Source organism: Macrotis lagotis, chromosome 2 (genome assembly GCF_037893015.1).
Source record: "Macrotis lagotis isolate mMagLag1 chromosome 2, bilby.v1.9.chrom.fasta, whole genome shotgun sequence".
Classification (NCBI taxonomy): Eukaryota; Metazoa; Chordata; class Mammalia; order Peramelemorphia; family Peramelidae; genus Macrotis; species Macrotis lagotis.
In genome coordinates, this window is record NC_133659.1 from 249,063,884 (window position 1) to 249,195,728 (window position 131,845).

At 41.7% G+C, this 131,845-nt stretch overlaps 2 protein-coding genes across 10 annotated transcripts; one reads left to right on the plus strand and one right to left on the minus strand.

Moving 5' to 3' along the window:
• The first annotated feature begins 30,481 nt into the window (after nt 1–30,481).
• On the plus strand, nt 30,482–81,815 carry HDAC7 (histone deacetylase 7). 9 transcript variants are annotated; one of them, XM_074225665.1, is made up of 26 exons: nt 30,482–30,718; nt 35,267–35,319; nt 53,105–58,218; nt 58,368–58,458; nt 59,004–59,106; nt 60,799–60,914; nt 61,182–61,307; nt 61,619–61,710; nt 61,897–62,007; nt 62,226–62,406; nt 62,709–62,905; nt 63,154–63,312; nt 64,464–64,686; nt 67,572–67,705; nt 67,844–67,964; nt 68,311–68,360; nt 69,927–70,034; nt 70,803–70,858; nt 71,120–71,207; nt 72,207–72,350; nt 75,714–75,811; nt 76,551–76,669; nt 77,169–77,302; nt 77,482–77,566; nt 78,376–78,514; nt 78,733–81,815. In XM_074225665.1, the coding sequence occupies exons 3-26, from the start codon at nt 57,925–57,927 to the stop codon at nt 78,779–78,781; spliced, it is 3,018 nt and encodes a 1,005-aa protein (XP_074081766.1). In that variant the 5' UTR covers nt 30,482–30,718; nt 35,267–35,319; nt 53,105–57,924; the 3' UTR covers nt 78,782–81,815. The 9 variants fall into 9 exon arrangements, with proteins under 9 accessions (XP_074081766.1, XP_074081769.1, XP_074081770.1 ...); XM_074225668.1 differs by lacking the exon at nt 35,267–35,319 and having other exon boundaries at nt 53,105–53,155; nt 58,034–58,218; XM_074225669.1 differs by lacking the exon at nt 35,267–35,319 and having other exon boundaries at nt 30,483–30,718; nt 53,105–53,155; nt 58,034–58,218; nt 72,231–72,350.
• On the minus strand, nt 79,847–89,242 carry SLC48A1 (solute carrier family 48 member 1). Its single transcript, XM_074225672.1, has 3 exons — nt 88,903–89,242; nt 83,744–83,911; nt 79,847–82,895 (listed from the first exon to the last, which is right to left on the minus strand). Exons 1-3 carry the CDS (start codon nt 89,225–89,227, stop codon nt 82,759–82,761), a joined length of 630 nt encoding a protein of 209 aa, XP_074081773.1. The 5' UTR covers nt 89,228–89,242; the 3' UTR covers nt 79,847–82,758.
• Nucleotides 89,243–131,845: the final 42,603 nt, after the last annotated feature.

Sequence of the window (131,845 nt, forward strand, 5' to 3'; positions counted from 1 at the left end):
ACACTCAGAGCTAGCTCAGTATTTGAAAGGCTCTGAAGGAAAGTATGGGAAAGAAGAGGTATTAGACTAGCAAACTGAATGTCTACAGAGCCATTGTATTGACCTCATTGCTATATGCCTGTGAAACCTGGACATTCTACCAGTCTACCAGATTTTCCATGTCAGGAAACTGAATCACTTCCATTTAAATTATCTTAGGAAGATTTTGAAGATCATCTGGCAGGAAAAGATACCAGATACTAAGGCCCTTTCTTGAACTAAACTGCCTAGCATTCCAATATTACTACAGAGAATGCAGCTACAATGGGCTGGTCACATTGATGAAATGCCAGATGTATACTTGCCAAAAATACTATTTTATGGATAACTCACACAAGGCAAGCACTCACAAGGGGGTCAGAAAAAGTGATACCAAGACACCTTGAAGATCTCATTGAGGAACTTTAGAATTGATTGTACAACTTGGGAGACCTTGGCACAGGACTGCCCTGTATGGCATGCCCTCATCAGTGAGGGTTCTACATTCTATGAGGAAAGTAGAATTGAAGCAGTTCAAGGGAAACGTGACATATGCAAGTTTAGAGTATCCACCCCAGGTGTTCACATGGATTATTTGTACCCAACCTATGGTAGAGCATTCCAATCTGATATTGGTCTGATCAGCCATAGTCAGACACACTGAAATTTGTTTCAAAAACAGTGATATCATTTTGGACTTCTTTGAACAATTAAGGACCAGAACCAACCAACCAACCAATATTCTCAACTTCATATCCAAGGTCTACTCCAAACACTAGTAGTCCTTTATGTATCTTAGTGCAGCTCTCATGTTTTCAAAATATTGATCCATAATACAATATTTGATCAATGACAGAATGAAAATGAATAGCCATGCAATATTATGCCCTGATAATGTAATAAAATAATGTTCCAAGTAGTTAACACAGAAAATAATAGTATAATAGATCAGGGCTATCCAACCTTACTTATAAAAATTTTTATTGAAACAATAGAAAATATATTTTGATTTGCCATTTTATTGAGAGCTCTGTGGTAGCTCCACTTCATTTACCAAAGTAAATGAAGGCTGGTTGCATAAAATTGCCCTGCAGTCTGCATTTTGGACAATCCTTTAATAGAGATGCAAAGTATTATCATTTATAAGCACCTACTATGTGCCAACCAATGATAATCTTTCATTTGCATATCAATAAGCAACTAAATAATATTTGGTATCAGAATTAGCTCCATTAAAAAGAGACTTTCATAATTCAACATAGAAATTCAATGAAAGGTTTAGATTTGAATTCCACAGGAGGTGAGGCAACCCAATGCAATAAAAAATTGCAAAACAAAAGAAAACAAAAATAGGGACTGCTCAAAACAAAATCAAACTGGAAAAATCTCAGCAATAAAGAAAAGAAAATAGCATAAAAAGAGGCACACTTCAAAAACAAAATAAAATTATATCAAATTATAAAATTTGATGAATTCTTCCAATAGCAGCAAACCATTAAATTAACTCAATCTTAAACTCAAAACAGCAAAGGAAAAATGAAATAACCTAAAGAATATAAAAAAGGAAAAACAAAAACAGTTAAAAATCTTTTTGTAATAAAGTTAGCTCCAATATTTGTAGCAATAATTCTGAGAACACTCTTCTAAAAGAAAGCAGGAAGAATCAAAATAATATCCAAGTTCCCAAAGCAGAGAAAAAATAAAATGTTAGAAAAAGAGAAACAAAGAAAAACATATTTCAACATAAGCTCCCACATCTAATACTTTGTAATGGTCAATTTATGTGTTTCTTGTTGTTTGTGTATGGTAAAGGAAAGTAAGGGTTCTAACCCAGTAAAGATTGATGAACAGAACCATTTACTCCTTCTTGATTGGTTCTTATCCTTGAGTGAGAATTGCCACTCATTTCCAACTCCTCTCTTCAGATTTGGTTTTCTCTTTAGTCAAAACTCTCATTCCCATCTCTCTGGAGAATGACTTTCTTTAACTTCCAAGAAAACAAAGGGACCAAAGATGACTGAAGTTTTCAACTAACTTAACTCCAGCTCTTTCTCCACCAGGTACTTCTAGAAGATTTAGTTGTGCTTGGGTTTCTTTGATCCAGAGTCTTTTTGTCTTAGTGTTTAGGAAGTTAAAAAATGAATCAATAAATATCTTTTTCAGTTTTACTCCAAACACCCTCATATTCCAACAGTTAAAAACAACTGTAGATTCATTTCTCCCAGAGAGAATAAGAAGGAAGAGACAAGAGGCAGAGAATATAAAATGCAAGAGTAAAATTCATCAGACTCTTTCTGGGGACTGATAGGTTCAGTAATTATTCTGGCTGATTTAATTTTAGCTCAATTCATTCATATAATCCCAGCCTCCCCTTCTCATTCTCCATTAAACACTAGAGTGAATTGAATGAAGAAGCTAAGGCAGAGGTGAGTGAACCACATAGCCCCTTTCTCCTAATACCTTTGTAACAGAGCTACTCCTTTCTTTCCAAGGTGATGGCTCTGCAGCTTCTTGATGAAGGCATGGTTGAAGCCACTTAGGTGAAGAGGATGTGGCTGGAGAGGCATTGGGCCTGCCTCCCCACCTTGTTTTGGTTGCTAACAAGACCTGACTTGCTGCTGTTGCTGAAAGCTACTGGCATCCTCTCCTAAACACAACTGCTTGGTTCTCCTCCCCTGAAGTGTCAGCTGTCCCCCTCATTTATAATGCCATGGACCAACAGTTTGGGGGATTTTTAGATATTTTTTGAGGCATTCTATCCTAGATACGGGGAACATTTATAGATGATTCCTGGAACAGCTAACAGCTGGTAAGCCAGATCTTGTCAGCAGGTCCCCAGGCACTACCTACATTCCACTCTTGCAGAGGGAACATGCCTGTGCTCTTACTGAGCTCCCGCCTCAACCAATCCTTCCAGTCTTCGGATACTGGAGAATCACCAATATCAGATTTCTCAAGATCTGCTTCTGAGTTTGAAAATCCAATGACCTCAACATTTGCATCTAACTTCCTGTAGGCTTCTGTACAGGTTGCAGGGGGTGGTCAAAGTATGCAGGTACTAGTCCAAACTTATTGCTTACAGTATCCTGATAGTATTTTGGATAGGTTTAGAATTGATTCCATTTAGCACTGACCTTCCAGTGATACAAAATTGCATAGTAGGGGGCAGCTAGGTGGTGCAGGGGATAGAACACTGACCCTGGAGTCAGGAAGACCTAAGTTCAAATTTAGTTTTAGATACTTAATACTTACTTAGCTGTGTGACCTTGGGCAAGTCACTTGATCCCGTTGCCTTGATAAAAAAGAAAGAAAAAAGAAAATAGCATAGTGTAATAAAGAAGAAGGATGGGAGTCAGGAAGAATTGGGTTCAAATATTGTCTCTGATAACTTATGATTTGAGTTTACCCTGGAAGATTCATGTCCTCTCTAAGCCTCAGTTTTCTTATCGGAAAAATGAGGATAATATTAGCAACGATCTCACAAGGCAGTAGTAAGAATCAAATGAGATAAAATTCATGAACCTCAAAAAGTTATATAAAAGATTATGATTATGATTATTAGGAAAAGATTAGGCCTATGATTTATTAATATTGGGAATTTCCAGGTACAGAAACTCCATTTATCAATTCAGGTCAGTATCTTATCCTAAACTTAAAGTCTTAGAGAATTGCCTAGACTACTGAGAAGTTATAATCATCATCATCATCACCATCATCAATTGGCAGATATGTTCATATTCGGCCATAACCTTATAAATTATGGTGTCCACTTTCTTAGAAGACTTCTAGTTTACTCTGATACATTCCAGATATCAGTAGTCTTTATCATTCAGAGTCAAAAGCTTTTTCTGCATCTATTGATGTAATCATGATTTTTTGCTGATTTTATTACTGATAAAATTGCATTCCTGTATAAATCCTACTTGACCACAATGTATAAGCTATGTGATATATTGCTATAATCTCATGGTTAGTACTTTATTTATGATTCTTGCATCAATACTCATTAGGGAAATTACTCAATAACTTTTTTCTATTTTTTACTTTTCTTGATTTAGGTATTAACATCAGATTTGTTTCATAAAAGTAGGATTCCTTCTTTGCCTTTTATTTCAAATAATTTATTTAATATTAGAATTAATTGATCTTTAAATTTTTATTGTATTCACTGTAAATCCAACTGGTCGTGATGTTTTTTCCCTAAGGAAGCTCATTTATGACCTATTCAATCTCCTTTTTCAAAAATAGTTTAGTTTTTAGTTATTCTATATCCTCTTCTAGTAATGTTTGGGTGGGGGGATGGGGATAAGTGATTTACCCAAGGTCACATAGCTAAGCAAGTATTAAGTGTCTGAGGCTAAATTTAAACTCAGGTCCTCCTTATCTCAGGGCTGGTGCTCTATCCACTGCACTACCCAGATGCCCCTCTTCTATTAATCTTAGCAGTATTATTTATAAACATTTTTCCATTTCACTTAGATTGTTAAATTTATTGGTATATAATTGGGTGAAATAACTCCTAACAATTGCTTAATTTCATCTTCATTAGTGGTGTATTCACTGTTTTAATTTTTGATACTAAGTGAATTGTTTTGCTCTCTATTAATTAGCTTTTAAAAATAAACATTTAGAGGGCAGTTAGATGACACAGTGGATAGAGCACCAGCCATGGAATCAGGAGGACCTGAGTTCATTTGAACTCAGACACTTAATAATTACCTAGCTGTGTGATCTTGGGCAAATCATTTAACCCCCATTGCCTTGCAAAGAACCCTCCAAAATAAAATAAACATTTATTAAGAGAGTATAGTAAGAACAATTGCTATAAAAAATACTCTAAACTGGAGTCATACTCCCCAAAATTCCAAATAAGGTGGTCTCTAGCTTAGCATACATGTGGCAAAGTGAAGTAACTCACATTTCCACATATCCGTGTATGGCTAGTGAAGAACCTCTGTTTACTTGGTATTACAAAAAAATAGCACAAGCAGCTGAGAACTGATCCATATTCTGTTGCATCTCAGCCTCAGAGTTGCATTAAGTGCACAGTCAGCTTATTTTTTTCATGTTTCTGTTTTCTTTTATTTTTTTAATTTATTTTTTATTCTCATTTTGTACAAATGTTTTTTACATTAATAAAATATTCTTGTTTACAAGTAAACAAAATACCCCTCCCCCCATGAATATAGATAGACTTGCTTGGGCGAAAAAAGTAAAGGGGAGAGAGAAAAAATTAACATTAAAAAAAATAATAGTAATAATTGTAGGTATGGCCAGGTGGCGCAATGGATGAAGCACGAGCCCTGGTGCCACAAGCACCTGAGCCCATATCCAGCCTCGTAGACCCAACAATCACCCAGCTGTGTGACATGCAAGCCACCCGAACTCCACTGCCCTGCAAAAACCAAAAAGAAGAAAAAAAAAAGAAAAAAGAAAAGAAAAAAAAAGACCCAAAATAAAATAAAATAGTATTAATAATAGGGGTGGCTGGGTGGCAGACAGAGCATTGGCCCTTGAGCCAGGAGCAGCTGGGTCCAAAACCGGCCCCAGACACCCAGAGATCACCCTGCTATGTGGCCCCAGGCAGGCCACCCAGCCCCACTTGCCCTGCACCCTCCCCCAAATAATAATAACAAAAAATGTGCCTCAGTCTTTGTTCCAACACCAACAACTCTGTCCTGGGTGGATCACATTCTTTATGATAAGTCCCTCACAAAAGTTATTTCCATATTTTTCCAACATTGCCATTGCTGATTGCAACTCCCTCCTTTCTTATTTCTCCACTACCATGTACTATATTTTCTCTCTCCTTTCACTCTGACTCTGCTGTAGGGTTGCTGAGTGGCACAGCAGACAGATCCCTGGTCCTGGGGCCAAGAAGCCCTGAGCCCCCATACCACCCCTTAGGCCCAGAATCCACCTGGCCCCATGGTCCTGGGCAGGCCTTCCAATCCTAGCCCCTTGCAAGAAGTAAAAAGGGAAATGTGTTATATCTGACTACTCTCCCCCCATGGTCCATCCTCTCCTCCTTTATTCACATCCCCACCCCTTCCCCCTGCTCCCCCTTCCTTCTTACTCCAGATGCCTATTCCCTATTGAGTATATATGCTGTTTCCTCTCCTAGCCATCTCTGATGAGAGCAAAGGTTCCCTCATTCCCCCTTGCCTCCCCACTTCCATATCATTGAAATATCTCATTGTAATAAAAATAATTTTATTGTGTGAAATATCTTGGACTAATCCCCCTCTCCTTTTTCTTTCTCCCATTCCATTTCCCTTTTTTTCTATTGACTCCATTTTTACACCATATTTTATCTTCAAATTCAGCTTTCTCCTGTGCTTCAATTATAAAAGCTCCCTCTACCTGCTCTATTAACTGAGAAGGTTCATATGGGTATTATCAGTGTCATTTTTCTATGCAGGAATACATGCAGTTCATCATCATTAAGTCCCTCATATTTTCTCCTTCTCCTCCAATCTCTATGCTTCACCTGGGTCCTGCATCTGAAGATCAAACCTTCTGTTCAGCTCTGGCCATTCTAAAAGGAACATTTGAAATTCCCCTGGTTCATTGAAAGTCCATCTTTTTCCCTGGAAGAGGGCATTCAGCCTTGCTGGGTAGTTCATTCTTGGCTGCATTCTAAGCTCTTTTGCCTTCTGGTATATTGTATTCCAAGCCCTACGAGCTTCCAGTGTAGTTGATGCTAAGTCCTGTGTGATCCTGACTGCAGCTCCACGATATTTGAACTGTGTCCTTCTGGCTGCTTGTAATATTTTCTCTTTGACTTGGGAGTTCTGCAACTTGGCTATAATATTCCTAGGGGTTGGTTTTTTGGGATCTCTTTCTCGGGGGGATCAGTGGATTCTCTCACTTTCTATTTTGCCCTCTGCTTCTAGAATATCAGGGCAATTTTCCTGTAGTAATTCTTTGAAAATGATGTTAAGGCTCTTTTCCTGATCATGACTTTCAGGTATTCCAATAATTTTTAAATTATCTTTCCTAAGTCCGTTTTCCATATCAGTTGTTTTTTCAATGAGATATTTCACATTTTCTTCTAATTTTTCATTTTTTTGGGGGGGTTTTGAAGTATTGATTCCTGATTTCTGGTAAATTCATCAGTCTCCCTGAATTCTATTCTTTGTCTGAAGGATTTGTTCTCCTCAGAGAATTTTCTTATCTCTTTTTCCATCTGGCCAATTTTGCTTTTTAAAGCATTATTCTCCTCAATAACTTTTTGAACTGTTTTATCCATTTGACCTAAGCTAGTTTTTAGCATGCTATTTTCTTCAGCATTTTTTTGAATTTCCTTGACTAAGCTGCTGACTTCATTTTCATGTTTTTCCTGCATCTCTCTTCTTTCTTTTCCCAGTTTTTCTTCCAACGCCCTCATTTGATTTTCAAAGTCTTTTTTGAGCTCTGTCATAGCCTGAGCCCAATTTCTGTTTTTCTTGGAGTCTTTAGATGCAGGAGCTTGTTGCTTCCTCATCTTCAGACTGAATATTTTGATCCTTCTTGGGAGCATTTGCAAAATATTTCTCAATAGTCTTCCTTTTGTTTCTCTGCTTGCTCATTTTCCCAGCCGGGGCCTGGTTTTAGGGGTGCTCCTGAGCTTTTGGGACACTCCCACAAGGGTCTCAGTGTGTGAGGCTCTGTCTTCCCTCCTGGTCTGTGAATGACCATAAACGCCCCCCTCTGCCACGGGGCTGAGGTGGGGGGGGGTCCTACTGTTCTATGGGGGGGCCTAGACTGTGATCAGGATCTGAATGTGGTCAGAGCCCCAGAGTCCCGCTCCAGAGGCAGAGGACAGAGCTCAGCAGTCTCTCTTCACTCCCCTCCCTCAGCTCAATGGGCTCATGCCCTGGGGCTCCTGCTTCTCTTTCCTGATCTGGGCTGGGGTGGACTTGCTGCTCTTTGTGTGCCCTGAGGGCTGGGCTCCACATGCTCACTCTGGCAGAGGCCCCCTGCTGTTCCCCCACTTTGTGCCCCGTGCTCCTCGGGGTGCCACTCAGGAGACTCCCCCGCTGCTGTGAGCCATGGCTCCCAGCGCCCTGGGGCTGCCTTTGGGAGGCTGAAGTTCTTTGGCTCTGTTGCACCACCCCTCTGGCAGGCTGCCCCTCCGACCCCGGGGAGCAGAGCCTTCCTGCTCTTTTCCAGGTTACCTTGAGTAGGAGAACTGCCTCACTGGGTCCCTTTGTGGGTTCTGTCTCTGGAAAGTTTAGTTAGAGTCCTTAGCTTATGAATTTTATCAGAGAGCTCCTAAGACTAGATCCCTTCTTGTCGCCATCTTGGCTCCGTCCCCCCACAGTCAGCTTTGAACAAGAAGTTGTATACCAACTCTCCCTCCACTTTAATTTTGGCTTGTAACCTTTTCAAGTTAAAAAAAAGTTATAAAGTGCTGGAAGAGTTATAAAACTGTATATCTTTTGACCTACTATTATCACTCACTATTAGATCTGTTTCAAACTGAGGGGATGTCAATCAACTGGGAAATGACTGAATAAATGGTGATATATGATTGTGATGGAATATTACTATACTGCAAGAAATGAAGGGGTTGATTTCAGAAAAACATGGGAAAACTTGCAATATCGACCAACCTATTCTGAATAATATGACCATTCAAATCAACTATGAAGGACTTATGGAAGGAAAATGATAAATGTCTCTAGAGAAAGAACTGATATGTGGAATTTTATATGTATGATTCTATACACATACATATATAGGTATATACATGTGTGTATACATATATAAACATATATATGTATGTATGTATACACACATATACGTATATAAATTTTGGCCTTCTCCAATGTGAGATTGGAAAGGAAAGAGACAACTCAAAATTCAAAATGCAACAAATAAAAAATAAAAGTGTTTTTTAAAAAATGAATTAAATCTTGCTGATTAATTGGCAATAATTAATAATTGATAATAACCTAATAAGCAATAAGAGAAGCAAATTGGTACGGTCTCATAAGTGAAAGTATAAGAAATTCAATCTCCCTTCAATACTCTGTATTATACTTACATCCCTAAAGGGATTAGTATCAGCCACCTCACTTGCTGATGTGAGTAATGTTCAAGAGAGTGGACCCAGGCATGTACCTCCCTGTGAAAAATACATATTAGAATGGACTAAGTACATAGGAAAGATCAGGGAAGCACTAGGGATTTGGAATGGAGAGAAGAGAGGAGAATGCTTCTAGCTAGAGTGAATTAGTCATGGATTCAGAAACTACCCCAAATTATCACAAAATTAGAAAGGACCTCTGGAGAAACTTACTTTAACCAACTGTAGTGGTAACTTTATTGCAGTAAGTTCCAAATGAACTGTGCTTAGGTGCTTTGCCCTTTAGAACTCATAAGACTGCAATCACCTAGGCTCAGGGAAGGAAACACCAAGAAGAAAAGGTAGCACAGCATCCAAAGACCAGGCTCTTATGCTTGCTGATAAATGCAAGTTTTTTGTCATTTCTATTGGTGTCAGCCCATCTCTCACACCTTCAAGGAGAAATTCAAAGGGAAATCAAACAAGAGAGTGAAGTTACTTTCTTTAACATCCACTGAATCAGCCACTCTTTTCATGCAGATATGTCTTTTCACAGGACCAAAGGAGTAAAAAAGGGAATTGCTTCACCATCCCTAAATCCATTAGTACTGAGCCAGCACATGTGGCCCAAGAGAGTCAGCCAGGGCAGATCAGCACATGTTCTGTGGGAACTATGCCAATCCAAACCCTGCTACACTCAAATCAAGTTGAAAATTGCTTCTCTGTAACTGGCACTTTGAAAAAGGGGAATGATTACTTTTGGAGGCACAAAGGGTATGTGTAAATACAGACAGGAAATGGCAGGATAAATTATTTTATATCATCAAGTCAGTCAATAAACATTTATTATTAAACACTTTACTATGTGCCAAGAAAGTGTTGTTATGGAAAGAAAAAGACAAAACACAGTCCCTATCTTCAAGTAACTCCTGTTCTAATAAAGAAGGCATAAAGATATTCATAGAGAAGATAAAGATTGTTGTTGTTTTGTTGATCCTTCATTTTTTAGGAGGATCAATGACATTTTAGGGTGATGTCTTGACTTTTGTGTAAACTGGATTTAAGAGTTGCACAAAGTCATCAGCTTCATTCTTCTTTCCAAAGTTTTTGAAGTCCAATGGCAAAGCAAAAATCAAGATGAATGGAGATAGTTAGGGATGTCCTTGGTGTCTTCTACATCTGACCAGAATCTAAATACTCTACAGAGTCTGCTTCAGCCACTTTCATGGTTGTTGGAACAAATTGTTCTCATTTGCCTTAATCCACCAATAGGTTTGAGGTGGTAAGTTATCCTCATCCTGATTTATGAGGCAGTTTTACCAAGGTGTGGCTGATGTATATGCTAGAGCTTCCTGGAATCACAGGTGAGAGTTGGGTGACAGGTGGACACCAAAGGTTTGGCAAGCCCTCACACCAGAGGTGTTAGTCCTCCCTGAATGGCAATCTCTGAGGGGAAAGTACTTTGCAATGGGGTGACCTGGAAAAGTCTCTAAAGTAGGTAGGACATGAACTGAGACTAGAAGAAAGTCAAGTAAGCCAGTAAAGAAAGGTAATGAGGGAAAGCATGAGAAAATTTCAGGCATGCGTGACAGCTAATGAAAATGTAGTTTAGAGATGGAAAATCTAGCTCATGGAACAACAAGAAGGCCAATGTCACTGAATCTTAGGGTACAAGGTCGGCGTGGGAATGGGAAGTAAAGTATAAGAAGACTGGAAAGATGAAATGAGACCAGATAGTAAAGGACTTTGATCCCAGAAAAGCCATGGAGTGAAGAAGTAGGAACTAAATAGGGAATCATTATTAGATGGGGGAGAGAGGTTGAAAATCATTTTGGTCAACTGAATGAACAATGAATTGGAGTGGGAAGAGACCTGAGACCAGGAAACTAACCAGAAGTTAAATAGAGAGAAGGAGGCATATATGAGAGATGATATGAATTTGATGTGGGGTGAGTGTAGAGGAAACTGGATGGAACTTAGTTTGAGTCTGAACATCTAGGAGGATGGCAATACCCTTAATAATAGTAATAGGAAAGTTTGAAAGAACAGAGAATGGGGAGTTGAAGAAGATAAAGATTTCAATTTTGGATTTGTTAATTTTATGATGTCTACAATATAACTAGTTCAAAAGGCAGGTGTGAGTGATGTAAAACTGGAAAATGAAGTGAGGAGAACCCAGAGAATAATTTATACAGTAATAACAAGGTAAAAACAAACAACTTTAAAAGCTGTAAGAGCTATGAATAATATAATGGCCATCTATGAATCCAGATACCAGTGATGAAATATGCTATTTATAAAAGAACTGTGACAGACACATATATTTTTGTATACAATCATTGAAAAATTTGTTTTGTTTGGCTATGTAAAAATATTGAAAAGGAATTTTATTCTTTTTTCCCCTAATGGAGTAAATGGTGGGAGGGAGAGAAAATAAGATTTCAGCTAAAATTTTTTTTAAAAATAGAGAGGTAAAGGTGCTATTGAAATAGGATGTTGCTCACTCTTGCTCTATTACAAGAGACCATAATAAATCTATATAATCCAAAATGAAGAATATTAAGAAGAAAAAGCACTTTTTTTTTTCAAAAGAGAGTTAGGTTGGCGTGGCTAGGTGGCATAGTGGATAAAGCACCAGCCTTGGAGTCAGGAGTACCTCGGTTCAAATCCGGTCTCAGACACTTAATAATTACTTAGCTGCGTGGCCTTGGGCAAGCCACTTAACCCCATTTGCCTTGCAAAAACCTAAAAAATAAAAAAAAAATAAAAATTAAAAAAAGAGTTAGGTTTAGGGAGAAGCGTAATACGTTTTAAATACCTATGTGAGGCAACCTAGACCTCCAGAAGCTCAGCCTGGATGAACAGATCTGGGAGTCATTTGTATGGAGATGATCACTAAACCTATGATAACTAAAAATAATGTAGAAGGTCCAAGGCAGAGCCTTGGGTGAGACTCACAGTTCTTGGGCATGTTCTGGATGAAAATCAAAGAAAATTCAGAAACAGAAGAACCAAGAGAAAACAAGGTCACAGAAAGGAAAGAGTATCCAGGAAAAGAGGGTATTCAAGAGTATCAAAGGCTACAGAGTTCAAAAAGAATAAGAATTAAGAAAAAACATTAGATTTGTGATTAGAATCCATAGATGACTCTGGAGAAATCAGTTTCAGGTGAACAATGAGATCAAAAGACAGAGTTCAAAATAGTGGAAAGAAAGAGGAAGAAGTGAATTTTTTTTCAAGGAGTTTAGCTAAGAGATGAGTATAATAATTAACTGAGAGCAATAATTTTTTAAGGATCCAGAGGAAACATATTTATAGGCAAAAGGGAGGGATCTAGTAGATAGGGAGAGACTAAAAATTAGAGAGTCAGGATGATTAGAGAAATCTACTCAATAATTGTTGTAATAAGATAAAGAGTGCATGAAGAGATGTTGTCCTTGGCAAGGAGAAGAGTCACCTCTTCAAGTGAGATGGGATGAAGGAAGCAATGGTAGAAGGCATCTGAGTGATATGAGATAAGAAGGAAGAAAGGGAATTTTTTAAGCAACAATAGATTGAGGAATTGGAAAGCTAAGGCATTTGAGGGAGTAGCGAAAAGTATGGTGAAGTCTCTTAAAATAAGGGCTAGAATTAGAGTGGAGTGAAAGTACTGAACTCATGAAGGAAGAAAGAAGAAGGTCCTAGAAGTCAATAGAAAACAGCCACCAGGATCTAGATTGCTAAGTTTATAATGGTGGGAACTTCAAGGGAAGAGATGCAGGTAAAGTTAGAATCTAGAAGTGGTAAAGAACAGCAAGAAGTATGTCAACTCCTCCATGATTGTGGAGAGATAATATTATGGATTAAAATGTGAAAAGGATGACCAGGGATGCAATGTTATTGAGGGGATCCAGGTCTCATTAAATGATAGAATATATAAGGAGTGAGAAAGAAAATGATTTAAGATGAAAGTGAATTTGTTAACTATTGTGCAGATATTCCAGAGAGCATAGTAGAAAAGGTGGGTAGACCAGCAATACCACTACTGGGTCTATACCCTGAAGAGATGAGGAAAAAGGGTAAAAACATTGCTTGTACAAAAATATTTATAGCAGCCCTGTTTGTGATGGCAAGAATTGGAAATCCAGTAAATGTCCTTCAATTGGGGAATGGCTTAGCAAACTGTGGTATATGTATGTCATGGAACACTATTGTTCTATTAGAAACCAGGAGGGATTGGATTTCAGGGAAACCTGGAGGGATTTACATGAACTGATGCTGAGTGAGATGAGCAGAACCAGAAAAACACTGTACACCCTAACAGCAACACGGGAGTGATGTTCAACCTTGAAGGACTTGCTCATTCCATCAGCACAACAATTGGGAACAATTTTGGGCTGTCTGCAAAGGAGAGTACCATCTGTATCCAGATAAGGAGCTGTGGAGTTTGAACAAAGTACAAGGACTATTCCCTTTAATTCGGAAAAAAAAAAAAAACCCAGTTGTCTTATGGTTTGATCTGGTTACCTCTGAGAATTCTTTTGTCTTTAAGGATATGATTTCTCTCTCATCACACCCAATTTGGATCAAGGTACAACATGGAAACAAAGTAAAGACTGACGGAGTACTATCTGTGGGGTGGGGGTGGGGGGGAGGGAAGCAAGATTGGGGGAAAACTGTAAAACTCAAATAATATCTTTAATAAAAATTTAAAAAAAAAGAAAGAAAGAAAAGGTGGGTAGATCTGGAGTGAGATATATCAAATGGGAGTAAGGTTTATGGAGGAAGGGAATGAGGGAGTGGGCAACCTGGGATAAAGAATATGGTTTATACTTTAGCAACCAGAGATTCAGAATTACAGGGATAGAGAGAGTACAAGAGGATGTAGAATGCTTGCTAATCCTCATATTACAGGTGATTCAACTGAAGCTCAAAGGATTAAATGGCATGTACAAAGCCACACAGCTAATAAGTATGAGAGCCTGGATCTGAACCCAGATAACCTGACTCCTTTATACCATGCTATTACCCAATAGAGTTAGGAGGAACCTTAGATAACATCAAATACAGCTCCTCATTTTACAGATGAGAAAACTGAAGCTCAGAAAGGTTACACTTAACCTGTCTGCCCACTTGCCCAAAGGTAGTAGATATCAGAATCAGAACTTTATGCCTAGACCCCCTAATTCCAAATAAAATTCTCTTACCAAATTGAGGATTAGAAAATTGAAGAATCAAAGAACTTTAGAGTTGAAAGCTTCCTTAGTTCTATCTAATCCATCTAATAAATGAAAGAATTTCTCCACCATAACATACTTAATTGGTCATCCATTATCAGACTCTTTTGGATAACTTTGTTAAAAAAATTTCCCCTCCCTCACTTTAAGCCTAAATTTGTTTCTTTTTATCTTCTATCATTAATCTTTGTTCTGCCCTGTGTTACCAAAAAAAAGAATCCAATCTATATGCATCCCCTAAAATACTTAAAAATTGTTATGAAATCCTACACATTTCATTTAAAATTATTTTGTTCTCAAAAGGCAACAAAAATGTGCATACTCTTTCACCCAGAAATACCACTACTGGGTCTATACCCTGAAGATATGAGGGAAAAGGGTAAAAACATCACTTGTACAAAAATATTCATAGCAGCCCGGTTTGTGGTGGCAAAGAATTAGAACTCAAATAAATGTCCTTCAATTAGGGAATGGCTTAGCAAATTGTGGTATACGTATGTCATGGAACACTATTATTCTATTAGAAACCAGGAGGGATGGGAATTCAGGGAAGCCTGGAGGGATTTGCATGAACTGATGCTGAGTGAGAAGAGCAGAACAAGAAAAACACTGTACACCCTAATAGCAACATGGGGAGGTGATGTTCAACCTTGATGTACTCGCTCATTCCATCAGTGCAACATTCAGGGACAATTTTGGGCTGTCTGCAATGGAGAGTGCCATCTGTATCTAGATAAAGAGCCATGGAGTTTGAACAAAGTTCAAGGACTATTCCCTTTAATTTAGAAAAAAACAGATATCTTATTGTCTGATCTTCTTATCTCTAAGACTTTTTGTTTCTTCCTTAAGGATATGATTTCTCTCTCATCACACTCAATTTGGATCAATGTACAACATGGAAACAAAGTAAAGACTGATTGCTTTCTATGGGGGGGGTGGAGGGAGGGAAGTAAGATTGAAGGAAAAATTGTAAAACTCAAAGACTCAAATAAAATCTTTAATAAAACATTGTTTTAAATTTAAAAAAATAAAATTATTTTGTTGTCTGTGCTGCCTTCTTGAATTTCCTTTTGTTCTCTTTTGGTAATTTTTTAAAAAATATTTCATTGCCCTCCCTTTCTGGCATTACTGTTGTTAAATTCTCTTCTGCCCCAAACCCTTGGCCTATTAAAAATTCAGAGAGAAATAAACTTGTCACAAATAAGCATAATCAAAGAAAAATAATCTGCACAGTGGTCACATCCAAAGGTGTACATCTCTTTCTTCATCTTGAGTTCATTACCTCGCTTTCAAGAGATAAATCATCATAGGTTCTCTGGAGATGGATTAATTTTATCATTGCTTGGCTGATAGTTCTCAAGTATTTCAATGTTGTTTTCTTTTGGGGGGGGTAAAGGGTTAAGTGACTTGCCCAAAGTCACACAGCTAGACAATTATTAAGTGTCTGAGGTCGGATTTGAACTCAGGTCCTCCTGACTCCAGGGCCAATATTCTATTCATTGTGCCACCTAGCTGCCCTTCAATATTGTTTTCTTTAAAATGTTTCTGTCACTGTTGCTTTCCTGGATCTGCTTACTTCATTCTTCATCAGTTCCTGCTTCTGGCATTCTCTGAAATAATTTCTATCAGAATTTTATATGGAACAATATTATTCCATCATATTCATATACCACAATTTAATCAACCATTTATCAATCAATAAGTTAGCCTTAATTTCCAATTCAAGGTGCTTGTTTTTTCCCTCAGTCCTCATTTCAGGATTTGGAATTTGTTTTACTTTTAATTATTTCCTCCTTCCTTCTCTATCCCTGAAGGTTTCCCTGTTGAGTTTATTCCTACATCAAACTCTTCATGTTTTTGTGTTGTCTTCAATTCTCCTTTGTCTGATACAGATGAGAATCACTTGACCATTGTTTTTAGTATTCTTTTCACCCAATCCAATTGTGAGAAGTAATGTTACGCCTCTTCTTCCTCTCTACACTAGTATATTCATACTTTTACCCACTCTTCTCTTTCCCCCATTAAGACCCTCAGAACAGAATCAAACCTCATCCACCTATAACCTCTGTTTTGACTTTTTTTGTTTTGTTTTCACTCGATCAATAACCTTTTTTGAACACTAAATTTCTGAAAGGACACTGAGTTCTTTGCCCCTAATAAGAGGATAACATTAGTTCAATATCATCCCACAGCCCTGTCTTTTTGATGTTTCTCTGGACTCCTGTTTTTGTATTTCAAAATTTCCATTCAGCACTGGTATTTTCATCAGGAATATATGAAAACCTTCTCTTTCATTTTTTTCTCTGTAAAATTATACTGAGGCTTGTAGGGTAAGTTATTCTTGATTATAAGTCTAAATATATATATATATATATATATATATAATGTAAACATTTATGTATACATGTATATATACATAACATATACAAACATTAATACATGCACATATTTGTGTACATTTGGATATATATGTCTTTATAGGTTTTATGGAACCCTAAAAAATCTCTGGATGATTTCTGGCTTCATTGTATTTTGTTTGCTTGCACTGGTACTGGCTTTACTGGTCTCCCCTTTTCCTATTTTTCATGGACTCCTATAGTTTATCAGAAGGTTTCTTGATCATTACTTTGCTTGAAACAAAATTTATGTTTCGGGTGAAGTACTTGTGAGAGTGTTGCTTTTTTTCCTTGACAAGAAATCAGCAATTTGACAGAAATTACTTTTAGACTAACATCTTACATTATATAGCACAGACAGATCAAAGAGTACATATGATCTAAATATCACAGCTACTATCATTTAAAAAATTAGAAGAGAATCAATTCTTGCACAGCTATATTTAAGGAGAGACTTTTTAAATAGTCAAAAGATAGAGGTGTTGGCAAATGACAAATCAAGTACTTTCATTTATTTGAGATTTAAATCCCTTGTAACAAAAGGGGGGAAAAGACAATAAAAAGCTATTCAGCAAATAGTCTGAATGTTCCATATTCAAAGTTCCCTAACTCTTCAAAGATGAAAAGGAGGTATTTTATTTCATTTTTTTCTCTAAGAATGAAGTTGGCTGTTACAATTATATGGTGTTCAGTTTCAATTTTTTGTTCTTTCCATTTACTTTGAAGTATATTTACATATTGTTTTCTTGGTTCTGCTATTAGTTCACTTAATTCTTCAGATGTTGTTCTGAATTCCTTATATTTATACTTTATTAAAGCAAGATAATATTCCAACAAATTTATATGCCTCAATTTTTATAGCTATTCAACAACTAATGGGGATCTACTTTGTGTAGTACTTGTACTAATGAAACCTCTGGGACAATGGGTATGGACATTTTCTTAGTATAATTCCAAATTTCTTGAATTAATTTATAGTATCATCATAGGGTTAGAGCTGGAAAGGACCTGATATGTCATATAGTCCAGTCTCCTCATTTTACAGATGAATTTAAGTGTCTTATCTAAAATCACACTGACAGTAAATGGTTAAGACAGGACTTGAACCCAAGTCCTATGACTGCGAACCTGGTGCTCTTTCCACTGAATCATGTCTCCTCCTGTAGCTCATAAGTTTATTTATGTGTTTATCTTTCCACAACCCTTCTAATATTGTTTCCTATCTTTTGTCATCTTTGTCAATCTTCTGTGTGAAAGGTCAAAGTTTGGAGATGTTTTGATTTGTATTTCTCTTATTAATGATTTAAAGCAGTCTTTTATAAAGTTGTTGATAGAATACAATTTGTCTCCTTATTTAGCCATTGGGGAATAACTCTTGGTTTTAAATAATAATGTTAATTACCTATCCATGATATATCATGGATATCAGTCTCCTTACAGAGAGATTTAATATAGTTTCTCCCATTAGCTAATCTTTTCTCTTAATTTTCTTATTTTGTTAGTGCAAAATGTTTTAAGTCCCAAATAACTGAAATTATTTTTGGCATTTACCAGCACTTCTATCTTTTGTTTGTTTAAAAAATCTCTCCTTAACCACAGCTGTGAAATAGTTGTTTCTCTTAATATTCAGGTCATATATCCACTTTCATCTTACTGTTATGTTAAATGATTTAAGATCTTAGCATAAAACTAATTTTTGTCAAAACTGCTGTCCAGCATTTTTTGTCAAATTACTTCTTTCACAAGTAATTTACGTTTTGGAGTTTATCAGGCTCTCAATCATTGAATTTAATTATCCTGATTTTTTTACCCTCTGTTCTACTGAACTACTTTTCTGGTTTTTCATCAGTCCCAAATAGCTTTCATGATGATGGTTTTATAGTAGAATTTGACATATGGAAGTGTTATTGACCCTTTGGTCCCCTTTGTTTCCTTATTTCCCCTGGAGATTCTAAGCTTTTTGTTTCTCTAAATGAATGCTAATATTATTTTTGTCTAACTCTATAAAGCATTCCCTTGGTAGTTAGACTGGTATAGTATTAAATCTGTAAATTAATATGTGTTATCAACATTTTAACCTGTAGTAGCCCCTCTGGAATAATTCCGCAATTTGTACTTGTGCCAGTGGTTGAGACCTTAGAGAATAATCACTGATTCCAGATTCTAAGACAGAAATCTATAGGTTGGGGTTTCTAATACTATGGTTCATGGGTTTGTCATTAACAGTCAGATGCTAGATATAATTAGATCATAACAAAAGTATTTCCTAAGATCTAGTTCTTATTTTCAAACTATATAAGGAACTAACAAAAATTTATAAGACTAAGAGCCATTCCTCAATAAATAAATAGTCAAAGGATATGATTAGGTAGTTTTCAAAAGAAAAAATTCAACCTATCAATAACCATATGAAAAAATTCTCGGGGGCAGCTAGGTGGCACAGTGGATAGAGCACTGGCCTTGGAGTCAGGAGTACCTGAGTTCAAATCTGGTCTCAGGCACTTAATGATTACCTAGCTGTGTGGCCTTGGGCAAGCCACTTAACCCCATTTGCTTTGCAAAAACCTAAAAAAAATTTTTTAAATTCTCTAAATAACTAATAATTAAAGAAATACAAATTAAAATAACCTTAAAGTTTTACCTAATGTTTGGTAAACTGAATAATCTTACTTAGTTAATAAGAAATTAACTTAATAAGTTAATTTACTTACTTAATAAGAAATTAACCAATGTTGGAGGAGGTGTGATTCACTAATGCACTGTTGATTGAGCTATATAGCAATTTGGTTCCCAAATGTAATAAACTGTATACTTAACTAACCTATTTCTAGGATTATACTCCCAAAGAAATCAAAGAAAAATGAAAGGAAACTATTTATACAAAAATATTTTATAGCAATTCTTTTCATGATAGTCAAAAATTAAAACTAAAAGAGTTATCCTATTGGAAAATGGCTAAATAAATTATGATACAAATATGTAATGTATTATTGCTGTGCTACAAGAAATTATGAAGTAGACAATTTCAGAGGAAATTGGAAAAATGTTTATGATACAGTGAGTAGAAGTAGGGGAATGATTCATACAATAATGACTATTTAGAGAAAAACAACTTTAAAAGACTTTAAAATTGATCAATGCAATGATAAAGCACAAGTTCAAAATAATGAAGAGGAAACATGCCATTCATCTTCTGAGAGTGAACTTAAAAATAAAGAAAGTAAAATACATTTTCAGACATAGCTTATGTGGATATGTGTGTGTGTCCAGATTGTGTTGATATATATGTGTGTGTGTACATATATATATGTATACACACACATATGTATATCTGAATTTGTTTTCAAAGTTGTTTTTTAAAATAATCTCTGAGGGGTGGGGTGGGTGAAGGGAGGTTGTAGAAGTAGTAGGGACCGATTAATTTTAAAAGTACTTGTTATTTGAAAAATAAAAATAAAAAAATTATTCTTCTGGATAATTAACAATTTTATTAAGTATGCTAATGGATAATTAATAAAAGGAGTCCTTCGGGTCAGTGGCACTCTCAAATGCCAAAGACCTAAACAATTATTTTTATTTTTTTAGGGGGTTTTTCTTGCAAGGCAAATGGGATTAAGTGGCTTGCCCAAGGCCACACAGCCAGGTAATCATTAAGTGTCTGAGTCCACATTTGAACTCAAGTCCTCCTGACTCCAGTGCCAGTGCTCTATCCACTGCACCACCTAGCTGCCCCTTAAACTATTATTTTTAAAAGGAAGAAAATTTAGTACCCATCTATTATAGTTTTGCTATCTATTTCCCCTTATAATTAAATTAACTTTTCTTTAAGGACTTAGATGATATGTTATTTTATGTTTATTTATATGTATACATACACATGCATATATTTACATGTATATATAGATAGATAGATTCATAGAGTATTGATATTATTTTATTATCTATGGTGCTGTTAAGTACAATATAGTCTCCCTGTTTTATCTCTTTTGATGATGTTGACTTTTATTGTTGCTTTGTCATCAATTGTGTTTGATATCCCATCTTCTTAAAAAATCCACCTTAATTATAATATATTCTGCTCCAGTCTCTCAAGTTATTTTCAAATCTTTACATTTCAATTGTCTTTTATAAACTACATAATGGAGGGATTATTTTAAAATCTATTCTACTACCTCTATTTTATGGTTGAGTTCTTCCCATTTGAGTTCACTGTTATGATTTTCATTGTGAATTGCCTTTCATCAAATCCTCTTGTACTTTTTCTTCTTTTCTTCCCATCTCCCCCTTTTACTAGGAAGAGCATTAAAAAAAAAAAGAAATCTAATCAACACTAGTAATCAATAATTGAAGTGGTAAATTCCTATATCTATCTCCCTCCTCTTTTCTGATCTCTGGTTCTTTTTCTTACTTTCTCTGTCCTCAGTGTGACCAATCCCTGAAATTTGTTTTGCTTATGATTATTCACTTTCCTAAGCTGACTTTTCCTCTCTTTTCCTTGTTTCCCTGTTGAGTTAAATACATTACTAAACCAGATAGTGTGTATGAAAAATATTCTTTTATATAGTTACAAAAAGATAGTTAGAAACCTGCTCTCTCTACATTTTCCTCTATATGTATATTCTTTTCTCACATACTCCATTCATGTGAAATAGTAAATTTCTACCCTTTTGTTATTTATTTCTTTCCCGGGGTATTCATTTTTCTCTCCCTTTTCTGTCTTCATTTAAAACCAACGAACTGGAACAAAAACACATCAAGATCTTGTTTTTATCATATTCAATACCTTCTTTTATGCTTAAAGCATTAGAATTCTGAGGAACATTTTCCTCTGATTGTTAAAACTGATTGAAACACATTGATATCATTTAGGCTCTTCCAACTGCTTTTCTAGGTTTCTCTTGACTCCTGTGGTTGCAATTCAAATTTTCCACACATCTCTGGTCTTCTCATCAGCAATATTTGAAATACTATTCTATTAGAATCTCATTTTCATTTTTACCAAAAGGATTAAGTTCTGTTTTACAGGATAGATTATTCTTTGTAATAAGTCTTTTTCTCTCATCTTTTGGAAAATAATATTATAAAAATTTTCTTTCCTCTATCATAGTTGCAATATGAGAGTTCTTTCTACTTAAACTCTTTATAACTATTTAAAGTACTTTTACTTTGTTTTAGAAGCTCTGGATTTTAGCTAAGATTTTCCTTAATATTTTTCATTTGGGATTTATTTCAAGAATTCTGGGTAATAATACATCTGGGTAATATTCTTTTATAATTTGCTTTAACAATGTTTAAGTTTTTTCTTTAGTTGTGGTTTTTAGGCCATCTGGTGATTTTTGTTATCTCTTCTTGACTTATAAAATACAATTAATTTTTTAAAAAGAATGTATCTATTGAATTTTTTTTAACATTTTGATTTTGTTCTTATGTTTCTTCTTGTTTTCTGAGTTTTCTTTGTTCTGTTCAGTTTTTGTTGTTTTTTTTTTTTTTAGGTTTTTGCAAGGCAAATGGGTTAAGTGGCTTGCCCAAGGCCACACGGCTAGGTAATTATTAAGTGTCTAAGATCGGATTTGAACCCAGGTACTCCTGACTCCAGGGCTGGTGCTTTATCCACTGTGCCACCTAGCCCCCCTGTTCTGTTCAGTTTTTCAGGGAGTCCACTAATTGCATAAAGTTTTTTTCTTCTCTCCTAAACATTTTTTCCTTAAGAACTGTAATACTACTTTTTAATCTCTTTCATCCATATTTAAAGTCCCCGTGGCCAAATCAGTTTGTTTTTCTTTGAGTATGAACCTATATTTGTTTTGGGATTATTTGTTTTGTCTGAGTTTACTTCTTAGGCTTCTCTTAACCCATAGTATTTCTTCATTGGTACTTCTGTTTACCCACATTTTCAGTCTCAGTTCCTGGATTGGGATTTTGTATTTGGGTCATTTCTGTTCAGGAAGGTTTGTTTGGTCTTATCTTTTATGTATTCTGAAAGATGCTGCCACTGCTAATCTGGATAGGGGATTGACTATAGGCCCCAACTTCTGCCTCAATCTCTGGCTTCTGTTCCAACCTCCTATTGAATGGAGTTCTGGAAGAGAACTATGGGTTCTGCCCTTAGGTGATACCTATTTTCTTTGTGTTTTTTTTTTAACCTATATTACTTTCCTTGCAGGATTTCCAAATCAGAATTGGTTCTTTCCCTGCTGTAGTTCTTAGAGGTCACAGAGATATACCATAGATCATTCTGGTTTCAGACTTCCTTTATAACAACCCCTTCCACTTCCAACACCACCCTTTTATGTGTTCAGATAATTAATTTCTGTTTCCTAGTTTTCTGAGGAGTATACCTTTAGGCCCTGTCTCCTTACTCAGTGACCTGTAGAGGGTGGTTATATCCCATGATTCTCTTCCAATAGTTTGGGACTGGTATTTGGCATCAGGTTCCTGATTACTGAAATTTATGCTGGTTTGAGATGCTCTAATTCAGAGCCCTGGCTAACTTCAAATTTGTTTGCAAGAGCTTACACAGGCCTCACTGGTACATGTCTTCTACTCGACTTCTCATCTTCCTTTTATGAAGATTTGTCCTGCTTTATCATTAATATTTATTATTAATGTGTCCTTTTAAAATATTTACTGAGGTTGGTGTGGGAGATCTGGACTTCTCATCATCTTAATTAGAAGACTGAAATTGGAAGACTGAAAACTGGTGACTGCCAGTCCTTCTGTGCTTTAATACTTTCACAGGCTATTACCCCTGCACTGGTCATACTCTTCTTCTTAATCTCAACCCCTTAGTAAACCAGTTCACCTCTATACTATACTCTACCCTTAAACCCTTGACCCCTTGTCCTATCACCTTATGTCTTGCCAAGCTCCATCCCTGTATTACTTCCACTGTCTGCCTCTACTTACAATATGAACATGAAGGAAGTTCTAAGAACCATGCTGTCTGGGACCGCTACAAATTTGTTATCTAATCTCAACTGGGCCACTCTACTATAAAGCAATCTTTTTACTCCCTCTCTAATCAATCCATTATCTCCTTCTATAAAGCAACTGCTACAAATCTTCTCTTTTTTTTCCTTAAAATTTTTTAAAAATGTATTTTGACTTTCCATCAGTTTCATTTCTGTATATATATACCTATCTCTTCTCTTGCCTTTGTAACAAAGAAAAAAACAAGAGAAGATGAGGAGAAGCAGTTCAGCAAAACCCAATGCATCAACAAAGTATGACAGACACAGTAGATCATATACATTTTACCACACTTCAGAATTTTCTTAACTGTTCTCAGGTGTCAAACTTGGTCATTATAATATGTAATATCATGAAACATTTAATTTTTGGTGGACTTTTTGTTATTTATGTTATTGTAGTCATAAATTTTTCTTTGCTGTATTTACTTCATTCAGTGTCAGTTCATATGTCTCTATCAAGCTTCTCTGAATTTCATTTTATTCATCATTTCTTATATCACAATAATATTCCTTTATATTCCTTTATCATTTATTTCATTGAAAATGAAATGAGGAGCTTGAAGGTTCTTGGCTACTGCAAATATTTTCAGATTTTTTTTTCAAGTATTTGTTCTCATTGATTGTTTTTCTCTTCTATCACTTTTTTCTTAGGAAAATATTGTTTTATACATATATATATTTAATTAAATGAAAATTAAAGCAGAATCTCTTCCTTCTCTGATTCTCCCCCCCCCAATATTGGAATATAGTCATTACTAGTCTGGTGCTGATACTTTCTTTTTCTTCACTCTGAGTATCATGACCTGGTCTTTCTTCTGACATCACTATTTTCCCACTAGTAGCACCAGTATTCAATCTGTCTTATTCCAGTCTCTCATGATAAGATGTATTCTACTAATCTAATCCTGTGGATAGGAGGGATAACAGAGAGAGAGTCTGGGGGCAGATGCAGGATCTCCTAAACCAGGACCTTTACCTAAGCCAGTGAACAAGCTGAGGAATTACTTGACCTCTAAGACCTTGGACTGAGTCAAATGAGACTGCTAAGGGAAGCCAGAGGAAATAGAGAACACCAGGGCCAAGAAGGGTTATTATTTTCAGTTACACCTAAAAACTCTAAACATACAATTTTAAATTTAATCTGCATTATTCATCTTTCTCCTCAAGTCTAGAAAAAATCAAATCAAGCCCCAATTTGTAGTTTGCCAATTTCCAAAGTGTAAATGCTCACACTGAAAATATAACAATCAGTTCTCAATAGCCAACAGACTCTAACACATACCCAAATTTCACTCATATTGTAAGAACTTCTTTATTGCTGAAAGACTGGAGTCTGAATTTCATTTTTTATTTTTTTTGTTTTGGTAACATAAATGTTTTTGTTCAAAATGCTAACCTTAACCCTAACCCAGATATCAGGAAAGCTGAACTAAATATCTTAGAAGTGACCTAACTTTGTTTTTTTTATGAGTAGGGAGTCACTAATTTCTAAAGTTCCCAGATTTATCTTAGAAGGGACAAATCACTTATAAAGGATTGTTAATGAGTCTCCAAAATGGAATCCATTCAAGTTGTGTTCAGTTAATGCTGTTTACACAACATTTACCAAATGTCAGGTTTTTTTTTTTGAAGGAACTGCCATTAAGGCTATTATCCTTGAGTCTTTTTACTGGAACTGTGCATCTGGGCTCTCCAAGCTTTGAGCTTTTTGCTTTATCTTACCTAGGTCTATACCTCTATGCCACATCCTGGCTGGAGGGAGCCAAGCCCCTCCCAACCCCACTTCTGTGATGAAAAAAAAACCCAGCATCATGAAAACCTGCTTTTATGCACAGATGAAAAAAAATTATAGAAGGGGACCCAAATGAAGATATTTTTGCTACTAGAGTAAATGCTCTGAGGTGCTTATTCTAAATCCAACTCATCCTGATGAATCAGATCTCCTGAGAACATTTACCATGTCTCCTCAGGGTTCTAAGGGTAGTTTTAGGGTTTTGGGGTGCTATGGGGTACATCTTTGAAAGCTATGAAAAACTCATGAGTTCTCATTGGTATGATTCTTCTCAAGATTGTCAGCTGAGAATCATTTTAGTCAGCCAGCCTTAGGTAGCTTTTAGGAAGGAATATTTATTAAAATGGTACAATAAAGACATGTGATGCAAAGAATTACATTCAAAAGTCTGTGACACACTTCCACCAAGGCATATAGAGTCCAAGGGAAAATGGTCTTGAGCTAAGAGAGAACATGTGGAAAGGAGTATTGTAGTCCTTTCCAGGTGGCTGGAAGACCTTTTCTCCTCATTTCAGAACGTTCAAAAAGTTTTCCTTTGCTATGGTGTAGTTTCCTTGCTGGACCTGCTGTAAACTGTAAATCTATATCCAGTCTGTCCCAAGAAGGCCCCTGGGAAATGGAAAGGAAATCCCAAATCCTCCAGATACTGAAGCTCACAAGGTCCTCCAGGTTCACACATCTAGCAAGTGTCTGAGGCAGGATCTGAACTTAAGTCTTCCTGAACTCCAAGTTCATTGTATCACCTGATTGTCTCTCTTCCTGGAAGTGAGAAGTCCCTATGCATTTCCTTTCTTTGCCCTTGGTTTTCCAAATGCATCAATCAGTTTGGGCTAGTCTCTCACATATCCACCCACCCACCCACCCACACACATGTATGATCCCTAGGGATCAGTCCAGGTAGGGAAGGGAAGTGAGTGAAGGGAGGACAAGGCAATTGAAGTGGGGGGGGGGGGTTGGATGAAAAATAGACAGACCTTGAGCTGCCTCTTGCCTCCTTTCTTGACTCAGGGGAATGGGGAAGTCCTAAACCTTTTCTAAACCCAAACCTCCAATAGTATTCCCTCCTCCCGACCTCTTAGCTGAGGACCTTATCTCATATTCATCCAATTAAAACAAAGCTATTCACCTTCAGTACTCTCTTCTCTTCTACTTACATCATAAACCCTTACCCTGATACCCAACTATCTCTCCTTTTACTTGATTGTCTCCCACTATCATCCCCACTCTCTTTTATTGTTGGTCTTGTTAATCTTTTCTTGTTGATCAGTGGTTTCAGTAATGTCTGACTCCTTGTTGAGCCCCTTTGGGGTTTTCTTGGCAAAGTTAGTAGAGTGGTTTGCCATTTCCTTTTCCAGTTGATTTTACAGATGAGGAACTGAGGCAAACAGGGTTAAGTGGTTTACCCAGGGTCACAGATTTAGTTAGTAAATATCTGAAGTGGGATTTGAATTTGTCTTCCTGCTTCCAGGACCAGAGTTCTATCCACTTCACCATCTAGCATTCCTGATATCCCATACTCATCTCAAAACAAAACTTTTTATTTTTCTCCACCAATCCCAGCCACATTCTGAACTCTCATATAACTGTAAAGGGTGCCACTCTCCTTTCAGCAACCCATAACTCAACTCTATTCTCACTCACTAATCTCTCCAGTTTCTTAACAAAGCTCTCAAATATGCCCCCTTTAATCACATAATTTAGTTCAAGTTTTCATCACTTCTTACCTTCAAATTGACCTCCTTATACTTTACATAATTGACCAAAGTGATTTTCCTAAAATTTAGATCTGATCTTGCTACCCCCATGTACAATGAGCTCTAGTGGCTCCTCATTACTTCTAGAATCAAATATAAAATGCTCTTTAAGCCTGGCCGTATCTTACCTTTGCAATCTTCTTAGACATTTTCCGGAGACACTCCACAGTTCCACAATATCAGCCTGTTTGCCATTCCCCACACACACAACTCTCTCTCTCTCTCTCTCTCTCTCTCTCTCTCTCTCTCTCTCTCTCATATGTCTGGAATGCACTCACTCCTCTTGGGTTTTTTTTTTCCCCCAAGTCTCTGCTCAAGTACTTTCTTCTTTATGAGACCTTTCCAACTTCCCCCAGGGTCTAGGAGCTAGGCAAGCTAGTAACTTCCAAAGTTACTTTGTATCTGATCTGCTCTATATGTATAGACATAAACCCATATGTATGTTTTGCAGATGGTGAAATGGGTACACGTTTCCTCTGTTAAATTGTAAACTGCTTTGAGCTCTTTTACTTTAGTCTTTCTATTTTCAGTGCCTTACAGAATGTCTAGCTTATATTAGGCACTCAATAAATGTTTACTTGATTGATTGATCCTCCAACTATTAGCTTAGAGTTCCTTCAACATTCTGGTCACTCTTCTTTAGAGATGATCCAGTTTTGTCTAGCTCATTGTAGGGCTTAATAAATGCTTGATATGTACCTAGAAGTGTATATAGTATTCCAGATACTGTCTAAACAGGATAATGATAACAATTGATACACCTTCCTGACAACAACCAGTATGTTATTGTTCATCTAAATTCTTTCATAGGGAACATAGGGGGTTAGGGTACTGCATCCAATCCCTTCAATACTTAAAGCTTACATTTGGCTCAGGTATATGGAATCATTCAACCTCGGATATGTTCATCTCAGGATTAACATTCAGAAGAAAAAATACTAAGTGGAAAAAGTATTCAAGGGCCCAGACTCAATTCTATCTCATTAAGACCCCTGCTCTAATTGATACATGGAAGCAGTCACCATGAGGCTAGGGTAGGAGAAGAGCACAAGCCCTTCCCCCTATCTCTCTAGCAAGAGGTTCCTCATATACTCATCAGGAGGAAGAGAAGTGAGGCTAAGGGCAGTCATTCCCTTTTTAAAGGTCTACTGAATCATCAGCTCTTCCTACTCAGTAACCAATGAAGGGATTGCTTCTCTGCCTCAAATGGGGAACCCTTCACCACTAAGCCCGGCAGAGTTGGAAGCAGCCTTTATCATTCCCAAAGCAACCAAAAGCTGAGCTTGCATACACAATCAGTTAGGAACAGTTTTATCCAAACCCCATTCAGTCCTAGTTACATTCCCATTTGGCTGTTGAAGAAACTGAGATTCTGAAAGGTTGTAATTTGTTCACAACTAGAGCTAATGACTTTCTACTGAATTTGAATTCAGGTTTCCTGATTTCAAGTCCATAGGTCTTTCAACTAAACCACACTACCTATTAACATTGTCCTCTGGGCACTTTTCATGTAGACTAAACATGAATTAGTTCTTTTGGCCACCTCATCCATCACACTGCTGACTCATTTATGCATACAGTACCCAGGTCCTTAGGAGGCTAAGAGGAAGGATTCTGTTGCAGTCATCCAATGTGTAAAATGATGAGGCCTTGGCCTTAGGCTAATAGCTATGGAAACAAGAGGAAGAATTCACACACACAATTCTTCCTGTGTGTGGGGGAGGAGGGTACCCTCTCTGCAGTGTGAAGATTTCTGGTATTACGATCCTATTCTAGGCCCAGATTTCTTCTCTCTCTTGGAGTTAATGAGATTTCTGGCTCTAATGAGAGTATTCTGAAGAATTATAACCCCATCATAGATCTTTCTTTTGGGCCTCAGTTTCCCTTTAGGAATTGCAGATTCATGAGGGTGGTTAAGCTTCTTAATCTTGATAAGAATTGGGGGGACACTCCCTATTTTCATGTTTAAGGCCCCCAACAGGAGGGGCCAATGTTGCTTCAGAGAGTGACTGACACACCCTATCCCAGAAGTGGTTGACTTTCTGGCTGGGGCAGGCAGTGGCCAACAGAGAATAGCAGGGAGGTCCTTAACTCCTGATCCCTGACCCCTGACACTGACCTCCACTTCTAGTTTGGAGAGGGGTTTAGAGTTTCTGTGAACAGGCTATCCCTGCCCTAGATTTATTAGGGGAGGGAGGACTAGAGGCAGCTGCATTCCGACTCACAGATGGGAACATTTCTGCAATCCGCTGTAATGCACTGGGAGACACTGGGCACATTGCTGAAGTTTGACTCATAGGGACAGGGAGGGTGGAGGGGGGAACTGGAATTGGAGGGGGAGGAATGAGAAGAGAGGAAGGAGAGAAGAGGGAAGGAAATCCCTTGGGAAATTCCTTTTTTAAAAAAATTAACCCAAAACTTTCAAAATAAATATAGTTGTGACCCCTTTTTTTTTCTTTTCCTAGGATCAGGCAATTCCCTTCTATTCCCCTAGTAAAGACAGAAAGATTGGAAGGGGGGTGGGGTTAGTGAGTTGGGTGATTCAAATCAGATCTTGAAACTTTTCTTCTGTAAAGTTATGTGTGTTGCTGGAATTCCAAGAGTGTAGTTCTGCCTGTAAAATACCGGGTGTCTGGGCTTGGGTGCATATGATTAGATGTGTCTCTACGTATCTATTTTTCCTTCTTTCTCTGCAGGTGTATATCTATTTCTGCCTATTGAAGTACGTATGTGCATATGTGAATATGCGGTTGGTGTTTGTGTATGCATCTGACTGCCTCTGTCTTCAGGGACTGCTTTCTTTGTGTGTTTGTGTGTGTGTGTGTGTGTGTGTGTGTGTCCTTGTGTCCCGCGTGCATCTCTGTGGGTTTGGGCATTCGCCTTTTGGCATATTTATGAAGCTTGGGCCTCTGAATCTTGCGCCGTCTCTTTAGTCAGCTGCCTTTGGGTGTCATGCCTCCCGGGCTTTGTAGGGCTTGTCAGCTTCTGCTGTGTGGCTCTGCGCTGCCAGTCTCTGTGCGGTGCACGTCTGTTTCGTGCCTCGGTGTGGCGCCTCTGCCTGGACTCGCGAAGCGCTGGGCTGTGCTGGGCTGTGCTGTGCAAGGCTGGGCTGGGTTGGGCTGGGCTGGGCTGCGCTGGGCTGGGCTGCTCTGGGCTTCTCGGGGGCTGGGCTGGCTCTGTGCACCCTCCCCTCTCCTCCTCTCGCCTCTCCTCCTCTCGCCTCTCCTCCCTTCGCTTCTCCTCCCTCCCCTCCCCTCCCCTCCCCTCCCCCTTGGCCCGCTCTCAGACTCAGATAAAGCATTTCCTTCCATTGTCATCCTACCCGGACGGCCCCGCTGCCAGGGCCCTCCCCCTCGCGGCCCCCTCCCTTCCTCTCCCGGTCTCGCTGACTTCTCTGCAGCCTTTGGTGCCTCGAGGGATGTGAGGCCGGCGCCCCCGACCCCCCGCGCTCGTCCTGATTCCCACCATGAGCCCCCCGCTCTGAGGGCCCCGGCCCCTGGATGCACAGACCCGGTGCTGGTGAGTACATCGCCCGCCCCGGCCCAGCCCCGGCTCCGGGTCTCCGCCTCCTCCTCCTCTCTGCCCTGCGTTGGCACGATCCAGGCCCCCCCCCCACCGCACCCCGAGGCCGCGGGCCCCCAAGTGCAGCTGGGCGCAAAGCTGAAGCTGCGCTTTCCTCCCTCTTACTCCTCCACGGTTGGGGCCCTTGAATCGCCTGGGCCCCACAGAGGGCTAGCTCTAGGTAGTGGAGGGTTCCAAGGCCCGGGGGCTCCCACACTGGCCCGCCCCTGGGGTAGCAATAGATCAGAGGAGGGAGGCCGGCGCCTGCTGCCCCGAGTCCCACACCCCCACTCCTGAGTCTGGGGAAGGAGTGCCAGGCCCGTCCAGGGAACTGTGTGTAGCATTTGTCTTGTGGTGCCTTTCTGAAGAGGACATCACCTCCCCTCAGGCCATGGCCCTGGGATCAGGGCACCCCCCCCCCGCAGTGTGGGGTACGACCACAGTCATTTAGAGGGACTTCTGAGAACATCTAGTTGAATGAACCCTCCTCCTTTTACAGAGGAGGAAACTGAAAGTCAGAGGAATTTGGGCTTGAAAGAGGTTTCTTGAGACCCTTACCTAATCTCCCCCACCCCACTACTACCATATTCATTAGTGTTTATAGACCGGTGTCTACAAGTGAGAGGAGGAGGCACCTTCGGATAGGTTCTGGGCCAAAGCAGGTGGAAAAATAACAAGTTGTATTTGGGGGAGTGGGGTGGGCAGGGGCTGGGGTGAGTCTGCACCAAGACTAGAGTCTCCCGTGCTGGGGCTATAGACAGCTAGCTGAGTTTCCTTCCAGAACACAGTGTTTTCAGACAGGGAAGGTTTCTGCAAAGGAAAAGGGAGAGTTTCCTCAGGTCTAACTCAGCTGAATTTCTCATATTTTTTTTTCCTTGGGTCCCATTCAGCTATTATGATCCCCTGCACAAACATTCCTCAATAAAATTCATGTCCTCCACCCTTCTGTGTTGTCCATCCTTCTTGTCTCATGGGCTCCCTCTCCTTTTCCCATCTCCATTGAGAAACTACCTATTCCAATCTCCCTGCCCTATGTCTGTCTGAGACTTTTTGATGTTGTACCTTTCTTTTTAATTTATATGATAAATAGTGAAGTATCCAGTCCAGGACATTCAGCTTCTTTAGGGATTCATCTTCAAACCCTAAATCTACATCCAATATAAACTTAGGAGTCTTCTTAGGATTTCCACAGGTTGGGGAGCCAAAGGTCAAGAGGCCTCTCTTCTTGCAACCTCCCAATATCTGGAGCTCCATTATGGTCCAGGATTCCCTTGAGATATTCTCATTCTTCACCTTTTACTTAGTATCTTCTCTCCTCAACCCTGAAAGCTTTACTGTCTTTGACTCTTTGAGTTCTGCTTCCCATGTCCTTCACCTCCATAGTTGTCCTGTCTGCCATTCTTCTGTCAGGTAAAACAATTTACCCTCCCTCCAATCTCCAAGTGCTTAGAGGTCCAGGGACACTCTACTTTCGACCAAGGAAGGCACAGAACAGAACTAGACTAATAGGATGTCACCCAATGAGACCACAGGAGTAATTCAGGGATTCTGGACTAAAAGGTATTCTCTCACTGCTCTTGAGCCCCAGATGGAGGCTATGCCCCCATCAGAGTTATCTCCTCAGCATGGTATTTTACTGACTATATATCCAGGATTATCTGTGAATATGAACAAGCCCATCATCTTCAGTGTTGAACCTGTGTCATATTTTTGTCAATTTGTGTTTATTAAACACAGTGCTTAGCATACAAAAAAAAAGGCAAAAGACAGTCCTTGACCTTGAGGAGCTTATAATTTGTATGTATGTGTTTGTGTACGTGTGTGTGTGTGTGTGTGTGTGTGTGTGTGTGAGAGATGTGGGTAGGGGGAAAAGCCAATGGCAGATAGTAGGCATTTGCAAAATTTTGTTGTTTTTTTTTATAGTAACTAAGTTTTGAAAAAGATGGTCAGAAAGACTTTTTTTCCCTATTGTGCCATCTTAATACTTCTGGCTTTATCTTAACCCTGAGCCTTAATTTCCCTATCAATAAAACTGGGAGAAAAACTTTGCAGATGAGGCTAGAATAAGCCAAACTAATCTCAACTCCAAGATCCAGTTCAGCACCATTTTGGGCATTTTCTAACTCTATTTTGTTTTTGACTTGGATCTTCAAGGAGGCCAGGACTGGGAATTCAACCTCTTTCTCACTATCAGCCCAGGAAATGGGAAATTCGTGTGCTGGGGGAGCAAGAGTTGGGAGAAGATGAGAAGTGAAGATGCAACCACAGCAAAGGCCCTGGAGCATTCCTAGAGATATTCCTTGCAAGAGGCATGTGCACTTCTAAACTAAAAGAATAGAAGGGAAGCTAGCCCTTCTCACAATAACAGAATAATGGAATTTGGGGGTTAGAAAAGGCGCCTTAGTACTTAAATCTCTCTCATTTGACAGATGAGGAAATTGAGACCCAAGGAATGAAGTGATACTATTAGTCAGATGGTAGCAGAGCTAAGATTAAACTTCTATACCATGTTGCTTAGGGCCTTCTCATCCCCAGCCTACTCCTTCTCTTCCTTAGTATCCCCAAGGCCCAGATCCTGAACTGCCTGTCCTGTGCCCTTTCAGCTTACACTCCCCATATCCCCAACTTGGCCTCTGTCATATTTTGAACTGAGGGGTGTGTGTGTATGTGTGTATACTGGGATAGTACTGGAGCAGGAGAGAAAAACTAGACCATTTGGGGGAGATCTGCCTAGTCTTCAAGGCCCCTATGACAGGGTGTGTGTTTGTGTGTGTGTGTGTGTGTTGAATCTGTTCACTAGATGGGGTACTTCCTCTGGGACAGGAAGTTTAGATTTCCTGTGAGAGGGGGGATAAGGGGTGGGGGGCTTGATATTGGGGACACTGCTACTGTTGTTATGTGGGTCTAAAGAGGTACAAAGGGTGGGGATGTTGACTTGGTACTGTGCCCATCCTCCATCCCCCCAGGAAGCAGGCAGAGTGAGGGCATCAGTGGGAGGCCCGGGCTGATACTAGAGGGAGGAGGGAGGAGGGGGGGGGGGGGGCCCAAGGCAGTAGGCCTGGAAGGGCAAACACAGCAGGAAGCTGGGTCAGCAGGTGACTTAGCCGGGTATTGTGCTTCCTTGTAATGTTTTCCCTTGTTTCTGTGGAAACTTTCCCAAAGGGATGCAGGGGTCCAAGCCATTGGGAAATGCCCCTAGACAGCTCATTCCTTAGAGTAAAAAATATTGGAGCAGAAAACTTTACATCTCATCAATTCCTAATCTCTTTGATCTCTCAGGTCATACATATAATATTGGGAACGATAGAAAAAAAGACGAGAACATGCATAAGAGTTTACTGGGAATAGAGGAAGGACAGGAGTTTTGGGGGGGGGGGGAATAGGAAACAATGGTTAGGTGGGCACTTCTGTCCTCAGGTATCTCTTTTTCCTTGGGTTGCAAGAGTAAAGCTAAAGAAAGCTAGGTTATATATAAAATGGGGGCTTAGATCACTAATGAATGGGGCCAACTCTTTCCAGAAAAGAGGTGGGTAGGAGAGACTTCAGGTGGCCTGAGTCCTTACTTCCTCCCATTTCTTCTGCTTCTCCTTGCCTTCTACCCATCTTGACTGCTAAGTTGAGATCAGAATAATTTTGGCAAAAGCACTGAATGTACAACCAGAGTCTCCAGCTCTAAGTTCAGTTTTCTTGCTGAGTTCCTCTGTCAACTAACTCCAAAGTACAATGAAGTAGGAGATGGTTAAATAGATTTCTCTGAGTAGAGCAGATCAGGTGGAGGAAGTTTGAGTAGAATGAAAAGACTCAGGTCTTGGACCAGTGTCAAAGGGCAGAATAAAGTCAGACCAGTGTCTGTGTGTGTGTGTGTGTGTGTGTGTGTGTGTGTATGTGGATATGGGTGGGTATGCAAGCAATATATTATTTGTTAATATGTTCCTCATAAACATATATAGTGCAAGTATATATGTTAGGTGGAATATGGGGGAGTACTGAGATGATAAATGTAGAACCTACATGTTCTTTTATGTTTATGAATGTATCATATGAATGAGTATTGTGCACATGAATGTAATATATGTTGGTATATCAAGTGTGATCTCTGAGAGATTTGTTCACATGTAGAATGCATGAAGGATCAGGTACTTATTTGTAGAATGTGTACATTAAGTGTAAGAATATGTTATGCAGACTCAGAATTTAAAGTTGGAAAGGACCATAAAGATCACATAATCCATGCTTTTCCTTCCACAAATGAGAAAACCTAGGCCTAAAGAGATTAAGTGATTTGCCCCAGCTTATGCAAGTAGTTAGTGGCAGAACTGAGAAGAGAATAATACTATCTTTAATAAGTAAGAGTAATTGTCTTGGTTATAGGGTTAGGTGGCAGGAAATAAATATTTATAAGTACCAACTAAGTATGTGCCAGGAACTTTGCCTTAGAAATATTGTTTCATTTGATCCTTACAACAATCCTGCAATATAGATGCTATTATTATTCCCATTTTACAGGTGAGGATACTGAGGTAAAGAGGTCGAGTGACTTGCTCAGCATTGCACAGCTAGTAAGTATTTAAGCCCAGATTTAAAGTCAGATCTTCCTAAGCTCAGTTCTCTATCCACCACACCACCTAGATACCTTTAAAGTTTACAGAGCACTTTATAGGTGAGGAAGTTAGTGGAAGTACTGTAAGGGCTGCATTTTACAGATGAGGGAAATGATGAAATGACTTGCCAAGGTTACTCAGCATTTAATGGCAGAGCCCAAATTAGAATGGAAATCTCCGGATCCACTTTGCTCTATAGAACCCAGCATTACTTGGTGCTGGGGCAGAGGTTATATCTATTTGTGTAGGTACATAAACAGCTATCATAGTGATGATGCCAATATTGGGCTCTCTGGACAATGCTCTCCTTCCCTCTGGCATTGGATTTCCCTTCAGACCCGGATTGCTTTTTAATTTGTCCCTCCCCAAGGGAAACCTAGAACTATTGGTTGACAGATCAGAAGTTTGAAGGGCAGGAACCTTATGGAAACTCATTCATTCAGAGCTACTGTGCCTGCTTTCTTTGTCTTTTTTCTTTGGGGTATATTTAAACTTCCATCTTCCTACCTCCTCCTTCCTAGCCATTTTTATACTCTAACCACCTCTGGTTAATGGACTGAGCTGGCATGAAGCACACATGGAGAAGTGGTGTTCCTTATTAGGTCCCAAGAAGCTGGTGCAGAGTGCAAGAGACCATGTCCAAAGATATGAAATGAGCTGTCCTCTCAAAGATCCCTTGAGCCAGGCTGTAGGATGAGGTTGAGTAATTGATTTATGGAAGAAATTTAGGGAGACAGACTTGGGGCCAAGGAGGAGGGGGATACAGGGGAGGGGAAAGTATGCCTTGTGGTGTACAATTGCATTTTGTCTGCCCTTCCTGACCCTCCTTTCCCAGGCATGCATACCCAGGGTCCTTTGAATTGTTTGAATGGTGGTTGTGGAGGTTTTGTTTCTTTGAGGAGCCTCCACTATGTTTTTAGCACTTTTGGTCTTGCCTTTCTACTACCTCTTTCTCTTCCTTCCTATCAAGTGACATAGAGCCCCAGAGCACCATCTCCCATTTTCTTAGGAACAGCCTGGGTATTTCTGTTTCCTTTGCAGTGTTTATGGGATACTATAGGGTCTTTACCCTCATCTAGCACTTTATACAGGAAACATTGACTAATCAGGGGAAAGAGACAGGACCAAGGAAAAGGCACCACGACCATTAAGAAGAAAGGTTCAGGGGGTGGCTAGGTTGCTCAGTGGATAGAGCACCAGTCCTGGAGTCAGGAGTACCTGGGTTCAAATCTGGCCTCAGACACTTAATAATTACTTAGCTGTGTGGCCTTGAGCAAGCCACTTAACCCCATTGTCTTGAAAAAACCTAAAAAAGAAAAAGAAGGAGGAGGAGGAAGAAGAAGAAGAAAGGATCAGAGATAATTTCAGAGTTAGAAAGAGGAGACTGGGCCTGAGAGCTAGGAAAGGACCAGAGACAGACTTTGAAACTAGAGAAAAGGGGTTAGGTCAGGAAGAAGAAACATATTCTGAAAGATAGTACAGGGCCAAAGACAAAACCAGACTAGCCAAGAGATTCCTAGTCAGAGAGGAGGGTAAATGGGAGCCAGAGTCAGGCTATAGTTCTAGGTTGTTCTAGTTCCTGTTTTCTTTTTGAAGAACGACTGAGACATTGATTCCTAAATTGTTTGTGACTGCCATGGTCAAGGGGCAGCTGGTCTGATTAAGGCTTCCATAAATTAAGTGAAAACCTTGAACCATAATTTTCTTTAATATTAGATTTGAGCTAGTTTTCTGTTACCAACCTTTGACACCTATATCCTCTCATTCACTCTCTGTCCTCTGACTCCCCCCCCCTTAATTTGGGGTTGCAATCCCAGCCTTTGTGTCATTCATTCCCACCTCAGATTGGCTGGAAGAATGTAATCCCATTCTCAGATCTCTCAAGCACCCCCCCCCCAACAGAGCACAAGTGCCTGCTTATCTCCTGTGCCTCTGATCTTTGGGGAATGTACTTTACCAGTGAAATCAACCCTTTATGTTCCTTGAAAGATTATAGAGCAGGGGGCTAGGGAGATAATGAAGGGCCTAGATAATTTCTGGGCTTTAGTAGCTTGCCCTGACTTCCGCTACTCTTCCATTTCCTCTTACCTTATTCCCTGGAATAGGTATAAGGGTCCCTACAGGGATCAAGAGTTGTAGACTATCAGAAAGATTAAATATCCAGAGATCTGTCTATAGGAGACCATAGCTTGGTACAGCTGAGGTACACTATTACTCATACTTAGCCCTCTGGAGCCTTTCTTGGCTTCTTCCTGAAGCTCCAAGAAGCCAGACTCTCACCCCTAGAGCAGACATTCTGGTGTGTCAGGACTCCAATGAACTCCTTAGGATGCCAGAGGTTTGTGAGGTGAACTAGGGGCTACAGTTTTGGAAAGAGTCTGGGGTGGGGGAATTTGAAGTACAATTACAGTGCTCTTGTTTTGCTCCGTTCCCTTAGGCCTAGGCCCCATAAGCCCTAGATACCTAGGGTGTCTCGGATTCGGAAACGTGTTCTCAGAATGACGGCTAGTGGCACTGGGGGTGGGGGAAAGAGCCCCGGACAAGGGGGAGCCTGAGAGTTAAAAATAGAACGACTTGGGTTTCAGTTAGCAAACGTGAGGCTGGCAGCATGGAGGTGGGGGGTGGAGATTAAGATTGTTTGCCCCAGCCCTGTGTTTCCCCCGAGACCTGGGAGTGAGTCACTGTGGAGAGACTGACAAGTAGCCTTGTTACCCCTACCCCCCTAAAACCCCAGACATGGATGCCTAAGCCCTTCCTAGTCCTTGAAGGAAGGGAATTGATACTTCAGGAAACACTTGTCTGGATCTCAAAGTTGGTAGGGCCTGTAAGGACAGGGTATCTGGAGGAGGATATGGAATCTCCTTTTTAGGTTTTTTTTTGGAGGGGGGTTTGGGTTTTTTGTGGGGTTTTTTTGCAAAGCAATGGGGTTAAGTGACTTAAGGTCACACAGCTAGGTAATTATTAAGTGTCTGAGGTCATATTTGAACTCAGGTCCTCCTGACTCCAGCGTCAGTGCTCTATTCACTGCACCACCTAGCTGCCCCTGCTTTTTAGGTTTTTGAGACTCTAAAGGAGCTCAGGAACTTCATCTAGTTTCTAACATTAACTCCTCATCTGTGCTATCAGTATTACTTAGGAGAGAGGTTGCTCTACCTAGACTTGGAGGGAAATAAGGGATGACCTTGGGAGTTTCTTGATTTTTTGCTAATCAAGAGATGAGCAGATTCCTGGGGGGAGGGGTAACCCAGAACAAGTTACCCTTGGAAGGAAACAACTGAATTGAAGGTGTTATCCATTAGGACTGGGAGGTGCTGGCTGGGGGGGGGGGGGGGGGGGGGATGGGTCCAGGGTTGTTGAAGACAAGAGATTCACATTTTCACTGCATATGGGAGAATTAGGCCAAGTTCCCCAGGCCAGGCTCCTCCACCCATGAGGGACTTGGGAAAGCAGGTACGTCAGCAGCCAGAAGTTTTGTTGTGGATCCAAAATTTTTTCTCCCTCCAATCCTCTAGTCTTTTCTAATGAAGCAGGTCTTCCAAGTCAGCCAGGGGTCAACCACCTGGATCGGGAAATCAGGTTGGCTGCTATCTCATTCTGGGGAAGGTCCAGGAATGGAATAGCCTCTGCTGGCCCCAACTTGGAAGCCCTATCTCTGTAAGCACTTAGGGAACTCTTTCCTTGGCAGCTACTCCAAAGAGAGACCCTTCCAGCTCAAACATGCTAGGAACATAGGACCAAAGAGAAATGAGAAGGCCACTGATGTCAGTCTCAAATATTTCTAGCTTAGAGGCCCTGAAAGCAATATAAAACATTTCTCAGTACATGAGTCAGAAGACATTATTTAGGTGTCTACTGTGAACCTAGCACTCTGCTGAGCTCATAGGTACGTAAATGTAAAGCTAGGGAATACAGTTCTCAAGAGTTTACAAACTAAGTAATTCTGATTAATTAGAGAGGCCTGAGACTATGACAGGAGGGAGAGGAAAACTCTGCCAGTAGCAGAGGCCCTAAGTAACAAGAAGGGATGCAATTAGACACCAAGAAGATGTTTTAAAGGTTTGTGAGATACTGGAACCAATTGAGAGAAATCCACCTGGAGGACTCTTTTTTTGTTACTTTTCTGAGTTGAGGGAGAGGACCACAATGATAAGGCCTATGGAAATGCATCTTGTAATCCTAAGAATATTGGTTGGATGTCATCTACTCTAGGACAAAGAGAAACTGGTTAGTAACCCTGTCTAACTATCTGTAAGGTGAAGAAAGACAGCCCCTATAAATGTTACCCTGTATGGTTCAGGAAAAGAGATACTATGCAGAATATTGCTGGTATAGCCTGTGCCAATTTCTTAGGACAATAAGCAGAGGATTAAAAAAAAGTCTGGCTATAGTTTGAGATAGAGTACTTTGGCATCTACCAGAAACAAAGAGCCATAATAATCATACCAACATTATATTAATATGGCATCAGTGTGAGTGCCAGCATTCACTGTTTTTTCACTACTCATAGGCTCATGAATATTTGTGATGACACTGGAACAGGGCCTGGGAGCCTGTCCCCAGAGAGGTTAGTTGGCCTCACGATATAACCCTTACTTCCAGGTCCCAGGTTGAAGCAAGTGACAAATATCTCTTTCCTCCATCCTGAGACTGGGAGAAAGAGTGAAGTTGTCATATGTAGGATGGGAGTAACTGAAGTTGGTTGAATTGTGTTCCTAGTCCAGGGTACCCTATGGGGGGGGGGGGGTCATAGATTAAGGGGAGGACAGAACTCCCTAATTTGAATGATAAAGAACCAAGGCCCAGAGAGGTAAAGTAACTTATCTGAGTTTGAGCAGAGAGTGAAAAACAGCAAAGCTGAGATTTGCACTCAGTTTCCAAATTCAACATTCTTTCCATTGTACAGATTCCTTTGCCAACTAGCCAGCATCCTCTGCCCAGGGCATACTTCAGGATACATCTGTCTTATGACTTAAGCCAGGGAGTGGGAGGCATCTTCTCCAAGAAGATCTAGAAACATGTTGGTTCTTCGGCATAAATCTGGGAGGTAGGAAGAGTCTGTTCTAAGCAGTTTCAGTGTCATACTAGTGTGAGGGAGGTGAACTGTGGATGCTGGGTTTAGAATTAGGGCTGGAAGAACCAAGATTAGGCTATAAGGATCAGGAAAGCTTGAGGCAAGATGGAGAATCTAGGCCTAAATGAAGATGGTCAGAATCCAGGTAGACAGACCCATAAATATTAGAGTCCAGAGCAAAACGAAGCAGGTTGTTCAGAACTGAGCCAAAAAGTCAGAAACCAGGGGATCTGCAGGAACTAAATAAAACAAGACAAAGAACTTCAATAATATACTAAGGCTATATACTAATATATTATATACTATTGTATATATGACTTCCTTAGCAGAGAGAGTTTATGTATTATCTACAAGACCAATATCTAAGAGATAACATGGTGTAGTAGAAGGAATACTGAACTCAGAGAGATCAGCCAATGCGAAAATTAATCCCCCTCCACTTCTCAAATACAGTCTTCTAGAACAATTTAGAAAAACAGCTTCAAGGAGTGCCTGTGAGTGATCATGCATGCCAGCTCACCATCTCATGGGGGAAGGTAAAAAAATAAAACAAGGAATGACTTAGGCTCCTTGTAATAACAAAAAACTTCCCAACAATAAGAATTATCCAAAAAATAGAACAGTTGTGTTGTTAGTGAGTTCACACCAGCTCCCAGGGATCTTCAAAGACTGGATGACCACTGGTCTGGAGTGTTGCAGAAAGGATTCTTATTCAGATGAGTCCACCACTTAGCCTTTGAGGTCCATTCCAATTTGTGATTGTGTGACCCTAAGCAAGTCACTTCTCCTTGATTCCTCCTATCTACAGTAATGTCCTACAAAATTCCAGTTTGATTAGATGATCTCTAAGGACCCTCCCCAAGTTGGCTTATCTGAAGCCTGCTGGTAGAGGTGAATGGATGTATCCTTGATATAAGAAAGGAATAAAAAAAGATAGAATAGCTTTCAACAGATTTATAAATTTTATTTTGTTTTGTTTTTATATCAGTCATACCATCTCCACCCAATAAGACCTCTCTTGTAACAAAGAAAAGCAATTACTCAACTTCAAGCTTATATAATGTTACTATATGCAACAGTATGAACCAATAATCCCCCCACTTTTCTGTTCAAAGGAAGGAGGTTCATTTCTTCATTTCTTTTCCAAGACTGATTGTTAATTACAGTTACTCAATGTTCAGTTTCATTTTTTTCTTCTTTTCAATTACAATACTGTAATCATTCCATATTTTTCCAACATTTTTGGTTTTGTTTTTTCACTCTGCATTTTAATCCAAAACTTCCCATGTGTTTGTGCACACTAATGACCCATTACATTCTTATACCACAGTTATTCAGCAGTTTCCCAATTAATGAGGTTGAGGATGCATCCACTGTTTTGCTTTGTGGTTTGGTTTTGTTTTGTTTTATTTTTCCTTGCCACAAAAAGGTATTGCTATGAATATTCTGTTATACCTGAGAGCTTTCTGTCTTTGACCTCTTTGGTCAAAGTGGTAGGATCTCTGGGTCAAAGAGCATGAATAGTTGAGTGGCTTTTCTTGAATATTTCCAAATTATTTTCCAAAATGGTTGGACCATTTTGCAGCTCTATTAATAGTGAATCAGTATACTTTGTCTTCTGACAGCCCCTCCATCGCTGACTAACTTTTGCCATCTTTGCCAGTTTGCTGGGTTTAAAGGGAAACCTCACAGTTGTCTTAATTTGCATTTCTCTTATTATTAGTGATTTGGAACAGTCTTTTATTTGGTTGTTGATAGTTTGCAAATCTTTGAAAACACTGTGTTCATTTCCTTTTGACCAGGGACAAATTTTGATACTTAGGAACCCATAACTTGATTAAAATAGTAAATATGTTATATTGACATCCCAGAAAACTTCCCAGCTCACAGCTGTAAATGTGCCAGAAGGGGAGAATGCAAACTGCCCCAGAAGATCTTTAAAAATGGGAAGGACCCTAAAGTTTATGGGACAGAATCATTTTGTAAAAGTTCTGTCAGGATAAGAAATCTCTGGATATCTTGGGAAAATTCTAGAGGCCTCCTTGTGTAAAAAGCCTAGATTAAGACTTCTCATCCTGACTACCCATAGGAAGTAACATTGTGTTTCCTATCCTGTATTCCAATCCCCCCACCCCCCATTTCATCTTTCAACTCACTGGGGGAATATCCGTGGCTCAAAGGCAGTAGGAAATGGGGAAACTAAAATCTGGTCTCAAACTCTTACTAGCTGTGGGACTCTAGTTAAATCACTTCTGTTTTCCTAAGTTTCCTCATCTGTAAATGGAGATGATAACAGCACCTTGGAAGGACCCTGTTTTCCATGTTTGGGGTTGACCACATTGTTGGCTTGCTTTTATCTCCTTAATGTCCCTGACCTTAACCTTCAGAGCATCCCGATTTCCCCCTAGGGCTCAATGACTGGGGCTTGGCAGCTTCTCTGTCCCTGGCATATGCAGACTGGGCAGCTCCCAGCATTTGCTGCCAATAAGATTGATCTGCCTTCCTGATGCCTCCCCCCCCAGCTACTATTCATGACCTGCTAGTGGCCCTCTGCTAAATAACACAGTATTTAACTTCTTTGTGTTTATTCACTCTATGTTCTGCATGGTTTTTTTTTAAAATGTGCTTACCTCTCCTGTTAGAATGTAATTTTTTTGAGAGTAGGCATTATTTCTTTTTTTTATATTTGTACCAGCCAGGCATCTCACACATAGTTGGTATTTAATAAATGCTTGTTGACTGATAAATACTTGCTTAATTGATGCCAGGAGGCAAGGAGCCAAGGAGGCCTTTCTCCCACCCCCATGGAGCTCTCTTCCACTGTCATGGTTACAGCCACTTCCTGTTTGACTCACCCTAAGCCGGAGCAAAAAAAAAAAAGGGGCTGGGCAGGCTCCCAGGCGATGCTGCTGGCCTCGTGGGGCTGTTTACAACAGCAGCATGTGGGATTCCCAGAAAGAGGCTCCAAACCGGACATCCTGAGATAGCAAAATACCCAGGTGTCACAGGCTAAAAATAACTATCTTGTGGCTGCCTCAAAGGTGGCTGATGCACAGTGGGGTAGGGTACAGAAACCCAAGGTGGGAGAAAGCTCCCAGCCTCGCTGCCCACCTCTAGCTCCCTTGTCCCATCTGGCCCTTCTCCCATTTTCATGCCATGGATGTACTTAGCACTATCCCTTTCCTGTCCCAGCCTCAACAGATTCTTGGTGTCCCTGTGGTGTGGGATACCAGCCCACCTAGCCACTATTCTGCTCCACTGTTAGAGGAGCTGACTCTCCTTAGTGACTAGATAGACCAGTGGAATTAGGTGGGTCACAATCCCCCACCAGTTAACCTGAGGATCCATCAAGGACTCAAGGGTTAGTACAGCAGAATCAGGGTAGACATAGGCCTCCTTGCACTCCCACCAAAAGTGCTATTTATTGCTACTACTATCCTCTCTATTTCCCACTGCTTCATGACTCTCAAGGTTGGCTTCCTTATTCTGAAGAAAATTAAAGCCTTCCCTCTCTTTGTTATTGCCAGTTCATCCTGTCTATATCTTTTTTGTGCATTTGCATGTTGTCACCTCCATAAAATTGTGAGCTCCTTGAGAGGAGGGATTGTCTTTTATCTTCCTTTTGTATACTCAGTACTTACCACAGTGTCTGGCACATATTTGTGCTTTAATACATGCTTATTAATTGATTGATCAGTCATCAACTGTTCTGAATTGTTTGAAATAGATTCCTGTATTGTCTTTTTCTTTAGTTGTTTTTCAGTTATGTCCAACTCTTTATGACCCCATTTGGGGTTGTTTACTGGAGTGGTTTACTATTTTCTTTTCCAGCTCACTTTACAAATAAAGAAACTGAAGCAAACAGAATCACCCAATTGGGAAATGTCTGAGGGCAGGAAGAATCTTCCTAATCTAGGCACACCTCTCTAACTACTGTACCACCTAACTAATTTCCTGCAGATATACTTCAATTCATCTCATAAATTAAGCTTTGCATTGATTAAGTACCTAATATATACCAAACACTGTACTGAGAATAAAAAAAATGAAAAATTATTCTTAAGGACACTTATTATTTAAGTTACTGAGCTTTGACTCTATAAAATTAAGTGGTTGGACTAGATCTTTTAGCACTAAATTCTAAGGTCCTATCCCCATCTTCACTCTGCTCTCAACTTTCAATCATGCATTTGTTGACATCAATTGGGTCGTGGAAAATAGAAATGATGGCTGAAGGACCAATCAATTAACAAGCACTTTTGTAAGGACTCATTAGGTGCTAAGGATTCAAATATAGAAGTAAGACAGTCCCTCTCCCAAGGGAGCTTGTATTCTGCTAGGAGAATAAAGTATGTTCTCTAAGAAATACAGAATATATGCAAAATAAATATATAGTGAAAGGACATGAACACTAACAACTGGAAAAATATGGAAAAGGATCTCTTTGAGATTGTGGCACTTTAGCTGAAACTTGAAAAAATGAGGAAAAGAGAGCATTCTAGATGGAAGGGACCACCTTGCCAAGGCATAGAAGCAGGAAATATAATTCATAAGGAAAGCAAGTAGATCAGTTTGACTGGAATGTAGCATTGTAAGGAAAAAATGAGTAGTTTAGTTCAGGAGATGGATGACTAGGGTGATTTTGAGAAGTTGTTAAGGGATCAGCAGTGAAAAGGAGGTGCAGATGGCTATATGTGGAGTATAGAAAAGAAAAGCTAGGGAGAAAAATGGAACTGATAAGGGGGCAAGGGCTGAGGTGGGGAGAAAACTGAAGAAAATAAAAAATATGGGCAAAATAAAAACTGAAGAAAATAAAAAATAGAGGCAATGAAGAGAAAATAGAGTAGGAGTGTAGCAGGCAGAACAAATAGAGTCAGAACCAGAGATGAAAAGAGATAAAGCTGGGGGAGTGGTAGCAGATAGGGTCAGATGGTAGAGGAAGCTGGCAAATGGCCATTTATAGTGACCAGGTTTTATGTGGTAAGAGGTTTCCCTAGCAACTCCTGGTCCTCCAAGTTTAGAAGATTGCACAGTAAAAAGGGAAAGTTCTAGGCCTAAATATTAACAAACCTTCCCCCCAAAAGACAAAGCCTTCTAGAGGTTAGTAATTTCTTCAACCAACTCCCTTCCCACTCTTTGCCCTATTGGAGGAAGAATAGCCCCTTTCTTAGCACAGGGCATCCCTTAATTTCCTATATTACTGTCATATAGACGGGGGGGGGGGGGGGGGGGCACGCACAGGCTGGAGGGCTGGGACAGTATTTCTAAATCCATTTTCAAACCAGCCCATGCCTGAGATTTCTTGTTTTCTTCTTAACTCTGTTAGAGAACTGTTATTGAGTTAACATGGTACAGTGGAAAAGAATATCGGATTAGAAATCAGAAGATGTGTGTTCAAATCATACTTGTCACCATCTATATGACTTTGGACAAGTCACTTAATTTCTCTGGGCCTCAGTGTTCATTTATAAAATGAGAAGTTGGACAAGATGGCTCCTAAGGTCCCTTCTGACTCTAAATGCTTATGATTTTTCTCTCCTCTTAGAGGTTCTCATCCTTCCAAATCAAAAAAGTAGAAACAAGCTCCAAGAGGAAAGGAAGGGGTATTCAGAAAGAAATGTAGGACCAGAACTCTTGCCTCTTAAGTTTGCTTTCTATCCCCTCACTCTGTTACTAGAGCAGCACTCTGTGATCTGAGGTCCCCTTGCCCCTTTCCTCCTGACTGACTGAAAAAAAGAAAGGTATGATTGATTTAGGGGTTTAGGGCCTAGAAAATGAGCTGAGCTTTTTATAGGTCACAATCAGTGATATGTTTGTGGTGGAGCACAGCCTGCAACCAGTTGACCAGATAGTGACCAAAAACTAGTTCTTGAAACTCACTGGCTATCACTGTCAATATAGTATTTTTTTTTCTCCAACACCTTCCTCACTCCTGAACTACTGAGTGGACTCTAAATCAGTAACTGGAGAAAAGAATGATGACAAGGGTTGAGGGTGCTGGGGTTGGTAGATATGTTGCTGCTGAGGCTATTTGTTGCTATTTGTGATACCACTATCGAATATGGTTGGATCTATCAGAGCAAGATGAGACATGAGTTCTTGGGGCTGTCTAGCTCAGTAGCTATGGGGTTAGGTACCCCAATAGGATATTTCAATAGGCATAACCTCAGCAAGACCTAGACACCTTGAGATTCCAACTCTCCAAAGATGGGAAATGTGATTCATCTTTGGGATCCTATAAGAGGAGAAGAAAGAGAAAGGAAACTAAAAGAAAGATCCTTGGAGCCCAAAGAGTCTTCTACCACAGGCTGCTATGATTAGCTGGGCTGGCCAGACTTTACTTCTTACTCTGCCCTCCCCTACCCTCAGCCTACCACCTCCATTTTTCTAATCCCTTGGGTATTCCCAGTTACTCTTTTCTTTGTTCATTATTTTGGTTCTTCCTAAAAGCAGGCAACAACATTTCTTTGGAGATGAAAGAAAGCAAGGTATCACGAATTCAACACTAAATTCAATTAATGTTTTCATTCTGGTACTACAATCATGTACTTCAGAACTTTAAATGAGTTGTTTTTCCATTCTAGGCTTTTGTTTCTTCCCTTTGTGACAAAGGGAAAGAGATATCTGCCAGGGTTCCCTTTCTACCTCAGTATGGCTTCAGGATTCCTAGCTGAGCACAGCATTCAGGGGGCCCAAATGATTTCACCAGGAATAACTTTCAAAAAAGCAGCTCTAGTTGCCAGCACATACGGTTTTTTTGAATATTGTTTATAACCTAAGTCATCTGAAAATATCCTTTTCAAGCCCAGTAGCAAACACTTCAGAGTTCAGGACCATTGATTCTTTTCCTCCCTGGAGAGAAAGTATGGTGCCTGCTATGTGGGGTTACCAGATCTAAGCAGGAGCTTAAGAAAATCTGGCTGAATTCCAAGGCATCAAAGCTAGTGACATTAACTGACCCGGTGTGGCTGGACTGGGACAAAGAGGAAGAATAGCTCAGAGGTTGACTGGGGATTGAGCATTCTCTCCAGAATCAGAGCTAAGGAGACTTTGCCTTATGGATGGATGCTGATTTTATTTGACTTGTCTTTCAAGAATCTTGGGTGGAGGGCAACTAGGTGGTGCAGTAGCTAAAGCTCCAGCACTGGTATCAGGAGGACCTGAGTTTAAATCCAGCCTCAGATGCTTAAAAATTACCTGTTGATCTTTGGTAAGTCACTTAAACCATTGCCTTGCAAAAATCAAAAAAACAAAGCAAAAGAATCTTGGATGGCTAAGGGTATTCACCTCATCTTCTCAGGGGATGTGATAGAGTAGATCTTGTTTGAAAAATTGGAGGAGTAGCTACTCAGTTGTCAGTGAAAATGCCAACTTCTAAAGATCTATGCTGGGGAGGTGGCTAAGGAGTATGTGTAACAGTTGAACAAATAACTGGTAACTCTCTGGCTCTACATTGGAGTAGGAACTTTAGGAGATATGGATGAAGTCGCTGAGAGAAACTTAAACTCTAGATTGGGAGACAAAGTAGTAAATAAAAATAAAAAAAGAACACTACCAATTCATGCTTAAATTTCCAAACTCATGGTCTGTGGTTCTATGGGAAGTCATGGAGATCCTTGAAAGTCAAGGAAGACAGGAAGGAAAGAAATCAATTTGTACTGAAGTGGTCAAAGAAGGCTATAAAGAGGGGCGGCTAGGTGGCACAGTGGATAAAGCACCGGCCCTGGAGTCAGGAGTACCTGGGTTCAAATCTGGTCTCAGACACTTAATAATTACCTAGCTGTGTGGCCTTGGGCAAGCCACTTAACCCCATTTGCCTTGTAAAAACCTAAAAAAAAAGGCTATAAAGACAAGGTGGTGCTTGAAATGGGCTTTGAAGGATGGATAGGTAAGAAGGAAGGCAGACCCAACAGTATGAGTTAAAATGCCAAGTCAGAAATGCTTTGAGTATGTTTGGTGGAAGGCTGAACAAGTAGGGAGAATGAAAGAGAGGGGACAGAAAATGATAGCTGTTTCTACTCTCAGGTCCTGAGTTCCTCATCCCCTCAGTAGTATGGTGCCCTCAGAGAGTTCTCTGACCTAAGTCTTTTGAAGTAGCTGCTGCTAAGAGGGAAACTAGACCAAAGCAGCACTAGCCAGTTGGATTTCTTAAAATAGCCCACTGCCTTTTTAGGTGGTACTAGGATGACTTAAGGGTATTCACCTAGGCACCATTCCTTCTCTCTTCTTCCTGAGTTCCACTGACCTCTCACCCATTCTCCAGGCTTGAGCCCGGGAATTTTACTTTGGGGAATTTTACAAGAGGTTACTCAACATTCATTCACTGTGGTCAACGAAGTTTGGAACTGGTACATTCCCAACCAGCCTCTGATGTAGCTCTGCCTAATAACCTTTCCCTAGACTTCAGCATCAGGACTGAGTTTAAGATTACAGTTAGAAGTAGGACCTAGTATAATTTGTTCTTATCATTCCATGTCTCCCTGCCCTTTCCCTGGCTTTGAATCTTTTCTGCTCCACCACTTCTCTCAAACACACAGATCTTTGCCTCTGCCTCATTTTTTCCCCTACCATCTATTGTCTTCTTTCTTCATAAGAGGTCTCAAATGCCAAGTCTGAATGATTTGGTGGCTGTGCTCCAACTTGAGGGCCCTATAGACCTAAAGAATGAAGATGAAGTGGCTGGATCCAATGGCTTAGGGAAAATATCCTGGGCCAGGGAGGGACTATCTTTGCAACAAGGCAGATGGGGAGAGAGAGGGGCAGTCCCTCCTTAGAAGGGATGCGAAGGTCAGTGAAAGGTGGTTCTAGGCCAATGGTCTACTCCCAATATGTCAAATTATATCCTTCCCTGCCATGTAAACTTCACTTCCCTTCTAGTTCTCATGTATTCTCTGACTCATTTCCAGCTTTCCTAGGGCTTTAGTTCTCCAATCTCCACTACTGACTTCAGTTTTTTTAATCAATATCTGGCATTCTGGAGCTTAAAGTCTGGACTCCAAACCTTAATTTGCCACTTTGTTGTGTAACCTTGGGTAAGTCATCTAATATCTCTTAACCTTAGCTTCCTCATCTGAAAAATGAGAATAATATTATTTATAATATCTACCCAAAGTAGGGGCAGCTAGGTAGCACAGTGCTAGAGTCAGGAGGCCCTGAGTTCAAATGCAGCCTCAGATACTTAATAATTACCTAGCTGAGAAAGAGAAATCCCATTCAAAGTAACTTCAGATAATATAAAATACCTGGGAGTCTACCTGCCAAAGCATACCCAGAAACTTTTTGAAAACAATTACAAAACACTTATCACACAAATAAAATCAGATTTAAATAACTGGGCAAATGTAAACTGCTCATGGATAGGCCGAGCTAATATAATAAAAATGACAATTCTACCAAAATTAAACTACTTGTTTAGTGCCCTACCAATCAAAATTCCAAAAAATTACTTTAATGAGTTAGAAAATATTATAAGTGGGGGTGGCTAGGTGGCGCAGTGGATAGAGCACCAGCCCTGGAGTCAGAAGTACCTGAGTTCAAATCCGGCCTCAGACTCTTAATAATTATCTAGCTGTGTGGCCTTGGGCAAGCCACTTATCCCCATTGCCTTACAAAAACCTAAAAAATATTATAAGTAAATTCATATGAAGAAATAAAAAGTTGAGAATTTCCTGGGATTTAATGGAAAAAGTGCAAAAGAAGATGGCTTAGCCCTACCAGATCTAAAATTACATTATAAAACATCAGTTATCAAAATTGTCTAGTATTGGCTAAGAAATAGAGTGGTGGATCAGTAGAATAGACTGCTGTTTGATAAACCCAAAGAGTCCAGCTATTGGAATAAAAATTCTCTCTTCAATAACAACTGTTGGAAAAATTGGAAGTTAGTATGGCAGAAACTTGGATTAGACTAACATCTTACGCCCTATACCAAGATAAGATCAAAATGGATACAGGATATAGACATAAAAAGTAATATTATAAGCAAATTAGGAGATCAAGGAATAATTTACCTGTCAGATCTATGGAAAGGGAAGCAGTTTATAACCAAGGAAGAGTTGGAGAACATCATTAAAAGCAAACTAGACAATTTTGTTTACATCAAATTAAAAAGCTTTTGCACAGACAAAACCACTTAACCGAGATCAAAAGAAATGTAGTAAACTGGGAAACAGTTTTTACAACTAGTATTTCTGACAAAGGACTCATTCCTAAAATATACAGAGAACTGAGTCAAATAAAAAAAGAAGCCATTCCCCAACTGACAAATGGTCAAAGGAATCACAAAGGCAATTTACAGATGAGGAAATCAAAGCGATCCATAGTCATAAGAAAAATTGCTCTAAATCACTATTTGTTAGAGAAATGCCAGCTAAAGCATCTCTGAGGTACCACCTCACACTTCTCAGACAGGCCAATATGTCCAGAAAGGACAATGATCAATGTTGGAGAGAATATGGGAAATATGGGACACTAATACATTGTTGGTGGAGCTGTGAACTCATCCAGCCTTTCTGGACAGCAATTTGGAATTATGCCCAAAGGGTAACAAAAATGTGCATACCCTTTGATCCAGCAATACCACTACTGGGTCTATACCCTGAAGAGATTATAGAAAAAGGGTAAAAACATCACTTGGACAAAAATATTCATAGCAGGCTGTTTGTAGAGGCAAAGAATTGGAAATTAAGTGAATGTCCTTCAATTAGGGAATGGCATAACAGAGTGTGGTATATGTATGTGATGGAACACTATTATGCTATTAGAAACCAGGAGGGATGGGAATTCAGGGAAGCCTGGAAGAATTTGTATGAAATGATGCCAAGCAAGATGAACAGAACCAGAAGAGCATTGTACACCCTACAGCACTATGGGGGTGATGATCGACCTTAATGGACTTGCTCATTTCACCAGTACAACAATCAGGCACAATTTCGGGGGCATCTGTGATGGAGAATACCATCAGTATCCAGAGAAAGAATTGTGGAATTTGAACAAAGACCAAAACCTATTACTTTTCATTTAAAAAAACATTATGTAATTTTTCTATCTCTTATATTTTATTTTTCTTCCTTAAGGATATGATTTCTCTCTCATCACATTCAAGTTAGATTAATGTATACCATGGAAATAATGTGAAGACTAACAGACTGCCTTCTGTGGGGGGTTGGGGGAGGGAAGCGAGATTAGGGGGAAAATTGTAAAATTCAAAATAAATAAAATCTTTAAAAAAAAATTACCTAGCTGTGTGTAGCCTTGGGCAAGCCACTTAACCCCATTGCCTTGCAAAAACCTAAAGTGTAAACCTTGTGAGAATCGGGTGATAAATACTTTTTTAATGATTAAATATCATATGAATATAAATGTTATTAGCTTGAGAGGTAAAATAGCAATAGAGAGTCAGTCTTAGCATCAAGAAGACTTGAGTTCAAGTTCCAAATCTGATACATCCTGAGAGTGTAACCCTCTAAGAAGCTGAGAAACTCTCTGCATTGGTAGACATTTACTTTGCCAGTGAAATTGCAGCTTTGAATGAATAATACATCTCTGGATCTTGGGATAAAACATAATAAAAAAATAACTGATACCAATCATTAGTCTCAGACCTCTAGCACCTTCTTTTCTGCATCCTTCGCAGCATCTCATCCTTCAGGCTACAGGAGGGAGCCTCTTTTGACTGCCCACTCTGGTGAACAATTGCTATCTCTGGGAAAGGATACTCTAAAGACTTAGAGATTAGAGGGAAGGGATTGTCAGAATAGGATGGTTGTCTATTCATGAAACAATTTTAGACTAGAAAGGTACAGGTTGGAAAGCAGATTGGGCTAACAGAAAGAATCTTGGATTTGTAGTCAAAGGATCTGGGTGAGAATCTTATCTCTGCTACTTCCTAGTTACATAATGTTGGGCAGGTCAGTTTGAATCCTTGTCCATAAAAGAGGGCACTGGATTAGTTCAGAGTTTTGTATGTGGCAGCCATGTGAAACTTATGGATGATCGATGAATGAGTAAATGAATAAATGAATCAATTATTAAGTCATTACTATGTTCAAAAGTGCTGGGGAGTCAAAACAAGACAAATGGGAAAAAAGTCAGATGGAAAAGCCCTGTGCTCCTTAGGGCACAATAACAAAACAGATGTAAAGCTTCTTCTTTAATGTCATTTCCACTGATAAAATTTTATCAGTTTCTGATATTGAACCATTTGACAATGCCAAGGACTTGGGTGTCAGAATAATAGTTTAAAATGTATAATATAAAATATATAGGATTACAGAGGGAACCAATTATACCAAAATGGGGTTATCAAAACATTTTTACAAATAAGTTCATAAAGAACCCCTGGACTAGATCATCAGTATGGCTTTTTTCCAGGTCTAGATTTTATGATTTTATTTCTATGAAACTCATTTTATGGATGGGAGGGAGAGTTGAGAAACATGCCCCCAGTCAACATTTGTATTTGAGGAAAGGAAGTGACATAGTACCTCCTTGTGATGACTGAGATTCCAGGTTTATGGGAGTTCAGGATATGAATTTGAGGGAGAGAGAAAGCTCTAGAGAACCCCCAGGATAGGTCCTTTCTTTTTTTCATTCTGCCCTGACATAGCACAATCCTTCCTAAATTCTACTTTCCTCTCTGCAGCTTTCTCACTCATCTTTTTCTCTTTGCAGATGGGACCCAGGTGAGCCCTGGCCCCCAGTATCCCAGCCTCCCTGGCACAGGTAAGAACTGGACCTCAAGAATAAGGAATTGGAGGAGTACTACAGGCAGGGCACAAAAGAATAGGAAACTAAGGGAAAAGAAGAAGAGGAAAAGCAAGCCTTTAAGGAGAAAGGAATAGAAATGTGAGAGTGGGGTTCTAGACTTCAGACAAATGGGGAGAAAGATTGGTTTGTTTCCTGGAGAAGATTTGAAGAGTGGGACTTATAATGGCATTTCTCATTACTATTCTAGATCTCATCTTTACTATGAGGGAGCTCAAAATGGAGGAAGAAGTCCTCTTCTTATCTCTATTGAGTTTATTAAGGGGATAGGGTGGAGGGGTAAGGAGAAGAGTACTGTCTATGCTCTGCTGTTTAGTCTTTGGTGAATGGAACATGGGTTTAGTCTTTGAGTAGGAGGTTAAGTACAATTTGTCCATTTCTTGCCTTTCCCCACCTCCTTCTCCACAACTTCCTTGAAGCCCCAGGGTTCCATTTTTTTTTTGGCTGGTAGGCTACCTGGGAGGGGTTAGAACCAAATATTATTGAGTATGTTTTATATGTATATATATATATATATATATATATATATATATGCATAATAATAGCACTTTATAATAAAGCATTTTCACAAAGCCAATCTCATTTGATTTTCACAAGGGTAAGTATTATTATCCCCATTTTAACAATGAATAAATTGAAACTCAGAAAGTTTACTTGCCCAAGATCATCTAGCATCCAGTAAGAAGAAATAGACTTCAACTCTGGCTTTCCAATGATCTTTCCATTATAGCTTTGTCTCATGTTCCATCTCTCCCCCTCCCCCCCCCAGCTACCTGAAATCATGGCCTTTATTTCTTCCCACATTCAAATATATCCTGTGTTAGGAAAGTTAGGACATGAAAGTGCAGGGTTCATCTGTTGAAAGAATTGAGTAAGTATGAGAGCTGCAAAGAGAAGAGGTGGGAGATGGACTAAGATGGTATGGAAGAGCAAAAGAAAGTACATATCTGCCTAACTCCTACTACAAAATGTAACAAGGAAAGTCACTATCCTAGTATATGTATATGTATACCATTTTAGATGATATAAGGGGCAGATATTAGAAATTACTGAGGCAGATAGGGAAAATGCCAGATAAGTGGTACAGAGAATAAGTGCTATAGATCTAGTAAAATATTGTGGAGGAGCTGGGCCTTGAGTCGGACCTTGAAGAATGGATAGAGTGAAGATAAATAGCAAAAAGTAAGGGAAGGGAGTGCAGGCAAGAGGAACTATGTGAACAAAAGCATGAAGTCAGATAGACACTTAAAGTGCTCTAAAGAGAGAGAATAAACTTGTTTGACTGGAACAGAGAACTTGTGCAAGAATGTAATCAGGACAGATTGGAAAGCTGTAAATGCCAGGCTTCCTTTAAGAGGGATTCCAAGGCTCCAGGGAGCAACCCTCCTACCTGAGCAGAGTATTCATTTGCATGAATCTGCATTGATTTAGTGCTTTAAGGTCTACAAAGAACTTCACATACTACATTAACTCTTTGATCCTCACAGCTTACTGAGATAAATGCTATTATTATTTATATTTCTATTGTATTATTAGAACACTCAGAATATGGTAGACCCTTAATAAATGCTTATTCCTTTCTCTGCTCTATCTTTATTATTACTCCCATTTTATAGGTGAGGAAACTGAGGTACATAAAGGTTGAGTGGTATCCCATAGCTAGAAAGTGTCATAAGTGAAGAGAGTAGCAAGATAGCAAGACCCAAAATTCTAGGGCTAGATATGACCAAAGCCCTTGGACTCATTGTCAAATCAAATCAACCAACATTTATTAAGCACTTATATGCCTTTGTGTTTACCAGAGGAGATACAAAGAAAAACTAAACAAAAAAAAATGTAGATTTAGTTAGGATTTAACCATTTCTAAGAAGTTAGTATTTCCCTTTTCTCTCATTAGTAGGGGTCCTAAGCAAATCTATGTAGCTTTTTTTTTTTTGCAAGGCAATGGGGTTAAGTGGCTTGCCCAAGGCCACACAGGTAATTATTAAGTGTTTGAGGTGGAATTTGAACTCAGGTACTCCTGACTCCAGGGCTGGTGCTCTATCCACTTGGCCACCTAGCTGCCCCTAAATCTATGTAGCTTTACATTACCTGTAGCCCCAGAACTTAAGCAAATTTGTGACTTTGGGAGCTCTTCAGGGGAGAGGACTTAGTATCTGGGATACCTGGGAAGTTTAGCCTGACACAGAATACCAAGCCCATAGAAGAACCATCTAATTTCTTTGGGATAACAGGATCATAGATTTAAAACTGACAGGAACTTTAGATTTTATTCAGGCCACCCCTAATTTTATAGATGAGGCCTAATGAAGTTCAGTGATTTTTCCCAAAGTTAAAAAGCTTTGTTAGTGAATTGTGTCCAACCCTTTGTGACTCCATTTTAGAGCTTTCTTGACAGAGATACTAGAGTGGTTTGCCATTTCTTTCTCCAGTAAGATGTGGTACTGAGGCAAAGTTCCCAGTGTCACATAGCTTGTAAATCCCTGAGGCAGGATTTGAACTCAGAAAGATGAATCTTCATGATTCCAAGCCAAGTGCTCTATACACTTTGCCATTTAACTGGTGTTACATTGCAAAATCAAGATTTAAACCCAAGTTCTTTGACTATAACTCCATTGGTCTTTGTACTGTATCACAGACTGGAAAAGACTGGAGATAATTTAATTTCAACCTAGAGCTAACCTGAAGAATCCCTGAACTTGGAAGGGGAAAAAAATTACATTTTTATTTTCACAATGCTCCACCTGAAAAAGCATTTCCTTCAATATTTAAAAACATTATTCTGAAAAAGAATACCTCAGTTTCTACAGGCTGTCAAAGGGATTCCACCAAAGAGGTTAAGAACCTCTACTTTAATCCAATCTTCTTAATTTACAAAAAGAGATATTGTGGTACAGAGAGGAACAAAGATTCCCCAGAAGTCACATGGCTATTTGGTCAAAGAGCCAGGACTAGAACTCTAGTTTCCTGATTCCTAAACTAAGGTCCTTCTTCCTAAGCCATTTTGCCCTACACCTTTCCATCAGACCCTGACAGCATGGTTTCTTGCTGGGTGCTGGGCTTTGAGGAAGCTCAGCTTTGGAACATGTGACATTCTTCCTGATGGAAAGCATTTTGCAAGGCTGTGTGTGGCACAAGGGATGTGAGTGGTTGGCTAGCTGTCAGGAATTACCTGGGGGTAATTCACTTAACCTCCCAGTGCCCTGGGCCCTTTTCTGAGAAATTGCTGAGAAAAGTGCTGATCTACTTTGATAGAGGAAGTCCCTTTTAAGGGAGCTCCCTACATCATGAATATTCCCTTCCTAAATTTTTTAATTTAAATTTTGTAAAAAGATAGAAGCCCCTCTTTTTTTGGGGGGTGGTTGGGTTTCTTCAGTTTTTTTCTGTTACCGGGTAGGAGGAGCACTACCCTCCACCTTCTATACCCTTTCCTTTTCCTGGATCCTCTGCCTCCCTCCCTCCCTCCCTCTTCCCTACCCTGAGCTTCTCTGACCACAGGGACCGGCTGTGCTTGGTGGAACCTGCTCTGGGAGCTGGCTATAAATAGCCATTTTCACCGAAGATTTTGGCAGGGTTCCCAGCAGCATGGAGGGGCTGGCCTGGCAGCGGGTGGGGAGGGCACTCCAGGAAGAGGCAGCTGTGCCTGTAGTCCCTGCTATGCCTCTGGGCACAGAGGGCACTGGAGGATACAGGTACTACTTTAGCACAGGCCTAAATGAACTGAATAATTCATTTCTATGGCCAAGATTTGTCCCCAGCAACCCAGGGGTCAAAAACATGAAGAACTCTAACTTGGAGGGGTCAATCACTTAGATTGTTCTCATGAAGACCCTCTCCATTCAGCTTATGGGGAAAGAGGAGTCCTGCCAAACTGCACATTTAGCCCATTTGAAGTCTCCCTCTCCTGGAGATGAGCCCTTCAGTTCTAAGGGAAGCAGGATTGATCATAGTATGAAGGAAGGATTAGAGGGACTGTGTAGCTGAGGTCCAGAAAGCTCACTGGCTGACCCCTATGAAGAAGGCCACATTTCTTTTCTTTAATTTTTAATTTAAATATTTATTTTTCCAACTGCATGTAAAAATAATTTTCATCAGTCATTTTTTGGTAAAGTTTTGAGTTCCATATTTATCTCCCTCCCTCTCTTTCCTACTCCCTCCCTTAGAGAATAATCTAATAATCTAGGTTTTACATGTACAACTATGTTAAACATATTTCTATATTAATCATATTGTGAAAGAAAAATCAGAACAGAAAGGGAAAAACCATGAGAGGAAAATATATAAAACATAAAACAAATTTAAAAAAATGAAAATAATATGCTTTGATCTGCATTTAAACTTCATAGTTCCTTCTCTGGATATAGATAGTAGTATTTTCCATCACAAGTCATTGAGAATTGTCTTTGATTATTATACTACTAAGAAAAGCCAGTCCTTCATAGTTGATCATTATACAGTGCTGCTGTGAATGTGCACAATGTTCTTCTGGTTCTGCTCACTACACTCAGCCTCAGTTCTCACAAGCCCTCCCAGCCTTTTCTGAAGTCTGGCTGCTCGTGATTTCTTACAGAACAATAGTGTTTCATCACATTCACAGACCACCTTCTCCAGCTGAAGGAGATCCCCTCAGTTTTCAACTCTTTGCTACTACAAAGAGAGCTGCTGAAATAGTTTTGTACCTGTGGCCTTTTTACCCTTTCCTCTGATCTCTTTGGGATGTAGACCTAATGGTGGTATTGCTGGAGGGCCACAGTTCTAAGTCATGGTGTATGGGTGGGGTAGGCAGGAGCGGTGAAGAGGGCCATGCTTCCATCTGTGTCCACCTTGTGTCCTCAGCCAGTTCCACCTTCTGCCCAGCACTGCCAGTCCCTCAGCTGCAGCCCATGGACCTTCGGGTGGGGCAGAGGCCCCCTGTGGAGCCCGCCTCAGAACCCACTCTGCTGGCCCTTCAACGCTCTCAGCATCTGCACCACCAGCTCTTTCTTGCTGGTCTACAACATCAACAGGTTGAACACATCCAGGTAAGTTTCTTCCAGAACCTTAGCCAGATCCCTCAATCTACCCCCATTCACCCATACATTAACCCCCTAAGTGTCTTCCTCACATTGGTCTCCTTAGCCCCTTACCTGCCTTGCCCCCCTGACCTCTTTCTCTATCACTCCATCCTCAGCTTTCCCTGGAGACTCCAGTGCAAGAAGCACCAGGAGGCCATCAAGACCAGGAGCTGAGGCAACTTCTCCACAAGGACAAGAGCAAACGGAGTAAATAAAGGAGGACTCTTCTCCTTGTTCTCACCCCCCAGATGTCTCATTGGCAGAAAGTAGAAAGCAGGGGGGATGGAGGTGTTGGAGATTGTTTGGTCCTCTCCATACCTATGTCAGCCCTCACATAACAGTTTATCTGAGGGGCAGCTAGTGGATAAAGCACCAGCCCTGGAGTCAGGAGTACCTGGGTTCAAATCCAGTCTCAGACACTTAATAATTACCTAGCTGTGTGGCCTTGGGCAAGCCACTTAACCCCATTTGCCTGGCAAAAACAAAAAACAAAAAAAACAGTTTATCTGGTTCTAAATATGTGTGTTATGTAACTGTGTTTGTTGGCTCCGAGAGAAACAAAGGGCAAAAAGGCCTTGGGGGGTGGGGTGGGGCATGGGAGAGGAAGCTCCTCATACATATATATATATATATATATATATATATGCATGTATGTATTGCTAGGGGCCTAAGCTGGGCATTGGACAGAGAGTGTTCTGGGGAGATCACCACCCCCACTCCAATTCTTCCAACCTCCCCAACCTATCCTGTAGGTGCTGTGGCCAGCCATGCTGTGAAACAGAAACTGGCAGAAGTCATTCTAAAGAAGCAGCAGGCAGCATTGGAAAGAACTACCCATCCCAACATCCCCTTCAGGTGAGTCCTTCCCTCTCCCCACCCCAGGTATAGTGACTGCCATTTCTAACCAAAAGCCTATGACCCTAAAAAGCATACACCAACCAGTTCCCTCCAGCCTCGAGCTCCTCCAAGCTCTCCAACACCAATCACCCCACAAAGAGAACACAACTACCTCCTACCACACACACACACCTAACACACAACAGTAGCACCCTGCCCACAAAGTCCTCTTCCTTTAAAACCCTCTTTGATACCTACATGTGTCACCATGCTTGGTTTGACTACCAGACCCAAACCTCAAAGCCTCCAAAATGATAGATAATAATAGTGCATAGGACTACTCCATCTATCTATCCATTAAGCAATCCATAAGAATTTGTCAAGTGATATAAATATATACAAAATAAATACGAGCGACTAGGGAAGAAACTAGGAAGTACTAGTATCTACTATAAATATCTAGAGAGGATCTTAAAAGGCCTTTTTTAGAGTTGGTGCTTAGGCTTAAAGAAAACTAGGGTTTCTTAGAAGACAAATAAAGGAAGGAAGATGCTCCAAGCAAAGGCAGAAGATGTCTTTTGTACCATAAAGTACATGATGCTCTATGTATAAAAAACTTGGGAAAGTAGCTTGGAGACAGGTTGTGAAGGGCTTTAAATGTCAAACAGAACAGATGTGTTGAGACCCAGAGATACTAATAGAAAACCAGCAGAGTTGCTTGAAAAAACCCCAAAAGGATACCTTTGCTCTAAGATCAACTGTCTAGGTTGAAGAGAGAGATTTGAGTTAAGGAGACCAGTTAGAACACAGTACTGCCCTCTGGAGCCTTTAAGCAGTCAGTATGAGACAACTAAGCTCCATCCTGACTGGAAAAGCAATGGGGAAGAGTGAAAAAGGCACTGAAACTAGAGTCTGAGGACCTACATTTGAATCCTGGTTCTTATTATCCAAGTGACCTTGGACAAGTTAGCTCTCTAGATGTCAGCTTCCTCATTTATTAAAAATGAGAGGATTGAAGGAAGCAGAATAGATTGGTAGTCAGAGGACCTGTGTTCAAATCCTGACAGCCATTTACGGGAACTTCAACAGTTCCATCTCAATTTCCTTATGTGTCACATAAGGGAGTTGCTTTCAGTGGTATCTGGAATTCTCTTCTAGCTCTCAATCCTATGATCCTATTGAACTGGATTCAGTCTAGAGTGATAAGAAGTAACATTTATATCCTTCTTACTATGGGTTAGGCCCTTTGCCTAACAATTATTATTATTATTTTTTGGTCTTTATAACAACTGTGGGAGATAAGTACTATTACTATTATCCTCACTTTATAGATGAGGAAACTGAGGCAGAGGTGAAGTGACTTACCCAGAGTCATATAGTTAGTAAGTATCTGAGGTCAGATTTAAACTCAGGTCTTCCTAACTCCAAGCCAGCATTCTAATTGCCTCTAAGGCTCTTCTGGGAGTTCATGGTCCCCTGCTCCATTGCCTGACTCCAGGCCCCTGGCCCTACACATTGTTCTCTCAAGCTCTGGGAGAGACCCCCGGTGGGATCAGCTCTGCACTTCTAATCCTGGGACAGTGAAGGCACTGGTAGCTGATGGAGCCTCACTCCCTTAGGTGGATGAGATGACATGAAAGGCTAGAATAATATACCTTCAAGTATTAGGGTTCCAGCTATTCTGGAGCAGCTCGAGCATCTTCTCCACAGAACTCTGGGGTCTCTAGAAACAGAAGGAACACCCCCAACCATGCTGAACAGTTTCCTGCCTACAGTTCCCAGTCTGCTCGGTGACTCCCCAGAACACTTTCCTCTGCGTAAGACAGGTGAGCTGGGAAGAAAATGGGAGGGGAGTGCCCCTGGGAGTGGAGGGAGCTGTAAGGGAAATTATGGGAGAAGTAACTCTTGTGCAGGGGTAAAAGGACAGAATTGAGATGGAAGTAAACATGAGGGGAAGGATAGGATCCAGGAGAGAAAGTACAGGTTCTTCTCTACTTTTCCTCTTACTTCTTGGAGGAAGAGAGACAGAACCCAAAAGGGAGGGTCAGTGGAGAGGGGCAGGGAGCCTGGAATAACTCTAGTCCTCTCCACAGTCTCAGAGCCCAACCTGAAGCTGCGCTACAAACCCAAGAAGTCTTTGGAGCTGAGGAAGAACCCATTACTCCGCAAGGAGAGCGCTCCTCCTAGCCTTCGTCGGCGCCCCACTGAGCCCCTTGGGGGTGAGGGGGATTTAGGGAAGAGGAGGGGACCTTTCCAAAGCAGGCCAGACACCAGGCAGAAGTTCTTCAGGGTTGGGGGGTGGGAGCAAGTTTACTGCTGTTCTGTCCCCCACTTCAGAGAAAGTGCTGTTTTACCAAGCAAATGGAGACCTAACTGACTTTGGAGTTGGGTCTTGGCAGGGAGTGGTGAATGGAAAAGGAAAAGTCTGTTCTTAGAGTGAGAGTATTAGGAAGAAAATGTTGAGGAGGAGAAGAACTGGACCTTGTTCCTCATCCTTGGACATCTCTTTTCTTTCCTCCCAATATTCCAGATTCATCCCCTAGCAGTAGCAGCACACCCGTTTCAGGTTGCAGCTCCCCCAATGACAGTGAGCATGGCCCCATACCTGCCATAGGCTCTGAGGTAAATACCCCTCCTTACCAAATTCTGCTTGCCAGGCAATGATCATGGGACCATTGGAATTCCTTCAAGCCTTTGAAATCCAATTAGGCACCTCTTGGGAATTTAGGGTCCAGAATCTAGAAAGAATGGTTTCCTTGGGGAAAAAAATCTGCAGAATGTGACCCCTCCTCCTGCTCCCTATGATAGGAGCTTTTAGCCCAACGGCTTCGACTACAGGAAAGTTCAGTCGCCCCATTTGCTTTTCCAACGGTGTCCACACTTCCTGAAATCACCTTGGGGCTGCCTGCCTCCACCAGGGTAAGTGACTGAGGTACTTCCTTTCTACTCCAAGTCCCCTGTAATCTCTTCCCAGCTCTTCCTTGGCATTGACTTCTTCCTTCTCTCCTTCATCTAAGTCTCCCCTACTGAACTTCCCCCCCCAATCCAGTCTCTATTCTAAATCTCCTTTATTCTTACCTCATAACTCAATTCTCTCTTAGCTAGCTGCCTCCTGTTCACCTCTGCTTCCCTCCCAGGCTGATGGTGACCGAAGGACTCATCCTTCTTTGGGGCCTCGGGGACCTGTCCTGGGGAGCCCCCATGGTCCCCTCTTCCTGCCCCCAGGCCTAGACCCTGAGGCAGGGGGTACTTTGGCATCCCACCTGCAGCCCATCCTCATCCTGGAGCCCTCAGTACCTCATCCCCCACTGCTGACTGGTGAGGCTCTCTCTTACTCCTGGAGAAGGTATTGGTGGGGAAGGGAATAAGTGGGAGAACAGATCCCTGTACCCTAATGACTATTTAGTCAGAAGTGATTGGTCCTGTCCCAGAAAGATCCTTGTATGATTTTCCTGCTAGCAGCCCCCTCTAGATCTCTTTGTTAAGCCCCTCCCCAATCACATTTTCACTTCCTCCCAAAGACTATGTTCTGCTCTTTCCTCCCTTCCCAACAGTTCTAAGCTTCAGAGATGTTTCCTCCTGTTTTCTCTCTCCCTTCACCCTATTCTCTTTCTCTGTAGTGCCTGGGCTTGGGCCATTGCCCTTCCATTTTGCTCAGACACTACTCTCCAGTGAACGGCATTCAGGGTCTGGTCCCCACACGCCACTGAGCCGGACACGCTCAGAGCCCCTGCCCCCCAGCACCACTGCTCCCCAGCCACCAGGCTCTCTACAGCCCCGCCTGGATTGGCTGAAACAACACTCACAGCTGAGCAAGGTGAGGTGGGAGGTGGGAGGTGGGATGGGGAGGGGAAGGATGGGGTATTGGGGTCAAGGAGTACTTCTATTTTGAGGTACTAAACTAGATTTCTCTAAGGTGATGTGAAAGAAAAGGAGGAAGTTTAGAGGGAAAGAGTGGGCTGGCAGCAATTATTCTCAATTAGATAAAGCATTTGGATTACTCCCTATCTCCTGTCTCACTGACTTGAGAATCACTTAACCACCTGTAGTAATTCTCCTCCTCAGAAGTCAACAAAACCAAGTGAGAAGCCTCGACTTCGGCAAATCCCCTCAGCAGAGGACCTAGAGACTAATGAGGCACCTGTCAGAGGCCCAGAGAACAGGGACTTCATCCATGGGAAGCCTGAAATTGTTGGTCCTGCCTCCTCCCAGCAGCACCAGCAGGTAGACAACCTCTACAGTCAGAGGCGCCCAGGAGAAGTCTACAGGGGCCCAGTCAGGACAGGAAGGGAATGGGGAGGAGATGGGAACCATCAGAGCAGATATCCTTCTTTCCTGCTTCATTTCTCAGAGGAATAAGCTCTATTGAATTAAAGTCACACACATATAACAAAAATTTTATAGCTCACTACCACCAGAGGGCACAAAGTCTGAGTTTTGGCTTCACGGGGATGTACTCCAAAGTCCATTCACATTTTCCCAAGCCATCTCTTCTGTGACCAGCAGCCTTCATATTTAAGGAAGTTGGCAAAATCTAGGGACAAAGGCTATGGCCATGAAACTCAATCAGACTCAATTTTCCCACATGGGCAGAAAAACTCTGATCTTGGTCTTTGGATCCTGAGTCTGGGGTATGAAGAGCCAAGTCTTTGTGAGAAAAAAAAAAAAAAATGAGCATGGGGCAGCTGGGTAGTGAAGCAGATGGAGCACCATCCCTGGAGTCAGAATGACCTGAGTTCAAGTCTGGTCTCAGACATTTATTAACCTGTGTGACCTTGGGCAAGTTACTTTACCCCATTGCCTTGCAAAAACAAAACAAAAAAATGAGCATCCCAGCCTTTTTGAAGTTGGGGAAACAACAAAGGAATTGGTGGCAAAGAGCAACAGAACCCTCAGATGGAGTTTTCTCGAAAAATCATGATTGGATGATTTAGTGGGAAAACACTCCTGGCTCTGGAGTGTAAAAGTCCTGAGTTCAAATTTTATCTCTGACACTACTTGTATAACCTTGGACCTCTGTATCCTCACCTATAAAATAAGGAGGTTGTGCTATAGGCAAATTTCCTTTCAGCTCAAGAGTTCTCATCCTATTATCCTGTGAAGTCTAGAACTTGAAGGCTGACATATGCAGCAGGCAAAACTTCCAAGTACACCTGCTCCAACCAGATGAAAATACAATTGGGAAATGTTTAACAAGATACATAAAAATATAATACAACATAGATAATGTTCATCTGGGGTTTTCTAGTCAATATGTAGCCAGCAGGGATCTGTTTCTATTTGAGTTTAATACCACTGGTCTAGGGGCAAAAGCAGATGGGGTAGTGTTTCGGGTTGGAGAAATCAAATTATTAAGAAGTCATCTTCTCTTTCAGATATTCCTATGGGAACAGCAGCAACGGCTGTTGGGTCGGTTTCCCAGGGGAAGTTCAGGTGACTCACTGTTGTTGCCCTCTACCCAAAGTGGACACCGACCCCTGTCCAGGGCACAGTCTTCCCCAGCTGCCCCTGTCTCCTTGCCAACTTCAGAACCACCTAGCCAAGCCTTAGTACTACCTTGCCCTGACACCCCTGCCCGGGCCCTGCCCTATACAACTGGTAAGACTGAGATTGAGATCCAGGTAGAAAAAAAAAAGACTATAGGAAAAAATTACTGGAAGTAAAGTGTGTGTGTGTGTGTGTGTGTGTGTGTGTGTGGTGTGTGTCTAGGTCAAAATGTGTCATGAATCTCTGTGGCAGTGTTTTCAAATGTATAAAACAAAAAGTATAAGATTACAAAGGAAAATAATCACATTGAAATGAAGTTATCACAATATTTAAGAAACAATATACCTCAGGGCAGCTAGGTGGCACAGTGAATAGAGCACCAACCCTGGAGTCAGGAGTACCTGAGTTCAAATTTGGCCTCAGACACTTAATAATTGCCTACCTGTGGGGCCTTGGACAAGCCACTTTAACCCCATTGCCTTGCAAAAAAAAAAACTAAAAAAAAAAGAAAGAAACAATATACCTCAAATTAAAACTCCTGCTCTCTAATCACACTTGTACATAAATTCTGAAATCTTAGTTGTCTGGGGTGTAATGCCTAGGAAAGATGCATTTGTCCAGCTCTGACATTGGATTTAGTGTCCTCTCTCTTGAAGCCTTTCCCTTCCCAGCTACCTTCTTCTCATCATAAACTTTCTCTTCCCCTATCCACCCCACACCCTCTGAAGTATCCTTAGTTATTCAATTTCAACAACAAAAGTAAGGACCTACTCTGTCCATGGCCCTTGGTACTGAGAAAACAAAAGTAAAAAGTCATCAAGAAAGTTAAAATTTAACAGAAAGCAAGGGGATACCTCGTGTACAGAAGTCAGTAAAACAGTGCAGTGTGTGACAGATGGAGTAAAAGATATCCTCTATAAGCTTTTTGAACAACATTTTGCAGAACTCTAATATAGGCTGGCAGAGGGGATAGGGTGAGAGGTGACTTCACAAAGCACCACTCCAGAACAACAAGATCACAAAAGGTAGAACTGAGAAGCAAGTATGTACCTACTCTTCCTCTTCCTCCAACAAGGGTCTTCTCTAAACCTGAAGAAAAGAAGTCTGGGCAGAAAGCAGCTGGTTTCTTCTAAGCAGGCCTGTTATTGCACCTATTTTTCCTCTATCCAGAGACATAACCTCAGATCTCTCCAGAGACTTATCTGAGTCAGGTTACAGGGGATGTGGTTGGGAAAACAAGATGGTCAGCTCAATTCAACAGATATTTAGTGTCTATTAAGTGTATAAGAAGGTGATGAAGTTAAGAGAATTGATCCTGTGGGGTTTTAATTTCCCTGGGTGGGGGGGAGGGGGAAGATATGGTTGAGGTTTTCTTGGCAAAGATAATACAGTGATTGGCCATTTCTTTCTCCCACCCATTTTACAGATGAGGAAACTGAAGCAAACAGGGTTAAATGACTTGCCCAAGGTCACAAAGCTAGTAAGTGTCTAAGGCCAAACTTGAACATAGGGAGAGAAGTATTCCTGTCTAGGCCCAGCATGGTGTCTATTGTACCACCTAGATACCCTATGTATATAAAACATACAAGAAAATATAAAGTGATTTCAAAGCACAGAGAGTTCTTACTTCTTGGGGGGGATGTGGAAAGGGCTCATGTAGTGGTTGTTAATTGATTGGTTGATTCTTGTCCTTTGTTATTGAAGAAGACCAAAATGACATCACTATGTTTGAGACAAATTACAGTGGGTCCTACTGTGGCTGATCAGACCAATATGAGCTCTGAATGCACTAACAAAAATTGGGCACAAATAGTTCATGTGCTTTGAAGGAAAGTAGAAATTCTAAGAGGCAGGAGATATATAAGGGAGATATCTTAAGCAAAGGGAACAGACAACTGAGCTGTAATCATAGTTATAAGGAGAAATAAAACAAAGAATGGACAAGGTAACTAAGTGCCTGAGCTAGGCTACCAACCTTAGGAGAGCCTTCATTTCATTCTCCAACTTCTAAATCATTTAAAACTATCCAAAAATGGCTACAGCAGCTCTTGGCTTCCTTTCTGTGATGGCTCCTCCATCTTTTTTTCTCCTTCCTTTTTTTTCTTATTCTCTCCTATCCTCTCATTCTCCTGTTGTCTTTTCCCTAGCTCTTCCTGAAGGATGGTGGTCAGGAAAATAATGGAATTATTCGAGTGCTCTGTTACTCCATCTCAAGCCCTGGTGGAGTGATAGTGACATAAAAGGGGAAAGACTGTACATAGATGAAAGTTAGATAGATAGATAGATAGATAGATAGATAGATAGATAGATAATCTCATTTGCTATTGAATTGTGAAATGCTGTTCATTTGTTCAGTCATGCCCAATCTCCAGAAGTTAAATGACTTCATCAGGGTCACACAGGTAATAAACATCTGAGGTCAGACTCAGGTCTTGTTGACTCCAGGCCCAGCACTCTCTTCACTGAGCCAAACAGCCATTTAGGAATCTAGTTGCTATGTTCCCTTAGAATTATGAAATTCAGTGAGAGGATAATCTTTGTGAGGCTATCATTTAATTTCACTTATGACCTGGCAACACAGACAAATGCTAATTTGCCTGACTGCTGTATGACTGTAATTGATATATTTAGGGGTGATTGTTCTGTGCATATGGGCTTGGGACTGAGGTGCCCTGGATTGTATGGGAGGTGTCAGTCTGTATCAGGGTGGTTGTGGGCATGTCTGAGCACTCTGGACAATGGACAAAGGAAGAGTTGGGCCACCATTATGTGGCTACCTGGGACAGTATTGGGGTACCAGTGGTTGCAGCTATGTGTGTACCAGAATCAAATGGTCAGAGTCGGGAATGTTGGGGTAGAGGCACATTAAGCCCCCTAAAGGGAGGTTGAGCTTTGACCTGACAATTGGTTGTGCTGGGCTGTATATTGTGTCTGAGAGTGTTGGGCATGGCTATGTCCTCAAAAAAACAATATCTTATTGCCTGACACCCTGGTAGGGTTGGTGTATGATTCGGTGATGCTTAAACACCAATGCTCCTGTGGAGACAATAGCAACCATCCTGAGCATGCTGGCAGAATCCAGAGCATCTGGTCAAGGCTACAGGAACGGGGGCTACGGAGCCAGTGTGAGGTGAGGGGTTGGGGATGGGGCTGGGGATGGGGATGGGGATGGGGCTTGTGGGAAGGAAAAGGAGTGAGGATAGAAGAGCAGAAGGAGCAAGCTATACAGGGGAGAGCCACTGGGCTACAGCAGCTTCTCTCCACCCAGTGTCTCCGAGGCAGGAAGGCCTCCTTGGAGGAACTACAATCAGTTCATGATGAGCGACATGTCCTGCTTTATGGCACCAACCCACTCAGCCGACTCAAATTGGACAATGGAAAGCTTGCAGGTAGGAAATCATGTCCTGCAGCTTCCTCCTCATTCTCAGCTAGAGACTTTTCCCCCTTCCTGTTCCCTCAAGACTGGCTCCTACCCTGAACCCAGGCTCCCATCCCCACAATCTCTGATCTGGCCTTCTCCTTGGCTTTCCACTACCCTGCTTCAACCTGTCACCCCAGCTTTGCTGTCCCAAACTTATGCCCACGCTTATTACTCAACCACCTTGTTTTGTCCTTTGTCCTATGTGGTTTTTTCATTCTTCACTTTTGCCCCATGCCTTCAATCCCTTTGCCATTGGGTAAAAAAGACTCATTTGCCATAAAATTCTCTATGTACCCCCCCCCCTCTCCCTGCAGGGATCCTGGCTCAGAGAATGTTTGTGATGCTGCCCTGTGGTGGAGTTGGGGTAAGTGCTCCCTCAAAGCCCCTGAGTGAGCATTATACCTGCTGGCGGCATTCCTGTTCTGCCAGCCTCCTGTTCCCTTTCTGTATTCCTAGGGCTCATTTCCTATGTAGTTTGTATGCCAGAAAGTACTTCCTAGGGGCAACTCTCACCAGTTTTCAGCCCCTTCTCCTTCCCCTTCCACTGGCTAGAAGGCTGGCTAGATCCTCAGGTCAGAGAGGAGAGCCACCTTGTCTCTGATTCTTTTATATCTTTCCTACCACTGAGCATCCTGCCCAGTCTGTCATCACTGAGTGAATGAGCCATGGGCCTGAGAAGCAGGACCAAGATATGGCTTTGGGACATCGGGTACTCCATATAAGGGCTCTTGTGCTGTATAATTGGTCCTCAGACCTAGTCCATCAGGCTACTTGCAGGTATCAGATCTTTCAGGCATGGGTTGGAAAGCAGTGAGGATGGCTAACAGTCCCACTATGCAGAGAGCAGGACTCCACTGTATGCCTGGACTCCTTCTTTGCTCCCCCATTATGAGTTTTCCCCACCCTGGATGACCATATCTCATACTGTGACCCATGAGTCAGCCTCTTTTGCTTCAGAGCAAGGGAGATACCAACCTAGGGTAGATGGCGTGGGAGGATTGAATGGCCTGGTGGATTTGGCTATAATTTGAGCTGTACTTGAGCTGGGATTGTAAAATTATAAAATCCAGGGCTGGTGTTCGGGTACAGGAAGGAGAGCAGAAAGCTGCAGATGGTGGTAGGACCACTTGGGAGCAGCTAGTACCCTGTTTAAAACTTCCTATTTCCTACCACTTTCTGGTTTTTCCAACTGTTGTTACTTCTGTTTTCTCTTCCCTTCTCCCTTTACCTCTAGCTTTCTCTCTCTCTCTCTCTCTCTCTCTCTCTCTCTCTCTCTCTCTCTCTCTCCAGCTTCTTGTGACTCTCTCTACCTTCCTTGTCTCTCTTGGTCCACCTCGCCCCCTCCTTCCCACTTCCCTGCCATTTCCTCCTGGCCCCACCATAGCCTTTGAGGGGAGCGGAACCATGGCCCTGGGGCTCGGTTGAGGGAGGCCTCCCAGCCCAGGCCAGGGCCCTGAGTGGAAGACAGTGGTGCAGACAGCCCATCCAGCTTGGACCATCCCAAAGGGCCTGAGCAGGGTCAGCTGGAGTTTAAACCCTCAGCTTGACAAAAACCCTGAGCTCCACCCAGGTAATGCCATGTCCCTTTACCTGAATGGGGAGGCAGGGATGATGTCTATGGCAGGATATACCAGCCAATCTGGAATAAGTTCCACTGATTGAAAGATGGGAAAGAAGATGGGAAAGAAAAAGCACATTGGGATTTGAGGGCCTCAACAGGCCTGACCTCTGGGCAGTGCAAGGTACTGACCTTCTTCAGCCTTGAAGGGCAGAACTGTCTACCCAGATCTCTGACTTTTGGCATTCTTGCCATGGAGTGGGCACTGCCCATCCTACTGCCTGCTTTGATCCCTGTCCCATGGGGTGCCCTTAGACCATTATACTAACTATAGAACCCCAGGTGATATTGGCTGTGCTCTGGCCCCTACAGGTGGACACAGATACAATCTGGAATGAACTACACTCCTCCAATGCAGCCCGTTGGGCTGCTGGAAGTGTAACTGACCTTGCCTTTAAGGTGGCTGCCCGAGAATTAAAGGTAGGGAGTGAAAGCAGAAGAGGGATAGGTATGGGTGGAAAGCAGGTAATGTATAGCTGCTCTATAATCTATCATATGTGTTGCTTTAAATAAAAATTATATTTTCTTTCTTAAAATCTACAATTCCCCTAATCTGGAAACTGATTCTATTTGTTACATTTGTGAAATCATTATACACACATACACATATACACACAGAATGAAATTTAGGGGTATTAAAATATGTAAATTTACTTAAGTGATTAAAATAACCTTTGTTGCAATTATCTTCCCCATCCCTAGCCCTCAGGCTGCCTATCTGGTGTAACCCAAGTATCCGTTATTTACAGCACAATATAAGAAGACCTTCACAGATGCAATCCCTTATCTCTTAGTACTTAGAATCTATTGACTTAGAAAAATTAAAATAACAAAGTAAAATCAGCTAACCAAGATAGATTGTAAGCTTCTTGAAGGCAGAGCCTTGTGTTTATATCCCTGGCTCCTATACAGAACTTGGCATGTAATAAATGCTTACTAATCAATAAATGATGAAGTGTTATCATCATGGTAAGCATAGCTTATAGTGAAGATATAGGGATAAGTGGAGCACTGGGATTCCTAACCTAATTAAAGCAGGAAAAAGAAAAGCATTAACTCTCACTAGGAGAGCAACCAAAAGCCTGGGCTTTTGGACCAGTTTGTAGAAGAGAAAGGTAGGCTGTTAGGGAAGGTGGAGACAGAAGTCTGGTTGTGTCATGCTTATACTGATGTTCTTCTGTTCCCCAGAATGGTTTTGCAGTAGTGCGGCCCCCAGGACACCATGCAGATCATTCCACTGCCATGTAAGCCCTGGGTGTGGGAGTCCTGGTAGGGGGAAGGGAAGGAAGTTCCCAGAGAATAACAGGGCAATCTCTACAGGAATATACACACAAATAAGCCCCTGAAGAGATTTGTCAAAAGAAAGATTTACAAGTCACCCCATCCCCAATTTTCTTCTCTCTAACTCCCTTAGAAGAGACATAGGGGTGAGCTTATACATGTGCTACATTGAGGGAGGGCCCCAGGGAGAGATCAAACTGGTAGGAATACTTTCCTCCTCCTAGGGGGTTTTGCTTCTTCAACTCAGTGGCCATCGCAAGCCGGCAGCTACAGCAGCAGGGGAAGGTTAGCAAGATCCTCATTGTGGACTGGGTAAGTCTTTTGCCTCCCTCTAGACACAGTCCTGAATGTTGTGGTATAATGACCACTGCCATTAATAGTAATAGTATAGTAATAGCAGTGAATTTTCACCACCTTTAGAGGGATGTTCCCCTAAAACATATGTTAAGAGTCTTTTATACCTCTCTCCTCAGAGCTTAAACTCTTCTAGGACAACTTTTCTCTAGGACTAGAAAAGAATAGAAAAAAAGGAGATAAATACAGAGTCAAATTGATGCCCAAAAAGGATATAGTGATCTTCTCTGGATTGAGTAATCACAAGCAGAGTCAAGTCTTAGTATTGACCTTTTTTGCCACAGCTCCTCTTAGTTAGTTGAAATGAAGGATACCCCTGAACTCAATTTCTATATAAGAATTGACTGAGCTGAGGTTCAGTGGCAAGGGTTTAGCAGCAAACCATTCGAAGGAAGCTGGTCAGTTCTAGTCCTTCTGACCAAAGATTAATGAAACCCTCCTGAGGGCTCCTGACTTTGTTAGATACCCATAGGCAAAAATTATTCTCTAGACCCAAATCTATTGAGGCAGAAAGTTCCCAAGAACGTACACCAACTGAGAGTCCTAGACATTAAAGAGTGGGATTCTAGTGCTTCAGGTGAGGAGTTCTCTGGGTTTCATAACTTGGGAATATCCTAACCATGACACCCAAAAATATTTCATATAACAGTAACTTGCTATGCTTAAGCAGACAGTGGTCAGAATAAGGTCATCAGTGTCTGGGCCTCCCTGTTGCTGTTTAGAGGCTGGTTGTTTTTAGTGTGTAGCAATGGTGGGGGGGGGGGTAGGATTTAAAGAAGAAGAGGTTTTCTGCCAGTGATAACTACAGTGCTTTTCTTCCTGTCTCAGTACCTGGGTTTCTTTTATATCACATTAAGTGAGGGGCATGTTCTAATGGCCACAGTTGGACAATCCCTTTCTCCCAGGCTCTACTCCATTCTATTATTTAGTTCCTAGACCCTTCCCTACCTCACATAGGTTCATCTCACAAAAAAAAAACAGGATGTTCACCATGGCAATGGAACTCAGCAAACCTTCTATGAAGACCCCAGCGTGCTCTACATCTCTCTACATCGACATGATGATGGCAATTTCTTTCCAGGCAGTGGGGCTGTGGATGAGGTAACATTTGGAGTCCTTCCCCCTCCTCCTATCTACTGGCTTATCAATATTGACAAAAAGGAGTTAACACAGGATAATTCACCCTCCTATAGGTAGGCAGCTTCCTTGTCCTTAATCTCTTGGTGTCTGTTGTCTTTGCCCTCTATAATTCATCTTCGGGAAATTCAACTACTAAAAATAATAAATCTAAAACACAGATCTGATCTTGTCACTCTCTTGCTCAAAAAACTTAGAACTCTAGCCCTATCAGTAAGAATGAGGGTAAACTGGTTGGAAAAGAAAAGGAGAAAATTCACAGAAATAATTTCTCATCTGGGAATTATCACCTCCCTTGGAGTAAAGAATTATCCTGTTAGGGAGTTGGTCTTGGGAAAGCTGTAGAACCCTTTTGGACTGAGTCTCTCTAATTAATAAGAAATTTCTCTCTTGATCCTGTTTGTTTAAAAGCAGAGAGATTGGGGCAGGGCCAGCCCAAGCAGTGCAGAGAAACATTGAGAGGGGATAGAGAAGGAGGGATCAGTCTAGGATGGGTTGTCCCTATATTACTTGTTTATACCTAGTATCAGCCAAAATTCAGGTATGACCTCCTTACCTCAGATATGTTGAGTCCCTTGAGTACAATAGTTTGCTGTTAAGTCCAATTCTACAAACATTGGTAGCTGCTAAGGTGGTCGTTGTGTGTCAGGTCTGGAGTCAGACCTGAGTGCAAATCCAGCTTCAGACACTTACTAGCTGTATGACCCTGAGCCCCTGTTTGCCTCAGTTTCCTCATCTGTAAAATGAGCTGGAGAAGGAAATGAAAAATCACTCTAGTGTCTTTACCAAGAAAATTCCAAATGGGGTCAAGAAAAGTTGATCATGACAGAAATAACTGAACAAAAGGTGGCTAAGATGATTTGAGGTAAGAGAAAGCAAAGATGTGGAGACTGAGAAGGGTTTTAATTAAGAGCTGGCATCTAAGCTAAACCTTGAAGGAAGCCAGGGATTCTAAGAAGGATCAGTGAGGACAGAGTATATCTCCAAGAGAGTCTCATCTGTCTACAAAGGCAAAGAGGTGGGATTAAATATTGAGTTCTTGAAACAGTTTGTTATCCAGTTTAACTGGAATATATCATATAGGAAATGGAGTAATTGAAAATATGAGAAAGTAATTGAAAACCAGACCCTGAAGGACTTCAAATGCAATGTTAAGGAGTTTGTATTTTGCAAGCACCACTAAAGTTTTTTTGAGCAAGAGAGTGACAAGATCAGATCTGTGTTTTAGATTTGTTATTTTTAGTAGTTGAATTTCCGGAATATGAATTATAGTGGGCAAAGACAACAGACACCAATTAGGAGACAATTGCAATAGCCCTAGACAAGAAATTATCAGAGCCTATTAGAGTGGAAAAGAGACAGATGCAAGAGAGGTTGTGGAGGCAACTGATTGGAAATGGAGGATGAGGAAAAGGAAAGAATGAAAGATATTTAGGGGTTGTGAAACTAGGTGGCTAGAAGGACAGTGATAATCTAAATAGAAATGGCTAAGTTTAGCAAACAGGTGAAAGTAAGAAGAGATAACAGTACCACAGCTGAAGAGCATAGCAGGGTCAAAGTGAAAACCTTTTAAGGATGGAAAAAACCTAGGAGGAAATATTTCAGTAGATAAGAAGAAACTGAAGGTAAGAGAAGGAAAGAGATTGATAAAAGGGGCAAAGAATGGAATGGATGGGATCAAAACCACAAGTAGTGTGGTTGACTGTAGCAAGGAGACTAGAGCAAAGGAAAAAAAGAATGAGGAATGATGCAACGAAGGAGCCCACAGTGAATTCTTTGATTTTTTTTTTCTGTAAAAGATTAGAAGTGGCCATCTGTTGAAAGGAAGGAGGTGGATATAAAAAGAAATTTTGGAAGAATATATAACAACACCAACATCTTTGGATCAAAGGAACTCTTTTCCAAATGTGCCTGGGATTTCATTCCCTTTCTCCTGTTTGATTCTTATTCCTCAAATGTTTATCTGTACTGCTTGAAAAGAAACAGTGTCATTGAGTTATCTCCCTAATTTTGGTAACAATTTGAGGGGAAGGAACAAGCCATCTAGTCCGATCTTATTTTATATCTGAGGAAACTAGTCCAAATATGTGATTTGCCCCAAATTACACAATAGCAAAGTCAGGACTCAAATCCAGATCATTTGACCTCAAGTCCAGTGTTCTTGTCACCACACTTCATGCTGTTCCTTCAGGATTTCTTTAAATCACAAGTAGCTGTCCTAGCACAGTAAAGATATTCAGTTTATCTGCCATTCCACCATAATGGGTATTTCATGAAACTGGGCATACAGGGAGGCAGTGTCACAGAGGAATGAAAGTTCTACTACTTATTCATCTAGGTCTTCATCAAGTAGGTGACAAATCAAAAAGCATTTATTAAGTGCTACTGTGAACCAGACACTAGGCTAAACACTGGGGATACAAGGAGTTCACAGATTATTGGCATGACAATATGCAAACAAGATAAAGACAATGTAGAGTTAAATTGGAGATAATATTGGATGGAAGGCACTAAGTAAAAGAGGATAGGAATTATCTCTTGCAGAAGACTTGAAGAGAAGCAAGGATGCCAGGAGGTGGAGGTGAGGAAAAAGCATTCCAGGCACAGGGACAGCCAGTGAGAGTATTGAGAGTCAGAAGATGGGGTGTCTCCTGTGAGGAAGAAGACAGAAGCCAGTACCACTGGATTGCAGAGTACCTGGAGGGTATAATAAGTAAGAATACAGGAAAGGTAGGAAGGGACCAGATTATGAAGGCTTTAAAAAGTCAAACAGGGTTTTATGTTTAGAGTAGGGGGAGAAGTCAGATCTGTGCATTAGAAAGATAACTTTGGCAGCTGATTGGAGGATGGAAAAGAATGTGGAGAGACTTGAGGCAGAGAGACCAGCCAGCAGGCTATTGCAACAGTCCAGGCAAGAGGTGACGAGGGTCTGCAGTAGGGAAGAAGCAGTTTCAAGAGAGAAGGGGACATATTAACAAGAGGTATTAATAAGATATAAGAAATAACAGAAGCTGGCAACTGAATGGCTATGAAGAATGAAAGTAAGGAGTCAAAAATGGCACTGAAGCTGACATTTCCTTTATGGATGTTGTGGATGAGAGCATTGGTCCTTTGCTTAAAGAATCTATATAATTCAACATGAATTGCTTAGTGAAGTTTAGACTGAGAACCAGGGGACTTGAGTTCTAATCCCAGCTCTGTCACTAATTAATCTTAGTTTTCTTCTCAACAAAATAAGAGGATTAAATTAAATGATCAAATTCTTTCCAACATCAAGTCTCTGATACCTCTTTGATTTCTTTGATCCCTCTCCTCCCTGTGTTGCAGGTGGGAGCTGGCAATGGAGAAGGGTTCAACATCAATGTTGCCTGGGCTGGAGGCCTTGACCCACCCATGGGAGACCCTGAATACCTGGCAGCCTTCAGGTCAGTATTCAGAGTGATAGGATTTATAAGAGAATTTGGGAGACAAAATAAGTCAGGTTGAAATAGGCCTCCCTCTCTTGCCTCTGCCTCCAACAGCTCCAAGTTAGGCAATCAGCCATCTATTGAGTAATCAGTGTATAAAAACAGCTGGGTGGCCCATTGCTAGACCTGGAGTCAGGAAGATCCAAGTCCAAATCCTGCCTCAGATACCTTGGTAACTGTGTGATCCTGAGCAAGTCACTTAACCTTCCTCAGCCTCAGTTTCCATACATGGAAATTAAGAGCTATCTATTAGAGATGGGTATGGTTAGTTAGAAAAGACTTGTAAAGGAAATGAGCTGTGAGGAAGAATTTTATAGTCCCTTGATTTTTGGAAGTGTAAGATATTTAAGATTAGACACAGCACATTGTAAATGGCTCCTAAATTAAAAAAAAAATCTTAAGAGTAGTATCTTATTCTTAGGCTAGGTTTAGTGAAAGGAGAGCGATCTTCAAAAGCTCTGGATTTTCTCTTAGCTGAGAAAATTTAATATTTGTATGAGCTGTGATCTTTTCCTTATTGAGTCCAGGGATGATTGGGCCAGTCCTAATTTCTTAAGGTCAATGATCCCTGTCACTAGGGTCAAATTTAATCAGGTTCTGAGGCTCTAGGTTACCCATTGCTCCAGTAATGTCCCTTTTTCTACTTCAAGATCACCCTTTCCCAAATGGCCCCTGAGAATATGATGTACTCCCACAGAACAGTTGTGATGCCCATCGCCCGAGAGTTTTCTCCTGACCTGGTGCTGGTGTCGGCTGGGTTTGATGCTGCAGATGGCCATCCCCCACCTCTGGGAGGCTACCATGTCTCTGCCAAGTGTAAGAAGGTTTCCAAGGGGTGACTTCTACACCAGGAAGAAGAGATTCTGTTCATCCTGAGGCTGAAATATGAAAAATGGGAAGTGGGGGAAAGGATATGACCTTGGTCATGTATATGAGCATGATGAGTTTTGTCTTACTCAAGATCAGGGGAAATTTTAGGGCCAAGTCCCCCGTGCCCAAGATAATTCTTATCAATCCATCTTCTTTTATCCAACCTGTAGAACTATGGGCACTAAGCACTGTCCAAATACTTAGGATTCAGGCCACAATCTGGCAATTAAAACAAGTCAACCAGGATGTGTTCCCAAATTGAATTGGCAGCCCTTCCAGAAGGAGAGGAGAATGCTGGGAGAGCCAGCTTGGCCCTGGGGAACAGTCATAGATGAGAGATATCCTGGAAAACAGAGGTCCCAAGGCAGTGGAGGGAATAATCAAGCAGGGAAGAGACAGAAACAGAAGCATCCTGTTTCCATATCCCCATCCATTCCTCTCCCAGGTTTTGGGTACATGACACAGCAACTGATGAGCTTGGCAGGAGGAGCAGTGGTTTTGGCCTTGGAGGGTGGCCATGATCTCACAGCCATTTGCGATGCTTCTGAAGCTTGTGTGATGGCCTTGCTAGGTAACAAGGTGAGACACTTCTCCACACCCAACTGGAGCAGAGGAGCAGATAGGTTCTTATGGCAACAAAAGTGGGGATGGGTGAAATCTGATCTTGAGGTCAAGGTCAAGAACCCAGCAAGCCTGAGGTATGGGGGAGCAAAAGATACCTGGGCCCTCTAGGTGACTGGTATGTATATTTCCTGTAGGTGGATCCCCTCTCTGAGGAGAGCTGGAAACAGAAACCCAACCTAAATGCCATCCGATCCCTGGAAGCTGTGATCCGTGTACACAGTGAGTCAAGGTCTAATATGGCAGCCCTCTAAGAAGGCATCAAATCAGCTTTCTTACAAGGGGCATGCCCATTCCATAGGGGTTTGCTAGGGCTATAGGTACTAGTCAATGGAACACAGTATAGGGTTCCCCCAAGGCTACCTAAAAAAAGTAGTGTAGTCTACTCATAATTTCATCAAACTGGACTAAGTGGAGACCTCTGATGGCAAATATTCCTCTGCCAATCAGCCAGAGCTTAAGACTTGTTAACGGGGACTCCAGATCCTATCTGACTTGGGAAATGATGTTCCTGTGGCTTCAAAAATATGTGAAATGTGTGGATTTGGAGAATAATCAATCCACTCCCCCCCGCCTCCTTTTTCCCACCATGTTTCCAAAATGCGTACTTTGAAGGTACTGAAGTCTCCAGACTGACCACAGGGCAGTCTTCTTAGCATCTCCTGGAGAGGTTTTGCTGATGAGCTTGGGGGCCTGGGAACCTCTGAATCGATTGGCTCAATGGGCATTTTGTCACTTCTGTTTTAAGAACATATCCCTTCTCTGTTACTCACTTTTGACATTGGCATTTGCTGCCCAATAGCCTTAAACTGGTACCCATGCTTTCATTTGTACTTTCTTGGATTTGCTTTCATTGCACATCTTCTCTAGGAACTGGGAAGTGGTACAAAATGGGTACATATATGGGGGTTAAGCATGAGGACTGGCTTAAGTCAGCATCTGAACCTATAGAACTATTCTGCTGAACTCAAGACACCCAGCTCCAAGGGGTGTTGTTTCAATCCTGAATCTTACTCAGTCTCCTATTTCAGGTAAGTATTGGGGTTCAATGCAGTGGCTGGCCTCCAGCCCAGATTCCTGGGTCCCCTCAGTGGTGATGGCTGACACGGAAGAAGTTGAGACAGTATCAGCATTGGCCTCACTCTCAGTGGGCATCCTGGCAGAGAAGAGGTACCTCCCTACTCTTTGTCACCTCTAGCCTCTCTAGTTGACACCCCCCAGTCTTCTCTCTTTTAAGTACAATAGACCCCATCAGTTCCAACTTTGACCAGCTTTTCTCCTTCCATTCCCAGTGCCTAACCATAGAGAAGTCTCCCCCTCAACTCAGTTTTCCCTCTCCAGGTTCCCTAACTCTGGCAGATTTCTGCCTCTTCTCCCTCCCAAACCAGGCCTTCAGAGCAGCTGATGGAGGAAGAGGAGGAGCCTATGAATCTCTAAGGCTTCAGGACAAACTGATCTACCATCCACTCCTGCCCTCCAGACTAAATCTTCTAACCAGTGGCCACCATGTCCTTGAGGCTTCAGCTTCTAAGGGTCCAGGTCTGATGCCTGCCAGCCCAGCTCCTCCCTTGATAGATGCCCCAGAGAACTTAGGAGGATCCCCAGCCCAAGGGAGGGGAATAGTAAAGTCTCCAGAAAGGAACTAAGAGAGATAAAGGGAGTGGTGCTCAGCCACTGCCCGCACCATGGACCTCTCCAAGGGCCCTCTGGAGTAGGGTCTACCAGAACCTCTGGTCCACAAGAGGAGACGGCTTTTCCCCAGGAGTCTGACAAGAGTATTGACTCCCATGTCTCAACCCACCCCAATCACTATCTCTACCCTAGGTCCCAGTCCCTTTGCCACACAGCCTCAAGGTCTGTATGGAAATGTGAACTCTCAATCCTTCTTAAAGGTAGTGCAAGAGAGAGAAGACAGGTCCATTGTGAGGCCTCCTGGGGTCTCCTCCCTGTGTATGAATAGATATCCTGTCATCTCTCCACTCCCCACTCCATCCCAAACTGAGTTTTCAGGGATGCCCTTGCCAGGCACTGGGACTTAGCACAATCTGATAAAACTTGTTAGTTTGACAATTCTCCACCCCACCCCCATCTTTCAGGGCCTGGACTATGTATACCTGTATTCAACCATCTCAGTATCCTGGGGAGTGAATAAATAAGCTGTCCCTCTGCCCCACCCCACTGCTCCCCTCAAGCAGATGGTGCCAACTCCCTTATCTTCTCTCTGGGAATCAACAAAACTTTGAGGGAGCCTTAGATTTCCTATCTTAAGGCTTCCATTGTGGCTTGCATTCCCTGTCCCATATAGAATTGCCTTAGATAAAGGGAAGGAGATGAAGTAAAGATATGGGCCAGTGAGAAGGGCTGCTCCTGGGGATAGCAGCACAGGGGCTTGCAAGCCCCAGCTTGGGGGCAGAAATACTTTTACGTGTGCGCATGTATGTCTCCTCCACAAAACTCCTGTGTATGTGCATGTTTTTGTTTAAAAAAAAAGGAAAAGAAAAATCTGAATAAATGTTTATTTGCTTAAAACTATGTTAAGACGAGCTTCCTGGTGATGAACTGGTTTGTGTGCTCATGATCTGTACATCAAGTGCATAGGCACATATGTATGTGAGAGTAGACATTTAGGTCATAGAAGAGAATCTGGAGATGTGCAAATTCTTCATTCATACTTGCCTTTCTGAAACCCAGACTGGTTCCAATCTTTGCTTAACCAGTACCTCCCTTCCACTCCCATTCTCCCCCATTCTGTGGATTTCAGCACCAGCCCATTTTTCTGAAAGGAGTCCTGTCAACTCTTTTGGATCCACAACTGGAAAGTATCTTTACCTAGCCCCTTTGTTTTATAGGTGAGAAAAATGAAACCCAGAAGTTAAGTGTTTTTCCAAAGTCACATAAAAAAATAGCAAGTGACAGAATAAGAATTTGAACCCAAAATCTCTATCTCCAAAAAGCAGTGTCTGGTCCTCTGTGCCAGAAAAATGTAGACTTTCCATAAAATAGACTTTAGCATTTCCTCTATATCTTGTATATGTTTGACCATACACAGGGTGTACAATTTCAGGGAGGGACTGATTATGTTAAGCTTGAAGTACAAAAAAAAAAAAAAAAAAAAAGGTAAAGGAGTTCATTACATTAAGAAATTAATTGCTACCAGTTACCATACCAGGCCTAAGCCCTGGGGGGCCCTCCAGCTGGGGGGGAGGTATGGGAAGGTGGAGGAGACAGTAAGTTACAAAGGTAGTTCTGGTGCATAGTGTTCCTAACTGCATATAACCTTCCTGGGGAGGGAAGAAAGGTAAGGCTCATAGCCTTCCTCCACCCCAGGAGCTGAAAAGCCCTAGTTCTTTCTTCTTTCTTCTTTTTCTGTCCCTTTGGGCATGAATAAATAATTGACACTAAGGCAGGTCTAGTTACCTTGGTCTTAATATATTAAAATTTAACAATATGTAAATCTAAAATAAAATGTTAATAATAATAATAAAATAATATAATGTATATTATCATCATTTAATATAGGTAGCTCCCTAGAGCAATGAATAGGAGTGCTAAGCCTGGAGTCATGAAGGCCTGAGTTAGCATCTAGTGTCAGGGAAGTCACTTAACCTGTCTGACCCAGTTTCCTCCTCTGTAAAATGTGGATGATAATAATAGCCTCAATCTCACAGGATTGCTGAGATCAGTAAGATCAGCACAGTGCTGGTACATACTAGATTTCTAATAAATGCTCATTCCTTTTCCTTCTTATTAACATTTATATAGTATATTAAGGTTTGCAAAGTCTTTTACAACTATTCTCTTATTTTATTCTTACACCAACCTGGGAGGAAGATGATGCTATTATTCCTATTTTACAGATGAGGAAGTGAAATTACTTGCCCAGGGTCACAGAGCAAGGACAGGCATGAAGCAGAACTTCATTGGGGTCTTCTAGACCGCATGCTTTTTTTTTTACTGAATCACCAGAGCTATTCTAGGCTCAAGGCCATGAATATCCTAGCCTGATTTTCCCTCTGCTTGGCTACAGATAGGGACCTGTGAGGGGAAGAAGCTCTAGCAGCAATCACCCCCACTCCCACCCCACTCATCAGTCCCTTTATTCTGCATGGTTTCCCTCAGGGCCCCTTCACAACCCTCTAATACACAAGTGACACCCAGAGGCCATTTAGTGATAAAGCAGCTGCTTGGTATATTTTTGTTAAGGTGACAGTGACATGGAAATATAACAGGTTTGGGTAGTCATAAGAACAAGTTGGAGGAATGGGGAAGAAAGAGCTTACACACTGAAGCATGCACAATGCCAAGGTGATGTAAAAATATAACAGCAGACCCTTAGAGCTTCTTAAGATCCCCTAGGTCATGGCATAGCAGTAGAAAGCAGATCTTTTGCGGCAAAGGAGCGGGATAAAAGCTTTAGGGGAAGGAAAGAAAGCAGGGAACCTGTGGTAATCTAGGGAAGAATTCAAACTAAGGTTTATCCCCAATGCAGTGTCCAAAGCCTTCTCTCTCTCTCCTGCAACACTATCTCTCCCCTCTTCCCCTGGCCCCAATCTCAGTCCTAGGAAAGTGACTGAGGGAGGACTGGATGAAGGATGGAGGGTACAAGGTGGTATGTGCACATGTGGGTAGAGCTAAAGAAACCTCCTTCCCAGGCAGAGCTATTTTGCCACCTCCCCAAATCTCTTCTAGGGGCATTCACTCCGAGCATTTGCCAATACATCTGCAGCCAATTTGGATTTCCCCAGAAAGCACTGCTCTGGGCAGATCCTAGAGACCATAGAGAGGGGAAAATCCTTTGGAAATAGGTGGGAAATAGCCCTTTTAGGGCCAGGGAATAGGGAACCTGAGAAGAGTCTCCTCTCAGGGACTCCTACAACTTCATTGACAAAATCTTCTTCAGGTCCAATCCCATCCAGGGGAGGACTCTTTCAAACTGGGTGACAGAAGAAAAATAAACTACCATCTCCACCAATAGGCCCTACCAATAAAAATGTTTTCCTAAGCCATTTGGCCCCAACACAAGACCACAGCCTTCTCTGAAACCTATTACTTCATTCCTCACTTGCAAAGGGATTACCTTATGATAAGAAAATAGATCCATATGAAAAAGTACAAAGCATCTGCTCCTTAGACAACCAGGAAGCTCCCTAGAACCAGGGTGGCAAGGCTCTTTTCCACACCAGGGACCTTAAAAAAGAAATAAGGCTCACAGTGTGAGGGAAACTGTCCTGGGAGACCCTCATCCTTGCCCCTCCCCCCCAACCACCACCACCACCACCACCACCACCACCACCAGCATATCCTCTGCCAAGGTTCCTAAGCCCCCCAATAGAAGGAGCACAAGACTGCTCTGCTTCTCAGAGTTGAGTCCAGTCACTAAGAACCACCCCACTGGGGAGGAAAAGTAGTCAAGATCAGAAGTCACTAAGGATGCTGATGTCAGCAAAGTCGGCTCGGTATCGGTGGGCATATATGCTGAGCAAGAAGGCCCATTTGAAGGAGATGAAGCTCCACACACAGGAGAGGTAGTAGCTGGTGGGATCTGTTAAGCCTGTAGGAAGCAAGGAAAGGATGGTTATAAGAGACCCCAAGATGACTTCTGGTCCTCTCCCAAAATGCTACCTTATCTGCCTTCACTCAAGAAAAGGGGAGCCATTGTATACAAAGCAAAAGGTAACCCTTCCCCAGATCCTGTTACAAGATGCCCTTTATATTTTGGAACCCAACAGGAAGTTCCAACTCTGAGGAGTATTTTCTGGTCCAGACAAAAAAAGAATGGGGACAAAGTGTGACAAAGATCTGGAAGATGGATCTGAGACTGGTCCATCACTTTTTTTTTAAGATTTTATTTATTTTGAGTTTTACAATTTTCCATCACTCTAATCCTTAAGTCTAGGGTTACCTTATATTTATCCCAAATCTTGTTTTCTGGCACTGGATTAAATCAAGAGAACAAACCTATGTGTAATAGACATTAAAGCAGTATATAAATGTGTATTATTATACTGCAGAATAACCATACCCCCAATAATCTCCAGAGAGTGGAATGTGCTCTAGGCTCATGACAAACTTGTCAATTCTCTATTTGTTTTTTTGCAAGGCAATGGGGTTAAGTGGCTTGCCCAAGGTCACACAGCTAGGTAATTATTAAGTGTCTGAGGCCGGATTTGAACTCAGGTACTCCTGACTCCAGAGCTGGTGCTCTATCCACTGCACCACCTAGCTGCCCCTCAATTCTTTATTAATTCAGTTTTTACCTGGTCTTTTAGTACCACAAATACTACTATTGCTTGACAATGGCTTGTCTTGAGTCTGATTTTAGGGTGTTCCTCCTGTTCGACCTCTCCCCTATACCCACTTCACTCCAGCTACAAGCCCTCCCAGACTCCAGACCCTCACCGTGATGCCTAGTGATTGCTAGGACAAGGAAGGTGCAGAATGCGGTGATGGAGACAGTGGAGAAGAAGATGCCCACAAGGAGGAAGCATCGAAGGCCTTTGAGCCAGGTACGCCAGTAATCTTGTATGTACATCACATGTGTCGTCAGATTCCAGAGCGCTAGAACACCTGGAGAAGGGGCACAATGTCAGTCTGGCCCTCCTTAAGGAAGCTAAAGACCATAAATCCATAGGAAACTTTGTATGGGCAGGAGATATTCGTAAAGGGAGGGAGCAGGGATGGGAGTAGCTAACACAACTCTAACTACCTGAATTGACTGGAGACAAACCCCTACAGCCTCACTATCTCTAAAAGAGGAAAGTCCTTGGAGAATAAGCTGATTAAGATATCCTGAAACTATAGGACTAAATGTTTTTCCCTTTTCTGCCCCAAGGGGATCTCACACTTCCTTCAATTCTTTTCTAGGATCTTCCCCATTCCTTTCCCTTCAAGTATCTTCCCTTTAAGTATGCTTTATTTCCCAAGCAGAAAAATTGCTCCTGACTCTGCCCTGTTGTAGGACAGAAACCAGAAATCCTTGATCCCTCTCTCAAGAGCCCAAGCCTCTCCAGGCCCTGGAGGACAGGTTCAGAGAAGTGTGATGGATTTTCCAGTGTGTGCACTTTCCTTAGGATGACACTAACAGACCAACACAACAGGATCATTCTGTGCCAGGCAAGGTCAGTTGCTTAGCAACAATCCTCTGAATGTGATTAAGGCCCCATGGTTCTGTAGCTATCAAAAAATATGAGGAGAGAAAATTTTATATAATAACTACAACATTGTAAAAAAGAAAACCCCAGCTGTGAAAGACTTAAGAACTCTGATCAATGATCTATCTTGATGCCAAAAGTCTAATGTGAGAACTGTGATGGACTAGAGGTACAGAATGAGACATGTAAAATGCACAATGGGTAAATTTGTTTCAAGGAAGCGTTTTTTTTCCCCCTTTGTGGGAAGGAGTGCAAAGAGTGGGAAAAGGAGTGATAGTGACACTAATTTTAAAAAAAGAATAATCAATGAATCATTAAAAAAGAAAACTTAAGTTCAAAAGGAAAGAAACATGTAGGGTGGTACTGAGATTATCATATTAAATAAACAATATGAAACAACTACACATAATTTTTTTTAAATCTACATAAGTTTCATATACAATCCACATTTTTGTTTTTCTTTATATAGTGAAATTTTCATGTTTGTTGATGTTTGCTCATAATAAAAATTAATTTTAAAATACAGACAAAAAGAGGGTAGGCTAGAGGCAGCTAGGTGGCACAGTAGATAGAGCACTGGCCTTGGAGTTAGGAGAACCTAAGTTCAAATCCAGCCTCAGACATTTAATTAAAAAAAAAAGAGGGTAGCTAGATGCAAGCTCTCAGCAGAGCCATTTTATTCTTTCTACTGTGTAAAGTCTCTTGGGCTAGTAGATTCCAATTTCAATATCTGAAGTAAAGTTCTAGTAATTTTTTTTTGTCCTTCATTTTTGAAGAAGATCACAACATCAAGGAGGTGATGCCATGACAAGCAAATGACTTGGATGTGAGTCAGGAGGGGCTGTGCTAAGTCAATAATAGCCTCACTTTCTCCTCCAGAGTCATCTGGGTCCAGGGGCCAGATATGAATCAGGAAGACAGGATGACAGGAGATGGCTCTGGATATGAGGCAATTAGGGTTAAGTCACTTGGTCAAGGTCACACAGCTAGAAAGTGTCAGAGGCTGGATTCAAACTCCTGTTCTCCTGATTCCAAGGTCAGTGCTCTAGCCACTGTGCCATCTACCGAAGTTACAAATAAGTGGTCCTCTACCACCAGCAAGAAGCATAGGATGCAGATGAGGCCTAGGAAGAGGAACTATAAAAGTATTTTAACTGAAACTCAGACTCAGATCTGGCATAGATAGATATAGATGATATAGATATAGAGATAGAGATAGAGATAGAGATAGAGATAGAGATAGAGATAGAGATATAGATATAGATCTACCACGCTGTCAACACCGATTCTTGAAAAGAATAATATTTGGATTTCAATGGACCACCACTTCAGGGATATTTTCGTGGTCAAAGGGGATTCACAAAGGACATGTTTTCAAAAGGAGGGATCTGGTCAACAACTCAAGTTTTCAACAGAGTCTGGAGAGCCTCGGAGGACAAGAGAATTGTTCTCTCATGACTTGGCATTTTTTAGAACTAGAAATTGCTAAGTAAGGAACTAAAGGAGATGCTGACCATGGAGTTTATGGGACAAGAACTCATTAAAAAAGGGGAAAAAAAAGGAAAGAAGAGGATACCCACCTCCTCTGCAGACTTCCCCAATACTCATTTCTTAATGGGGTAGTAAAGAAGTATAAAAGAGACAAAAAATCAACATTTTGAGGCAAAAGCCAATTAAAATCATCAATACTTTCCCTCCCAAATTGCACCTCTTCCCCTGAGTGAGGAAAGTTCCAGAGAAGCCCACCATATATGTGTGTGTGTAACAAGGGAAAGCATGGTAACTGTCAATTTATCTTCAAGCCAAAGAAATGGGTTGATGAAAAGGAAGGATTAGTTAGCATACATATAACTCAATACAGAGCTGACCCATCAAAAAAAAATTTATATATGAGCATCAAAATAGGACCCCAGCAACAAACTTGGCACATCACATTCTCCCACAACCACTGCTCTCCAGTGCCTCTGGAGAGGAATATATGGCCTAGAGGCACATAGTATTGCCAAGTTCAGTTCCCAGTACATTAGATCTAAAGTATCACTTGTAAATTTTTATTCCTTTTCTTTTAATGCTAGAGTGAGAACTCTATTATTTTTTTCCTTTCTCAACAAAGCTATACTTTAGTGTGTTTTTTGCCTACAAATTTGAAGCAGGCCCCAACAAATTGGCCCTGATCCTTCAACTGTGCTCACCCCATTTTGGTCAATGCCACCTAGTCCAGGAGCTGACTCCTTCCACTACTATGCCTGTCTGGCATGATTCCTTCACTGTGCTCTGGTATCCAGCCCAGATAACTTCACATGCCAGTGTGACTGGACATGTGCCCCTGAGGAGATTAAAAAGCTGGAACTGCTCTCCTATGACTCAGCATCTTCTGGACAAATGATCAAATGCCATGTGATCTCAAGTCAAGGGGCAGGCTACAAAATTTTCTGCAAAAGATGACCCTAATGTTACTCTCTGAGGCTCTAACATGGAGGAGGCAGAGGAATAATAGGATGCAAATACTATCAAGAGACAGCTTCTTCTCTCAATGTCTAATTGTGGGTCACTGATACACTGCCCAACACCTATTAACATTTATAGTGCTAAGAGTCTCACCCGCTGGGAGAACCAGGGGGCACGCTAGGTTATGACTTGGGCACGAGGTACAAACTAGAAGTTCTTTCCTGCTGATGCTAAGATATTAGAAAATTTAAGAGTGTGGGTATTAGAATTACATCACAAGAAGGGATGTCAGACATCATTTACTTCAATTCCTTCATTTTACAAATGAAAAATCTATGACCTATTGAATTTAAATGGCTTGCTTAAAGTCTCTTAGCTAAATGGGTTTTATATTCTTGTCTATTAGGTCTTTTAAGGGATAAGGCTGGATATACTTAGAGATCTTGCTCTACTGTTGGAGACTGGTCTCCTTTCCCTACATCTCATCATCTTACAACTGATTCTCTTTTCCATCAAGTTGCAGGTTCCATGGAGGGGCAAAAGGGGAAAAGTTTGGAAAGAGTAGGAATAGATTAATAGAAAGGCAGTTGGGGTTAAGTGACAAGAAAAAAGCCAGGAGATGGAGAATACAGACTAAAAACGGTTGGCTAGCTGCTCTTGTGAAGGGATGTGGCAGGTCTGGACAAGTATAACAAGGATCTGGCTGACAAAGCCAACACCTGTCTTTGGTTCACTCACACTCCCTCATTCATTACTTTTATGGAGTATCTTTGTGGCCAAAGAATGTGGTATAGCAAAAAACATCACTAGTCCAAAAGTTAAGACCTAGGTTCAAATTCAAGCTCTGCTCAAGTCCTTTGGCCTTTATGTTTCTACATTTGTAAAATGAGAAAATTTACTCAAAGGTTTTTACATAGCAAATGAGCAACTCTGGAGATAATGGAAGTTCTTATTATTAAGGCCCTATTCCACAGTAGATATTATCATTTTTTTTTTTTCACACAGAGGACATACTATGAATGGTGGTTGACAACCTACACAGGTTTGGTCATTTTTCATTAGATTGACATTCAGAGTATCTGAGGCAGAGTATTTGAGTATTCATAATCAAGTTTATAATTCTGGTTTTTTTCTTTGCTCACAGTGACTTCCCATAAAGATTATTTTATGCTATAATAGGATAAAGTGGGGTGGTGTTGTCCTCCTTTTACCGATGAGGAAACAGACACAACGATGAAGTCTGCTGCCCAACATCACACCTTAGGCTGGCGATCTGCTGGGTCTCCCCATTTTCTTACCACACCAGGAGACCCCCACACACACTCCTTTTCTTTGAGCAAGGATCCACCTCAATAAGCAAAGTCAACCGAGTTGACGGGTTCCTCAGGGAGGGGAGCCCGGTGTTACCCTTTGGGTCCAAGGAAAGGTCCCTATCAGACTCTTGGGCAATGCCTAACCGACTTCACCCGCAGGAGCTGGGCTCCAGGTGGGCATTTCTAAATGCACAAAGAACTTGCTTAATTCTTCCCTCCTCGTGGCATCCTCCCTAGGAGGGCCCCCACGTTGACAGCTTCCTGTCATTGCATCTTTATGGGCCCTAGGCCCCAAGAGATGAATCCACGAGGGGATGGACAAGATCTGCAGAGCACCCACAAAGGCTGGGTGAGACGCTGCCACGTCGGTTGGGCCCTGGGGTCCTCGGTGCTGCTGAGGGGTGGAGGGAGGGGGGCCGGCGACCTGCTGCTCAGGGCGGGGTCCGGCCCAGCCAGGAGCAGGAGGGGTGGGGGTGGGGTCAGGCGGCTATGCAGATGTATGCAAATGAGCAAGTCCCGAGTGCCCCGGGGGCGCGGAGGAAGATGACCTCCCTCCTGCGCCGGGGCCGAGGCAAAGCGGCTTCCCGGCTGCGGGCCGAGTCTGGGGCCCCCATCCCCGTCCCGCCCGCTCGCCCCGCCTGGTTACCTGCGAGGCCCCCCATAGCGGCGGTTCCGGGCTGGGGGAAAACGAAGGTCCAAACGAGGAAGGCAGAGAGACCCATCACGCAGCCGACCGCCGAGTAGGCGGTGCGGATGCCGAGCTGCAGCCGGGACGGGGCCATGGGAGTGGCCGCGGGGAGCCGGCGGGGGCGCCGCGGCGCGGGGAGCGGGGAGCCGCCGGACGGCGAAGCCTCAGGTGCCGGGCCGGGCTGGGAGGTACACCCGACGGTCACGCTGGCCCCGAAGCCCCGCCTTCTCCTGCGCGACCGCCCCCGCCCCCGTCCCGCTCCCCACTCCCACTGCACCCCCATGAATGCGCCCAGCTGCGTCGAGCCGCACAGGCCGCAGCAACAGCGCCCTCTCTGGTTGGAGGCCCGCGTGCCGAGCTTGGCCTCCGACCCCGACGTCTGACCCGGCCTCCCTCAGACCCCGGGAGCGGCTGACCGAGTCTTGGATCAAAATCAAGTTTCTGGGGCAGGGAGTTTTCCGCCGCTGCGGGACTGCGAAAAATACCGACTTATTGACCTCCACAATAAACCTTTACAACCATAAGAAAAAAACTCAAATAATATCTTTAATAAAAATAAATTTAAAACCTTAAAAAAAAGAAAAAGAAAAAGAAAAAAACCATTTAATATGCCATAGGTTTTCTTTTTTTTTTTTTTTTTTTTACAAAATCTGGTGTGGAGTTCCCAAGATTCTGATATATATTCTGAAGTTCTTCATTACGAATCCATACCATTTATTTTCTCTCACTCCTGTGCAGGGGGGTGGAAGAGCAACAAATATGCATAGTCAAGCAAACCAATTCCCCCACATCGGCCATAGGAAAAATCTAAAAACATTTAGATAGTAGGTGAGCCTTTGAGGGACAGTCCACCGTCCTAAGTCTAGCCTTGCTATTGTCAAAGTGTAATAACAAAAATAATAATTACTCCAAGTTTTTACAACTATATTCCTAGTCAAAGATTGATTTTCTTAGCTACAAGGAGGAATGGCATGTGTCTTCCTTTAGACTTTGGAAGTCTAGCCCTGCCTTCCTTAATCCAGGAAAGAATTGTGTCCTGTAGACTTGCTCTCCTACTTCTTAAACTCATAAAAAATGTTACCTCCCTCAGGCAAGGCAGCATTATAAAACGATGGTTCTCTTAGATACCAAATAATAGACCAGATACCAGGTCTCCAGGGAGGTTTAAGTTATTATCTACTTCTTTTTGTTCGTTTGTTTTTGCAAGGCAACCAAATTAAGTGACCTGCCCAAGGTCACAAAGCTAGGTAATTATTAAGTGTCTAAACTCAGATCCTCCTGACTCCAGGGCTGATGCTCTATCTCCTGCACCACCTAACTGCCCCTGGTCTATTCTTGTTATGTATATTCTCTTCTCCTCCCCTTCCCACTGTAAGTTTTCTGATCTCCCTCAGCTTGGTGTTGACATTACTTGAATGGTTAATACGTGGAGACCTATTAGTTAAATCCCAGAGAATAAATCTTCATGTCTAACCTATATTTTCTGTCATTTTAAGGTTTTCTTTTTAAGGTTATCACTATTAACCCATAAGTTTTATTTTTGTTTGTTTTTCATTTAATTTAGCTTTTCAACTTAAACTAGCATTTATTTTCTCTTCCTCCCATCTCTACCACAAACCCTTGTAACAAATGATATATATATATATATATATATATATATATATATATATACATATATATTTAAAACAAATTCTTATGTTGACCATATACAAAATTATTATCGCATTAAATGTTAAGCATACCTTCCAGGAAGTTCCATTTTCCTAAATTTAACCTTGCTAAAGATAGCCCATAGAGTTTCCTTTTTACTTGTTTTTAATTTAATTTTTTTAACTAACAGTCATTTATTTTCTCTCCCTCTCCTGCTCCCACACTGAAGAGAAGAAGAAAAACAAACCCTTGTAACAAATATGCACAGTCAGGCAAAACAAATTCCCTAAATTGTTTATATCCAAAAATGCATGTCTCATTTAGCACAGCCTATAGGTTTTTAAAATATTTTTAATCCTTTGTGATTTGTGATTATTTAAGATGCAAAAAGGGAGTGGATATTGTTCTTATACTCAAATAATTTGACTTAGATCAAAACACTTTAGAAGAAATCTACTTCAATCCCTTTGTTTTAGTGTTAAGGAAAAAGTGATGTGCCCAAATGAGCCAGGAAACACAAACTCCTGGAATTATTCCTTTAATGTTTCACTATGATCTCTTTGTTCAGGTATTCCCTCTAAGAGACCAGAATACAACCGGCTCTATCTTCTTATCTTATGCAGTTTTTGTCAGTGTTTCACATAGATGTAGTGGTAAGGTACTGAACCTGTGAAGGATCTGGGACCCTGGAAAAGACTCAGTAAATCCCTGCCCCCAGACACAAGACAAACCCCCAATCCATAAGGCAGTAGGATGAAAAGATTAAGTCTCTGAGCTACCACATTTCACCAGTATGTCCCTCATCTTATCTTTCTGTCCCTTTAAAAGCTTACCCTCTCCTCTGTTGAATGCTGTCTCTCTTTAGGAGACTGCATGCTCCTGGAGAAAGTGATCCCCCAAATCAATGCCTTCACTCAAATTATCTGGGGCTGAATTCTTTTATTTTTTTTATTTTTTTTAATTTATTTTTTATTCTCATTTTGTACAAATTTTTTTTACATTAATAAAATATTCTTGTTTACAAGTAAACAAAATACCCCTCCTCCCCCATGAATATAGATAGACTTGCTTGGGCGAAAAAAGTAAAGGGGAGAGAAAAAAATTAAAATTAAAAAAAAATAATAGTAATAATTGTAGGTACGTCCAGGTGGCGCAATGGACGAAGCACCAGCCCTGGAGCCACGAGCACCCGAGTCCATATCCAGCCTCACAAACCTAACAATCACCCAGCCCTGTGACATGCAAGCTACCCCATCCCCACTGCCCTGCAAAAACCAAAAAAAAGAAAGAAAAAAAAAGACCCAAAATAAAATAAAATAGTAATAATACTAGGGGTGGCTAGGTGGCAGACAGAGCATTAGCCCTTGAGTCAGGAGCACCCTGGGTCCAAATCCAGCCCCAGACACCCAAAGATCACCCTGCTATGTGGCCCCAGGCAGGCCATCCAGCCCCACTTGCCCTGCACCCTCCCCCAAATAATAACAAAAAATGTGCCTGAGTCTTTCTTCCAACACCAACAACTCTGTCATGGGTGGATCTCATTCTTTATGATAAGTCCATCACAAAAGTTATTTCCATATTTTTCCAACTTTGCCATTGCTGATCGCAACTCCCTCCTTTCTTATTTCTCCACTACCATGTACTATATTTTCTCTCTCCTTTCACTCTGACTCTGATGTAGGGTCGCTGAGTGGCACAGCAGACAGATCCCTGGTCCTGGGGCCAAGAAGCCCTGAGCCCCCATACCACCCCTTAGGCCCAAAATCCACCTGGCCCTGTGGTCCTGGGCAGGCCTTCCAATCCCAGCCCCTTGCAAGAAGTAAGAAAGAAAATGTGTTATATCTGGCCAGTCTCCCCCAATGGTCCATCCTCTCCTCCTTTATTCACATCCCCACCCCTTCCCCCTGCTCCCCCCTCCTTCTTACTCCAGATGTCTATACCCCATTGAGTATATATGTTGTTTCCTCTCCTAGCCATCTCTGATGAGAGCAAAGGTTCCCTCATTCCCCCTTGCCTCCCCACTTCCATATCATTGCAATAGCTCATTGTAATAAAAAAAATCTTATGGGAAATATCTTGGACTATTCCCCCTCTCCTTTTTCTTTCTCCCATTCCATTTCCCTTTTTTTCTATTGACTCCATTTTTACACCATATTTTATCTTCGAATTCAGCTTTCTCCTGTGCTTCAACTATAAAAGCTCTCTCTACCTGCTCTATTAACTGAGAAGGTTCATATGAGTATTATCAGTGTCATTTTTCTATGTAGGAATACATGCACTTCATCCTCATTAAGGCCCTCATATTTCCCCCCTCTCCTCCAATCTCCATGCTTCACCTGAGTCCTGTATCTGAAGATCAAACCTTCTGTTCAGCTCTGGCCATTCCAACAGGAACATTTGAAATTCCCCTGGTTCATTGAAAGTCCATCTTTTTCCCTGGAAGAAGACATTAAGCCTTGCTGGGTAGTTCATTCTTGGCTGCATTCTAAGCTCTTTTGCCTTCCGGTATATTGTATTCCAAGCCCTATGAGCTTCCAATGTAGCTGCTGCTAAGTCCTGTGTGATCCTGACTGCAGCTCCACGATATTTGAACTGTGTCCTTCTGGCTGCTTGTAATATTTTCTCTTTGACTTGGGAGTTCTGCAACTTGGCTATAATATTCCTAGGGGTTGTTTTTTTGGGGATCTCTTTCTCGGGGGGATCGGTGGATTCTCTGCATTTCTATTTTGCCCTCTGCTTCTAGAATATCAGGGCAATTTTGCTGTAGTAATTCTTTGAAAATGATGTCAAGGCTCTCTTCCTGATCATGACTTTCAGGTATTCCAACAATTTTTAAATTATCTTTCCTAAGGCTGTTTTCCATATCAGTTGTTTTTTCAATGAGATATTTCACATTTTCTTCTAATTTTTCATTTTTTGGGTTTTGAAGTATTGATTCCTGATTTCTGGTAAATTCATCAATCTCCCTGAATTCTATTCTTTGTCTGAAGGATTTGTTCTCCTCAGAGAGTTTTCTTATCTCTTTTTCCATCTGGCCAATTTTGCTTTTTAAAGCATTCTGCTCCTCAATAACTTTTTGAACTGTTTTATCCATTTGACCTAAGCTGGTTTTTAGCATGCTATCTTCTTCAGCATTTTTTTGGATTTCCTTGACTAGGCTGCTGACTTCATTTTCATGTTTTTCCTGCATCTCTCTCATTTCTTTTCCCAGTTTTTCTTCTAACACCCTCATTTGATTTTCAAAGTCTTTTTTGAGCTCTGTCATAGCCTGAGCCCAATTTCTGTTTTTCTTGGAGTCTTTAGATGCAGGAGTTTATGCTTCCTTATCTTCAAACTGAGTATTTTGATCCTTCTTGGGTTCATTTGCAAAATATTTCTCAATTGTGTTCCTCTTATTTCTCTGCTTGCTCATTTTCCCAGCCTGGGCCTGGTTTTGGGGTGCTTCCTGAGTTTTTGGGACACTCCCACAAGGGTCTCAGTGTGTAAGTCTCTGTCCTCCCTCCTGGTCTGTGAATGACCATATGTGCCCCCCTTTTCCATGGGGCTGAGGTGGGGGGGCCCTGCTCTTCTATGGGGAGGCCTAGACTGGGATCAGGATCTGAATGTGGTCAGAGCCCCAGAGTCCTGTTCCAGAGGCAGAGGACAGAGCTCTGCAGTCTCTCTTCACTCTCCTCCCTCAGCTCAATGGGCTCATGCCCTGGGGACTCCTGCTTACCTGTTCCGCCTGCTTCTGTTCCTGGATCTGGGCTGGGGAAAGCTGCTCACTGTGTGCCCTGAGGGCTGGGCTCTGGCAGAAGTCCCCTGCTGTTCCCCCACTTTGTGCCTGGTGCTCCCCAGGGTGTAGCTCTGGAGACTCCCCCCGCTGCTGTGAGCTGGGGCTCCCAGCGCCCTGGGGCTGCCTCCAGGAGGCTGAAGTTCTTTTGCTCTGGGGGGCCACCCCTCTGGCGGGCCGCCCCTCCAACCCTGGGGAGCAGAGCCTTTCTGCTCTTTTCCAGGTTACCTTGAGTAGGAGAACTGCCTCACTGGGTCCCTCTGTGGGTTCTGTCTCTCAAAAGTTTAGTTAGAGTCCTTAGTTTATAAGTTTTATCAGAGAGCGCCTAAGACTGAATCCTTTCTTGTTGCCATCTTGGCTCCGCCCCACTGCAGATTTTTTTAGGGAGTTCATTGAAGGCTTCTTTGATTTTTTTCTGAAATGGAGTTATTTAAATATTTTACTTCCACTTTTGTAACTCAAAATTTTACCAAAAAAAATGAATGTTGAAAACTACCTTTTCATGTAATTGTAGGAAAAAAAAGAAAGAAAATGTTTTTAAAAGAAGCATTTTTTTTAAAAAATGAATTATTAGACTACATAAAATCCATGTTCAAAAAGAGAACCTAAACATTATATTTCTAGAAATCATCAAGGAAAACTGTCCTGATGATATCTTTTTATAAAGGTTTTATTTCTTTTGAGTTTTACAATTTTTCCCCTAATCTTACTTCCCTCCTTCCACCCCCCCCCCACAGAAGGCAATTTGCCAATCTTTACATTGTTTCCATGGTATACATTGGTCCAAATTGAATGTGATGAAAGAGAAATCATATCCTTAAGGAAGAAACATAAAGTATAAGAGATAGAAAGATCAGACAATAAGATATCAGTCCCCCCCCCCCAAATTAAAGGTAATAGTCCTTGGTCTTTGTTCAAACTCCACAGTTCTTTCTCTGGATACAGAAGGTATTCTCCATTGAAGACAAACCCAAATTGTCCCTGATTGTTGTACTGATGGAATGAACAGGTCCATTAAGGTTGATCATTACCCCCATGTTGCTGTTAGGGTATACAGTGTTTTTCTGGTTCTGCTCATCTCACTCAGCATCAGTTCATGCAAATTCCTCCAGGCTTCCCTGAAATTCCATCCCTCCTGGTCTCTAATAGAACAATAGTGTTCCATGACATACATATACCACAGTTTGCTAAGCCATTCCCCAATTGAAGGACATTTACTTGATTTCCAATTCTTTGCCACCACAAACAGGGCTGTTATGAATATTTTTGTACAAGTGATGTTTTTACCCTTTTCATCATCTCTTCATGGTATAGACCCAGTAGTGGTATTGCTGGATCAGAGGGTATGCATATTTTTGTTGCCCTTTGGGAATAATTCCAAATTTCCTTCCAGAAAGGTTGGATGAGTTCACAGCTCCACCAAAAATGTATTAGTGTCCCAGATTTCTCACATCTCTTCCAACTTTAATCATTGCCCTTTCTGGTCATATTGGCCAGTCTTAGAGGTGTAAGGTGGTATATCAGAGAAGCTTTAATTTGCATTTCTCTAATAAGTAATGATTTAGAGCAATTTTTCATATGATTGGATTGCTTTGATCTCCTCATCTGTAAATTGCCTTTGCATATCCTTTGACCATTTGTCAATTGAGGAATGGCTTTTTTTTAAAAAAAAATTTGACTCATTCTCTGTATATTTTTTTAAATGAATCCTTTATCAGAAACATTAGTTGTAAAGATTGTTTCCCAGTTTACTACATTTCTTTTGATCTTGGTTACAGTGATTTTGTCTGTGCAAAAGCTTTTTAATTTAATGTAATCGAAACCATCTAGTTTGTTTTTAGTGATGTTCTCCATCTCTTCCTTAGTCATAAACTGCTCCCCTTTCCATAGATCTGACAGGTAAACCTGGCCACACAGCTAGGCAATTATTAAGTGTCTGATCTGACAGGTAAACTAGGGGTTAAGTGGCTTGCCCAAGGCCACACAGCTAGGTTAATTATTAAGTGTCTGAAACAGGATTTGAACCCAGGTACTCCTGACTCCAGGGCCAGTGCTTTATCCACTGCACCACCTAGCTGCCCCTATAGTATTGTTTTTTAAAGTCTAAATCCTGTATCCATTTAGATCTTATCTTGGTATAGGGTGTGAGGTGTTGGTCTACTAAGTTTCTTCCATACTAACTCCGAATTTTCCCAGCACTTTTATTCCAAGAGAGAGTTTTTATCCCAATAGCTGCACTCTTTGGACCGGAATCCTTCCATTCCAGGGCCTGATTTTTAGGAAACAGGACCATTGCAGATGGTCTAATCACTATGTGAGTCTCTTGGCCTTGAATGGTTTAGATTCCTCCCCTATTAATGAGGTACAATTTTACTTTGACAATGCCAAGCAAGCACAAGTCTGTGCTATGTGATAATATTCGACAATCTGATATATCCTAACCTGTCTCTTGATGGGTTAATTGACAGGAGGTCTTTCCTCCCAGACCTTCCATCTTTGAGTTGTGAGGGACAGAACTACAATGGTATCTGACCTTCTTCGAGCCTTAATCGACAACCTGGAACATCCTAACTTGTCTCTTGGTGGACTATTCATCAGTACCATCTTTTCTCTCAACCCATCTGTATCTGATTGTCTGACATGACACCATCTGACAATCAGAACCACAATGCTTTCCAAGTTGCAGGCCCCCCTCTCTGGGTGAATCCATTGCAGGGTGGCCCTGCCCTTCACAAAGAAAATAGAACTCTCTTCAGGGCTCCCACCAGCTTTTCCAGGATCAGTTATATTACTGCATCAGATACCTTGAGGTACCTATCTCTGCCACTCCGTGTTCAGGGATTTGAACTCAACTCCCTTTTGATCAACTGAAGGCAATGGAGGCCATCATCTGTCCCTTCAGAAAGGTGCTCACCTATCTCTTTGGAACATTTGACCCAAGTTAAACTCTTGTTCACATAGAGTCCTTCTCCACTTTGACCTTCAAAGTTCTCACATATAGGTATTTTCCCACTTTCTTTTATCTCATTAGGATTATACACCTAGTAGAAGTACTACAGTTAAAGGATATGCCTTTGATAGTTTTATATAACATTGGGTATAGTTTCAAAATTACTTTCTAGAATTACCAGACCAGTTGACACTTCTATTAATAATTTATTAATGAACCTATTTCTCCATATTCCTTTTAGGATCAGTCATTTGACATTGCTGTCATATTAGTCCATCTGATAGGTGTGAAGTGATATATATTAAAGTTGATTTAATTTGAATTTATCTAATCATTAGTGATTTATACCATTTTCATAGAAATATTTGATAATTTTGATTTCTTTTTCTGAAAACTTCCTGTTCATATCCTTTAATCATTTTATCAAATGGAGAATAGCTCTTATGCTTTAAATACTTGGTTCAGTACCCTCTGTACTTGAAAAATGAAACCTTATTCAGAGAAACTTGAAGTAAATATTTTTTCTCTACTATTGACTTTTTTTTCCTTTTTTTAATTTATTTTTTATTCTCATTTTGTACAAATGTGTTTTTTACATTAATAAAATATACTTGTTTACAAGTAAACAAAATACCCCTCCCACCATGAATATAGATAGACTTGCTTGGGCGAAAAAGTAAAGGGGAGAGAAAAAATTAAAATTAAGAAAAATAATAGTAATAATTGTAGGTATGGCCAGGTGGCGCTATGGACGAAGCACCAGCCCTGGAGCCACGAGCACCCAAGTCCACAACCAGCCTCGTAAACCCAATAATCACCCAGCCAAATGACATGCAAGCCACCTGATCCCCACTGCCCTGCAAAAACCAAAAAGAAGAAAAAAAAGACCCAAAATAAAATAAAATAGTAATAATAGTAGGGGTGGCTGGATGGCAGACAGAGCACTGGCCCTTGAGCCAGGAGCACCCAGGTCCAAATCCGGCCCCAGACACCCAAAGATCACCCTGCTATGTGGCCCCAGGCAGGCCACCCAGCCCCACTTGCCCTGCACCCTCCCCCAAATAATAATAACAAAAAATGTGCTTCAGTCTTTGTTCCAACACCATCAACTCTGTCCTGGGTGGATCACATTCTTTATGATAAGTCCATCACAAAAGTTACTTCCATATTTTTCCAACATTGCCATTGCTGATCGCAACTCCCTCCTTTCTTATTTCTCCACTACCATGTACTATATTTTCTCTCTCCTTTCACTCTAACCCTGCTGTAGGGTCACTGAGTGGTGCAGCAGACAGATCCCTGGTCCTGGGTCCAAGAAGCCCTGAGCCCCCATACTACCCCCTAGGCCCAGAATCCACCTTGCCCTATGGTTCCAGACAGGCCATCCAATCCCATCCCCTTGCAAGAAGTAAAAAAGAAAATGTGTTATATCTGACCACTGTCCCCACATGGTCCATCCTCTCCTCCTTTATTCACATCCCCACCCCTTCCCCCCTACTCCCCCCTCCTTCTTACTCCAGTTGTCTATACCCCATTGAGTATATTTGCTGTTTCCTCTCCTAGCCATCTCTGATGAGAGCAAAGGTTCCCTCATTCCCCCTTGCCTCCCCCCTCCATATCATTGCAATAGCTCATTGTAATAAAAAAAAAATCTTATTATGTGAAATATCTTGGACTATTCCCCCTCTCCTTTTTCTTTCTCCCATTCCATTTCCCTTTTTTTCCCTATTGACTCCATTTTTACACCATATTTTATCTTCAAATTCAGCTTTCTCCTGTGCTTCAACTATAAAAGCTCCCTCTACCTGCTCTATTAACTGAGATGGTTCATATGAATATTATCAGTATCATTTTTCTATACATGCAGTTCATCCTCATTAAGTCCCTCATATTTCCCCCCTCTCCTCCAATCTCTATGCTTCACCTGAGTCTTGTATCTGAAGATCAAACCTTCTGTTCAGCTCTGGCCATTCCAAAAGGAACATTTGAAATTCCCCTGGTTCATTGAAAGTCCATCTTTTTCTCTGGAAGAGGACATTCAGCCTTGCTGGGTAGTTCATTCTTGGCTGCATTCTAAGCTCTTTTGCCTTCCAGTATATTGTATTCCAAGCCCTACAAGCTTCCAATGTAGCTGCTGCTAAGTCCTGTGTGATCCTGACTGCAGCTCCACGATATTTGAACTGTGTCCTTCTGGCTGCTTGTAATATTTTCTCTTTGACTTGGGAGTTCTGCAACTTGGCTATAATATTCCTGGGGCTTGGTTTTTTGGGATCTCTTTCTCGGGGGGATCGGTGGATTCTCTGCATTTCTATTTTGCCCTCTGCTTCTAGAATATCGGGGTAATTTTGCTGTAGTAATTCTTTGAAAATGATGTCAAGGCTCTTTTCCTGATCATGACTTTCAGGTATTCCAATAATTTTTAAATTATCTTTCCTAAGTCTGTTTTCCATATCAGTTGTTTTTTCAATGAGATATTTCACATTTTCTTCTAATTTTTCATTTTTTTTGGTTTCGAAGTATTGATTCCTAATTTGTTAAATTCATCAATCTCCCTGAATTCTATTCTTTGTCTGAAGGATTTGTTCTCCTCAGAGAGTTTTCTTATCTCTTTTTCCATCTGGCCAATTTTGCTTTTTAAAGCATTCTTCTCCTCAATAACTTTTTGAACTGTTTTATCCATTTGACCTAAGCTGGTTTTTAGCATGCTATTTTCTTCAGCATTTTTTTGGATTTCCTTGACTAAGCTGCTGACTTCATTTTCATGTTTTTCCTGTATCTCCTTTCTTTTCCCAGTTTTTCTTCCAACTACCTCATTTGATTTTCAAAGTCTTTTTTGATCTCTGTCATAGCCTGAGCCCAATTTCTGTTTTTCTTGGAATCTTTAGATGCAGGAGCTTGTGCTTCCTCATCTTCAGACTGAGAATTTTGATCCTTCTTGGGCTCATTTGCAAAATATTTCTCAATGGTCTTCCTCTTGTTTCTTTGCTTGTTCATTTTTCCATCCTAAGCCTGTTTTTTGGGGTGCTTCCTGAGCTTTTGGGACACTCCCACAAGGGTCTCAGTGTGTGAGGTTCTGTCCTCCCTCCTGGTCTGTGAATGACCATAAGCACCCCCCTCTGCCATGGGGCCGAGGTCGGGGGGCCCTGTTGTTCTATTGGGGGGGGGGCTAGACTGGGATCAGGATCTGAATGTGTTCAGAGCCCCAGAGTCCTGTTCCAGAGGCAGAGGACAGAGCTCTGCAGTCTCTCTTCACTCCCCTCCCTCAGCTCAATGGGCTCATGCCCTGGGGTCTCCTGCTTACCAGCTCTGCCTGCTTCTGTTTCCTGGTCTAGACTGCCCAAAGACCAAGCTGCTTGCTGTGTGCCCTGAGGGCTGGGCTCCACGTGCTTGCTCTGGCAGAGGTCCCCCCACTGTTCCCCCACTTTGTGCTCGGCGCTCCCCGGGGTGCAGCTCAGGAGACTCCCCTGCTGCTGTGAGCCGTGGCTCCCAGCGCCCTGGGGCTGCCTCCAGAAGGCTGAAGTTCTTTGGCTCTGGCCGGCCACCCTTCTGGTGGGCCACCCCTCCGACCCCAGGGAGCAGAGCCTTTCTGCTCTTTTCCAGATTACCTTGAGTAGGAGAATTGCCTCACTGGGTCCTTTTGTGGGTTCTGTCTCTCAAAAGTTTAGTTAGAGTCCTTAGTTTATGAGTTTTTATCAGAGAGCTCCTAAGACTTGATCCCTTCATGTCTCCATCTTGGCTCCACCCCTACTATTGACTTTTAATTTCACATCAAAATTAGCCATTTTACCTCTCATAATCTTCTCTTTTTTCTTGTTTAGTCATAAAATTTTCCCTTATGCATCGATCTGTCAGGTACTCTTTCTCATGATTTAGTTGTTTTTGGTAATTTACTTAGGATATCAAGCTAAGTCAGATGGCCATTTTAACCTTATTTTTTTGTAATACATAAATCATAAGATGACTTTTTGAAAATTAAAGATAATAATCTTCAGTCTTCATTTAAACTCCATAGTTCTTTCTCTGGATACAGATGGCAATTTCCATCATAGATCCCCTAAAATTGTCCCTGATTATTGCACAGATGCTGTGATCAAGTCCATCAAGGTTGATCATCACCCCTTGTTATTGTTAAGGTATAAAATGTTCTTCTGTTTCTGCTCATCTCATTCAGCATCAATTCATACAAGATTTTCCAGACTTCTCTGAAATCCCATCTCTCCTGATTTCTAATAGAACAATAATGTTCCATCAAATACATATATATGTATATGTATACATATATATGTCTATACCACATTTTGTTCAGCCATTTCCCAATTGATAGACATCCATCCCCTTGATTTACAATTGTTTGCCACTACAGAGCTAGATGAATACTTTTGTACAAGTAATATTTATACCCTTCCTCTTCAGGATATAAATCCAGTATTGGTATTGCTGAATCAAAGGGTATGATCATTTTTATTGCCCTTTGGATTTAATTCCAAATTGTTCTCCAGAAAGGTTAGATCAGTTTACCAACAATGCGTCAGTGTCCACAATTTCCCACATTCCTTCCAACACTGATCATGATCCTTTCTGGTCATATTGGCCAATATGAGAGGTGTGAGGTGGTACCTCAGAGATGCTTTAATTTGCATTTCTCCAATCAGTAATGATTTAGAGCAATTTTTCATATGACTATAGACAGCTTTGGTTTCCTCATTTGAAAATTGCCTTTGCATATCCTTTGACCATTTGTCAATTGAGGAATGGCTTTTTTTTTTATATAAATTTGACTCAGTTCTCCATATATTTTAGAAATGAGTCGTTTGTCAGAAACGTTAGTTTAAAAATTATTTCCCAATTTAGTACATTTCTTTTGATCTTGGTGAGAGTAGTTTTGATTTTGCAAAAGTTTTTAATATAATGTAATCAAAATTATCCAGTTTGGTGGGTTTTTGGGGGGTTTTGTTTGTTTTAGTTTTTTTGCAAGGCAAATGGGGTTAAGTGGCTTGCCCAAGACCACACAGCTAGGTAATTATTAAGTGTCTGAGACTGGATTTGAACCCAGGTACTCCTGATTCCAAGGCCAGTGCTTTATCCACTATGCCACCTAGCTGCCCCAAGTTTGTTTTTTATAATGTTCTCTATCTCTTCCTTGGTCATAAACTGCTCCCCTTTCCATAGATCCCTGTTCCCTTAATTGGCTTATAATATTGTCTTTTATGTCTAAATCCTGTACCCATTTTGATAGGGTGTAAGATGTTGATATAAGATTATGCAGTTTTGACGATACAAAGTTTTTTTTAAATGCTCCTGCCCTCAAGCAATAAAATATACTTTGAAAAATGTGATAACATTAAGAAATAGGAGAATCCATCAAGACATTCTATATTAGATAATACCTAAGTCAAATGTTCAAGGAAGCCAAGGATTCTAAGAAAAAGAAATAGAGCATTCAAAGGAGAAAAAAAAAATAGATAACACTAAAACTACATGTAGTTCCAATGTAAAAGGATCACAGACAGACCCACAAAGACCTAGAAACTTTACCAATAAATAGAAGTAGATCTTGGAAAACCTTTCTTCAAAAGAAAAAAGAGAAAGGTCTACAAGACTAGAATGTTTTAATCTTACAAGCCTATAGGGCAGAAACACTCTCTTAATGCTATTGAATACTTTTAATCATTTCAGATGGAAAGAATAGAGATAAGTAGAAATTTAAGATACAAACAAGAATCCAGAGAAACCTAAAAAGTGAACTTTTTAGGGAAGGAAAGAAATAAAAATGAAAGGGAAGGAAAGGAAAGGAGAGGAAAGGCAGGGAAGGGAGGTATCTAAAGAGGATGCTTAAATTGCCTATTAGACAATAATTTCAAAAATATTGTATATAAATATAGTGGACTATTATTTTATATAATAAGTACTGAAAAAAGATGACTTCATAGAATTCTTGGTATTTGAACTGGAATTTAGTGAAGTGAGTAGAAATTGGAGAGCAGTTTGTACAAGACAGTAATATTATAAAACAAACAGATAAACAGAAAAGATGTAAAAAACTCATCAGGGTTATGTCCACTGATGTCTAAATGATGAAATAGATCACTCAGCTCCTAATAAAAAAAAAGTGATAAACACAAGATGAAGAGATACATTTTTTTGACAAGAAAATTTTGTAGATTTATTTAGTTTGACCATGATTACTTGTTGGGTGTTTTCTTTCTTTATAAAAAATTCATTTTTTAATCTTGATAAATCTTGGGGGTGCTATCAATAGTGACAAAGAAAAGGCCTTTGAAAAATTTTAATTCTAAGATGAGAAAAATAGTTTGAAAGGAGGCACAGACAAGTAAAATATATTTGAAAGTACCATATATAATTAGTGCATATCTTTATCAAAATGAAATTTCATGTTTCATAAAGAAACTTTTTATGTTTGTTCTGCTAAGAAGATAGAAATACTTTTTTGATGTTTAAATTTAGAATATAAATAAATAAATAAATAACCATATGAAATGATGTAATCTTAATGACAAATCTTGATAATAGAGAAGACATGAAAAATAGCTGCCTTCTTCCAAGGTATGGAAGTATTATATAAGGTATTCAACAAATGTATGAAATACTGCATATACTATAGACAGAATTGTTGAACTTTCTTTTTTTTCTGTTTATTCTTTTCTACAAGAGATAATTCTTTGGAAAGAGAGCTGAGGAGAGATATATTTGGCAACAAATGTGAGCCAATAAATATATCAATAACATATATACATATATATGCACAGACATTTATATCATATAAAAAGTATACACACACATATATGTTTGATGTTTGTCCTTCATTCTTTTTTTTTAAATTTTTTATTTATTTTTGGTTTTTGCAAGGCAATGGGGCTAAGTGACTTGCCCAAGGTCACACAGCTAGGCAATTATTCAGTGTTTGAGGCTGGATTTGAACTCAGGTCCTCTTGACTTCAGGGCTGGTGCTCTATCCACTGTACCACTTAGCTACCCCAATATTTTATTCTCTTAATTTTACTTTCTTAGCTCTATATTAGTTAACTATATCAGTTAATTTTCCCATATTTCTGAGTTCTCTATATTCATTCTTCCTTACAGCATAGTTCTAACCCATTGTCTTTGTACATAGTTTTCATTCAACATAAGTGAACCATTCTGCAGAACTCTCTCTTCCTTTAGGAAATGGTGCAGGCCCTCCCTCCTTCTCTGCTCTGTGCCCCCTCCCAGCCAGAACATCACTGCTGTTTTCTTCCTTTTGCTAATCATCATTCATAGCATTTCTAGCTTTTTTGCCACCACAAATCATATTATATAATCTCCATTTTAATGGCCAATCACACAGCTTCATGCCACATGGCCTGGGAAACTCATTAATACTTTGTTGATTGACTGATTCTTAATACTTGTTACCTTTAGTGTGACACCCATCAACTCTAGCGCTTATATTAAATGAAGTCAATAAAATGCTTCCTGATATTAGTTTATATGTGTTTATCTTTGTGAAGGAAATAAAAGGTTATGTTTAATGGGCACTTCTTCCCAACACTGGTCCTCTTCCTTTATTTCTAATCTTTGCAAAGATGTCCTTCTCATTATAGCATGGATTCTTAATCTTCTTTGTTTCACAGATCCCTTTGACTGGCTTTTGGAACTGATGGGTCGCCATTTCATAATCATACTTTTACATGCCTGAAAAAAATAAATAGGTATACAAAGAAAATCTATTAAAGGGAAAATAACGATATAGATTTTTCCCCACAAGCCAATTTATGAACCTGTTGAAATTTAATAGGTCCTCAAGAACTGATGATTTAGAGTTGCTTCAAATAATAAGTGGAACAGAATATCTGCAAAACCTTTTGTAACAATGCGAAGAAAGTTTAGAATTTTATCAGAGTTCTGCCAAGTTGATTTGGGGGGTTTGATTTGATCAGCATTTTAAATTTATTGATATAGTTTATTTGTCTTTCATAGATGAAAACATCACTACCAGGACATGATCCGAGCCTATCTGAGCCCAGCCCAGAGGAGCCTGGCCTGGCCCGGCTGAGCCGAGCAGAGCCGAGCCGAGCTGAGACGTTCTGAATCAAACCGAGCCGGGCCAAGCCGAGCCAAGCCGAGCCGAACCGTGCCGAGCCGTTTCGAGCCGAGGCCAGCCAGGCCAAGCCCAGCTGAGCCCAGCCCAGCCCAGCCCAGCCTGGCCCAGCCCAGGCCCACTGAGCAGAGCAGCGCAGCCAAGCCGAGCTGAAAACGGCCCAGCGGAGACCAGCCCAACCCAGCGCAGTCCAGCGCAGTCCAGCCCAGCGCAGCGCAGGCCAGCCGAACCAAACTATGCCAAGCCCAACCCAGCCCGGCCCAACCGAGCCTAGCGCAGCCAAGCCGAGCCGAAAACGGCCCAGCCGAGAGCAGCCCAACCTAGCCCAGCCTAGCTAAACCCACCCCAGCCAAGCCCAGCCAAGCCCAGCCTGGCCCAGCCCTGCCCAGCCGAGTCGAGCCATACCAGCCCGGCCCAGCCGAGTCGAGCCATACCAGCCCGGCCCAGCCTAACCCGGCCAAGCCGAGCACAGCAGAGCCGAGCACAGCCCGGCTAAGCCCGGCCCTGCCCGGCCAGCCAAGCCAAGCCCAGGCCAGGACAACCCGGCCAAGCCCAGCTGAGCCCAGCACAGCCTAGCACAGCCCAGCACAGGCCAGCCAAGCCGAGCACAGCCAAGACAAGCTGAAAACGGCCCACCCGAGCGCAGCCCAGCCCACTCCAGCCCAGCCCGGCCCTACCCAGCCTAGCTCTGCCCAGCCGTTCGGAGCCGAACCGAGCCCAGCACAGTCCAGCACAGCACAGCCCAACCAAAGCCAAATCGAGCCCAGCCGAGCCCAGACCAACCCAGTGCAGCCCAGTCCAGCCGAGTCCTGCCTAACTGAGCCGAACCCAGCTCATCCCAGCCAAGCCGAGGACAGCAGAGCTGATCCCAGCACAGCCCGGCCAAGCCCAGCTGAGCCCATCTCAGCCCAGCCCAGCCCGACCCAGGCCAGCCCAGCCCGGCACAGCCTGTCCCAACTGAGCCTGGCCTAGCCCAGCAGTTCTGAGCTGGACCAAACCAAGCCCAGCCCAGCCCAACCCAACACATCCTGGCCTAGCTGAGCTGAGCCCAGCCAAGCCAAGCCAGGCAGAACTGAGCTGTTCCAAGCAGAGCCCAGACCTGCCTGGCCCAACCGAGCCCAGCACAGCTGAGCCCGGACTGGCCCACCCCAGCACAGCCCAGCCAAACACAGCCCGGCCTAGCCCAGCCCAGTCCAGCCTAGCCGAACCCATCCGAGTCAAGCCCAGCCCAGCTGAGTCTAGCCGGGCCTAGCCCAGCCCAGCTTAAACCCACCCGAGCCAAGCCCAGCCCGGCCCTGCCCAGCCGAGCCAAGCCATACCAGCCAAGCCCAGCCGAGTCCAGGCCAGCCTAGCCCAGTCCACCTAAACGCTACCAAGCCAAGCCTGGCCTGGCCCGGCCCTGCCAGGCCCAGACGAGCCCGGCCTGGCCCAGCCCAGTAAAGCCCGACCCAGCCCTGCCCAGCTCATCCCAGCCAAGCCGAGGACAGCAGAGAAGATCCCAGCCCAGCCCGGCCGGGGCCAGCCAACTCGAACCCAGCCCAGCCCGGCCCGGCCCAGCCCAACCAAGCCGAACCGAGCCAAGCCCAGCCCACCCTAGCCCAGCCCAACCCAGAACAGCACAGCCAAGCCCAGTCCAGCCCAGCTGTTCCGAACCGAGCCGAGCCTAACCAAGCCGAGCCGAACCGATCCGTTCCGACCCGAGCGCAGTCCAGCTTAACCCAGGCCAGCCCAGCTGAGCCAAGCGCAACCGGGCTGACCCCAGGCCAGCCCAGCCCAGCTGAGCGCCACCGAGCTGAGCCCATCCCAGCCGAACCGAGGGCAACCGAGCCCAGCCCAGCCCGTCCGAGCAGAGCCAAGATTAGCCGAGTCCAGCCCAGCCCAGCCCAGCCGAGCAGAGCCGATCCGATCCCAACCCGGCCCAGTCCAGGCCAACCCAGGTCAGCCCAGCCCAATCGAGCACAGCTGAGCCGAGCCGGGCAAAACCGAGACGAACAGAGCCCAGCCCGGCCCAGCTGAGCTCAGCCCTGCCCAGCTGAGGCCAACTCAGGCTTTTCGAGAAGAACCGACCTGAGCCGAGCCAAACCGACGCGAAACGAGCCGTTCCGAGGTGAACACAGCCCAGCCCAACGCGGCCCAGCCCGGCACAGCCTGACCCAGGCGAGGTGAACCCAGAGGAGCCGAGCCCAGCCCGGCCTAGCAGAGCCCAACCCAGCCCTCCCCACCTTAACACAGCCCAACCCAGACCAGACCAGCTGAGCCGAGTGCAACCAGGCCGACCCCATCCCAGCCCAGTCCAGCTCAGCCCACTCAGCCCAGCCAAGCCCAGCCCAGCCTAGCCCAGTACTGCCAAGGCGAGCCCGTCCCGTCCAAGCCTTGCACGGCTCAGCACAGCCCAGGCCAGCCCAGCCCAGACCAGCCCAGCCCAGCCCAGCCCAGCCAAGCCCAGCTGTTCCAACCAGAACCGAGCCGAGCCGAGCCAAGCAGAGCCGAACCGATGCGATCCAGCCCAAGCCCGGCCCAGCCCGGCCCAGCCCAGCCCTGCCCAGCCCAGGCCAGCGCAGCCGAGCCGAGCCGAGCCGAGCACAACCGATCCCAGCCCAGCTCAGGTCAGGCCAGCCCACCCAGGATGAGCACAACCGAGCCAAGCCCAGCCCAGCCCAGCCCAGCCAAGCCCAGCCCAACCCAGAACAGCCCAGCCCAGCCTAGCCCAGTACTGCCAAGGTGAGCCCAGCCCGTCCGAGCCTTGCACGGCTCAGCCCAGCCCAGCGCAGCCCAACCCAGCCATTTCGAGACGAACCGAGCCGAGCCGAGCCGAGCCAAACCGAGCCGAACCGATCCAGTCCATCCCGAGCCCAGCCCAGCCCGGACTGGCCCAGCTGAGCGGTGCCAAGCCGAGCCAAGCCCGGTCAAGACCAGCCCAGCTGAGCCGAGCCGAGCCCTGCAAAACCCAGCTTGGACCCTACCAGCTTAGCCCAGACCAGTCAGCCCCAGCCAGCCCAGTACTTCCAAGGCGAGCCCGGCCGAGCTGAGCGCAACCCAGCTGACCCCATCCCAGCCCAGCCAAACCGAGCTCAACCGAGCCGAACCGAGTCGTTCCGAGTCCAGCCCAGCCCAACCCAAAACAGCACAGCCAAGCCCAGTCCAGCCCAGCTGTTCCAAACCGGACCGCCCCGAGCCGAGCTGATCCAAGCCGAGCCGAACCTATCCGTTCCGACCCGAGCACAGCCCAGCTCAATCCAGGCCAGCCCAGCCGAGCTGAGCGCAACCGAGCTGATCCCAGCCCACCCTAGCCCAGCCCGGCCCAGAACAGCACAGCCAAGCCCAGTCCAGCCCAGCTGTTCCGACCCGGACCGAGCCGAGCCGAACCGAACCAAGCCGAGCCGAACCGATCCGTTCCGACCCGAGTACAGCCCAGCCCAGGCCAGCCCAGCGGAACCGAGCCGAACCGAGTCGTTTCGAGCCCAGCCCAGCGAAGCCCAGCCCCACCCAGTCTAGCCCAGCCTAGCCCAGCAAAGTCCAGCTCATCCGAGCCGAGGCGAGCCTAGCCGAGTCAATCCGACCCGTTCCCATACCGGCCCAGCCCATCCGTGCCGAGAGGAGCCGAGCCGAGCCGAGCCCAGCAAAGCCCAGCTTAGACCCTCTCAGCTCAGCCCAGACCAGCACAGCCCAGGCCAGCACAGCCCAGCCCAGCCCAGTACTGCCAAGGCGAGTCCGGCCGAGCTGAGCGCAACCCAGCTGACCCCAGCCCAGCCCAGGCCAGCCCAGCCCAGGCCAGCCCAGCCGAACCGAGCTCAACCGAGCCGAACCGAGTCGTTCCGAGCCCAGCACAGCCCAGCCCAGCCGAGCACAGCTGAGCCGAGCAGAGCCAGGCCAAGCCGAGCCTAGACCAGCTGTTCCGACCTGAACTGAGCTGAGCCGAGCCAAGCTGAGCCCAGACCAGCCCGGCCAAGCCCAACCCAGGGCAGCCAAGCCGTGCCAAGCACAGCCATTCCAAGCCGAACCGAGCTGAGCCTAGCCGAACTGAGTCGTGCCGAGCCCAGCCCAGCCCAGCACATCCGAGCACAGTTGACCTGAGTCCAGCCCGGCCTGGCTGAGCCAAGGACAGCCCGGCCCGGCCAAACCGAGCCCAGTCCAGCCCGGCCCAGGCCAGCCCAACCTAGCCGAGCACAACCGAGCCCAGCCCAACCCAGGGCAGGCCAGCCTAGCCGAGCCGAGCCAAGCCGAGCCCGGCCCAGCCCAGTCCGGCCCAGCTGAGTGGAGCCACGCCGAGCCAAGGCCAGCCCAGCCCGGCCCAGCCCGGCCCAACCCAACCCAGCCCGGCCCAGCCCAGCACTGCGAAGTCGAGCCCAGGCCGACCCAGGCCGGCCCAGCCAAGGCGAGCCCAGTACAGCCATTCCAAGCCAAGCCGAGCCGAGCCCAGCCAAGCCAAGCCGAACCGAGTCACTCCCAGCAGAGTGCAGCCCCGCCCAGCCCAGCCCAGCAAAGCCCAGCCCAGCAAAGCCCAGCTCAGCCCAAGCCACCCGAGCCCAGGGAAACAGAACCCTGCCCAGACGAGCCGTTCCGACCCGAACCGAGCCAAGCCAAGCTGAGCCAAACCGAACGGTTCCGAGCAGAGCCCAGTGCAGCCCACCCAGGCCAGCCTAGCCGAGCCGAGCCAAGCCGAGCCCGGCCCAGCCCAGACCAGCTGTTCCGACTTGAAATGAGCCGAGCCAAGCTGAGCCCAAGCCAGCCCAGCGGAGCCCAGCCCATTCCAGCCCTGCCAGGCCCAGGCCAGGCCAGCCCAACACAGCCAGGCTGAGCTGAGTCTAGACCAGCCCAGACCAGGGGAGACCAGCCCAACCCCACCCAGCCCAGCCCTGCCCGGCCCAGCGGTTTTCAGCTGTTTCGAGCCCAGCCCAGCCCATCCCAGCCCGGCCCAGCCCAGCTGATCCGAGCCCAGTGCAGCCAAGCGGAGCACAGACCACATCAGCCGAATCCAGCCCAGCCCAACCCAGGCTACTCGAGCCCATGGAAACCCAACCCTGCCCAGCCGAGCTGAGCCCAGCCCGGCAGTTCCGAACCGAACCGAGCCGAGCCAAGCCGAACCCACACCAGCCGTTCCGAGCCAAACCCAGAACAGCCCAGCCCAGCCCAGCCCCACCCAGTCTAGTCCAGCCTAGCCCAGCAAAGCCTGGCTCATCCGAGCCGAGCCAAGTCCAGTCGAGCCTAGCTGAGTCAATCCGAGCCATTCCGAGCAGATCCCATCCCGGCCCAGCCCATCGGTGCCGAGCCGAGCCGAGCCGAACCGAGCCCAGCAAAGCCCAGCTTAGACCCTCCCAGCTCAGCCCAGCCTAGCCCAGCCCAGCCCAGGCCAGTACTGCCAAGGGGAGCCCGGCCCATCCCAGCCTTGCACGGCTCAGCCCAACCCAGCCCAGCCCAGCCCAGCCCAGCCCAGCCAAGCCCAGCTGTTCCGACCAGAACCGAGCCGAGACGAGCCAAGTAGAGCCGAACCGATCCGTTCCGACCCGAGCTGAGCCCAGCCCAGCCCAGCCGAGGCCAACCCAGCCCGGCCCGGACAAGGGCAGCCTAGCCCAGCCTTTCCGAACCGAACCGAGCCGAGCGGAACCGAGCCAAGCCGAGCCGAACCGAGCCGACCTGAGCCGTTCTAAGCCGAACCCAGCCCAGCCCAGCCCAGCCCAGCCTTCCGAGCCCCTCCCCTCCCCTTCCCCTCCCCCTTCCCCCTCCCCTCCCCTCCCCCCTTCCTCTCCCCTCCCCTCTCCTCTCTTCTGTCCTTTCCTCCATTCTTGAGCCCAAGAGAACTAAAGAGTAGGAAATACTCTTCTTATTGTATCACCAGACCAGTCTCTGAAGGACCCCTTGACCTTGAATATTTTACAAGACGAAGTTGGAGTATTTTGAGGTTATTCAAATGGATAAAATTATTAGATATAAAAATTCATAAGATCAGCAAACTAGAAGAACAAGCAACAAAATATCTTTTGGAATTGTAGCAAGAAGAAGAATTTTGACCAAACAAGGAATATGGAGGATCAGTAATTGTTTGTCATTTATCAATCATATCTTTCTCTGTGATCCTCTTTGGTGTTTTCTTGGCAAAGATCCTGGGATGGTTTGCCTTCTACACTCATTTCACTTCTCCAGATCATTTTACACATGAAGAAACTGAGGCAAATAGGGTTAAGTGACATTCAATGTCAGTGATTATATTTGAAACAGCTAAGAAAATAAATATTCCTATCTATAGACCTCACAACTCTATGTTATCTAGCTGTCCCATAGGTAGGATCATGTAAGATAAAATAAGCAGTTTGACTGTATAAAATTTAAGTTTTCACATTAAAAGCAATGCAATTAAAATTAGAAGGGAAATTAACTAGGGGGAAAAGTTTGTAGCAAGTTACTAAGATAAAGATCTCATATCCATGATATACAGAGACCTGATTCAATTTTATAATAATAAAACTATTCTCCAATAGATATATGATCAAAGGACATGAGCAGTTTCAATGTTCAAACCATCATCATCATTTGTCTAGATTATTTGATCACTTTCTAACTGGTCTTCCTCCTCCAACCAATCCTTCCAACAACATTATTATTATTACTACTACTATTATTAATATTGTGTACCTATTACCCTTTGAATGTTTTAAGTACCTGTGGATATGTTAAATTTCATTTTTAATACTACACAACAGAAAAAGATGGAGAATGATGTCGTTCGGACAAAGTATCAAGTAATTGAATGAGTATTATTTGGAAAAAGCTGAATAATTCACAACGGAATGCATTGCAAGAGTTCTCAGCAATAAAGCTTTGAAAAAGAAAAATACCAATATTTAATTTAATTTGTGCTGACCAACATTTTAAAATCTAAATGGAAAAATCCACAAAATTTTAAGACAAAAAGTAAAACTGTGACAAAGAATAGCAAAAAGAATATTGTTTGTACAAATGTAGATGACATTAAAAGCTTCTTATATTTTAAATTGTATATCCTACATAGTGTTTTTCATTTATGCACACATATATATATAGGTATTTATATATATATGTCTCTCTCTGTAATTTCTCTATCATTTCCATTTTGTGCCTGCATTCTATTATCCACTGCCTAGACACCCCTTAAGAATATTGGCCCCCAAGAGTAATTATTGGACCCCCCATACAAGAAAACTTAATAAGTGTGTTAGAAGTACTATGATAAGGGGGCAACTAGGGGACATAGGACCTGAGTTCAAATTTGGCCTCAGACACTTAATAATGTCCTAGTTGTGTGACCTTGGGTAAGTCACTTAACCCATGGCCTTGGGGAAAAAAACAAAACCAAACACAAAAGTACCAAGATTCAACTCAAAGTCTTTCCCTCTTCTAGCAAGCTAGAATATTCTAGAGAGTGTCTTATCAGGATAGAATGTAATGGCAAGTTTCTAGTTTTGCATAATTTTTTTTTTATTTTAACCTTTAGCTGCATCAGTCTAGGGAATTCCCATCAATGCTGATGGATAACTGTTCTGAAATTCATAGTTTGAATGATTTATTTAGGCATTGTACATCATCTAAGTAGTGTGTATCAGAGAATTTGAATCTAGGTTATCATAATTCCAAAGTTGTCCAAGTTTGTGAAAATCACATATCATTATATCAAAGTTCACTAAAATCCTCATATCTGAGATTATTGCCAAGCCATAGCTCCCCCAACTTGTACTTTTTGTGTACTTAAAAAAAATATTTAGTATTATATTTTCCCCAATTACATGTAAAAAAATTAAATTTTAAAAACTTGAATTCCAAATTCTTTCCCTTCCTCTGCTCTCCCCCCATTGACAAGGGAAGCAGTTTGAAAAGGGTATCATGTATAGTCATGCAAAATAAATTTCCATGACATATCTATTTTTAACCCAAGTATAAAACTTGAACTTTATTCTTTATACACTTCATTGTCCTTGATTTGTTCCATCCTTCTGGTCTGTTGAAATCTTTTTGAATCCTGAGTTTGGCATCTAGCCATCCCCATCAAGTTGGTGTCATCCTCACATTTGAGAAATGTCATTTATATTTTCATCAAAGTAATTAAAATATTTAACATAGCCATTCATAGATAGGTGTGCTCCATTAGAGATCTTTTCCCACTTGACATTGAACAATATATGACTTCTCTTTTTGGGACATCATTCATTAGTTTCTGAATCCACCAACTTTAATATTGTGTAGCCTACATTTCTCCATCCTATTCACAAGAATAACATGAAAATTTGTCATTTTCCCCCCAAAAAATTATGAAAGTGATTTTCAAATTCTTCCTACTATTCTTTAGACAATATAAAAGAGAAAATCAAGTTAGTCTATTTTGACTAATTCTCAAGTAAGCCACATTGCCTCTCTGTGATCATCTGATCACTTTTCCTGATGTTTATGAACTAACCCTTTAATGAAATGTTCTAGGGTGGCTAGGTTGCACAGTAGATAGAGCACCAGCCCTGGTCAGGAATACCTGAGTTCAAATTCAGCCTCAAGACACTTAATAATTACCTAGCCGTGTGGCCTTGGGCAAGCCACTTTACCTCATTTGCCTTACAAAAATCCAAAATAATAATAATATTAATAATATATTCTAGACTATTTCAAGGAATTCAAATCAAATTCACTGGTTTATGGGTTTTAGACTCTTTTCTTGTTTGTTTTTTTGAAAATTGGAACTAAATTTGAACATATTCATCCCTATATCCTCTCTCATTCTCAGGATCTGTGAAAGACAACTGAAACTGATTAAGTAAACACATCCTCCCATTTTTTTTGCAAGGCAAATGGGGTTAAGTAGCTTGCCCAAGGCCACACGGCTAGGTAATTATTAAGTGTCTGAGACAGTATTTGAACCCAGGTTCTCCTGACTCCAAGGCCAGTGCTTTATCCACTATGCCACCTAGCTGCCTAACATGCTCCCATTTTTACAGTATCTAGATAGAATTCAAATAGGTCCAGCGACTCACCAAAGACAAATTGTTTCCTTAATAGTTTCCTACTTATTTGTGGTACCCATTTCATTTTGTTTTTGTTTTTTTCCTCTCTTCTGATACTGTTACTAGATTAACAGAGAATAGAAATGTTACAAGTAGGGCGGAGCCAAGATGGTGACAAGAAGGGATCCAGTCTTAGGAGCTCTCTGATAAAATTCATCAGCTAAGGACTCTAACTAAACTTTCGAGAGACAGAACCCACAAAGGGACCCAGTGAGGCAGTTCTCCCACTCAAGGTAACCTGGAAAAGAGCAGAAAGGCTCTGCTTCCCCGGGGGTCGAAGGGGCGGCCCCTGGAGGGGTGGCCCCCAAGAGCAAAAGAACTTCAGTCTCCTGGAGGCAGCCCCAGGGCACTGGGAGCCCCAGCTCACAGCAGCGGGGGAGTCTCCTGAGCTGCACCCCTGGGAGCACCGGGCACAAAGTGGGGGAACAGCTGGGGACCTCTGCCAGAGAGAGCACATGGAGCCCAGCCCCCAGGGCACACAGCAAGCAGCATGGTCTTTCCCCTGCCCTGATCCAGGAAACAGAAGCAGGCGGAGCCGGTAAGCAGGAGCGCCCAGGGCATGAGCCCATTGAGCTGAGGGAGCGGAGTGAAGAGAGAGAGAATGCCGAGCTCTGTCCTCTGCCACTGGAACAGGACTCTGGGGCTCTGACCACATTCAGATCCTGATCTCAGTCTAGGCCCCCCAATAGAACAACAGGGCCCCCCCACCTCGGCCCCGTGGCAGAGGGGGGCACTTATGGTCATTCACAGACCAGGAGGGAGGACAGAGCCTCACACACTGAGACCCTTGTGGGAGTGTCCCAAAAGCTCAGGAAGCACCCCAAACCAGGCCCAGGCTGGGAAAATGAGCAAGCAAAGAAGCAAAAGGAAGACTATTGAGAAATATTTTGCAAATGAGCCCAAGAAGGATCAAAATACTCAGTCTGAAGATGAGGAAGCACAAGCTCCTGCATCTAAAGACTCCAAGAAAAACAGAAATTGGGCTCAGGCTATGACAGAGATCAAAAAAGACTTTGAAAATCAAATGAGGGAGTTGGAAGAAAAACTGGGAAAAGAAAGGAGAGAGATGCAGGAAAAACATGAAAATGAAGTCAGCAGCTTAGTCAAGGAAATAAAAAAAAAAATGCTGAAGAAAATAGCATGCTAAAAACCAGCTTAGGTCAAATGGATAAAACAGTTCAAAAAGTTATTGAGGAGAAGAATGCTTTAAAAAGCAAAATTGGCCAGATGGAAAAAGAGATAAGAAAACTCTCTGAGGAGAACAAATCCTTCAGACAAAGAATAGAATTCAGGGAGATTGGTGAATTTAACAGAAATCAGGAATCAATACTTCGAAACCAAAAAAAATGAAAAATTAGAAGAAAATGTGAAATATCTCATTGAAAAAACAACTGATATGGAAAACAGACTTAGGAAAGATAATTTAAAAATTATTGGAATACCTGAAAGTCATGATCAGGAAGAGAGCCTTGACATCATTTTCAAAGAATTACTACAGCAAAATTGCCCTGATATTCTAGAAGCAGAGGGCAAAATAGAAATGCAGAGAATCCACCGATCCCCCAGAGAAAAAGATCCCAAAAAACCAACCCCTAGGAATATTATAGCCAAGTTCCAGAACTCCCAAGTCAAAGAGATAATTTTACAAGCAGCCAGAAGGACACAGTTCAAGTATCGTGGAGCTGTAGTCAGGATCACACAAGACTTAGCAGCAGCTACGTTGGAAGCTCGTAGGGCTTGGAATACAATATACCGGAAGGCAAGAGAGCTTAGAATGCAGCCAAGAATGAACTACCCAGCAAGGCTGAATGTCCTCTTCCAGGGAAAAAGATGGACTTTCAATGAACCAGGGGAATTTCACATGTTCCTTTTGGAATGGCCAGAGCTGAACAGAAGGTTTGATCTTCAGATACAGGACTCAGGTGAAGCATGGAGATTGGAGGAGAGGGGGGAAAATATGAGGGACTTAATGAGGCTGAACTGCATGTATTCCTGCATAGAAAAATGACACTGATAATACTCATATGAACCTTCTCAGTTAATAGAGCAGGTAGAAAGAGCTTTTATAGTTGAAGCACAGGAGAAAGCTGAATTCGAAGATAAAATATGGTGTAAAAATGGAGTCAATAGAAAAAAAGGGAAATGGAATGGGAGAAAGAAAAAGGAGGGGGGGAATAGTCCAAGATATTTCACATAAGATTTTTTTTTATTACAATGAGCTATTGCAATGATATGGAAGTGGGGAGGCAAGGGGGAATGAGGGAACCTTTGCTCTCATCAGAGATGGCTAGGAGAGGAAACAGCATATATACTCAATGGGGTATAGACATCTGGAGTAAGAAGGAGGGGGGAGCAGGGGGAAGGGGTGGGGATGTGAATAAAGGAGGAGAGGATGGACCATGGGAGGAGACTGGCCAGATATAACACATTTTCTTTCTTACTTCTTGCAAGGGGCTGGGATTGGAAGGGCTGCCCAGGACCATAGGGCCAGGTGGATTTTGGGCCTAAGGGGTGGTATGGGGGCTCAAGGCCTCTTGGCTCCAGGACCTGGGATTTGTCTGTTGCACCACTCAGCAACCCTACAGCAGAGTCAGAGTGAAAGAGAGAAAATAGAGTACATGGTAGTGGAGAAATAAGAAAGGAGGGAGTTGCGATCAGCAATGGCAACGTTGGAAAAATATGGAAATAACTTTTGTGATGGACTTATCATAAAGAATGAGATCCACCCATGACAGAGTTGTTGGTGTCAGAAGAAAGACTCAGGCACATTTTTTGTTATTATTTGGGGGAGGGTGCAGGGCAAGTGGGGCTGGATGGCCTGCCTGGGGCCACATAGCAGGGTGATCTTTGGGTGTCTGGGGCCGGATTTGGACCCAGGGGCTCCTGGCTCAAGGGCCAATGCTCTGTCTGCCACCCAGCCACCCCTACTATTATTAGTATTTTATTTTATTTTGGGTCTTTTTTTTCTTTCCTTTTTTTGTTTTTTGCAGGGCAGTGGTGGGGTGGCTTGCATGTCACAGGGCTGGGTGATTGTTGGGTTTACGAGGCTGGATATGGACTCGGGTGCTTGTGGCTCCAGGCTGGTGCCTCGTCCATTGTGCCACCTGCCCATACCTACAATTATTACTATTTTTTTTATTTTAATTTTTTTCTCTCCCCTTTACTTTTTTCGCCCAAGCAAGTCTATCTATATATTCATGGGGGAGGAGGGGCATTTTGCTTACTTGTAAACAAGAATATTTTATTAATGTAAAAAAACATTTGTACAAAATTAGAATAAAAAATAAATTTAAAAAAATTTAATTGAAGAAATTGAATTTAAAAAAAAAGAAATGTTACAACTAAGTAAGTAAGTCTACCTTTCCTCTATCATCTAATATTTCTCCATTGACCCTGAACAGTAGTCATGTCTCTTCTTTGAAATTCTTCTATATGTAGCTTATTTGTTCTGGGCTCATGGTCTCAATTCAAACTCAGGCTTGTCTACTGGTTGTTGTCTGTCTTTCTATTACCATCTGTGAGAGAGGTTGAAGTGGTTTCATAGGAAAGAACTCGCAACAGATTGTATTTGGAAGGAGTTGAATCTACCTCTAATATGCACTTCTTTGAAATCTGATTTGTATTTCTGACAATTTATTTTCTTCTCATCTGAATTGTTCTACTTTGTGACTTTAGAATGTTATTCTTGAGAGCTTTCCATTCCTTGAAATCCAATCTCTAAAAATCTCAAATGAAATTTAGACTATAATCATCCCTTCTCAAATATATAGAGAACTGAATCAATTTTATAAAAATAAGAGCCATCCCTATTCCCAAGATAGTAGCCACACCCAGATAAAACATCTTGGCAGATGATCTAAACTAGGTTGAAAGTAACTGACAGGTCTCAAACATATCAGTGAGTTAGTGGGATGTCTACCCAAAGCATGTGAAGACTTCCTCTGACAGAATGAGTGGATGGGTGGATGAGAAGTTGTTCCAATAACCATAAAGGCAGCTACAGCAGGTTCTGTTGAGTGCTTAGAGCCTGGTCAGATCAAATGTGCCAGGATCATAAACTGTATACTGGGCTATTACCAGTCATCCTGACTCTTGTCTTATTGGACTTCAATGGCTATCAAATAGAGAATGAGGCCAATGACTTTGGACAATTTTTCCAAAGTTATAAACATGCCAAGTCATTGCCTGTGCTGTCATTGGGCCTCTTTATTTCTTAAGATTGCAAACATTTTGTTACTTATCTAGTGGTAATTAAATTAGCAAGACTGATATAAAATATATGCCAAGATTTTTGTTGCTTTATCTATTGAGTATAGTTAATTGATTATAATTTATTAAATAAACAGATGAAGAGAAGTGGTAGCTGAAAATATAATTGTAAATGATCTATATACTAAATTTCTATTTTGTTCTAAATACCAAATAAACCACTGATCATAGTTTAACTCCATTCTCATGCTAATCCCCTATTTAGATTTCTTTTTAAAATATTTTCTTTATTTATTTTCCAACTACATGCAATGATAGCTTTCAGCAATCATTTTTTTGCAAGGTCTTGTATTTCACATTTTTCTCCCACCCCCACGGAAAGGAATCCAGTATAGGTTATACATGTATAACTATGTTAATCATAAATACATGTTAATCATGTTGTGAAAGAAGAATCAAACCAAAAAAAAATTTAGAGAGGAAAAACAAACATAAAATGCTCAATATCAGTCTTTCCAGGATGTTCTAAAGTCCCATCTCTCATTATTTCTTATAGAACAGAGTGTTCCATCACATTCATGTACCACAATTAGTTCAGCTATTCCCAATTGATTGGCATCCCCTCAATTTCCAATTCTTTGCCACTATAAAAAGAGTTGCTATAAATATTCTTGTACATGTGGATTTTTTTTACCCCTTTTTATCTCTTTGGGATATAGATCTAGTAGTGGTATTGCTGGATCAAAGAGTGTAGTTTTATTGCTCTTTGGGTCTAATTCCAAATTGCTCTCCAGAAATATTGGATCAATTCACAATTCTACCAACGGTGGAGTTTTTCCACATCTTTTCCAATATTTGTTATTTTTCCTTTTCTCTCATATTAGTCAATCTGATGATAATGATATTTATCCTTCATTCTCTCTTTTTTTTTAAGGTTTTTTGCTAGGCAATGGGGTTAAGTGGCTTGCCCAAGGCCACACAGCTAGGTAATTATTAAGTGTCTGAGACTGGATTTGAACCCAATTACTCCTGACTCCAGGGCCTGTGCTTTATCCACTGTGCCACCTAGCCACCCTTGTCCTTCATTCTCAAAGAAGACCATGACATTAGGAATATGATGCCATGACAAACACATGAATTGGATTTTTTTTTTGGGGGGGGTGGATGTTTTGCTTTGCTAAGTTACCAGCCTCATTTGCACAGACAAAACCACTGTAACCAAGATCAAAAGAAATGTAGTAAATTGAGAAACAATTTTTACAACTAATATTTCTGACAAATGACTCACTTCTAAAATATACAGAGAACTGAGTCAAATTTTTAAAAACACAAGCCATTCCCCAATTGACAATCCATCAAAAGATATGCAAATGCAATCTATGGATGAGGAAATCAAAGCAATCCATAGTCATATGAAAAATTGCTTTAAATCACCACTTATTAGAGAAATGCAAATTAAAGCATCCCTGAGGTACCATGTCACACCTCTCAGACTGACCAATATGACCAGAAAGGACAATGATCATTGTTGGAAGTTATGTGGGAAGTCTGGGACACTAATACATTATTGGTGGAGCTGTGAACTCTTCCAACCTTTCTGGAGAGCAATTTGGATTTATGCCCAAAGAGCAACAAAAATTGTGCATACCTTTTCATCCAGCAATACCACTACTGGGTTTATATCCTGAAGAGATTATGAAAAAGGGTAAAAACATCACTTGAACAAAAATATTCATAGCAGCCCTATTTATGGTGGCAAAGAACTGGAAATTAAGTTAATGTCCTTCAGTTGGGGAATGGCTTAACAAACTCTGGTATATGTATGTGATGAAACACTATTGTGCTATTAGAAACCAGGAGGGATGGGAATTCAGGGAAGCCTGGAAGGATTTGCATGAACTGATGCTGTGTGAGATGAGCAGAACCAGAAGAACATTGTATACCCTAACAGCAACATGGGGGTGATGATCAACCTTAATGGACTTGCTCATTCCATCAGTGCAACAATCAGGGATAATTTGGGGGTATCTGTGATGGAGAATACCATCTGTATGCAGAGAAAAAATTGTGGAGTTTGAACAAAGACCAAAGACTACTACCTTTAATTTTAAAAAAACTGTTATTTTATTATGTAATTTTGTTATCTCTTATACTTTATGTTTCTTCCTTAAGGATATGATTTTTCTCTCATCACATTCAACTTAGATCAATGTATACCATGGAAACAATGAAAAGACCAACAGACTGCCTTCTGTGGGGTTGGAGGGGGGAGGGAAGCAAGTTTGGGGGGGGGGGAATTGTAAAATTCAAAATAAATAAAATCTTTCTTTTTAGAAAGTTACCAGCCTCACTTTCTCCTCCTGAGTCATCTAGGTCCAGTGACCCAAAATGAATCAGGTCAACTGGAGATGGCTCTGGTTGTGAGGTAATCAGGGTTAAGTGACTTACCCAAGTTCACACAGCTAGTGTCAAGTGTCTGAAGCTGGATTTGAACTTCTATCCTCCTGATTCCAAGGCCAGTGTTTTATTCATTGTATGACCTAGCTACCCCTATTTATCCATATCCTTTGACCATTTATCAACTAGGTAATGATACCATTGGTCCTCTTTGAAAATAGAAACAACAACAGGCTGTTTTCAGGCAAAGAAATCAAATCTATAAAAACTATGGTCATGTGTTCTGTGGAGGTGGTGGTGGAGAGAAGCATGAATAAGGGGAAAATTGTAAAATTCAAAATAAATAAAATCTTTCTTTAAAAAAAACTATAGTTATGTGAAAAAAATGCTCTAAATCACTATTGATTAGAGAAATGTAAATTAAAACAACTCTCAGGTACTACATATCAGATTGACCAATATGACAGAAAAGGAAAATGACGAATGTTGGAAAAGATCAGATAAAACTCTGCTGTTGGTAGAGTTGTGAACTGGTCCAACCATTCTAAAGAGAGAAATCTGGAACTATGAACAAAAGAATATAAAGCTTTTCTATAGCCTTTGACCCAATAGCACTACTAAGTCTGTAGCCCAAAGAGATCAAAGAAATAGGAAAAGGACTTATATTACTAAAATATTTCTAGCAACTCTTTGTGGTGGCAAAGAATTGGAAATTAAGGTTATGCCCATCAACTGAGAAATGGCTAAACAAGTTATGGTTTATGATTATGATTGTGATAAGAATAATGAACAGGATGCTTTTAGAAAAACATGGAAAGATAAACTGATGCAAGAACAGTGAACACAGTAAGCACAATATTGCATGATGAGTAACTGTGTTGTTCATCAATAAGTTATTCTCATCAATAAAATAATTCAATCCAATTCCAAAGGACTTATATTGAAAAGGGCTATCCACCTCCAGGGAAAGAACTGATGGAGTCTGACTACAGATCAAAGCATATTTTTTAAACTCTATTTTTCTTGTGTTTTTTGTCTGTTTTCCTTTACAATATGACCAAAATGGAAATATATTTTGCATGACCATGCATATTGCTTGCCTTTATCAATGAAGGGTAAAGGGGTAGAGGAAGAGAATTTAGAACTCAAAAATATTTTTAAATATATTTTATTTTCCCTCAAATTTCAAATTAAAACAATTTTTAACTTTTCTAAAAAAATTTTTGAGTTCCAAATTCTATCCTTCTCTCCCTTCCTCCCCACTCCCTGAGAAGGTAAGCAATCAGATATAGGTTATACATGTACAATCATGTAAAATATTTCCATTTAGTCATTTTGTCCAAGAAAATTCAAATAGAAGGAAAAGAATGAAATAAAGCATGCTTCAGCATGTATTCAAACACCATCAGTTCTTTCTCTGGAGGCAAATAATATGCTTCATCATTATTCATCCTCATTCCTTTGGGATTAATTGTCTTGGATAATTGTATAGCTGATATTAGTTAAGGTATTCACAATTTTTCCTTGAACAAATAATGATTTTTTTTGTTCCAGAAGCTTAGATCTTTGGGCTTATCATATACTGATTATATCTTTGAGTTTATCATATACTGGTCACTATATGGAGAACTCACACAGGGGAAATGCTCCAGAGGGATCAGAAGAAGCTATACTGGGACACTCTGAAAGTCTCTCTTAAGAACTTTGGAATTGATTTGCATCATGGGAGAAACTGGCAAAGAACCACTAAGCATGTCATGTCTTCATCAGAGAGGGTGCTGTGCTCTATGAAGAAGCCATAATGGAATTAGCTCAAAGGAAATATGAGATGTGTAAATTTAGAGTAAGTACCCCAGGTGTTCACATAGATTATCATTCCAAGCTCGTGAATTTGTCTAATCAGTCACAGTCAGACATACTTGCCTCTAGCATAGTGATGTCATTTTGGTGTTTTTTTTATAGCAGAGGACAAGAACCAACCAACTACCCAACCAACCAACTAAGATGTAATTTGTACCTAATCTATTCCACTGAACCACCACTCAATTTCTAGCTTTGATAATTACTGCTTTATAATAAAGTTTGAGAATTCAATTTTTTAAAATATGTATGTTTAAATTGCTTTTATATATAATTAGAAAATATTTTTTAAAATTAAAAAAGATAAGTTCATAGATCCTAGGTTAATGTTTAAAGTTTAACATATAAGTAACTTTCTATTGCATTGCAATAACAGAAATTAAATAATAAAAAGTAGAAACACAAGATTGGTATAAAATCTATCAAAAGAAAATATATAATCTTCATTGATTATTTGTTGTACAAAGTGATTAAAAAATACATCAGCTAAAAATATGATCCGGGAAAAAAAAAGGTAAACTGGTTATAACAGGTCTAACAGATGGACAGCCCAGGTGATGATGCCAAAGAGGTGTTTTAAGAGGAAGAGAAAGTTTACCTGCACCTTGGATAGATCCTTATGGAGAAATTAGCTCTGTGAAGACAGAGAAAAGGAGGTGTAAAAGGGTTTCAGACTATGTTATCCTAGAAGCAGTGGTGGAAGACTAACAGGTCTGGCTGATCTTTGCACTCATTAAAGGAAAGTTAATTTCAGATTCTAAATTTGTCCCGCTGTGTGTAATTACTGAATTGCACCTCTAGGTGACAGTCTTCTCCAATCATCCTACTCCTCTGGTCAAACGAAAGCCTTTTATAATAGAATCAACATGGCCCCTATATTCCTTTAGAAAAGTCTCTCCCCTTATGCTGAACACAGAGTGAAGCTGGGCACACATTTTGCAGAGCTTTAATTTCATTATGGGGGGCGGGGTAGATAAAGATTCAGGGAAGGGACTGAAAAGACTAGTTAGTTGGCATTCTTCCACCAGAGGCAAAAGAGGTGGAGGAGGCCAGCAGTGAAGAAGATTTTTTGAGTTCAGGTGCCATGTCACTAGGAAACCATAAACATAAAGGAATAGTCTAAGCCAGATACTTTAAAATGAACAGGGAACTCAGAGTTTAACAGGTCCTGTAACTGACTTTGGGGGAAAAAATAAATGAGTCAAGTAGAAATTCTACAAGGAAGGCAAGCATTATCCTCTAAGCTCTGTGATGGGTTTATAAGGAGGACAGTGGCAGACACTCCTCATTTTTACTAAAAAATGACCTGGAATTACAGCAGGAAGGATTGAAATCATTTTTCTGAACACTGGCATGGAAAAGAGTGAGCTTAGTGGATTTCATTTACTAGAGGTGAAAGTTAATAATAGGAAGAGAATCTTTCTTATATATCAGTCTCTCTGATTCAACTTTGTTTCTGTCTCTGGTTCTCTTTATCTCTGTTTTGATTCTGTGAATCTTAGTCTTTGGGTTTTCCCTTCTTTTTCTCACCAGAGTCTGGGAAATATCCTCTACCAACTGAGGAAATATGAATCTGTCTCTAGTTCTAGGAAATTTTTGAGCTTTGTAGAACTTTCCCTGAACCAAAAGCTTCATAAAGTGACCCCTGAGAAATGGAACTACCCTGTTGCTACTCCCTGATTTGGCATTAATTTATTCTTGTCTCCTCCATCTAAGCTGTGGTGCCAGTCTGACTGGCCAGGTCCTTTGGGGCAGATTCAATCACTTCACTGACTAGGCACCTCTATATGGTATCTCCCACAAGCCAGATGTAACTGTGAGTTTTCCTTAAATCTGCATCCCTTTGGGAAGAATCCAGGCAGAATCTAAAATCCAAAGAAAGATTCTAAGCATTAGGAAGATTTAGAAACCTAGGAATAAAAGCATGAATCAGATTAGTAGCCCTAGCAATAAGTCCAGAAGGTTTAGGGAAAAGGGGGATGAGCTGGAGAGAATTAGAAAGAAAAGAAAGTACAGAACAACACAGAAGTATAGAAAAGATGGAAGAGTGAATATTCTCTAGCCTGGAATGGAACAACTGAATGGGAATACTGCCTGAACCCCCCACTTAAGGTGGAATTATCTATATTCCCCTCTGTTTTGTGTTGGTATTGAGAGTGCTTGTATATATGTCTATACCCCCTACCCCATCATCTTTGCCCCCCTTATCCCCTCCTCCACACACAGAGGTCAGACCTGAGAAGCATCAAACTGGGAGAAAATCAGTTGATCATACATATGTCTTTTCCATAAAATTTGGATGCTTTTCATATAATATAAAAATCTATAGATGTCTCCTGTTCTGAAGCATAGAATTATTATTTTTTTTTTTTTAGTTTTTGCAAGGCAATGGGGTTAAGTGGCTTGCCCAAGGCCACACAGCTAGGTAATTATTAAGTGTTTGAGGTCGGATTTGAACTCAGGTACTCCTGACTCCAAGGCCAGTGCTCTATCCACTATGCCACCTAGCCACCCCTGAAGCATAGAATTATTAAAGCTAAAAGGGATCTTAACCTTTAGAGGTTAACATTTGGGGGTCTTCTAATTCAACCTGGATTCCAGAGATGTTGAGTAATTTGATCAAGGTCACACAGAAAATTACTATTAAATAATATTGTATCTTTTTTTAAGGTTCTTGCAAGGCAAATGGGGTTAAGTGACTTGCCCAAGGCCACACAGCTAGGTAATTATTAAGTGTCAGAGACCAGATTTCAACTCAGGTACACCTAACTTCAGGGCTGGTGCTCCATCCACCGCACTACCTAGCCAGCCCAATAATGTTGTATCTTAAGAGTATTTTGGGTCCCACATTAACCAAGAGGGCTTAAGATACATGAGACATATATTTTCATATATGAATTTGTTTTTCTTGACTACATTTGTTACAAGGAAAGGCTTTCATCTTTGTTGGGATAGTAGCAAAGGGAAGATGCAAAACAGACAAAAAATTAATAAAACATTTTTGAAAAACAGCATAGAACAGGAGGCAATTAGAAACAGAGCAGTTCAGTTATTGTGTTAAATTCATCACACACTTAAAAACAAACAGTTTCATATACAATCTGAGTATCTGAAATCATACTTGAACCCAAGAAGATGAGTCTTCCTGACTCCAGGCCCAGCATTCTATCCATTGTGCTACCTAGCTGCCCAATGTTTATATTTATTCTCTATTTCTTGATGTTTATGGAGCACATACTTTATACTCATTTCCCTAACATTAGCAGTTCTCCAGAGCTGATTCCCTATGGGTTCTTGAGATAACCTTGTATCTCTCTGTATCTCTGTAATATCTGTAATACTATTGCTCATACAAGTAAGTCCTCATTCTATGTGTTCCTTCCTTATTAATGAGTCATGTTCCAATATATTTTTATTTAATAAATTTATTTATTATTTTATAAGTAAAGATTATTTTCAGTGTTAATTTTTATAAAATTTTCTCCTTCCCTTCCTATCTACTCCCTCAAAGATAGCAAGTAATCTGATATAAGTTATATACTGAAGTTATGTTTCACATATTTCTATATTAGTCATGCTGTGAAAGAAAAATCAGAACAAAAAAGGAGAAACCACTAGAAGAAAAAAGCAAAAAACTAACATAAAAAAGTAAAAATAGTATGCTTTGATCTGCATCCAGAGTTCTTTCTCTGGATGTAGATGGTATTTTCCACTGCAGGGCTTTTAGAATTGTCTGTGATCGCTACATTACTGAAAAGAATTTAGTCTATCATGACTGAGCATTATACATTGTACAATGTACAAACAATAATTTAAACCAGTATTGTTTATTCCTCAATATCAATTGGGATATTTATTGATAAGATAGCAAGAAAAAAAGTACAAAAGTATCTGAGTGGGAAAAAAATCTTCTTTCCCAATTCACTCTCTGGAGAGTGTCAAGCTTAAATAACAACATTCCCCCAGTCCCATTTACTTCTGAGTCTAGCATAACCAATGGAAGTCAAAAAGGCAGTTGATTAAGCTGACTGAAATAAGGAAATTATCCATCCTGAGATCCATCCTGATCCTCCATATCTCTGGACCTCCTTGTGGCTACTTTGTATTCAGGAGATGCAAAAGTGGCATTAAGTGTCTGAAACTTCAGTCCCCTTAACCAACTAAGGCATGCGGAATGAAAAACTAGATTAATTTATAATAAAAACACCTGTTTGAGTCTTTTGTATACATATTCAGTTCCAGTTCAACAAATCAATTGAAAGACTTTTCCTCACTACACAAAAAAAGCTGATAGGACATAGTCATCGGATACCTGAACATACTCTAAGTCAGGAAGGAGAAGGATCCCTTTATCCATTTTCAAAAGTAGGTATACTTTGCTTCTTTAGATTTATAGTAGGCAGATATTGCGCAGACTTTGTTCATGTAATTATGCCTTCATTGACCTGTTGCCCTATTACATTTATTTAACATCCTCTGAGCAGATTTTAAATGAGCAAATTTAATTGGCAGGTTGAGTCCTCACTTACATTCTGGGAATAACCATATGGTTTTACTTCTAACACTATAGCTCATGAGTCCAATAAATTCTTCTGGATGAATAATGATCCAGAAGATTAAATTAACTCTTAGTAAAAGCATTTATTTAAATGGCATAGCAAGAACAGAAGATACAAAACATTCCTCCCAAAATCCATAGAGCATATTTTCTCAAAAATACATATCATGTCCAAGGAATGAGTGGCTTCAAATTTAGAGCACACTTGGCAATGAGGCCAATGATTTTCTTTTTTAGGTTTTTGCAAGGCAAAGGGGGTTAAGTGGCTTGCCCAAGGCCACACAGCTAGGTAATTATTAAGTGTCTGAGGCCGGATTTGAACTCAGGTAGTCCTGACTCCAGGGGTGGTACTCTATCCACTGTGCCACCTAGCTGCCCCCAATGATTTTTTTTAAAGAAAGCTTTTATTTATTTTAAATTTTACAATTTCCCCCCCAATCTTGCTTCCCTTCCCCCACCCCCACAGGAGGCAGTCGGTTAGTCTTTACATTGTTTCCATGGTATGCATTGATCTAAGTTGAATGTGATGAGAGAAAAGCCATATCCTTAAGGAAGAAACATAAAGTATAAGAGATAGCAAAAGTTTTTTTAATTAAAGGTAACAGCCTTTGGCCTTTGTTCAAACTCCACAATTCTTTCTCTGGATACAGATGTTATTCTCCATGGCAGATGCCCAAAATTGTGCCTGATTGTTGGACTGATGGAATGAGCAAGCTCATTAAGGCTGATCTTCACCCCCATGTTGCTGTAGGGTGTACAATGTTCTTCTGGTTCTGCTCATCTCATTCAGCATCAGTTCATGCAGATCCTTCCAGGCTTCCTTGAATTCCCATCTCTCCTGGTTTCTAATAGTACAATAGTGTTCTATCACACACACACACACACACACACACACACACACACACACACACACACACACACACACACACACACACACACACACACACACACACACACATACATATATAGATATATACACCAGAGTTTGTTAAGCCATTACCCAGTTGAAGGACATTAATTTAATTTCCAGTTCTTTGCCACCACAAACAGGGCCTACAAGAACATATTTGTATAAGTAATATTTTTACCCCTTTTCATGATCTCTTCAGGATATAGACCAGGCAGTGGTTTTTCTGGATCAGAGGGTATGCACATTTTTGTTGCCCTTTGGGCATAATTCCAAACTGCTCTCCAGAAAGGATGGATGACTTCATAGCTCCACCAACAATGTATTAGTGTCCCAGATTTCCCACATCCTTTCCAACATTGATTATTGTCCTTTCTGGTCATATTGGCCAGTCTGAGAGATGTGAGGTGGTACCTCAGAGATGCTGTAATTTGCTTTTCTCTAATAAGTAGTGGCAATGAGGCAGTTTTGTAGAATGAGACAAAATGCTAACTCCCAACTCATGCTACTATGGGACCTGGAAATCCTTTCTGTCTTTGTAGAATCCTCACATAATTCCTCGAAGTTCAGAATCTCTACTTAGGAAGCTGCTCAGCTGGGTTGCCAGGGTCTGTTCATTTCTTGATTATAAGGGAATCTTTTATATAGTGAGATGTCTTTTTCCTTGAAGCAGCTTCTTCCCTGTCTCACTATACCCATCCCTTTTCCCTGTTGGATGCCTCCTAATGGTCAAGTAGTTCTGATGATTTGGTCAATGGTAGATAGAGGAAAGAAGACCCTCACCCTTCTCCAACTGATCAATGATATTTCTTTTATATATAGGCTCAACCAATTACAAAATGTTTTTATATGGTATAATTATCTTCATAAGAATAAGGCCCTATGATCACCTGAAGTTAATTAAGAAATTTATTCACACATTTTTTGTGGAGTTGTAGAAAAATTCTTTTATGTTGTGATTATATTCTGGACTTCCTGGGTTCATATCAACTCATCATGTGTGACTACATTCTATGAGAACTTCAAATGAATTAGGGTAGGTGGGATGGGTGGAAAGTTAAATCCGTTCTGCCTTACATTTAAGTTGATAATAAAAAAAAAATGAGTTCCTGATAGAGCCAGGGCTTTGAATTTGTACTCCCTACCACACAAACGCCTCTCCCATTACTATATTACCTGCTATACCTATCCTCCTATGGCACATGAAAATTTTTGCTTTGGTTCCTCCTATAGAAACTTAATTCATAATGATGCTGCAACCAGACACTTATAAAGGTTGTTCACAGCCTGAGTCTATAGCCCTTCCCCTCCTCTCTTTTCAATGGATTCCCTAACTCCTTCCCATAAACCACCTCCTATTCTCCCAATTCCTACTCCTCCCCTCCTCCAACAATAGGATCCTGTTCAGGTGAGCCTTGGACTCACATGAGTAACTTGGACATGAACCAGTGGAATGTGCCTCTGGGGAGATTTGAGGACTTAACTACCTCTTCTTCCAGTCCTCCAGATTTGCCTCTCAGTTTCCAGATTCTCTTCTCTTCCCCTTGGCATCCTCAACTCCCCTATCTTAGTCCTCACCACTTGTGTCTAGACTTTCTTACCTCCCTATCCCTGAGAAGAAAGGAAGAACCCATATCTTCCTTACCTAGAGAATCATTTTAACTCTCCTCCCTGCCCAGCAACTCATAGATGACTAGCTATGACCAACTCATCCTAGGTGGGATTGGCTTCCAGGTGATGAAAGCTCCAGCTCCTTGAGTTTCCTGTTCCATTACCATTCCCTCTTACCAGTGAGGTGAGGTTGCAGATGAGCACTGAATTGGAACCACTGCCCTCCAGGGGTCCCTAAATTGGGCAAAGCTAGCTAGGAGGTAGACAACAATGATGAGAATACAGCCTGGGTTCTTTTCTTAGCTCCAGTTTTGTTTATCTAAAATACAACAATGCAATATCACATCAACTGTAAGGTAGGTTACAATATAATATCAATGTAGGAATCACTGGTTTCCTGGAAGAGGTGACATCAAAGAGAGAAGAACACAGTTCATGTTCAAAGAATTGTCTGATTTGATAGAACGCATAGTGGGGAGCACTATGGGATAAGATTAGGGAGGATGGCAACAGGTTTTGAGGACCTTGAAAGGCTGGTAAAAAGAGTTTAAACTTTATTTAGAAAGTAAGAAGTCCTTGAATATTTTTTGCTCATAATATCTTGTTTTGTTTATTTTGAGTTTTACAATTTCCCCTTAATCTTGCTTCCCTCCTCCCACTCTACCCTCAGAAGGTAGTCTGTTAGTCTGTCCATTGTTTTCATGGTATACATTGATCTAAGTTGAATGTGATGAGAAAGAAGTCATATCCTTAAGGAAGAAACAGAGTATAAGAGATAGCAAAATTACATAATAATATAACAGTTTTTTTTTAATTAAAGGTAATACTTTGGCCTTTGTTCAAACTCCACAATTCTTTCTCTGGCTACAGATAGTATTCTCCATCGCAGATACCCCAAAATTGCGTTGATTGTTGCACTGATGGGATGAGCAAATCCATTAAGGTTGATCATCACCCCCATGTTGCTGTTAGGGTGTACAATGTCCTTCTGGTTCTGCTCATCTTGCTCAGCAGTCCCTGAATAAATCTTTATGCAATCTGTTAGCATGTCAGTAATATGAAGACTAGATTAGAGAACTGGTGAAAATGGAGGTCAATATTACAGTATTCCAAGATAATGGTGGACAAGTTAAAAATCCTTATGAATTTCAAAAACAAATACTATAGAGGCCAGAATTGGAGGCTGTGAATTTCAAATGCTCTAAAAAGAGTTTTCAAGGGCTGAGCCTACTCTCGTCAGCCCTATCCATATTTCTTTAACCATTGTCCTGGTCATGATGATTTTATCCTTTGTGCCCAATAGAAGATGGCATACCTTTTAAATAGCTTCATGTTTTTTTAAATAGCTTCATGTTTTTTGTACTCTCTTCTGTACTATTCTCTAAGTGACATCTAGCTAGCTAGGTGGAGTCAGAGTTTGAGTTGGAATATAAGTGATTAACCTTCCTCTCCTTACTCCCTTCCATTCCTACTAAACAATCCCCCAAATTATCTCTTACTCAGAAAGACACTTCTATCGTGTCACACTGATATTCCCCCTTCCTCAACAAAATCTGTATTTCAGCACAGAACAGGAGAGAAAGTGGAACTTTTTTGTTTCATTCTCATCTATTCACAAGTAGAATAGAATGAAAGTTTCTTGGAAGAGACCACAGGAGCCCTGTCTCATTCTATTTTGCCCCTTCTAGGGGCAGCTTGGTGGCATAGTGGATAGAGTACCCGCCCTGGAATCAGAAGGACTTGAATTCAATTCCAGCCCCACATGCTTAATAATTACCTAGCTATGTGACCTTGGGCAAGTCACTTAATCCCATTTCCTTGCACAGAAACAAAATTTCTCCTATTTTGCCCCTTCTAGTACAATAGCTC

Bases quoted from the DNA above. Each gene is read 5' to 3' on its own strand.
- HDAC7 (XM_074225671.1), top strand. From the start codon at position 57,925: ATGGTGGTATTGCTGGAGGGCCACAGTTCTAAGTCATGGTGTATGGGT. The intron at 58,219-58,367 runs GTAAGTTTCTTC...CTCCATCCTCAG, and splicing joins AACAGGTTGAACACATCCAG to CTTTCCCTGGAGACTCCAGT. The intron at 63,313-64,463 runs GTAGACAACCTC...CTTCTCTTTCAG, and splicing joins CCTCCCAGCAGCACCAGCAG to ATATTCCTATGGGAACAGCA.
- SLC48A1 (XM_074225672.1), bottom strand. From the start codon at position 89,227: ATGGGGGTGCAGTGGGAGTGGGGAGCGGGACGGGGGCGGGGGCGGTCG. The intron at 83,912-88,902 runs GTAACCAGGCGG...CCCCTTCTCCAG, and splicing joins CGCTATGGGGGGCCTCGCAG to GTGTTCTAGCGCTCTGGAAT. The intron at 82,896-83,743 runs GTGAGGGTCTGG...TGCTTCCTACAG, and splicing joins AGCAATCACTAGGCATCACG to GCTTAACAGATCCCACCAGC.